Source organism: Gnatocerus cornutus, chromosome 7, assembly GCF_029298725.1.
Source record: "Gnatocerus cornutus isolate USDA-ARS CGAHR chromosome 7, icGnaCorn1.1, whole genome shotgun sequence".
In the NCBI taxonomy this organism is placed as follows: Eukaryota; Metazoa; Arthropoda; class Insecta; order Coleoptera; family Tenebrionidae; genus Gnatocerus; species Gnatocerus cornutus.
Genome location: NC_142239.1, coordinates 19,250,541 through 19,371,445, shown reverse-complemented (window position 1 = coordinate 19,371,445; position 120,905 = coordinate 19,250,541). Strand labels below are relative to the sequence as shown.

At 36.5% G+C, this 120,905-nt stretch overlaps 16 protein-coding genes across 35 annotated transcripts; 6 read left to right on the top strand and 10 right to left on the bottom strand.

Moving 5' to 3' along the window:
- Positions 1 to 641: 641 nt before the first annotated feature.
- On the bottom strand, positions 642 to 1,452 carry LOC148172166 (uncharacterized). The gene is made up of 2 exons (XM_088041138.1): positions 1,189 to 1,452; positions 642 to 1,137 (listed from the first exon to the last, which is right to left on the bottom strand). The coding sequence occupies exons 1-2, from the start codon at positions 1,246 to 1,248 to the stop codon at positions 919 to 921; spliced, it is 279 nt and encodes a 92-aa protein (XP_087897264.1). The 5' UTR covers positions 1,249 to 1,452; the 3' UTR covers positions 642 to 918.
- A 4,338-nt stretch (positions 1,453 to 5,790) lies between these two features.
- On the bottom strand, positions 5,791 to 53,661 carry LOC148172165 (neuropeptide CCHamide-2 receptor-like). Of its 2 annotated transcripts, none has more exons than XM_088041423.1 (9): positions 53,525 to 53,661; positions 13,174 to 13,372; positions 11,481 to 11,700; positions 9,295 to 9,413; positions 8,595 to 8,851; positions 7,482 to 7,602; positions 7,236 to 7,404; positions 6,382 to 6,632; positions 5,791 to 6,295 (listed from the first exon to the last, which is right to left on the bottom strand). In XM_088041423.1, exons 1-8 carry the CDS (start codon positions 53,568 to 53,570, stop codon positions 6,459 to 6,461), a joined length of 1,305 nt encoding a protein of 434 aa, XP_087897549.1. In that variant the 5' UTR covers positions 53,571 to 53,661; the 3' UTR covers positions 5,791 to 6,295; positions 6,382 to 6,458. The 2 variants fall into 2 exon arrangements, with proteins under 2 accessions (XP_087897549.1, XP_087897550.1); XM_088041424.1 differs by lacking the exon at positions 53,525 to 53,661 and adding an exon at positions 27,595 to 27,739.
- CCHa1-R (CCHamide-1 receptor) lies at positions 32,604 to 69,142 on the top strand. 2 transcript variants are annotated; one of them, XM_088041426.1, is made up of 6 exons: positions 32,604 to 32,689; positions 58,541 to 58,839; positions 61,683 to 61,909; positions 62,506 to 62,816; positions 66,205 to 66,446; positions 68,746 to 69,142. In XM_088041426.1, the coding sequence occupies exons 2-6, from the start codon at positions 58,592 to 58,594 to the stop codon at positions 68,966 to 68,968; spliced, it is 1,251 nt and encodes a 416-aa protein (XP_087897552.1). In that variant the 5' UTR covers positions 32,604 to 32,689; positions 58,541 to 58,591; the 3' UTR covers positions 68,969 to 69,142. The 2 variants fall into 2 exon arrangements, with proteins under 2 accessions (XP_087897552.1, XP_087897551.1); XM_088041425.1 differs by lacking the exon at positions 32,604 to 32,689 and adding an exon at positions 42,246 to 42,350.
- Positions 69,143 to 71,000: 1,858 nt separating this feature from the next.
- Positions 71,001 to 71,991, top strand: LOC148172163 (trypsin-1-like). The gene is made up of 2 exons (XM_088042410.1): positions 71,001 to 71,884; positions 71,928 to 71,991. The coding sequence occupies exons 1-2, from the start codon at positions 71,001 to 71,003 to the stop codon at positions 71,989 to 71,991; spliced, it is 948 nt and encodes a 315-aa protein (XP_087898536.1).
- A 1,870-nt stretch (positions 71,992 to 73,861) lies between these two features.
- LOC148172162 (MOXD1 homolog 1) lies at positions 73,862 to 80,454 on the top strand. Of its 4 annotated transcripts, none has more exons than XM_088040512.1 (9): positions 73,862 to 73,936; positions 74,084 to 74,169; positions 75,374 to 75,753; positions 77,943 to 78,098; positions 78,149 to 78,322; positions 78,708 to 79,370; positions 79,421 to 79,722; positions 79,771 to 80,107; positions 80,161 to 80,454. In XM_088040512.1, the coding sequence occupies exons 3-9, from the start codon at positions 75,382 to 75,384 to the stop codon at positions 80,329 to 80,331; spliced, it is 2,175 nt and encodes a 724-aa protein (XP_087896638.1). In that variant the 5' UTR covers positions 73,862 to 73,936; positions 74,084 to 74,169; positions 75,374 to 75,381; the 3' UTR covers positions 80,332 to 80,454. The 4 variants fall into 4 exon arrangements, with proteins under 4 accessions (XP_087896638.1, XP_087896640.1, XP_087896637.1 ...); XM_088040511.1 differs by having other exon boundaries at positions 73,904 to 73,936; positions 74,015 to 74,169; XM_088040514.1 differs by lacking the exon at positions 74,084 to 74,169 and having other exon boundaries at positions 73,880 to 73,936.
- LOC148172160 (globin-like) lies at positions 80,406 to 85,386 on the bottom strand. 8 transcript variants are annotated; one of them, XM_088040520.1, is made up of 4 exons: positions 85,294 to 85,386; positions 80,928 to 81,096; positions 80,659 to 80,881; positions 80,406 to 80,612 (listed from the first exon to the last, which is right to left on the bottom strand). In XM_088040520.1, exons 2-4 carry the CDS (start codon positions 81,092 to 81,094, stop codon positions 80,487 to 80,489), a joined length of 516 nt encoding a protein of 171 aa, XP_087896646.1. In that variant the 5' UTR covers positions 81,095 to 81,096; positions 85,294 to 85,386; the 3' UTR covers positions 80,406 to 80,486. The 8 variants fall into 8 exon arrangements, with proteins under 8 accessions (XP_087896646.1, XP_087896647.1, XP_087896641.1 ...); XM_088040521.1 differs by lacking the exon at positions 85,294 to 85,386 and adding an exon at positions 84,477 to 84,569; XM_088040515.1 differs by lacking the exon at positions 85,294 to 85,386 and adding an exon at positions 81,416 to 81,592 and having other exon boundaries at positions 80,928 to 81,154.
- On the bottom strand, positions 82,730 to 85,385 carry LOC148172161 (cytoglobin-1-like). 2 transcript variants are annotated; one of them, XM_088040523.1, is made up of 4 exons: positions 85,294 to 85,385; positions 83,246 to 83,408; positions 82,977 to 83,199; positions 82,730 to 82,926 (listed from the first exon to the last, which is right to left on the bottom strand). In XM_088040523.1, exons 2-4 carry the CDS (start codon positions 83,401 to 83,403, stop codon positions 82,813 to 82,815), a joined length of 495 nt encoding a protein of 164 aa, XP_087896649.1. In that variant the 5' UTR covers positions 83,404 to 83,408; positions 85,294 to 85,385; the 3' UTR covers positions 82,730 to 82,812. The 2 variants fall into 2 exon arrangements, with proteins under 2 accessions (XP_087896649.1, XP_087896650.1); XM_088040524.1 differs by lacking the exon at positions 85,294 to 85,385 and adding an exon at positions 84,477 to 84,568.
- Positions 85,387 to 86,437: 1,051 nt separating the features above from the next.
- Positions 86,438 to 89,447, top strand: eIF3b (eukaryotic translation initiation factor 3 subunit b). The gene is made up of 6 exons (XM_088041567.1): positions 86,438 to 86,636; positions 86,848 to 87,350; positions 87,401 to 87,633; positions 87,680 to 88,515; positions 88,572 to 88,874; positions 89,073 to 89,447. The coding sequence occupies exons 1-6, from the start codon at positions 86,489 to 86,491 to the stop codon at positions 89,165 to 89,167; spliced, it is 2,118 nt and encodes a 705-aa protein (XP_087897693.1). The 5' UTR covers positions 86,438 to 86,488; the 3' UTR covers positions 89,168 to 89,447.
- Positions 89,448 to 91,033: 1,586 nt separating this feature from the next.
- LOC148172158 (uncharacterized) lies at positions 91,034 to 91,914 on the top strand. The gene is made up of 2 exons (XM_088041069.1): positions 91,034 to 91,115; positions 91,170 to 91,914. The coding sequence occupies exon 2, from the start codon at positions 91,183 to 91,185 to the stop codon at positions 91,867 to 91,869; it is 687 nt and encodes a 228-aa protein (XP_087897195.1). The 5' UTR covers positions 91,034 to 91,115; positions 91,170 to 91,182; the 3' UTR covers positions 91,870 to 91,914.
- LOC148172157 (centrosomal protein 20-like) lies at positions 91,776 to 92,495 on the bottom strand. The gene is made up of 3 exons (XM_088041070.1): positions 92,344 to 92,495; positions 92,094 to 92,297; positions 91,776 to 92,049 (listed from the first exon to the last, which is right to left on the bottom strand). The coding sequence occupies exons 1-3, from the start codon at positions 92,375 to 92,377 to the stop codon at positions 91,907 to 91,909; spliced, it is 381 nt and encodes a 126-aa protein (XP_087897196.1). The 5' UTR covers positions 92,378 to 92,495; the 3' UTR covers positions 91,776 to 91,906.
- Positions 92,496 to 92,712: 217 nt separating this feature from the next.
- On the bottom strand, positions 92,713 to 100,237 carry LOC148172156 (uncharacterized). The gene is made up of 11 exons (XM_088040972.1): positions 99,757 to 100,237; positions 99,405 to 99,701; positions 99,230 to 99,358; positions 98,994 to 99,186; positions 98,842 to 98,946; positions 98,647 to 98,787; positions 95,718 to 98,601; positions 93,706 to 93,999; positions 93,527 to 93,660; positions 93,031 to 93,473; positions 92,713 to 92,983 (listed from the first exon to the last, which is right to left on the bottom strand). Exons 2-11 carry the CDS (start codon positions 99,679 to 99,681, stop codon positions 92,931 to 92,933), a joined length of 4,653 nt encoding a protein of 1,550 aa, XP_087897098.1. The 5' UTR covers positions 99,682 to 99,701; positions 99,757 to 100,237; the 3' UTR covers positions 92,713 to 92,930.
- Positions 100,238 to 101,039: 802 nt separating this feature from the next.
- On the top strand, positions 101,040 to 104,650 carry LOC148172155 (uncharacterized). 3 transcript variants are annotated; one of them, XM_088040495.1, is made up of 7 exons: positions 101,040 to 101,149; positions 101,246 to 101,434; positions 101,480 to 102,351; positions 102,397 to 103,157; positions 103,205 to 103,351; positions 103,617 to 103,717; positions 104,385 to 104,650. In XM_088040495.1, exons 1-7 carry the CDS (start codon positions 101,132 to 101,134, stop codon positions 104,388 to 104,390), a joined length of 2,094 nt encoding a protein of 697 aa, XP_087896621.1. In that variant the 5' UTR covers positions 101,040 to 101,131; the 3' UTR covers positions 104,391 to 104,650. The 3 variants fall into 3 exon arrangements, with proteins under 3 accessions (XP_087896621.1, XP_087896620.1, XP_087896619.1); XM_088040494.1 differs by having other exon boundaries at positions 103,617 to 104,650; XM_088040493.1 differs by having other exon boundaries at positions 101,480 to 103,157; positions 103,617 to 104,650.
- Positions 104,640 to 105,911, bottom strand: Poc1 (Proteome of centrioles 1). Its single transcript, XM_088040509.1, has 4 exons — positions 105,801 to 105,911; positions 105,383 to 105,745; positions 104,801 to 105,334; positions 104,640 to 104,753 (listed from the first exon to the last, which is right to left on the bottom strand). The coding sequence occupies exons 2-4, from the start codon at positions 105,743 to 105,745 to the stop codon at positions 104,727 to 104,729; spliced, it is 924 nt and encodes a 307-aa protein (XP_087896635.1). The 5' UTR covers positions 105,801 to 105,911; the 3' UTR covers positions 104,640 to 104,726.
- Positions 105,912 to 106,455: 544 nt separating this feature from the next.
- LOC148172153 (uncharacterized) lies at positions 106,456 to 108,783 on the bottom strand. The gene is made up of 2 exons (XM_088040503.1): positions 108,559 to 108,783; positions 106,456 to 108,406 (listed from the first exon to the last, which is right to left on the bottom strand). Exon 2 carries the CDS (start codon positions 108,399 to 108,401, stop codon positions 106,785 to 106,787), a length of 1,617 nt encoding a protein of 538 aa, XP_087896629.1. The 5' UTR covers positions 108,402 to 108,406; positions 108,559 to 108,783; the 3' UTR covers positions 106,456 to 106,784.
- Positions 108,784 to 108,909: 126 nt separating this feature from the next.
- On the bottom strand, positions 108,910 to 110,379 carry LOC148172152 (uncharacterized). The gene has a single exon (XM_088040507.1). It carries the CDS (start codon positions 110,188 to 110,190, stop codon positions 108,961 to 108,963), a length of 1,230 nt encoding a protein of 409 aa, XP_087896633.1. The 5' UTR covers positions 110,191 to 110,379; the 3' UTR covers positions 108,910 to 108,960.
- Positions 110,380 to 111,539: 1,160 nt separating this feature from the next.
- Positions 111,540 to 118,464, bottom strand: LOC148172151 (transducin beta-like protein 2). 5 transcript variants are annotated; one of them, XM_088040502.1, is made up of 7 exons: positions 117,853 to 118,250; positions 117,449 to 117,634; positions 112,634 to 112,857; positions 112,317 to 112,503; positions 112,082 to 112,267; positions 111,850 to 112,035; positions 111,540 to 111,796 (listed from the first exon to the last, which is right to left on the bottom strand). In XM_088040502.1, exons 1-7 carry the CDS (start codon positions 117,989 to 117,991, stop codon positions 111,579 to 111,581), a joined length of 1,326 nt encoding a protein of 441 aa, XP_087896628.1. In that variant the 5' UTR covers positions 117,992 to 118,250; the 3' UTR covers positions 111,540 to 111,578. The 5 variants fall into 5 exon arrangements, with proteins under 5 accessions (XP_087896628.1, XP_087896625.1, XP_087896622.1 ...); XM_088040499.1 differs by lacking the exons at positions 111,540 to 111,796; positions 111,850 to 112,035; positions 112,082 to 112,267; ... (1 more) ...; positions 112,634 to 112,857; positions 117,853 to 118,250 and adding exons at positions 115,564 to 117,355; positions 118,362 to 118,464; XM_088040498.1 differs by lacking the exons at positions 111,540 to 111,796; positions 111,850 to 112,035; positions 112,082 to 112,267; positions 112,317 to 112,503; positions 112,634 to 112,857 and adding an exon at positions 115,573 to 117,352 and having other exon boundaries at positions 117,853 to 118,273.
- Positions 118,465 to 120,905: the final 2,441 nt, after the last annotated feature.

Genomic DNA, 120,905 nt, shown 5'->3' with positions numbered 1-120,905 from the left:
AACTAATAATAAAATGCCAGATGTTCGTATCTCTGTTTCTAGGGTTCATTCGCCACCCCCCTTTACGGGTCCTAATCACGTTCATTGAAAAACACGCTGCGACCATATTGCGCCCAAATTTCACCGAGAACGCCGCTTTGTTTGTTACTGCGGTATCGATTATTGATCAGTGATTTGAGTATTTATGGAAAACGAAATGGTGCCTGAGGACGTGACGATTGACAAAAGAAACGCTAGTGAGGTGTTCGCCAAGTATTTACATGTGAATCAAGGAAGGAAGTTGACGGATGAAGATGTGAAGATTTTGTTGAGGACGGCGTTTCTCGGCTGCGATTTAGTGTACGAAGAAAAAAGTGCCGAAAGGGGACAAGACAAAGAAAAATGAAGAAGTGAGGGGATGTTGTATACCAAAGTAAACTCTAGTCATTTTATCTATTTACCAGTGCATTAAAATATGACTAGGCATTGTTTGAAATGTCACTTGTATTTTCCTTCAGTCATAATAAAGTCGCTTATTGTTTTATTTTTATCTCTTGTTTGGTTTATCTATACCTGGATCGATAGGGGAATAAAAAGGAGCGCCTGGAATATAGGCAACTCAAAATTCACCGATGCGCTCGATTTTGACTCTTCACAACCGAATTTAAACTGCTTTTGCGTTTATTATAAATTTAATAAAAGTCTGACTAGATTTGTTATAAAATTTGACTAGAAAACCTAAGTATTATTATAGCTACACATTTTTTTGGGATTTTAGCCTCGTGATTGGAGACACCAATGAATAATAACATTCTTTGGCCCCCCAGACTTACACTTAACACAAACTGTTACGAAGAATCCTAACTATCTAAAAGCAGTCTTGTAAAATTAATTTACCTTAAAATGACTAGAAATACGCGTGAACCCCGTGTTTGATTATCAATTTTTATCCTGGAGGAGCTTCTCCGTGAGCCCTTTGACCATGGGATGGTCGGCCGGCAGTCCTTGCGCAGCCAAGAATCGTATAGTTTCCATCGCACAAGCTGCATAACCGGCTGCCTCTGGATCCTGCACTTGTTCGTTTCTTTCAAGGTCGGCTTGGAGTTCGCAGACTTTCTGGAGGCAGAGTTTGAGCATTTCGGTAATGCGGTCCTGACTCTAAAACAACGAATTAAAAGTGTTTGGTGTAAATAAAAATAGCCAACTTACCCTAACATGTCGTATTCTTTTATGGCCACTTTTGGCCTTGCCATCTTTGCGCTTCTTCATCTCGCGGCAGTAAATCGAGCCGAGTACCAAGCACCAACACCGAATGGAAGTCTTAAGTCAGTGCTTGAGAAACTCCATCCAGTTCCAACACTTATTACGCACTAAATGTGCGTTCTTTCCGGTCACAATTCTCACAGAGCGTTGCTTAAGCCACCACGCGATGCCATCAGAGTGTGGCTGGCGGGTGCCGCTTTCTTATTTCAAATCAATTCAGCAGCTGCCAACTGACAGATGTACGGAATAAGTGCTTTTATGTGGCCGCTTCACCAGCGCAGAGGGCGACGGAAAAGGGGCGCACGACCAACAGGTGCAACGTTTTGGTTTTGAATTCATTAGCGCTCGTTGTAGTGGTTTCATTAGTTGGGGAAATCATTCGAAATTCTGACGAGGTGATAAAGGAAGCAAACTGAAAATTCACATTTTGGAAGTACGCAATTCTCCTCGTGTAAACCAGCTGCAGATGGCAGCCACGGGAAATCCCTCGCCGATGCACCCCGTGCCAACTGTCTGTGGGTGTAGCAAAGTCGCCCCCCGCCCAACATGTGCATCTCCAGGTGCACCAAAACAATTTTTTCCTACGTTGGAGTTGTGATATTCGCAGTGTGCCACTTTATCGAGAAACGGAGCCAGGTGCAGAACAGATGCAGAATGGCCCTAACGAGCGATTTTTACCTGTCGTTTTACGTTTGATTCGATGAACTTGTGGCTCGAATTTACATGCGTTGCGCAACTATAAATGCTCAAGTTATTAGTTTTGTTAGACGGCGGTGTGACGCCAGAAACTGCATAAAATCGCACGTATTAAATTACTGTGTGAATAAAAACAGAGAGAATTATATTTTACAATTCGTGTACCTTGATTAAAACGGATCGTATTTTCCGGCCGCTCCTAAATTATTAATAATAATTACTTCAATTCGCAAATTTGGTCGCGAAATGTCATGTATTAAATTGTTTAATTATAGTTGCGCTTTAAATTTTCCCTGCTAATTACAAGTGACACGTTTTCACCAAACACGTGTACTGTGGATAAAACAGTTCCGAATCTGGAACGAGTGTATTTACTACTCTAAAATTTAATGTAAATTTTTCCCTCTCTGGTTAGATTTGAATAAATTTGGATAATGGAACTGTGGAAATGTAATGTAGCCGTTTTAATTTTTTCACGTTTCGATGGAATGTTAACGAGATCGGCACGTTCAAACAAGGAATTTAATTCCAATTTACACGGATTGAGGTAATTTACACTGCTTGGAAATGGTAACAAATTCGACACTTTTTTTATTCTGTTCGCAAAATTGATAAGCATATACGAGGTGTTTATAAATGTTTTTAGCATCAAGGATGGCTCCGGAATTCCTGTCGTGCACTACTTTGCCGCTTTGTTTTTTTCATAGTGAAGATAACTATTTGAAAATTATTTATAATGTTTCTTACGTGAATGACGTTTCAGTTACGATTTTGTGTTCAAATTTTGGATTTTCAGGTTTCAAACCACAACTAGAACAGTTTTCTTCTCAAAACTTACACTTTGCGCTATGATTGAGGTTAACTACAAATGTCAGTTTAAAAATCTAATTCCACATTTATAATGAGCGACAAATTTCTTTGACATTTCATAGCCATCCTTGATGATAGAAACATTTATGAAACACCCTTGGTCGAAAAAATTATTTTTTCAAATTTTTCAAAACCGAGATAAGACTTGATAAGAATCAAGAATCATCAAGAATCATCGTCTTTCTCGCGCTTTTCTAGATAAGAATCTAGAAAGGCGCGAGAAAGACGATGGCGGAAACCGTTTCAATTTATTTCTTTTAGTTTTGAGAATATAACCACGCGATAACCACGCTCCCTCTTCTTCAAGACACGCCCCTTTTACACCAGAACCCCTCTCTTCTCTAAGACACGCCCCTTTTCTCCAAGATACGCCTTTTTTCCCCAAAACACGAACGACCCGTTTTCTCCCAGACACGTCTTTCTTTTCCAGAACACGCCTTTTTCGCTCCAAACCACGCCCCCCCACTTGTCTAAACACGCCTTCTTCCCTCCAAAACACGCCCTTCTCCTCCAAAACATGCCCCGTTTGTTACAAAACCACGCCTCCTTTCCTTCAAGACACGCCCACTCTTCCCTAAAACACGCCCATTTGTCACAAAACCACGCCTCCTTTTCTCCTAGACGCCCCCTCTTCTCTAAAACACGCCCCTTTGTCACAAAATCACGCCTCTTTTTCCTAAGACACGCCCATTTTGTCACTAAACCACGCCTCCTTTCCTCCAAGACACGCCCACTCTTCTCTAAAACACGCCCATTTGCCACAAAACCACGCCTCCTTTCCTTCAAGACACGCCCACTCTTCCCTAAAACACGCCCATTTGCCACAAAACCACGCCTCCTTTTCTCCTAGGCGCCCCCTCTTCTCTAAAACACGCCCCTTTGTCACAAAATCACGCCTCTTTTTCCTAAGACACGCCCATTTTGTCACTAAACCACGCCTCCTTTCCTCCAAGACACGCCCACTCTTCCCTAAAACACGCCCATTTGTCACAAAACCACGCCTCCTTTTCTCCTACACGCCCCCTCTTCTCTAAAACACGCCCCTTTGTCACAAAATCACGCCTCTTTTTCCTAAGACACGCCCATTTTGTCACTAAACCACGCCTCCTTTCCTCCAAGACACGCCCACTCTTCTCTATAACACGCCCATTTGCCACAAAACCACGCCTCCTTTTCTCCTAGACGCCCCCTCTTCTCTAAAACACGCCCCTTTGTTACAAAATCACGCCTCTTTTTCCTAAGACACGCCCATTTTGTCACTAAACCACGCCTCCTTTCCTCCAAGACACGCCCACTCTTCTCTATAACACGCCCATTTGCCACAAAACCACGCCTCCTTTTCTCCTAGACGCCCCCCTTCTCTAAAACACGCCCCTTTGTTACAAACCACGCCTTTTCGCTCCAAACCACGCCCCTCTTCCCAAAACACGCCCCTTTTTGTCACTTAACCACCCCTTCTTCCCTCCAAGACGCGTCCCCTCTTTCCTAAAGCACGCCTCTTTTGTCGCTAAACCACGCCCCTTTTCTCCAAGGCACGCCCATTTGTCACAAAACCACGCCTCCTTTCCTTCAAGACACGCCCACTCTTCCCTAAAACACGCCCCTTTGTCACAAAATCACGCCTCTTTTTCCTAAGACACGCCCATTTTGTCACTAAACCACGCCTCCTTTCCTCCAAGACACGCCCACTCTTCTCTAAAACACGCCCATTTGCCACAAAACCACGCCTCTTGTCTCCAAGACACGCCCCCTCTTATCTAAAACACGCCCATTTTGTCGCAAAACCACGCCTCCTTTCCTTCAAGACACGCCCACTCTTCCCAAAACACGCCCCTTTTGTCACTAAACCACGCCTCCTTCCCTCCAAGACGCCCCCCTCTTTCCTAAACACGCCTCTTTTGTCGCTAAACCACGCGTCCTTTTCTCCTAGACGCCCCCTCTTCTCTAAAACACGCCCCTTTGTCACAAAACCACGCCTTTTCGCTCCAAACCACGCCCCTCTTCCCAAAACACGCCCCTTTTTGTCACTAAACCACGCCTCCTTCCCTCCAAGACGCGTCCCCTCTTTCCTAAAGCACGCCTCTTTTGTCGCTAAACCACGCCCCTTTTCTCCAAGGCACGCCCATTTGGTCACAAAACCACGCCTCCTTTTCTCCTAGACGCGCCCCCTCTTCTCTAAAACACGCCCCTTTGTCACAAAACCACGCCTCTCATTCCAAAAAATCAAGCCCCTTTTTCACTAAGACATGCTCTATTGCTTCAAAACCACGCCCTTCTGTCTCCAAGCCACGCCCTCTTTTCTCAAAAAGAACTCCGCCCTTTTCCTCCAAAACACGCTTTTCCTTTATACCACGTCCCCGCTTGTCCAAAACACGCCTCCTTTCCTCCAAGACACGCCCCCTTCCCTAAAACACCTACCTTTTGTCACAAAACCAATCCTCCTATTAAAAAAAAATCACGCCCCTTTTTCTTTAAAACTCGCCCTATTGCTTTAAAACAACGCCCTCCTTTCTCCAAGACACGCCTCTTCTTCTTTAAGACACACCCTATTGTTTCAAAACCACGCCCTTTTGTCTTTTCTTACTTTGCTCTGTGATTGAGGTTAACTACAAATGTCAGTTGAAAAATCTAAACATTTATAATGAGCGGCAAATTTCTTTGACATTTCATAGCCACCCTTGATGCTAGAAACATTTATAAACACCTTGGAGTAAGATATGGATAACGTGAACCGTCAATCGTTTGTTTTTGAGCTATTGTCATTAATTAGTTTAATTCGTAAATACCCGTCTCTGCCTGAATTAATTGTTCCAATTGCACGTCACCCAACACGTAATCAATTATACAAACAATTTGCGACAGGTTGGAAGCGGGCGTATAATAAAATTCGAGAAAAACTTTGTAGTCTTATATGATCGTCGCGCTCCCAAATTACGTGTGGCATCAAAATTCATTACGTGTGCCCCGGATTGTATTGGTTTTGAATATGAAACTCCAGCGTTGGAAGAGTCACATTTATTAGATTGTTGAGAGACTTTACAAAAAATATACATGTACTTATCTTAAGTAAGATGATTATCAATATGTACACATTACATTGAGAAGAAAATGAGGATGGGACGGTTCACATAATACTGATCCAGGTTGTTCCATAAACATGCGATGAAATCCTCAAATTTTCGAGGTCCACAAAAGATATGTAACTGATATGTGGAACAAAAACTTATCTACTAACACTAAGTGTGAAGCTTTATGCGTTTTCCCCTTGACGTTTGACAACTTGGCGGATAAAGAAAGAAGTAATCAGTGACAGCGTTTTCTCGCATATAAATTGCTACTTTGTCGCAAGAAATAATTGAAAAGAGACCATCAAACGTCAGATAAAAGTCACATCGGGTGATTAATTCTATGATAGAGTCCGGGGAGAAATTTTGGACCCTGCGACTACACGACCAACAGTAAAAAGCTCAAAGTATCACTGGAGACCCTGCAAGGAAAGACTCGTAAAGTCCGGAATCTTCCTGTTTTAATTGCTCGTCTTTGGTTTAACACCTGCAAGGGTGGTTTACTCACCGCATTTACTTTCCTGGGGGTTTTTAAACCGCGCTGGCATCGAACGCCACTTCTTTTCCATTCAACGTCTTCCTTCCTCAGCTACAGAATCCGCCCCTGTCTAGTTGCATTTCCGATCGCAGTATCAAGGAATTTTTCATCCCTATTTCATTTTTATTTGAGGCGTCTAGATTTATCAAGTTCGATTCTTGGATGTTCCGTTTAGCGAGGGTGTTTTTCCGGTAGATGCTCTGGTTCTCGATGGTGGTGCCCTGCAATAAAAGCGCCAGCACGTAAACTAATGATGACTGGGGGCTGTATATTTTTATTAGGGCTGGCATATTGCCACAGAGAAACGTTTATTTTCACCGAAAAGTTACATTTATTTCAACTTTCGGTTTGGGTAAATGAGTTTCGCTGAGGTTAATTTCAGTCTGCATTTTAAGAGGTTTCCAATTTCAACAGTTTCAACTTTGTTTTCTGTTCGGGAAGCTCCGAGGATTTCGCCAAGATTAAATTTAATGCGAGGAGCACATAATATTATGTTTTTCATTATTATATTAAAAAACTTGGCAGTTGCTAGTGGAGCCATCTATTAATCAAATTGACAAGTATCCATTACAGGTACCTAACTTATCTCTTTCAAATCTCTTGTAAATCGGTAAATTCGCTTGATCGCCATTTTCAAAGCACTCTTTCTTATTGCAAAAGTTTCTAGATTTCGCTCTAAATTCTTTACGTTTCAAACGGACAGAAACTCGACGTTGCTATTTAAAAGTGTGCATTTCTTTCTGGTTTTTGAGTGGTTTATTGCAACCCAAATAAAAAACTTGAATAAAAAGTATAGAAACGCGTCGATTTTGTTATTTTCTCACCTGTGTTTGCTTCCTAAAGGTGGAATTAAAGCTCGTTTCGCAATTTCCCGCTTTCGTTGCATTTCGGGGCCATCTAGGATCTTGACAGCACAAATAGCGATTAAAGTGCGCCCGAAAAACGCCACTGACGCAATACAAAGCGATGGGATTGACGCAGGAATTGAGGAAACTGGAACAATCAATAATAAATAGCACAACGACGAGACGCCACTGCATTTCGAATCGTACGAAAATTTCGCAATTCACCTCAGACAAAATCCGATAATCTTAACGGCGTGCCACCAGTCATTGTAATCATCCACAGAATTCGGGTTGAAATGAAACCACACCATGAAGACGTGTTGCGGGAGAAAGCAGATGAAAAACACTGAAAGAAAATGCGCTCTTAATGGAATTTAATAAGTTGTTTTTCAATGACAGCTGTTAGTGGAATAAAAGCAGTCGGTAAAAGCGAGCGATAAAATTTAGTGCCATCATAAATTAATATGAGATTAATTTACGATTCGTACAAAATCATTTATTGTTGTTGGAATAAGTGGGTTTATGACAAAGTTGTTTTATTTTGGTACAACGCGAATTAAAAAATGACTCCAATTGAAATAAGCGAGTTTTTGGGGCGGATTTTTATTTTTGAGTCCATAAAAAGGCGGTCATAAAAACATGGAAAATGGGGGGTTCAAAAACTACATAAAATTCTAACAACTTGAGGGCAAATGTAAAAACGTTCGGTATCAGCATTTTACGCAATATTTTTAACACTGATGCTGGTCGATCTACGACTTTATGTCTCTCATTTCGGTTAGGCAAATACTTCCCGGCGCCTCCACCATTTTTACACTTTTTTTTTTTTTTATTAAAAATTCGTCAAACTTATTTCCGATTTCCTTTGCTTCGTGTAATGGCTTCATTTCGCCATTATTACCAACATAAATACACCATTTCTACTTTAGTTACGGGATAATGATTCGACGTCAATACAGTGCAGACACCGTAAAACACCGTAATGGCACGAAAAGATCAGACACTCCCAGAACTCGCTTGTTTCCCATCGAACATAAATACGACTGTTATTTCAGGCCACCTTGAAAAAATAAAGACAATTAAAGCAAATGACGCGTGTATCGCAAAATTGAATTATTACACAGTTTGGAAGTTGGTAAATTTGAGATAAGAAAGTTGTTAATTTCAGTTCGCTTCATGATAAGAGAGGAAAGTTGGAGAGAAGTTGTCGTTGATCGCATGTAATTTAGTGGGACGGTTGATTCGTGCATCGACTAAATTAATAAATTTTATAAAGCAAACAATTTCCATAATTTGCCCTAGGGTTGTTGCAGCAGCGGTTTTTCAATTAACACTTACAAAAAACGAAGATGAGAACCATTCGAGCGACGTGTCTCCTTGCTTTGGCCTGGGCGACACTCTGCGCTCCTCGCACTTCGCCCGGCATATCATTAGCACTCGCATGTAAGCGGATCGCCATCAAGAAGTAAAAACACGTAATTATCACCAATGGAATGATGTAATAAATCAGTGCTTTTAAAGCCACACTGTATTGTTTGTAAGTGTTTTCGTTGGAAATATCCGGGAATGGAGTGCAAATCGCTATCGTTTTGTTCCTGAAACAAAGAAATATTTTTTAGTAATTTCCCCCGAAATAAGGGTGAGGAAACATTGTTTCTCTTATTCCAATTAGTGCGAGTTTAAACCGCGTGAGGTGACATCTGCCTTAACCAGACGCGGAATACAATATTATTGATGGAAGTTGCAATGACACAATGGAGTTTTTAGTCTAGTGGACTCGAAAACTAAGAAAAACAACTCACATGTGGAAGATTTCCCCAGCTGCAATTATCTTAATTATGAAGAACCTCTTGTAAAATATTCACTCGCGTTTTTTGCACTCGCAAAAACAATAATTGAAGATGTAACCTCATCCCCCGGTTCTCAACCCTTATCAAGCCCGGCACGTTACTCGTTTCCGTTAAATTACATCCAATTTCCGGCTATATGGTATAATGTGAACACCTGATTTACGTTTACTTTAACTTAAGTTACTTACGGTACTGTTGTTCCGTTTAAGTAGACTTGTGTCACTCTGGAGCAAACGGCGTCTGGAATTGCCAAAACTGTCGCCAGGAGCCAAATCATTCCTGCGCTGATGACAGTTAATGGTTTGGTCTAAAATCAGGAAACTCATATTTAGTCCAGGCGAAATGAACATGAATTGAATAATTGATTTTGTGTGGACCTTCATTTTATTGTTCTAAACAAATTGTCAAAAGACCCCATCGATAGGTGTGCTGCTAAAAAAGTTACGCCATGGTAAATGTCAAAGAAAAAATTCTTTGCAAAACATTTATTATAAAGATTGTACTTTTTTTGAATTTGCCGCTTTAATAGGTCCATTAAAGTACTCAATTTGGAGTCGTTTATAGGTATCTATAACTCAAAGTAGGAAATTTTGTTTTTTAAGAATTGGCAGAACTAATTAGTCTGGCTGTCACCCGTTTCCTGTCAAGTTCTTGGTCAATTTTACCATTACGAATTTTACGATTCGTGTATCAATGTATCAATATAATTGAATTGTCCTTTGCGGCCAACAATATCTGTACCTAAATATAATAGATGTGAATTACAGGTTGTGAGGTCAGGTTAAAATTCAGAAACTCAATAAATAATCAATAAGTAATTTACTATTTTTTCGTAATTTTGGTAGTTTTACACCAAGGCAATCAAAATTGAATTATAGTTACTAGTTTTGACACGTTTATTAATTGTGCCAAATACCAAAATATTAGAGCAAAAAAAAGCAATTTTAGAAATATTTATTGACAATATAGACCAAAATTTATCTCTTTTTTTCTATTGATTTCCGTATTTTTGACAGTTTTAACGCCAATACAATAAAAACTGGACTATTTACTACTTTTATCATGTTTATTAAAATATTAGAACACGAAAGAGCAAATTTAGAACTCTTAGGAAGATAAAAAAAAGTTAGCATTGTCTAAAAAATTGCGTAACTTTGACAGTTTAAACGCTAAAACAAAAAAAATTGTCCACACTATAATTCACAACACACTTATTAACTTTACCAAATCTCAAAAATTGAAGAGCAAAAAGGAGAAATTTTCGAAATTTTTATTGAGAGGATAAACCAAAATTTTCTTCTATTTATTACAAAATTTCGTAAATTTGGTAATTTGAACGCCAAGATAATCAAAATTAAAGCTGTTATTACTTGAGACACGTTTATTAACTGTGCTAAATGCCAAAATATTAATGCAAGAAAGAACAATTTTAGAAATTTTTGTTCTTCGGAAGAATGAAAAATGGCACTATTTTCTCGAAAATTACGTAACCTCGACAATTTAAACACTTAAATCAATGAAATTTGTCGACGAAATTTATCGTCAAAACTATTTTTGCTTTTAAGAACTCTAAAGGATTTTACATTGACAAAATGGTTAAAAATTTTAAATATTGGTAATGACCAATTTTATTATTGCTGATTGCTGAAGACAGACATGAAGACTAAAATGAGTGTCCTCAATTATTTCAAATAAACTAGTGAAAAGTAATTGTTTTAATGGTGGTAAGAGTTATAGTTGTAATTTTGCGCGAAAAAATTAAGTTTTATTCTTCAACAGTATGCGGTTCAACTTAACTGAATCTTAGATAAATGAGCCTAAATTGTACGATTTTAATAAAGATATACATAAAATCCATCCTGTTCTTTTGAGGACTTTAAAAAACTAGAAGAAGTTTTTGAAGAAAATAAGTGAAATAAAAAAGAATTAGCACAAGATTAATTTCATAAGTTGCGGGAAAATTTCGTGGGTTAAGTTCACTCAATGCTTTCTCAATGTAAAAAAGGCACTAAATTCAATGTTTCGACTGTGGTGCACAAAAGAATAAAATTCTTGAAATTTTGAAAAATACTTTCATATCTCAAAAATGGTAACTCGTACGAAAAAAATTCCGAGATCTTTTTTGTGGCAAATTTGCTAAGGTACAATTTTCATAATACGTATTTTTGCCATTGGAACCACCAGCGACATAATATTTGCAAATCAAGCAAAACTCTCGAATCTAAACAGCGACTTATTTGCTTTGCCAAGTCAATTACGACAGCTTTACGTTTATCGGCCACTTCGCGAAAGCTCTCTCCTCGCAGCTATAGTTCGGTTTTGCAATAACACCGACGATAAAGGCCGAGTCTAAACTGCACTTTGTTGCACTTACTTGTAGCCTTCTTAGCGGATTGACGATTGCACAATACCTCTCCGCCGATAGCGCAGTTAGAGTAAATACCGACACACCAATGCTGATGTCTCTGGAAGTTTCCGAAACTTTGCACATCACCACGCCCCAGGGCCAAGACTCCAACGTGTAGAGGATGGACGTGAAGGGCACGCACGTGATGATAACCAAGAGGTCGGCCAACGCCAACGAAAAGATGTATCTACAACGAAACATGGCGAGTTTAGCAAAACAAATTAGTCTTTGAACGGAGGTTATTACATGCACGTCAAATCGACCCTTTGTTACTGCCGGCGCCGAGGAAACAAGATTTGCATAAATCTGATGCATACATTAAAATCAACATTGAAACGGACCAACTTCAACAAATTGGCGCTGTTTTCTTAGGTTTTCAATTGGAATTTTATTACAGGTCGACATCTACGAATTAAATTTTATTCCGGGAAACAGGAAAAAATACTGCCAACTCTTTAAATGGAGCTTTAGTGCTACAGGGCTGTAAAATAAAATTCTTTGTTATCGCCACTAATGCAGTAGCCCTGAGAGCATCTCCATTGATTGCGTTATGAAGTTATGAGGTTTATAGGTACTCTAAAGTATTCCTGCACTTTAATTGGGCGAGAATTCGTCGAGGGAACGCTGACCTCCGCTTTTTATGCGAGACCGCAAATAATCTCGTCGAGACTAAAAGCAAAGAGACATTTATAAAGAAATTTCATAACCAAGTTTTTTTCATTATTATAGTTCACAGAGCCGTAATAAAACCCCGTTCTCACTGCCTGTATTCTGTAAATAATTTTCTCGACATTTGAACTTGTAACTTTGAAATACCTCCCCAATAATCAAGAGCGCATTGATGTTAACTTTTCTGAGATAATTATTTCATCAAAACTTTTAATTGCTACAGGTAATTGCACAAAATCAAGTAATCCTCGGCACGAACGTGTCCTCTTAGCGAGTTTTTCATTTCCACTACTCTAAGAGAATTTTAATTACACGCAATCGCCACTTAATTTACGAGCTTTCCTAATCATTTTCGGCCGAGAAAAAGCCGTTTCTACGGAAGTGTAGAGGGGCAACACACTTTTTTTTTTAAGTCGCACTGTCAGAATAGTTATTTGTGTACCAAGGCCAAAAAGTGTTTCTTTTTTGGCCGAGCCTTTTTTTAATGGCCGAGGGCAAAATGGCACTTTTTTAGGCGTCATCATTAAATTTACAAGTTAATTAATTTTTATTTATGATTTAGTGATTTAATCATTTTTTATTTTTTTTATTTTCATTTGCAGTTTCGGCATGTATAGCTTCAAAATTTGTATGAATTGGGTTTGATATGCTATTTGATGTTGTTGTAGCAGCACTGCAAGACATTTACATTTTCAATAATTCAACACGTTTTTGTTGCACTTTACAGCAGTTTGTTGATGGTAATGTCGGTATCTTGATGTAATTTAAAACATTAACGATAGATGGCGCCACCCTAATACGGCCAAAAATGAAAGAAAACGGTCATTTTTCATCCGCATTTGAGAACTGAATTCAATTTTTAGTTTAAAAAAGTATGTTACCCCTCTGCGCTTCCGTACGTTTCAACTTGGGTCGTCGGAGCTTGTCATGCGAATTTGGGATGGTTTAAATCGGGCCGCGATAAGGCTTAATGACATGCAAATGGTCTTACGTATTAGGGACGTTCCTCATCGCTCTGTGCCGGAGAAAAATAACGACCAAAGTTCCATTGCCCAGGACGCCGACGACGAAGATGATGAAGAAGACCAGTGGGACTATGTAAGTTTCTGGACGTTGGTCGTACGGCGTGTAGGCTTTGTCCGGGTCGATGGTTGTGAAGTCGTAATCCAGAGAGCTGTTGAGGTCCATGGCTGCGGAAAAAAACAAAAGCTCGCAAACTTGCCATCTTAACAAACGCAAAGTTTCTGCAAAAACATCACAAATAATCCAAAAATCCAATGATTTATTACAGTTTAAGCCGTTGCTGAAAAATAATGCTTGATTAATGATCCGTCTCTAATAGAAATTATAATTCACATCGCTATTATCTCAAAAATGTACATTTCCGAAGCATTAAGATTTTAGAGGGTGAAGAATCAAAGCGTTGACGACGTTAAATAAGCCGTGAAAAACAGAAATTGATAGCAAAGACGTAAGCGAGAGCCAATTTCCACACTAAAAGAAAATATTCATGTACTTACAAATCATATTATTCTAATGCTCCACACTCTCGGATTTGCCGTTTTAAAAGCGGGCACATTTTCAACGGCTTTAATCCGAGATTACTTTTAATAAAAAGAGGGCTCTTTATGACCTAGAAAACTTTGTTGGCTGAATTTCTTCCAGAAAGAGAATTGCCAATAAATGATTGCTCATTGGTTTGAATTATTCCAGGATTTGGCTCCAATTACAACGAATTACAGGAACAAAGAAAAATGTTTTTGCCGGAACAGGATCATCGCGATTTTACAGTTCGCAAAAACCGTTGTTTACTGCTATTTGTTTAAATCTGGCCGCAGTAAAAACCAGCGAGGCGCTGTTAAACTGATAAACTTAAATTAAACTTGTCAAAGTTCATAACTAACAATAATTTTATTTTTATGGGCCTTTAGATTTAACTATAAATGACTTCAGTTCAGACTCAGGCCCTTTTTAAGTATAAAATAACATAAAAATGTTAAAATTGGTAAAGATATTCAGATTTTTTTTAACTTCATGAGCAGTTTTACCAACCTATTGCAAATTTTAAAGCCTCTTTGAATATTGTGTATAGGTTGCATTAAACCTAGGCGAAAACCCCCCCTTTTAGGTTTACATAGTAGTTCTAATAACTAACTACAACAATTTTTTAAGTATTTCGCAGCTCAAAAAATTAACTTCTCAGGTTTGAAAATTCAGAATTTCAGGTTCATTTTCTTTCAATTTTAGATTACGCATTTTAAAACCTGTTGTTTTTAGGTTGCGTTAAATTAACAGCGGAAAACAGACTTTTAGGTTTTGTAATTATCTAAAAAATTTAAGTTTAAGGTATATTTTTTCAGTTTTAGGTTTATTCGAACTAAGGAACTAAGAAATTAGGTTACATACTTCATTAACAAGCGTACCAACCTATTGCAAATTTTGAAGCCTTGACAGACGTAGTAAAATTAACAGCAAAAACAGACGTTTAGGTTTAGGAATATTTATAATTTTTCTACATCCTCAAAGCACTAAAATGTGGCTGTCAGGCTTCTAAATCCAGGATTTCATTTTAAGGTTTACAGTTTTGGATAAGAAATTGATTTTTCTTAGGCTTTTCTTAAAACTTTTAGGTTTGATAATCATTTCGACTTTCGTATAAAACCTCCATCACTCCGAGTCACTCCGTCTTAGGTTTAGGTTTATTCGAATTGTGTGATTAAATGTCTAGATAAAGACTCAAATTAAACATGTTTAGGTTGCAATAAATGCACAACTTTGTTTAATTTAGGTTACCTTGTAGGTTTAGGAATAACCACGACTTTCGTATAAAACTTGCTTCTGAGTCTCAGTTTTAGATTTAGGATTATTCGAATTGCATAATTAAATGTTTAAATAGATTTAAATTTAATATATTTAGGTTTCAGGCTGTTCTTAGATACAACTTTTTTTACTTAAGTTATCTTTAGCAAATAAATAAAATTTTCGTATAAAACCTCCATCTTATAGTCTCAGTACTAGGTTTAGGTTAATTCGAATTGCGTAATGATAGGCTCAGGTTTAAAATATTTAGACTTCAGGTTGTTCCTTGGGTGTTTAGGTTGCAATAAGTGCACAAGAAATTTTTTAAATTGAAGTTGCGCCTCTCTCGGTACACGACAGGGAAACTTGTCTCTTTTTGTGAATCTTCTGGTTGTCCACCTGCCATCAGCGCGTCTAAACTTCCAACAGCTTTTAATTAAACCCGCCAGAAATAAAAGTTGCCGTTAATTTTAAAGTTGCAAGTCAATAAAAATCGCAATAACACTTTTATTAAAGCAAATAAAGCTTGCTTGCACCGATCGAAACATCAATTTGTTTTAAATAAAACCGTCTTTCCACGATCTTTGTTATTAATGTCCCTGAAAAACGGCCCATTGTAGTTTTCGCGCGTTGCACATTTCTCCCGCTTTGTTTTTCTTGTTGCGCAATTTAACAGATGCACATGTTCGTGACACGTCCTGGAAAGAATGTCAGATCTCATTATTACAATCTCAAATTCTGGATGGTCAATATTTGGATGCGCTGATCCAGATTTAGAAAACTTGAGCAGGCTCTCAGGATTACACGTCAAACCTCGACCTGAAGCTCTTAATTTTATTAGCTCTCCATAAATTAACATTGTAGAGTCGCAGTGATGCTCATATTTATTGCCGGATTATTATTGGCGGTAATTTCAAATATTAAGGCGCAATAAAGGCTGGAATTACTGGGGACGATGCGGCATTGGATCATAAAAGTTCAACAACTTATTTCAGAAGCTTTTAAGGGATTGTTGCTGTCAACCACCTTTGAAATCATTTGATAATGAAACTTTACTAGAGTTGGGGATTTTTTCGTTCAACTCTTGCCTACACTGACATCCGGTTCGGAACGTGAGACAGCTCGAATTTATAGTTGGCAATGCATCGGATAACTTATTTCATTTCCGCCTAATAACGTGATGGCTAAAATTTAATTTCAACGACGCAAACTTTCAAATTGTTTCCCGTCAAAGAAGACAGCAAAAATGTCGCATATTAAAAAAAGTAAATAAATTCACAGTTAATTTTCTCCACCCCCCAAAGTGCCTTAAAACACTTGGCGATTTAAATTAAATTAGTTGTAAATTTTCGGCAACTTCAAAGTGTTTGTTTGTTCGCTTAGCACAACTGGGGCTTTATTAAGTTTAATTTGCTCCAGTTAATTTGAGCCGCTCGTTTACCTTTCCTCATGTAGAGGTATGAAAAACAAATTAAATCTTTGCGGTTTACTTGAGCGCGTAACTCAAACAATAGCTGCGTTCTTTTTCTACAAATCGCAGATGTATTTTACAACCCCATTATCAGCATTCGACAGGCATTGTGCTCGGGATAATTTTCAAATAAACATTCGGATGGAGAGTTATTGTGTGAGGGTGTGTTCACAATTGTTTAAAGTCAAATTACCTTTGAAAATGGCGCACAAAGTGATCAATGAATGTAGGCACTTTTGACGTAATGTTTGTACGAACAACGTGATAAACACGAGTTTTGATTCTCTCTGAGATTCCTCAATTTAACTATTTAATTAAAAGCGGCAACGATGAATTTTTCATAACTGAGGGTGGTTTTAAAAAAAGTTAATTTCCAGATTAAATTGCTCCCGTTAGTGGTATAGAAATTGGCTGCTGACACGTAATTAACATGTAATCATCGCCGAAAGCAATAACAATGACAAGGATACTTCTGGGAACGGTCTTGGGACGAAAATGGCTTTTTCAAAATGATGAATTATTCAAAAATTGTTGTGGCGAAATACTTGTTGTATTTAAAACTTTAACACTGCAAGAGGAAAAACAGTTTTAGCTTGTTTCGAAGCTGCGAATCCAGCCAACTAAGCCGAGTTTTAAATTCAAAATTCGAAACTTTAATCGCTCATAACTCAGTTATTTCTGGACTGATCTTAACGAATCTTGGCTTTTTAGATTCTGTGGGAGAGATGAGCACCAATACGTTAAGATTGCTTCATAAATAGGCGAGATAGAAACCGAGTCTGAATTTGAGATTGAAAGGCAGCTAACTTCTTTAATGAAAAAACGAAAATTTTGAATTGTAACTCGGTTATTTTTTGACGTACGTGAAACTGCAGCCTTTAAAGTATTTTTAAATGTAAACAGTAATTATTACAATGCAAATACGAACGAAATTACATTACATTGTGTAAAACCGAGCGAATGAAACACCATTTGTGTTTATTTTTCGCTTCTATCTTACATGAAAACATGTTTAATTGCAAATAGAAGAGTCATGGAGGAAACAGGAATTGATTTTGTGGTAACTCGATAGCGTACTCGGAAACTATTAAAAGAAATAGTAGACGCCCACAAAAAGCTTCGAGATGAGCTTTTCATGGAGAGAGTTTTACAATCTTTTTTAGCGGCGTGACGTGACTAGAGAGGAGAATTACAAAGCTTTGTACAACACGTGGGTGACAATTACTGACTCCCGAAAATATTACTACCATATTTACAAAACCGAAATCCCCCAAATCTTAATTGTGTTGTGCGAAAACCTTTTTAAATCACACTCTAGTGCACGTTGATCTTTTACGAGATTGGTTTTTCACACGAACTTGGATACAGCATCAAAATAAAAATAGACGAAACAAGTAATAAGACACGCAAGTGCCACTGAGAAAAACTAGAAAGGAGTTTGGGTCCGGATTAATTTAATCTGATGGCGAAGAGACGGAAAAATAATTGTTCGAAGCGGATCCTCTCATGCAAACACGCCACAATATCTTACGATTTTTCATATTCGCCGCGGCGAGAATCCTCTTGAAACGTTTTACGTATTTACCAAAGTTACTCCATCGACACTTGTGATTTTATTGAATGGTTATATCACTTGAGATGGATGGATCCAGACGCGAGGAAATTAAAATATTTCAACTCGTTTGACGCCGTACGAATGTAAACTAAAAACGTTGAAAAACTAGTCAAAGCTCCGCGAAATTGGGGCGCGCACAAAGTCGTTTGTAGTCTTTATAATTACAACTTTAGATGAGCGCGATATTAACATGTAGAAACTTTGTGTCACTTATTTTCAAACTAATTACCAAATAACGATGTGAGACGGGGTGAACAAAGCGGTGAAAATAATTTCAACTTGACGAAAAAATATAAATCGATCAATTTTAACACCGGCAAAGATAAGAAATGTTTCACGAGGGATTAAGGGATTATAAATTTTCTTTGAAAGGAGTTGTCGCTATGATAATCTCACTGATTGTTGTTGACGCGAGACCCAAATAAACCAAAAGACAAAATTGGTGGATGCGTCGCAGTAAAATTTTATAGCTAATAGATATTTACATAACAAGTACGGAAAGTGACCAATTTCGCACGAGTGTAAAAGTAGATGCACGAGGCGCCAGCCGAGTGCAGATATTACACGAGTGCAAAAATAGTATATTAAAACACCGAGTTTCATAAGGCAATTTTTTAGGCACGAATCCAAGTTTATAAAACGAGCGGCAAAGCCGCGAGTTTTATAATGGATGAGTGCCTAAATGGCCTTATGAACGAGGTTTTTATATTATTTTTCCTAATTTGTTCTTGTAACAGAGCTATTTTCGCTATTTTCCAATTCGTTTTCAGTGCTAGAATATCCATTTCGATACAGAATGTTAGAATAGCTTTGTTTCCATAGCAACTTGGGAATATTTAAGATACAAATTAGGAAAAGACACTTTCCGACGAGTTATGTACACTATTTTTCCTACGACCTTTCATCATCAGGAAGAAACTATAAGTTTCGACAATAGTTCATTTCTTATCTATTCTAAATGCCATTTTTCTACAACCTCATAAAAAAGTGACGAATTTCACATATTTAGATGGTTTATGTTTTTGTACATCCATTTCCAAAAGTAAAAGTCACTAGTGTGATATGAATATATCCTCACAGACCTGTCAAAACTGATTTGTCAAAAACGACCTAACCAACTCATTTTTACCATTATGCATGTTGTTTTAGAGTGAATCGTCTAGATATTTGAGACAAAAATTCAGAAGTTACATTTGTATTTGAAAATAACTGTCAATTTTGACAGGTCTGTGCGGATATATTCATATCACACTAGTGACTTTTACTTTCGGAAATGGATGTACGAAATCATCAACTTTCGGAGTCATTTAACCGTGTAGAAAATGTCACTTTCATATGGGGTCGTAGGAAAAAATCGTTTTTGGCCTCATGAATTGTAAACGTCAAATTAACATTCAATTGACATCTTCGGAAACACTAGATTTACAAGCGCCCTGGACGTTTATAAATTAAAATCACTTTACCATAATGAAGATTAATCAACAAAGTGGAATTTACCTAAATTATTATCTTAATTAAGACAACATTTCTATTTTTAAAGTAATATTAAAACGTTTTTTATACAGCGCCATCTTGTGTACTTTTTGTGCACCAACTACAAAATTGACAGATGATGAAATTTTCAAATGTCAGATGTGACAGTTCTCATGAATTTTGAAAAACCCAATTATTTAAATTAAAATTTTTTGGCCAAAAAGTTTAATACAACTCTTGTGCGTTCTTGTGCTACGCCGTCGTGCTTCAAACTGATTTCGAGCTGTAAAATGTAAGTTACCACACGCGACTGTAAATAACTATTTCAAAGCTTCGAAATTTTGGTCTTCTGGCGACAAGCCGAAATTTCAAACGACTCTAACTCAGTTATTTCTTGACTGACGATGAAAATGATATTTTTAGATTCAGCGCGAAATTCTGCGTTAAATAAGCCCATCCAGCTCAACTTCTGCATTGAAAAAATTAAAATAGGGCAAATAGTTTACGAGGGAATTAAAAAATTTTCATCGATTGTGTCGGAATATTTTTTTGCCCAAAATTGACCATCGAATTTTCGGCTTTTGAGGGCTTTTTCTAAAGTAGAATAAGCCGAGAAAAACGATGTTGTAAACCGTTTCTCAAAATCTTTTTTAGTTTCGGAGATTCAAACTTTGAAATTTATCCAAATCAAAATCAAATTTCTGGACCGATCGTAGCAAATCTTGTATTTTTGGATTCTACGCGAAATTCTGCGTAAAATGAGTACTATTACGTTAATGATAATCTCACTGATTGTTGAGGAGTTATTTTTTTTCAAAACTCAATAAATCCATTTCATAAAATTTTACAAGCTTTTAGAAAAAACGATAATTGTTCAATTTTCTTCAAATTTACTTCAACTATTTTGGCATAAGTAGGTAACAATGTTTAAAATGAGTTTTGAAAAATAACTCCTCTGTTGTTAACGCGAGACCCAAATAAACCAAAAGACAAAAGAAGCCGCAATGCAAAATTGGTGGATGCGCCGCAGTAAAATTTTATAGCCAAATTATAATCTAATTTCTTCCTTTGTCTCCCAAAGCGGTAATTTCCTCAAACGCTTTAATTTTTGCCCCTATAATCCGGACAAGTCGTAAAATATTTCTCTTAATATTATTGTGGCCTTTATAATCCGCACAATGCGAAAAGTAGGCACGAACAGGGTCAATTCCCCCGTTAGTCCAATTGCATTCCATTATTCGGCCACACACAATAACTCCATTCTTTTTACGAGAGAAAACGCATCCGGAGTTTCTTTGGGGGCAATGTAAACTAGTCTAATCCGTATTAACCTCGGATTTATGAAGAATCCGATGGGATTTGTGAAACTGCCCTCAATAAGCTAACATTGCCCTCAGAATTCGATTTTTAAACAATGGTTGCGTGTCACGACAAATGTACAAGCAATTTCGGGTCATTATAGCGAACATTAAGATCTGTGCTTTGTTGATAAGACCACGTTCAATATCAATCAACGGGACGACAGATGGACGGAATTCGCAAAGGCAACGATTTTATTTTAAATGACTCTGTTGGAGAGAATAAAACTGAAGAGGCGACATTTCATTACGCACAATCTCATTTTTAGCACTTTGCGTTATTGAAAGCTGAAAAAAATCCGTTTGTGATCATCTCCAATTTCGTAATAGTCCAGAAGTTGGGCATAGTTGCGAAGAGATTACGGCCCGTTGAGCCAATTCAACTGGGAAATTAATACATGTGATGTTGGAGCGTTCAATTATAACTACAGATCCCACGTGAATAAACATTTGTTTTGGGACAAGATTTTTTCTTCATTTAAAATTTATCGCGATTGCACCCGCCCAGAAACAAATAAATCTTTATTGAAGACGCACTCAAAGCCATGTTTTCCGTTTCGACTAAAGATAACGTTGACAATTTCCCGATTTATATAAATAAATCGTGGAAATATCAGGCAGCAGGAGGAAACGACGAGACGTTTTCTTTAATGTTTACGAATAAATAGGTCTATATCTGCAACAGCTGCTTTGGATTTTGTAGTTTTGCTAAGCTGGAGGAAAAATATTTTTACTACTTCACAAATGACCCGTGTAATCACGGCGCTAAAAGGAATTAAAATTATGCAAATTACTAGGCTCGTTAAAATTCCAACTCGCTTTAATTGTAATTAACAATGAAAAATAACTGCCACTCGTCAAACCTCCATTTGACATGATTTATTAACCGATATTAATATTAAAATCGGAATCTTGTCTTTAATTTCATTGTTTCTATCAAGATCAAATAAAAACTCATCCTCAGTTGGCTTTGTAATTTCAAGTCATGTCTTTGATTTTGCTTCTGTCACTGTCAAACTGGAAATTTTATGAAAATTTAAATGAACGATTTTGACAACGATGCCATATTTGATTCATATTGCAAAAAGTTATTTTGCATTTCAAGACAGTTTTCATCTTATAACCTCAAAATTGGCAGTTGTCAAAGTGGCACGCTGTGGAATTCCAAAGGTAACTGAGGATGAGTTTTTATTTGATCTCTCGATATTTCTAAAGAGCCACAGTGCGTCTATTGATTTTTTGTTTTGAGAAGTATGGAGAGTAATGGGGGCCCCTGTGGGTAATTTTTGAGCGGAATTTATTGATTTGTGGGAGTCTGAACGGGTTGGGAAAACCCTCTGCTATTTACGAAAACAATATTTTGTGTTGGTGCTCGAAACCACCTAATTTATAGGTAAAAGTGAGCTGGATCAACAAAATTGCTCCTTTAAATTTGAACACAAAGACGGCTTGATGGGAAAATTAGAGTTTGTATCTATTTATTATGCTCAATTAGGCGAAATTGGATCATCACGTATTCAGTTTTATTTTCTCGGGATGTAATAGAGAAATTGAGCTCAATTTCCCGGCGAAAAAATTTGCGATAAATTTTTTAGTTTCGTTTTGGCTTTGCGTCATTCTAGTTTGAACTAATCCGTATTTACAAGAGTAATTAATTTTCCATAATTGTATCTAGTGGAACTATCTAAAGCTCCAGCTTAAATCTCTCACTGTATTTACACATTTCCCCAGTTTAGATGTCCTCATCTGTTATTTCATTAAATACTACTTCAGGACGTAGGTATGTGACGTAAAGCTTTTATCCTGACAATTGCAGAAAATAAGCTCGAAAAGAATTGACGGATAGGGTTGTAAAACATCCTCTAAAATATTGATTTCGGCATCAAATAAACCCGACATTACAGTACCTCCAAGCTCATTTTCCAGTTGCAATCCAGGATTTGCAGTATGAAAAAAATTCAATAAAACATCCCCAAATCCAGCGTCTGAATTTAGCAAAGTAAACCCACGTAGAGAAAAATTGGGACGAGTTTGCACCTAAAACGAAAATGCGTGGGGCGAATTTGCAATTAGGGTCATGTTTAAAGAGATTGACATGATCTCCAATCTCGTTTATTGTAATTTCGATCGCAAAATTGGGATTTTATTAAAAAAATGCGTCTTCTGATTTATAGGACGCTCGACGTTGATTGGTTATTTTGGGTTATAAAATAGAGATTTATGGACGATTCGACGTATTGCTGCAAGCTAACGAAGCGTGCACTTGGCTTGTCGATATATTGTGGCATTACAATGCAAAATTTGAAAATGATATAAAATGACAACAACAATTACAGGAATACACGGATAATCAGACGGGAAAGTTTCCAGAACCTCAACGAAGTACCTGAAACTCCCAATTATAGGTACCTGTGTTTCAAAATGATTTTCATCTAGTTACCTTTGGAATGTAATTCCTTTTGTGCCGCTTGCATTGTACTGTGTTTGAACTAGTTCTGTCACCTTGAATTTGACACTTGTCAAACGTCAAAATCGCCAATAAGGAGAGAATTTAGACCACAAACACAAAAATTAGGCAGAATTTGAGTCTATCTTGTCTCTTCAGCGATCCAGTTGGCCTAGATCAGTCTCTACGTAATGATTTTTCAAAATTATTGTGAGGTTATGTAATCAACGTTCCAATCATTATAATTGTTACATAGCAAATCCAAAGTTCTACTTCTTTTGTTTCGTGCGTTTTTGTCATCAACATCCAATGAAATGACTCTACTTTAATTAGCTTAGAAATTCGTCCAATCAACAGTTTTGGACATTGAGCCAATGAATGGAAAGTTACGATCGAGTTGATTGTTTCGTTGCGTTTTTTGTAATAAAAACCATTTGATAAAGATAATGCCAGCCAATCATTGAACTTTTTTTCGGTTTTGTTCTGCATTCTCCATTTTGTTATCAAGAAAGGGTGGATCTTTAAATAAAAATTCATAAAAGTGGTCTCTTTTGCTTTAGAAGTTTGGAATTTATAATCTGAAGGGCATTCCACTTTAGAAATGACTGTTTGGCCCTTTGAACTGTTTAGTTAACTTAGTTGCCAAGTTATTTGCCTTTACAGGCTCGGATTTTAGAATTATTTATTTTTAAGTCTTCAAAATTTTAAAAAATTTTGGGAAAAATGTATATTTGATTGTGTTGGTGTCACTATGGTGAAATTTGAGGAGGTTACTACTCCTAAGTCATTAATTAACTGTGTCAAATTTCAAAATCCTGGTAGAACAGAGTCGGATTTTAGAAATTTTTCTTTTCAGAACGAGGTCACAAATTTTAAAATTCCAAAAAAAATTGTATCTTTAGTTGTGTTTGTGCCACAGCGTACCTCTAAAATCAAATTAAAAAAAAATTGACAATGGCGCCATATATTAGAAAACAACAAAAATTGTGTCAGATTTGACACTTCTCAAGAAGTTAGAGATAGTAACCTTCGCAAATTTCATTGACCTAACCTTAAAACTGCTAAAATTACAAATCCGAATGGAAAATACTGGAAGTTTTTGGCCCGTCTTGAAAATAAAAATTTCTAAAATCCGTCCCTGTTGTTAAAAAAAGTTGGTCTTTGGAATAGACAGTTATCAAGTCAAAATTAGTAATCTTGTCAAATTTTATTGCCCTAGCATTACAATTACCAAAATTACAGGGTCGAATGCAAAATATTGGAAATTTTTGGTCCATTTTTTAAGTAAAAATTTCTAAAATCCATCTCTGTTGTTCAAAAAATTTAAGATTTGGTACAGATGGTCAACAAGTTAGAGATAGTAACCTCTCCAAATTTCATTGAGCTAACATTAAAATTACTAAAATTACAGGTCCGAATATAAAATACTGAAAATTTTTGGTCTATCTTGAAAATAAAAATTTCTAAAATCCGTCCCTGTTGTTAAACAAAATTGATCTGTAGGACAGAGAGTTATCAACTCAAAACTAGCAATGTTGTCAAATTTTATTGCCCTAGCATCAAAATTACTAAAATTACAGGGCCGAATGTGAAATATTGGAAATTTTTGGTCCATTTTTTAAGTAAAAATTTCTAAAATCCATCTCTGTTGTTCAAAAAATTTAAGATTTGGTACAGATGGTCAACAAGTTAGAGATAGTAACCTCTCCAAATTTCATTGAGCTAACATTAAAATTACTAAAATTACAGGTCCGAATGTAAAATAGTGGAAATTTTTGGCCCATCTTGAAAATAAAAATTTCTAAAATCCGTCCCTGTTGTTAAACAAAATTGGTCTTTAAGAAAGAGAGTTTTCAACTCTAAACTAGCAATCATTTACAAATTTTATTGCCCTAGCATCAAAATTGCTAAAACTACAGGGCCGAATGTGAAATATTGGAAATTTTTGGTCCATTTTTTAAGTAAAAATTTCTAAAATCCATCTCTGTTGTTCAAAAAATTTAAGATTTGGTACAGATGGTCAACAAGTTAGAGATAGTAACCTCTCCAAATTTCATTGAGCTAACATTAAAATTACAAAAATTACAGGTCCGAATGTAAAATACTGGAAATTTTTGGCCTGGAAAAACGCATTTATTTTAATTATTAAATGTGTTTCGACCAAAAAACAAGATTTATTAAAAAGAACAAATAAAGAACTCCTGATTCCTACTGTTATCGCCTATTAAATTTCATGGAAATATTTGTTTAACAGTTGTCAGTAGTGTCAACTTTACACGTCGTCCAGAGTTGATTTATTGACAACATCATCGCTCAAACCAACATTTATTATGTCCCCATCGGTCATTCTTGGACAGTTGTAAATAAAATTGATCGGCTTTAGGATGTCGCTAACAATGAGGGTTGGTTAATCTAATAATTCAAAATAAGAGATTAATTCAGGGGCGCAAAATTAGCAATGAAAGAGATTTAAATTTGGCGTGATTACACCTGAGAGACGATCTTAATTAACTAATTATTTAATTAGGGGTTGAGTGATAAGAAAAAGACGATGGAGTTGTCACGAATTTATTGTTAAAGCGTCTAAAGTTTCGTAAAAGAAAGCAGTGTTTATTGCTCATCTACATTTATATTACACGACTCGCTCGGCGAATCACATTTTCAACATGATCGTTATTATGATAATGAAGCAAACTCGTAATTATTATGTCCTATTAATAAAAGAAATTTTGTAGCGTTATTCGGCAAACAAATAGCTACTGAAATCTCATCTGCAAACTTTTTTAATTTCGTTTTTTGAGACGTTTGTTTGAAAACTTGACTTGGCGGTATTGTAAACCAAGTCACGGAAGTTTAAGCTCTCATTTAAAAAGAGTTTGCTTTCCGTAAAATGGTTACTTTAGTTGAAACTACATACTGAAATATTCATCACAAAGGTTTGTTTTATTGGGATTCCTTATGGAAATGTGATTTCATGGTGTTCTATCCGATTGAAATTACATTCCGTCGATTTCTAGGAACATGTCAGAGACGTGGGGTCATTTAAATAGCCTTTTTTCGCTCCGTTTTGAATGCAAACCGAAACAGTCTCTGATTAGATCCTCTCTTCATGTCTTTGTGGAATTTACTCCAATCATCAGGAAAAAATTTCATCACACTTGCAGTGAAAATCATTCCTGTTGCTCTCTTGAAGGACGCTTCAATTTTCCTCTTCATTTCCTCCTGCTTGTGTCACGTGCCAAATTCTTTTTTCAAATGATAAGGGTTCGGAAAAATGTGTAAAATTAGAATAATTTGTTTCCTTTGACGTCAACGCCGTATTTTCCACCACACATAAGCAGTGGAGGAATTAACGGCGGATATTGGCGAGCTTTACAAAGTGACAAGAGGAAATTTGATCGAGTTTTTCGGGATCATTTCTGGGTTAACATACAGAGAACTAATTAAAAAGAGACGACTAGGAAATCGTCGTCCTCTGGGAATTTATTAATGCAACTAGCAACCTTCCTTAAACGATTCTCAAAGTGTTTGTCAAATTGGATTAGATTGTTCAGACACTGTTCTAAGTTGCTGCCATCTCTATAGTTTCGACCCTCCACGGAATAATTCCGAGCAATTAAATTGTTTTGAAAATGCGATTTTTGTTTAACTTGAAAATTCTATTGCAGATATCGTGAGCTAATTTGATTTCGTAAATTGGGAAAGTTCGCCGAGTAAACAAAAAATTCTAACGGTATTTGTTAATGGACATAAAGAGGATTCATGCTTTTAATTGAATTTGTGGCTCAGTATTTTTCGGTTAATTTCGTTTTAAAGTGGATGAGTTCGCCGGGGATTATTTCCAATGGAAAAAACGAGAGCTTCAAGACTGTTTGAATCTTTAAAAAAAGCACCAATTTATTACTGAAATTAGGGGAAAACATCATAACCCTTTTTGCCAACATTGCAGCCCGTAAAACACTTTACAAATTGCGTCGGTATTTAACTAAACCCAAAAGAGTTTTTCTAGTGAAAGGCGTCGCTTTGTATAATTTTCCTCTTTGTTCTGAGTAATACTAATAGTTCTAGCTTTCGTCTGAACAGTCATTCCATTAAAATGTACCTAATCATTTAAATTAACTCTGGCTTTAATTATACAACCCAATCGCGAATAATAATCGAGTTATTCACCGACATGCTTCGCATTTATACTTCCATTAACCAATTATACAACACACCTATCAAACTTTACTAACTCTCGACAAACTTACCGAAAATCACGAACCTTCTTTTCTGATTTTTTCTTGTCAGTTGTTATAAACACGTCCGAAACACATAATTTTCAACATGAATTTTCGTGCTTGCGTCTATATTTATTTCTTTTCACCTATTTCATATTACTTGCGATGTAAACATACTAAATTCTAAAAATATTCATTGACATCGACAGTGTTGGAGATCTGGACTGGTAAGTTCGGAAGACGCGCGGAAACTGACGCGCTTGTTGCAGGATTTCGAGGATTCCATGGCAGGAATATGCGCTAGAAGGTCCAGTGGTGGCTTAATTGCTGCTCAAGAGGTTGAGGTTGGCAAATTAGGACTTTTTCGGGAATTTTGCCCTTTTATGCCCGAATTACATTAATTTGGGGTTCGTGCTGTGGTTTGGTCGATGGCAAATGCATTTTTAATGACTTACCAGGGAATGATGGATGTTGGCGTGCAAGCTACGTTTTATATACTTGTCCGACCTTGCAACAAATCACCATAAATTAAATTTTAAGAAAATCCTAAGTCATTTTCCTTTAACCCTTTAACTGTTATAAACGTATATACAGGTGTCCCAGAACTCATGACTCAAAGAAAAAAAGCAACGATTCTGAACCAAAATTTCGAAACAAAAATTTTTTAGCTAAAAAATAACCGAGATAAGATGAAAAAACGGTAGCCAATCCCGAAACAGAACAAAATTTGAAAATCGGTAACTATAGACACACACTATCATTCATTGGTCAGATGAACATTACATACTCGTTGCCTAAGAAACTGGGATGGCCTTTTTCTCCACCTCTTTTAGAATTGGTTGTTAATTTTTAATTCTTTTTTGAACACTATTAAACTTAAACAATTTTTGTTTTGAAATTTACCATATGTATTGCTGTCGGCATCACCCCTTGTTCTCTGGGTCATGAGTTCTGGGACACCTGTATACGTTTTGACATTTTTTTCATAAACTACAAAAGATAAAAATTTGAAATTTTGGGAACAAAAATAAGCGAATAAAACAAATCGAATGACAATATTCACATATTCGTCAACTTGCTTATTTAAACTGAATCACCCTATATATTAATGCATTTTCAGATTTTACATCCAAATTAAAGGTGACTTTAAGAATAATTGCTATACTTAAAATGAACCATTTCAGAGATATCATAATTTTAAAAAAAAATTGCACAACAAAAGTGAAATTTTCTTTCCGAAATAAGTCCCTATAATCTACTTCAAAATCGCCACGTTAATTAAAATAAGCACAATACAAACGTACAATAAAATTTGACGTTTTATACCACAAATTTGGTGGTATAATAGAAATAAAAAATGTTTGTAAAAATATTTTTTTTTGTAATGCAAATTTAATTTATTTTAATAATTATTAATTTATTAATTTTTAGAAAATTTTCCAATGCGGACGAACCAAGATTATCCTATTTTTTTTTATAAAAATTTGTAATTCTGGTAATTTTCGCGCTACAGTAATAAAATTTGCGGAATTTATTATTTTTAAGATGACTATTAACTTCACTAAATTAGAACGTTCTAAAGCAAGAGAAGCAACTTTTAGAAATTTTTAATTTGGAGATTAACTAAAAATTTGCAATTTCCATAAATAAAAATTTGTACTTGTAGCAATTTTAGCGCTAGGTCAATCAAATTTAAGGAGTTCACTAGTTTCAACATGTTTATTTACTTAGTCAAATTAGAATATTGCCCATCAAAACAGTTAATTTATAGGAAAATTTATAATGCAGATAAACCAAAAATTTCCTATTTTTTTTATAAAAATTTGTAATTCTGGTAATTTTTGTGATATGGCAATCAAATTTTGGGATTTATTTATTTTTAAAATAGTTACTAACTTCACTAAATTAGAAAATTGTAGAGCAAAAAAAGCAGTTTTTAGAAATTTTTAATTAGGACATGAACTAAAAATTTCTAATTTTAACGCTATGCTAATCAAATTTGGGGAGTTTACTAGTTTAAGCATGTTTATTAACTCCGTCAATTTTTTTTTATAAAACAAAATAATTTTTTTTTTTTTGAAAAATTGAGATATTTCAGAAATGATACAATTTAGATATAGCATGGTATATAGAAAGTGATTTTCAATTTGCATATAGAAATCAAAAATGCAACAAAATATAGGGTGTTCTATTTAAAATAAGAAAGTTGACTGCCACTTCCGGCCTAACCGGAAATCTGAGAAATCTGAGAAAAATGGCAAAACCTATGTTTACAACAGTTAAAGGGTTAATTAAAACTCTTTAATCAGCATCAACAGGTAACTGATTCGATACCGGTCACCCAATCAATGTTACCTTATAACAGACTTAATTAAAACAGAGCACGGCGCGGCGTTCTAAGGTATCAAACTTTAAGGGTTAACTCATTATGAGTTTTAACGACAAAGAAGTTTTGCAGAGAACGTATTTGATCACGCGTTAAAACATAAGTGTGGTCTAGGGCTTCGTTCCATGAGTGTAAATATTTGATTTTGAAATCGCAATCCCATAAAACAGTTCGATGATTTGTGTCGAGTTTGGAAAGAGTTATGGATTTCTCCTGCTTCAGATTCCAATTATGGCAACATAGTTCTTGTGCTCTTGCAGGCAGATTTTGTTTGTTTTGGTAATATCCAGTGCGTAAAAAGAAAGGGTGATTGATGATGGTTCATAAATTTAAACAAGCACACGTTAATCGTGTAAACACACCCTCTCGGCTTTTGAGTGTTAATACCCTGAGAAATTAAACAATTTGCAAGCAAATCACAAAGTGTTAATAATGCAATGTAATTTCAGAGGGACTAAAAATCAATTGGATCACGAATCTGCTTAAGCCATTTATGGAAATGACTCGTACATAAATTGCAATGTAAATCGAATTTGCAAAGTTTTGAGTGAATATAAAGCGATATTCTACTTTGCGTGAAAGGAAGATAAAGAGGGACTTGACCAAAGGGTAGATCGGAGTCTTCCAAGTCATTAAATTCATTGGATGTTATAAAGGATGTTAGCTGCGATTTTATGTATGAACAGCCTCGTTAAAATCCTTTTAAAAGGTGTGTTACAGGAAGATGTTGCGCACTTTTCTTAAGAGAAATACCTTTTAATCAGGTTTCTGTCGAGAGAGCCGTTACCTTTGATGGAGGAATGTTTACGGCGAATTACAACAAATTTAGAGAAACGAGAGTTGAAAGGGTCAGAGTGATTAATGAACCTTCAAAGTTCAGGAAAATGCTAATATTTTAAGTCGGCAAAACGAAAAAACATTTACATTTTCCAACTACGAATTAATTGCCCAGTTTATTCGATACAAGTAATTTTTTTCTCGTCCGCGACACTCTTCCACCGCGAAAAATCTCCACGATAAGGAAAGAAATATTATGGTCATTTATCTACGTAGAAAACTTTTCAGTCACTCCCTTCTTCATTATTTCGGGATTTTTAAAAGTCTGAACTAAAACAACCAGACAGAAACATTTACTTTGGATTGGAAGGTCAGAATCTCGCATTTACAGTAATTAGGCCGAGGACACGTTTCAGATAATGTGAGAATTTGATATTTAGGTTCGCTCCATGCAAGGCCGTTATCGCATCTGTAGATCGAATTTCAGTCTATTTTCTACTCCTTCGATTTTAATTTGTTCATTACGGATTTAACGCAGGTTTGTAATACTCTATTTATTAGACAACACGAGTAGTTTAAATTAATGGTTCATTAAAGTGTCCGAAAAAGATGTTTCAAAGACAAATATAGTAAAGTCCGTTTTTTTATTAAAAAAACACCAACACCGCACTCTCCCACCACTTTACAACCGGCAACGTCGTCGATGGTGACTTTTTGGTGTTAAAATCAAATAGGTTAGGTTGACAATTGACAATTTGATTACACAAAGCGGCCTTTCAGGCTTTTCACTATTAAATCCTTTGATTTGCAATCCAACAGGCTGTAAAAGAAACGTTTTTAACGGAAACACTGCGTAATTTTCAGAAATGTCAAACATTTGACAACTATTTTCTCACCAAAAATCTCCCTAGGCAACGTTGGCGGTTGTAATGCGGGGGAAGATTGCGGTGTTGGTTTTTAAAAAAAAAAAACGGACTTTATATCCGGCGAGAGATTGGGAGATTTTGACAGTTGACATATAGGTTGGCAGCAAATTATGCTACAAAAAACCTTAAAAAAACTAAATAAATTGAGGTTGACAGTAAGTGGGCGTATTTTGTTATTTAAATTTCGCGCGTATGGTACACTTTTTATCGCGTAGATTTAGTGACTTTTTTGTCATTCAATCTCTCACTGTTCTAAATTAGTTCTAAATCGGTATTTTTTGTGAGTTTGTTTGTATCAAGTTTGTGGGTTGGCAATAGATCTAGTGACATTTACAAGTGTCAACGGCATGTGTTGCGCAGTTTGTGGCGCAGTTTAGTACAATGTTAGACGCAGAAAAAGAATGCACACGTCCTGAGGTCACAGCCCAAGCCAATATGGTAATTAGTGATTTGCTGCCGTCAAAGTCGAAACAAAAATATGAATGTAATAGAAATTTTATGAATTGGAGAAGAAAGAAAAACATAACCTCGTTTTCGGATATAAAGCAAAAAATCGTCATCAATTACTTCTGATTTATTTTTATTGAGAAGCTCCCGACATTTTCCAAGGTAATTCATCCATATAAATGCCATTTATTCTGAATCTCTTACTTCAAGGTCATATTTCGCCAAAATTTTGGAGCTTTGCGATGAATTCGAGTGAACTTATGTGTTTAATTGAACAACGAACAGGTCCTTGAGTTGAAATACTCTTCCAGGTACAACCCAGTGCGTAAATACTCTCAAATTTGCCCAAAAGTCTCAAAATTTTGAAAAATTGTGACCTTGAAATGAGCTATTCAAAGAAAATTGCATGTAAACGCGACATACTATTATGATTTTGTGTTTGTAGGTTGGACAGACTGGTGCTGTTTCCAGTGCAAGGAAAACGAACTTTACATCAACATCTCTGACAGTAAAAATTGCACTGAAAGATCTTTTATTGTTTTTGGACTTTGTGTGTAAATCGTAGAAAAACTATAGTACGCAACTCATGGTAAGGCGACTAACGTGTACGTGACAATTATCGCACGATTTTTTCGCTTGTTACTGTTTTGAAAAAAAAATTATAACGCGGCTGTAAAGTGCGTAATTGTGACGAACTGCTTTTTTCTATCCCAATAGAGTATCAATAACACAATTAAAGAACGGCCATTTGTCAAATATTGACAAGTGGAAATGAATGTCGACTACCAAATGGGATTCAGATCTTGGAGGAATTCTAAGAAGCCTCAAGTTTTTCAATTCTGACTAACCGAGTTTATTTTTGGTCATTAATCATTACCACATTACATAATTAAAGTTGATAAATCGGTCGCATTCGAGACGTGAGAGGAAATGGGAGAAAGAAACTGTTGCTTTAAAGCCTCATTTCCACGGTCCGTTCTAGAGAGAACAGAATTTGATTTACGATGGAATTTGAGTTATTGCACCATATTTTGCGGTCAGAAAATTTGCAAATCCTATTGCACCCTTGGTTTACAATCCTCTGTTCCGATTCGGGCGGACAAGCTGGTTGAAACGCTGAACCAACACACGGACTGCTACGTTTGGTGACAACTAAACAGTTTTAATTACTCCAATTCTTTTAATTTGAACACTAATTTTTTATCATATGTTAATATAAGGTAAATAACATATAAATGTGGATTAATTTTAATAAAGATGGCGATAAATGCAGATATTTATTTCCTGCATTGTAATTTACAGAATTATTGCATGAAAAAAGGTAGATAAATACAGGTAGGTTTCTTATCTATTTAAGTGGATTAACCCTTTTGAAGTAATTGACAGGCCTCTGTATTCTTATGGATAAGTTATAAGGTTAGTTAGGTTTATTACCTGGAGAGTTAAATTTTTTATATGATCCTGTAAATTAAATCTGCTAAATAGATTTTAGGAGAATTTACTTACACAACGTATCTGCGAAATAAGAAACTTGAAAGATCAATGAAGTTAAATAAATTCTGTACTGGTTCAACTCAACGAATCATCTTGTCTGTTCGACATCGGTTCGACGGACATTTCAACACAAAACCAAGACAGAACGGACAGAACCAACTTGTTCGTCCGACGTATTATAATTTTTAGGAGAAATAAATAGCTACTTAACAAATAAGCTACGTTCGATATTTGAGAATGACCTTAAATCTTATGATTTGAACTTTTTTTTGGCAATTTCATAAGTAATAATCTGAAAACTGCAGCTACTATTTGATGTTAAATAACTTTCATTTTTACCAATCAATTGTCAGCAATCATGAAGTGCAATTAAAAAAAATTAATTAGGTTCTCTGCGTTTCGTCTCGGTTCTCTGTCGAACTGTCCGGTGCGTTCTGTCTTGGTTCTGTGTTGAAATGTCCGCCGAACCGATGTCGAACAGACAAGATGGTTCGTTCGTTCAGTTGAACTAGTACAGAATGTTCTTAAATTTGTTTCATTTTATTTATACTTCAAGTTACTTATTACGTGGATATGTCAGCTATGGTAATTTTGACTAATATTCAGAAAATTTAATTCATAGAACAAAATTAAAAATTTAAATCTTCAGGTAATACCTCTGACCAAAATCCAAAAGATTCCGTTCATTGAACGCAGACCAAGCATACAAAAATCCCTGTTTTTCGAACGTACAAAATAATTTCATAAGTTAGGTTCATTCTATGCGGCCAATTTTATTACTGTGCGTTCTGTGTTTTGTTCTGTGTTGAAATGTCCGCCGAACTGATGTCGAACAGACAAGATAGTTCGTTCAATTAAAGCAGTAAACTTTGTATTGTAGGTAAATTCTCATATAAACCGTCGTAAGTCAGAAAGATTCAATTTATAGAACGAAATTAAAAATTCAAATCTTCAGGTAATAAGTCGGACCAAATCCACAAAAATACTACCTGTCGGTTTCTTCAAAAGGGTAAATCCACTCACAGAGATAAGAAACCTACATACCTGTATCCATTCACGCCTGTTTTCATACAATAATTTTGTATATTTCATTGCAATATTTAGCTTGATGTTAAAATAACTTCTCCACCAGTAAAATAATGTCAGGAATAATCAATTGAAAAACAGTAACATTTTTTTATTCCTATTTAACGAGATTAATTATACAAAAATTCTGAAATGCATTGTTTATTGAAAGTTTTCTCCAAAGGAGCGGCTAATTTCAATTATTCTGTGCGTTCTGTGTTGAACTGTCCGGTGCGTTCTGTCTTGGTTCTGCGTTGAAATGTCCGCCGAAGACAGACAAGATAGTTCGTTCATTTAAACCAGTAGTTCATGAATTAATTTTATTTTATTTATACTTCAAGTTACTTAGTACGTGGATATGTCTGGTATGATAACTGTCATTAAAATCCTGAAAATTCAATTCATAGAACGAAATTAAAAATTTAAATTTTCTGGTAATAACTCTGACCAAATCCACAAAAATATAGACCTGTCGGTTATTTCAAAAGGGTAAATCCACTCACAGTGATAAGAAACGTTTCTACCTGCATTCATTCGCCCCTGTTTTCATACAACGATCAATGCAGGAAATAAGTATGTTCATCTACATTTATCAGCATATTTATTAAAATTAATCCACATTTATATGTGTTATTTACCTTATTAACATGATGATAAAAAAATTGTGTTCAAATTAAAAGAATTGGAGTAATTAAAACTGTTTGGTTACGATCAAATATAGCAGTCCGTATGTTGGTTCGGCGTTTCAACCAGCTTGTCCGCCCGAATCGGAACAGAGGATTGTAAACCAAGGGTGCAATAGGATTTGCAAATTTTCTCACCGCAAAATGTGGTGCAATAACTCAAATTCCATCGTAAATCAAATTCTGTTCTCTCTAGAACGGACCGTGGAAATGAGGCTTAATTGTCGACGTGATTGATCTATTATTAGTTTAATCATTGACCGGTGCATCCACCAAAAATCGAACTAATTTAATCTCGTTGCATTGGATAAAAATTAAATTTTGAAATTCCATTCTAATCACAATTTCGAGTGGATATTGTTATATCCACAAATCGAGAGCGCGTGAATAAAATCGGCGCTTTTTTCTTGTTTCGCCGTGCTTTACTAAAAACGTATTCATGATTGCGATGTGACTTTCGAAATTCCAAACGGATGAATGTTTTGAGTGATTGAATTGAAATGAAAGAAAATTAAACAGCAGGACGAAATTTTCATTGGCTGACGTGGCAGGACAATCTCCAGAATCTCAGTACATTAGCTTAATAGCTTAAAGTTGCGCTAGATGGAGTATAATACTGAGTCGGATAACTTCAAGACTGTATTTATCTTGGTACTGTAAATAATGTACCTTGGTTTAGTTCACTAATCTGCTTCTAGAGCGACTTGAAAACAGCATTAATTTAATACTTTATAACAATAACTAAATCAAATTAATACACGCAGTATTAACGGAGCATTTTAAAGCGTTCTGAAGAGAAAGGTAAACAAATTGCCACATTATTAAATGTTTGCGTTGTCATGTTGGCACTGACTAACAAACAAATCGTTAGATTTAATAGAAAACACACACTTTAAGAAGACAGATGACTAAACAAATATTTCAAGCAACTATTTCATTTTCGGCCAGTTGAAACACTTTTTCAATTAGATTCTCTCTTGTCTTTTACCATGAGTTTAATTAAATTGACATTGGAGGAAAATATTGCTTTTGTAATACGAGCACCGATGACTTTCTTGATTAACTCTGATCATTGCGAACTTTCTTTGTTTCCACTCAACTTATGTAATTCTTGTGTAATTGTTTTATTTTATACATATCTGAATTGCATGGAATTTAAAATACGTACTTTAAACGCAAAATTTTTATGTAAGTTTGCGATGCTCTGTTTGTTGACCATTATGAAAATTCATGGTGAATGCGCGGATCCTGAATTCAGTTTTTAGGCTTAATATAAAATCGAGTGTTGCAGGAGAACCAGAAACAGATGTCTTTGCAAAAAATCTTTCAACAATATTCTCTCTCTGACCCTTTCGCAAGCAAACACGCCCCTATAAAAAAATTACCGGATATCCGTCCATCCAAGCTTCTCTATTCAAACATCGCAGCTTCCGCTCTTGAAAAATTTCACCATAATTCAACTTGATATTTGATCGTCACTTTCATTATTTACAAGTATTGAATTTTTTCCCACATTACATTGTCTGGAATGATCAGTGACCGTGCGAGATAAAACCATTTCGTTCGTTTAACCCGAATAAAAAATTGAAGAAGTCTTCCGGAATTGCTCTTTCCAGTTCCATTGCTCGTACAAGTGGATTACATATAATGTAATGGCCGTGTTGCTAATAAATCAGCCGTTCTCCAAAACGAGTGTTTAAATGAAAGTCAATGAATTTTCTCGCATGTCCTTAAAGAAACGATCCAATTTAAAGAGAATTTGAGTTTTTGTTGCGAGCATAATATGTTGACAGTTTAGAATTTAGGGAATCACATTTTTCGCTCTATGACCTTCAATAAAACTCCATTAAATAGCTCATCTCAAGGGAACATGGCTGTTGGTCGGCGATAAACTCGTGCTGAAGCGCAATTGTCTTTTAGCAGCGGTTTCATACAAATGATGGAATTTTCTGCACAACATTAAAATTTAACTTTGATGACGAATGACGCCTTCACAAGTCTGAAGTTTCAATGGGGTCATAAAAATCGGTGTGGGATCAATAATATTTCCCCGTTAAAAACAGAACTCGGCTAAAATTAGTCGGAATTAAATCTGTCTCTAATCCATTTACAGATGTTTCCTTCATTGATGGCAGTTTTCCCTTTTCACCCAAACAAGAAATCGAGTTTATCATTCAATGCGAAAAAGTAATGCGCTCTTTTAAACCCAGTCGGGGTTAATTCTGTTAATTTGCGCTACAAGACCAACGAAGCGAAATCAATGATCTCTTTGAATCGTTTAAAATAAAGAATTTTCATAGGAAAACTTTGAATTCCCAATTAGGGAATTGTCATTATTTTGTTGTTGTCCAGGAGAAAACAGACTTGTTTTTTACGAAGCAGCCCGAGAAGCGAAACTTGAGATGGAAATTAATTGCAGTCTTGAAATCGTTGGTAGTTTTTTTAATTAATTTATTTGCGCTAAAAGTAGTGTGAATAAACACGAATTCACTCCGTCATTCCGACCTGAATATTTTATCACTTTCCAGAGCTCGGTACATTTGGAAATCGCTGAGCAAAAAGCATGAATGGCAACTTGTATTGTAAATCACGAACGTCGTCAGAATAATACCCGCTAAGGATTTTTCTCTACCGGAAATGCACATTGTAGCTCCTTGCAATTATTTTCCATCCAGAAAACTGATCGTTTTTTCAATGCTTGAATATCTTTCTAATTGATTGTGTCACAACAAATCTAAGATTCCCGATGTTCCCTCGGGAGACATAAATTTCGCTGATCGCTGCTGATAACGTCACTACAGTATACTAATACGAAAAACTGTGGGAAGATTAAATAAAGCTGTCTACTGATCAATACAATAACGGAAAGATTGATCGTTCATTAATGGAAGTGGGTAAAGAGAATAAAAAATTGTGGGAGAGAATTGGAGCTTCGTTTTCACGTCTGTAGTAATGAAAGAGATTTCTGAAGTAAAATAAGAGAAAGGAATTGTTTTTTAGCTCCATCCCTTGTGTCTCGATGATTGATAAAAGACCAGAAAAATGATTTTTTGTAAAACCAGTTAACGAGGTTTGTCCATGAAATATTCGGAATAAATTAGTAGTTTTGGAACCTCTTTAATTACATGCAAATGCTAATCTGGGCAAATTTCAATTTTAAAAAATGGTGGATGCGCCGGGTGAAAAGTTCTCTAATTCCAACAGTTTTCATTTTTTACAGTTCATTAGCCGCTCCTCCAAAAACGCGTTTTCTACACTCAATACAGTTCTAATTTTAGGTTCCTAGCGCCACCTACTCCCAGAAACTGTGCCCCAACGAATGCAGATGTCGCTTTTTCTCCAATAAGCTTTCATCTGATAAATCCATTTCTAGCTCTATTAAAATGCGAATCAGAAGACTTGAGGGTTAACTTTGACGACAAAAACAAAGTTCTCGAATATTCTATTGAGTTGAGAGACTATGAAAAATGGGCCACTGTTTGCTCGAGAAACGACAAAGTAATATAAAAAGCAGGAAGAATTTCTACGTCGTGACTTTTAATTTAACTCGGATGCATGTGATGGAAGTTATTTTCAAAGGACATTAAAACAACGAACTGTAATTAACACATAAATTTAACTTTCTTAGTTCCGGGAAACACAGTTCAAGAAGTTTGAATTAACTTTTAACACAACAAGTCTATTTTTTAATTGTTTTAGGGTGATTACATAATAAGGCTGCTCGACAAAATTCAATCTTTTTGCTAACTTTTCTTTTACGCAATTAAATTCTCCCGTTTTCAGCACTGAGAAAGTTGCTGAAGTGAGAATTTTGATAATCAATGAAAGGCACATTTAGAATAGTCAATGATCTGCGAACATTAAATTCGATTTTTAAGGTAAAAATCAAAAACGGTTTTGAAAAAAGTTTTTTTATATTCGCTTTAATCCCGGAGATTTCGAGCAAAATCGTTTACGAACCTCCAAAATTTTGGCCCTCTGGCGACAACTCGAAATTTGAAACGCCTCTAACTCAGTTATTTGTTGACGGACCAGAAAAATGATGGTAGTTTAGGATTCAGCGCGAAATTCTGCGTTAAATGAGCCCACCCAGCTCATTCCTTAACAAATAACCGAGATATCGACCGAATTACATTTTCAAAGGGTGATTTTAGGGTCATTTTCAAGACGCTGTTTCGGAGCGAAAACTGCGTTTATTATTATTGAGTTATACAGGCTGTCTCAGAACTTGCGCCCCAGAGAGAAAGGGCTTATGGAGGCAAGCAACAATTCTGAACCAAAATTTTGAAACCATAATTTTTCAATTAAAAAAATAACCGAGATAAGAAAAAAAAACTATAGCCAATCCCGAAGCTGAACAGAATTTGAAAATTGGTAACTATGGACACATACTATCATCCAATGGTCAGTTAAACATTAGACTCTCGTTGCCTAGGAAATTGGGATGGCTATTTACTCCACTTTTGATCAGTTCTCGAATACTATTAAACTTAGTCAATTTTTGTTTTGAAATTTACCATCTGTATTGCTGTCGGCACCCTCCCTTGCTCTCTGGGGCGCGAGTTCTGGGACACCTGTATATCGATCAAAAGGAGAACGCGGGATTTATCGATTGGCCAAATCTCAGATCGATAGGGCAAATAGTTTACTAGTGGCGATCGAAAAACGAAAAATTGAAAATTTTTCATCGATTGAGCCGCAAAATTGTTTTGCCAAAAAAATTGACCATCGAATTTTCGACTTTTGAGAGCTTATTCTAAAGTAGAATGAGCCGAGAAAAACGATGGCGTAAGTCGGTTCTTAAAATCTCTTGTAGTTTCGGAGATATCGAGCTTTGAAAAATTTCCAACTCAAAATCCAATATCCGAAACTTTGATCGCTCATAACTCGGTTATTGCTGGACCGATCTTAACCAATCTCACTTTTTTGGATTCTACATGAAATTCTGCGTAAAACGAGCACCAATTGCTTCATAAATAATCAAGATAGCGGCAGTGTTTGAATGAGCGCTCTAGCGCAAGCATTTTAAAACGCGGAAATAAGAGTTTATTACAGTGTGAACCAAAGATAATAAAAATGGTTTCCGCATTTTTTTCGAATTCCTAGTTTTGTGCCAAAACAAACATTGACGTTCATGGATAAGAAAATACGTGAATATTTATTTGTTTCATTTTTATACTTGTGAAAAGCGACGTGCTTCCGGAAAGTGTCTTTGACCTAATTAAATAAACTCTGAATTTTTAGTTTAGACATCACATAAAAACTAGATTGACCTTCTAAAGACCGACAATCTGTTCCCCATTTCCATACATTCCCATTCTTATCTCGTCCTTGCATGCAAAATGGGTCAAAACTACGATAATAGAGTATTTGACGGCTCATCTCTGAACTCCAAGGTATCATCATGGAGAAACCGGCTTACATTGAGGAGATATTGCGTAATTTTCCCTGCATTTGAAATGAGGGTTTTAAAAGAAACACCCCGTCCATTGCCGACGAAATGTAAACAATTTACAAGAGCTGGGACAATATTTAAACTTGGGGTTACTTTGTTGTTGAGTTCAACAAAAGGGTGCTATTTGTATTATTCAGTTAATCAATTAGGGGTTGCTTGTATCCATATTTACCGATGTTGCGTTTAATTAACCTGAAAACGGTATCGTCGGTAAACTTGTTGCCAACGTAACAAATTAATTGAGTGGTTAAGACGTTCGGAAATTTGAAGAATTGTAAAGGAGTAAGATAAAGTGTCCGCTGGTCGCTGGATATTAAAATATACGGCTCTGTATGAACTCGCGATAAACCAGCACTAAAACACTTTTGGTGCATCTTGAATCTCTCCAAGTATCAATAAAAACTTCTTCCTGGTTAGACAGCGTTTGAATTTTTACCATAATGGAAACAAAGACGTAATAAAACTAGCAAAAGCTCTCACTATTGGTTCTTTCCGTTTAATTACTATAAACAAAACCATCAACATTAACATTATATTACTCAAGTAAAATTAATTGAAGTCGCACTTTATGTTGGCTTCATCAAAATAAATGCCGCTATAACATTTTCGGATTAATTGTGTTAGTATAGTTGAAAATGACAGAAATATTGTGATTGTTTCAAGTGTTCACAGAGCACTGACTCACATTAATTCAGATTCGGTGTTGGCGATTATTGTTTCCGACACTAAGAGGCTTGGATGTGTGCCAAGTAAATTGAGGTTTTGGATAGTGGATGGTGCGATTAAATCTTGAATAACTCTTTGTTAACATTACGATGGCGTTGTTACAATATGTAAAGTTCTTTATAAATGAAATGCCAAAAATTCAGAACTTGATATTTTTGTTAACAGCTGAAATCTCGTATTTCCACTCGGAAAGACATATTGCCAACAGCACGATGAAATCAGCGCATAATTTAGCACCAATAAAAGCCGTGTCAACAAATCATCTCTGAAAAAATTCAGAGGTATTTACCGGAACACGAATTTTAACGTTTCACCAACAAATTATAACTTTCAAGAGTTCCGTGTTTTCACAACAAATAAACTCACATTTCCGCAAAAATCTATTTTTGATCAGCGATACAGTTTTGACACCTGTGCTGTTTTTACATTATTATTATTCATTGTTTATTTAATCTGGATGTCAAAATGATTGTTCGATTTTTATCTCTGGATAATTCGAAATCATGACACCGTTCAAACATTTCCAATTACACGCTTTAAATTATACGTGTAAATGAATCAATTGTGTAAATATTTACCTCCAAACGTGGAGCGGAACACCCAATTCGTTTTTTTATTTTCGAACTTTGTGGGGTTTTTCAAGACTTGGTCGGAGAGGATCGGGAGCTTTCGGGCGCTCACTTTTATCTCCAATTCATAAGCTTTCGGTAAATTTCAGTGTAGTACGCGCGGCTTTCAGATTAAGCTCGGATATTATGACATTTATTTTTGGCATGTCCAAAGGGCAAGCTTGAAAACTTGGTTGGTTTTAAAGGTTTTAAAATGCGGTAAGTTCAGTGTTTGAAAAAAAGAAAATTCTATTAAAATTTTAGACTTGTGGCGCTTTTTACATTTATCGTTTCTAACAATAAATAAATCTTAAAAGGAGTTAACAAAAAATTCTAATTAGAGACTACGTATAATCCAAACTCTTTTTTGCTTCAAAGTTGCCTCGTTTTTATAAAAAAAACTTTCACGATAATTGCTTCGATGCAATGCGCTTTTGGAATAAATGGCAGTTCCAGCAATTTCAATCAGCTGAAATTAGCTTGGCGTTGTGCAGCACAATAAAAACTTCAATGATATTAAGAGTAGGTACATTTTTATTCAACTAATTAAATTGTATTGGATTATTTAATTTAGTGAAGAAAATTTGCATCGAAATCTAAATTCTTAGGATAAATAATTGCGCTTAATAAAACCACATTTCCATATAAAACATTTATCTAGAAAAATCCCTCTTAATGACGCACCGGCTTTGAGTTTTATTCAGATTCCCATTATGCAAATCCACTTGTCTGGCAAAGAAAAACGAAATTTTCATAATTCTTGATGTCTGACTGTGTTGCTATTTATCATAGTCTCTCTCTAATTTATTTTTCTTTGATTTTGGCCTTAAAATCGAGCTTTGTCGCCAAAGAACTTTACTTTGAACGAAGTTTCAACGAACCGCTTGTGAATATTTTATTATTTTAAATGTACTTTTCTTACTTTTCTGCTTTTCTTGATTTGTTGATTTTTTCGATATTAACAGTCCCTTGGCTACGTCTCATTAAACATTTATTTTTGCTCGAAAACTGACGATAAAATTAAACACGGCATGGCAACTGCACGAATTTTCAATTGCTACTAATTCAGTTATTTGTTGACGTATGGGAAATATTAGGGCAGTTTTGGATTCTGCGTGAAATTTTGCTTAAAATGAGCACTAAAAATTTACGTTTGCTCCACAAATAAGCGAGAAATGGACGGAATTAGATTTGGAAACCTGATTTTCGCAACTTTTGGAATGTGTAAAATATGATTCTTATCGGCTAAAGAGCGAGGAAAACAATGGTGAAAACCGCATCTTAATATCTGTCATGGTTCTGGAGATATTTAGGTTAAAAAATCTGTAAAAAAATATGAAAAACCATTAAGTCTTGAAATTTTTCGGAAAAATTTTGAATTTTGAGTTATGACCTTATTCTTATGTAAAAAAGCGAGAGAAAAACTATTTTGAAAACAGCATTTTGATATACCTGTTATAGTTTCGGAGATATCGAGCTTTAAAGAAAGCGGCAATTGCCGTCCAATTTTGGATTCTGCGTGAAATTCTGCGTTAAATGAGCACAAATATTTTAAATTTGAAAATAAAATTTTATGTCAAATTTGATATTAATCTTCAAAATATGAATTCCTTTATGTCAATTCACCAAAATCTGGAAATTTGGGCATCTGAAGAACAGCTTTCATTTAAAAAACTCATCAAAAATTTTTGTTATAACTTTGCAATTCCCACAAGCTCTGAAATCTCCTTAAAACTCAGTTGAAGTTGAGGTGTCAGGTTTTATCCAAATTATCTGAAATTGGTGAAACTCATGCCGATATTTTACACGTCCGAATTTCATTTAAATTACGTCGACTTCCATGCAAAAAGTTAGACTTACCACACTTTTTTAACAAGCACAAAACGCAACAACGGGATGCACTTTGCAAAGATTCGAAAGAGATTGTATAACAATGAACATATGGGAGGTATTAATCTGATTTTTTATTAAGCGATATCAATAAATCAGAATGGGGGATAATAAAATCGGCCGTTTAGATCAATAGCAATTATTACATATTATCATATTTCTGTTAACGAATATAGCAGAACTACTGAATATCGCCTGACGCGTTTGAACTACTCATTTTTATTACATATTCTATTACTTTAATTAAATTACTGCTGATAACACAGAGGTCATCTCATTAAATCACAGTGTAACGAAATTTTCAGTAGCAAGTTTGTTCGGTTTTAGACAGATAAGCAAAACACGTTCTGAACCAATAAGTTGAGCTTTTGATAGTTTCCAGCACGAGTTCATTTGCGGTGATTTGTAGGAAAAGAAACATTTATGAAATCGGAAGCAACTCAAGAAGAAGTAATCGCTACTTTGCGGTGAGTTTTCCCAGCAAAGTGCTTCATCAGGTTTAGTGAAATCGCCGAATTTTCATAAAATTGGACTTAATATTGAGATAAGTAATTCTTTATCTCACTTTATGTTATCGCAGTTTGCATTATCTTATCTTTGACGGTTCGAAAGGACTATTTGGCGTGATTTTTGGACGCTCTATTAATATCAAGTGTTGACACGGACTAAAAGTGCTGACAAAACTCTTGATTAGTGATTGTTTAATAAGTGACATTTACCATAAAGCTCGTCTTTAGAAGAATGAAAAAAGAGAGTCACATATCTCGTGATGGAAGCAATAAATTCGTTGAAAAAAATTTATCCTCAGACACTTTAAAGTGCGAAGCGATTGAGGGGGATTTTCAGAAAGATTTGTGACCGAAATATCTTCCTTTACATGAAAATTGTCTCGATTTCTCGCCTCCTCATTCGGATTAGAAGCAAAGTAGCCTGATATAGCAATAAACGATTTAGTTGTGAGACTTTCACAATTTGATGTCGATGGGCAATAAAAGACGTGCGATATAAATCGGGTCGCGGTGATGATGAATGCTTTGAAAGGAGCTGAAAAGCCATGAAAATTGCAGGAAATCTATAGAAACTCGTCTTTTAAAATAGAGTGGAAAAACTTGAACCATAAACATACTTTCCTTGAAATAAGCATCGCTGAAATTTCTCAAGAAAACAAAGTAATAATAGGATCAGTCCATCGGTTCGAAAGGTCGATTGAAGCTTACAAGAACCAGTAATTTCAATATCTTTGAGCTGAACGAAAAGAGCTTTAAATATAAACTGATGTGAGATGTGGTCTACTTTTGTGCCAGATTTTACAGGTTCTTGTGGTAAGGAGTTGAAAGCAGGATATACAAGCGTTTATTTACATTTGAAAAAAAATTCCGCCCGGTTTGACGTGCACACCTAATAGTAGCAATAAACGAAATATTATACAAGACTAAATACATTCTAATGAATTTACAAACAAAAACACGACCATAAAATCCAGATAAAGATCTTTTATTAGTTGTAGCCTGTCTTTGATACAAATTTGACAGATGTTTGAAATTTCATTCTTTATTTACACGCGTACGATAAATTAGTTACGATTGCCAAGTAGTTTTGTGTGTAGTTTTCGGTGAGTAAATTCATTAATAAATCCGTGAAAACGTAAACAAGTAAAGTGCACAATTTGTTTGTTCTTTTCCCGAATTTTTATTTGATTGGACGAAAAAAAATCCAGAGTGCTGTTTTATTTAACCCTCGGATTAATTTTGACGTTTGATCTACGTAGCGTCAGCTTAATAAATATCGGCTTAAATTGAATTGTTTTTGCGACATAATTCCGTACGATTTATTTCGGTTTAAATGATTTTACTAATTTCATGTTAGTTATGCTCATTGCTGCATCAAGTCGTAAACTGCGATAGATAATAACAATCAATTCTGAGTGAATACTCTCTTTCAAACGGTGATTTATTCGAATCCACGCCGGTTTTAAAATTATAATTATATCCATCAAATGAAGAGTGTTTACACTATAAAATTTTTAAAAAAATATTTCGCCGCTTATTTTTTCACGGGACTATGTTTACTCCTTCTTGGAATTCCTCTCAAGAGATTAATCGAAAACAAGAGGATATTATCCTGACGACACATAAAACTACGAGCTGAAGATTTTAGTAACTGTTAAATTTCATCGTTTTTGTTTATCACGGACTTGCAAGAAAAGTTAATGAAAATTAGCTTTCAGTGGCGAAATTGTTTATTTTGAGTCGACCATGTTAAACTAGCAGAGTTAATAAAAACATCAACTCTGCGCTGTTCTTATTTAAGTAAATGAGATTTTTCAATTGCATGCAATTTGCACGGTTCGTTGTGTTGTCGTCGGAAGGACGAGAAAAAAGGACGAAGCTTCTGGAGAATAAATCGAGGTTAAAATGCGTTAAAAAATCATTGTTTTTGCGTAGAATTAATCCAAACTAATTATTTCGGTATAAATAAGTACGCAATGTCTAGATAGTGTCTAGACTTGCAAATATCTTTTATTCTCCTGAAAGTTCGATAAAAGTCAAACAATGGAAACTGCCGCTCTCGGGAGCTTGGATTTTCTCACAACTTTCAAGCTGATGCGCAATTTCAACAAAATGATATTAATCACTGCCACTAGACTTTTGTTTTGCTTAAATCAATTAATTTATTGATGCGTGAGTAATTAACGGAATATTACGTTAACATTCCTTGCCAACTTTGTAAATTATTCATAAGCCTTTAAACTGAATGCGGCACTCTTGTATGAGAAGTTGGAACAAACAAAAATTATTAATTGAAAGAAAATTTAGGGAACGTACAAAGGTAATTAATTACATTTGCTAATAAATAAAACGAGGGGCTAAAAACGAACTTTTTCGTACGTTGATCAAAAAGATGGTAATGTTTAAAATTTCAACGTTTAATTTCGGTGGTAATTAGTTCATTAAAAATTAGAGGGCGAACAAAGCGGTTTGATGACCAATGCAAAAAACAAATGTGATAAAGAACAAAGTTTTTCTATAAACAGGTTCTAAGTTTAGTTTAGTAGTTTTTAGAGTCATAAATCTTCATAATTTACGCCAAACGTCATGGGAAACTAAAGTTTTATGAAATATGTTAACAAAGGTAATTTAATTTCAACCTTAAACTCCATCTTTGACTGAAAATTAATTATCAAAAAAATTACAGCGACATACCGGAACGTGACCGAAATTCCTCATAACGTTTGACACCATCAGTGGCTTGAATGTGAGCAATAACTAACAGATACAATCATCTCGCATTTCTGGTATTTCAATTAGTAATTTTTTCCTCTTTCCCTCAAGCGTTCTCAAATTCTAATTAATCTACAAACTATGTTCAAAGTCGCGCGTTTCTAACCGCTTTTGACGTCAGTTTAAATATCACCAGGTTTAGCATCGAATTATGTGAACAATATATTAACACGGGTTCGATTTTTTTTAATTTCACCGCGATAATTACTCTTTTAAACGCAGAAATTGTTTTCGGAGCTTCACTTAATCGTACCTTAATTATTTACCCAACTAAAAGCGTTGCAGGTATTCAATAACTCGCCTAATAAAGTTAGTTTGGCGCCCTCGAACGAAATTCCGGCTAAATACCACACTGAAACTATTTCAGAAAATCGCCGTAATTTATTTTTCTATAAAACTAATTTGTTTAAACATCGTTTTTTGACACTCGTAAAAGCTTTGAGGAAATTGCATAAAATAATTTTATAGCGCCATCAAATCAACCTACAAGGTCATATTATCATGTTAAAATTTCCTATTAATTTGAAATTGGCTACAGAAAAATAACGAGACGTTTTAATAGGTTATTAAAGTTTGGTTTATTTTTATCTAGAACCTGTCTGGTATTTACTGCGAAATCCACTAAACGCGCCAAAACACCATCGAATTTTGTGATATCTGCTCTTGACAACCAATCGGTCATTAATAATTCTCTCAATTGCCATAAAGGCCAGTTCGGTAATTATTTAATGGCTTGTAAGACCGAAATCATATTAGAACGTGGTTGTTGAAGCTGTTACAACTTTGAATTGTGCAGAAATTTAATCAAGTTCTCAACTACGTTGTTAAATTTCAAAAGCATGAGACAAAAATCCCTGAAGATAAATTACAGAAAAACTCTCTTATCTCTTCTACTATTAAATGTAATTTAGTGAACGTACGGCGCGTTTTCCACCCTTATAAACCGCGACACGTAATTTCTCGCGACTAACGTGGACAATATGTGGACGGTGTTAATCTCTTCGTCAATATACAGTGATATCCTTTGTGTTTGACGCAGAACATGCCGCTGGATAATGGATAATGCAACGATGTCAGCGTGGCGATAATCAGGTGAAATTTTCATTAAAATCGACCACTTTTCTTGCAAAAAATTCAGACAAATAGGTCGATTTATAAAAGAGTGCCTTATACAAGGTGTTTATAAATGTTTCTAGCATCAAGGGTGGCCATGAAATGTCAAAGAAATTTGCCGCTTATTACAAATGTGGGTTTAGATTTTTCAACTGACATTTGTAGTTAACCTCAGTCATGGAGTAAATTAAGTTTTGACCTGAAAATCATAAACTTGGACACTAAACTGTAACTGAAACGTCGTTGATATAAGTGACATTATAAATAATTTTCAAGATTGTTATGTTCACTATAAAAACAAAGCGGCAAAATAGTGCATGACAGGAATTCCAGAGCTACCGCTGATGCTAGAAACATTTATAAACATCTTGTATTAATTCAGATCAACAGGTCTTTAATAAGGTCCGTCGAGAAAACCTGTTGAGTTTCAATAACACTTGATAAATCGAAAAATCGTAATAAATGGAAATACATAACTCTGCAACTGCTCTTTAATTTCAGTTTATCTTACTAAAAGGAGCAATAACTCACTAACATTGAGCTTAATCAGAATTCGCTCCTCAGGTGAGATTACACTGACATTACAAGAGTTGGATATTGTATTAATTTTCAAAGCAAATCACACAAACACGACTAATCTCCCGATTATTATCAAGCAGAGTCCTAAGATTTATTATCACAAAGCGCCAGCTTTACATCCACTAAATTACTTCTCTTTCCAAATTCCACTAAAAGACAAACTTTAAGCCCACACAGCTTTTCATTCTAATTAAAGATTATTTATAGAAACTCAAGTCGTAAGATTTTAAGCTTCTATAAACTCGAAGAGTGATTTCGTTGGGATCAGCAGCCCAAAAAGTGCTTTTATTTATTTTTTTCGAATTGTTTCTTCACGTTGGTAACATTTATCGTAGCATTATTTATACGTCCAATGTGTCACGTACATTTTTTATTAGGTTTCAAAACACGAAGAAGCTTTTGTAACTGTCGTTTCGTACCATCTATAATAAAGTTATCGCAAGCTAATATCCGAAATGTAAGCGAATAGAATTTTATATGACTATATCTTAGGCAAAGTGCTCGGTTTTATCGATCAAAAAATTACCCGCGAAATTAGAAATGTCAATAAAATATTCCCACCCCGCTGAACAAATAAGCCAACCGGAAAATCAATCAACTTATAATATTCGCCGCGCTAAAGTGCCAATAATTGGTTGAAAAACTCCTCCAATCGCAGAAATATGTAAAATTTAATTGCTCCAAGTATAAACTATCGACGATGTTGTTTGGAAGATCAAAGAAGTCGAACACCGGTGAGATAAGTTTGTTAGAGTGTAGACACTAATTTTATATTGTGTTTACGTACGACTGCCATTGTATTTGTTAACATTTATTATAAATATTTACTAGTGTTGGAAATAAAATTGTAGGGAGCATTTATTTAATCAGTTATCAGTGGTTTAAAGTGGCGCGTAGTCGACGAGTGATCTTCCTCTCATTACCGTTGATGACAAGGGTGAGTCGTTATTTTTGCCAAACTCGAAATAACGAAATTATACTTAACAACGTCGTAAAAACTTGCATCAACACTATATTAAAATATACAGAAATGCAATAAAGTAGCAGATGGTGCCGTAAAAAAATAATTATGCCATAAAAATTGGAGAAAAATTTACCGATTATTAAGGATACAGGTGAAGAATTTTCCGCTTTTCCAATAACTCGCTAAAAATAAAAAAACGGGAACTTTTGGACTGTTTGTCGATTTTAGTCAAACATCAACTAGTATTAAAATGGGAGTTGAAAACAAACTTTGCGAGTTTTTACATCTTCTTTGCTACTTGCTAAAGGGATATTCGTCCATCATCCAAAATGAGATATTTTCTAAGCTTGGAAAGCTCAACAACTCCCAGCTTCATTTAAAACCAGGCAAGCAGTAATCCATACCTACTCCCGTGCAACTAATTAACGTTACCACGCCCCCAATTAATTTATCTACTTATTAAAACAATTTACAAAATTACCCGGAAGCCAACTAACGATTGTTCCGGGAGAATTTATTTTGGGAGCTTAACTACAAAACATGCTCGTTTTATTTTACAATTAATTTGAGTTGTGGCACTGAAATTTTTCTTGTAATAAAAATCAGTTGAAATGTCAAGGAATAAAGGGAGAATTTTTATATCCAGTCATAAAGATTTTAATCGGCGGAATTTTCTTCCGAAAGACCAATTTTCAAAACTGTTTAATCTGTGTATCATCTAGGTAGATTTCGCGCAAGTTTCAAGCACGTACTTTGCAGCAGATGCAGACAATTATAGTTCAGCCAAGTTGGTCCGAGCCACCATAAAAACATAAAAATTAGACGGCAACCGCAACCGGACAGTTTGCGGTATTTTGTCATTTATGACGAGACATCTGGCCTGTTTAGGGATGCTGTTCTTATCGCAGGGTGCAAATAAACCCTCATTATGTGCACTTGAGAATCTATTGAAGCTGTCCTGTTGCGGTAGCCCGCAAATTTTTATGCTTTTATAGTAGCTCAGACCAACTTGGCTGAACTATACAGGGAAAATAAGTGTGAAAAAGTTGATGGTTGAGTTTAAAGAGACTCAAACTAGCGATTAAGGCTTGAACAAATATTTAAATATTTTATTGCAGTTGACATTTTTATCGACCTTCTTGTGTTGTAGATATACCCAAAAGTTATTGTAACATTAATTTACATAACCACAAAGTAAATCTGGAGCTTTAGGTGTAAAATATGACACTATAAAACCAGTCAAGCAATTTATAAAAAATTCTGCCATAAGTTTTATTAAACATAAATCTATTTTATCTGATTTAATGGCAATTTTAGTTGACGAAATAAAAATATCGTGTAAACAATTGCGTGTTTTTCACACTTTCCGTAGTTTGAAGTAAAACAAAGTTCACGTTTTTGATAATCAGCTGCATGTGCATTCACTCTGGAGGACGTTCAAGATATTTCATTACCAGCTAGGCGCTAATTAAATTTCCAAGGAAAAATCCCATTTGTATGCACATTTCTAAAACTTGCTTGTAATGAAGTGCGCTGCATGATCAAAAGCATGATGGTATTACAGAATCCATCTAAACTGTCCCGGTAATTTTAGACGGGCGTGTTTAATAAGGTCAGTAATATAATTTGAGAGATGCGGACAACGTGCAAACATGACACCTACGAAAACGGAGAGCTTAAGACAAAAGTTGGAGATTACGTAAAATACCACTGATGGAGAGGAAATGAGGATTATAATCAACTTCCATAACTCGATAAACTTTCGACAAATAGTTTAAAAGTTAATTTCGCGAGTAATTCGGTATTGGCTTCCTATTTCGGAAGATGAAACGAAAATGACAACGCGCTAAACGTCAAAGACATGTGTTAGACCATCGCCGGTCAGCGTGTGGTCTTTTTACGACGTGTTTGTTCGCCACAGAAGTAAATTCAATAACGAATGGCACCGAGACGAAACAGGCCGAAAGTGGGAAATCTGATAAAAGCAGAATCGGGAAATTTCCGGAATTTGCAACATAATTTAGCTTCTTGCGTGCTAACCGCATGTTGAGTTTGTTTCAATTTGTAGGTAGGTATACAGTCGCGCCCAAATTATTTTGGACACCATTTTATTGGATTTTTTAAAATTACAAATTACAGGTCTAAATAGAAAATATTTAAACATTTTAACTCGTCTTGATAATGAAAATTTTTAAAATCCGTCCCTGTTGCCCAAAAAATTTGAAATTTGAAATAGACAATAAACTAGTCATAGATAGTAATCTCTCTAAATTTCATTGTTCTGCCATCAAAATTGCAAAAATTACAGGTCCGAATAGAAAATATTGAAAAATTTTGCCTCGTCTTGATAATGAAAATTTTGAAAATCCGTCCCTGTGGCTCAAAAAATTTGAAATTTGAAACAGACAATAAACTAGTCATAAATAGTAATCTCTCCAAATTTTATTGTCCTGCCATCAAAATTGCAAAAATTACAACAAAATTTTAAGAATCGAAAAAAATTCTGATCTACTCTTTAAGGTTGCCCTCCTAGTAACTATTTTGGAAATAAAACATTCTAACCTTGTTTAAAATACTTCAAAGCGCACTCCTGTGTCAACTGATGAGTGTGCGATACCAACCGATAAACAAAAAAATATCTAGTTTCTTTTAAAAAATGGACGGCGGTCTAAAAAGACTTTTCTACTTTGCGTTAACAATACTTTCATTGTGAAACGCAAACGCGTTTCACAATAAAAACAATTGTTTTTATTATAGCACGCAAAACAGTAATTTTTTTTGGTTATGTTGGCTATGTTATTATGCCGACACTTAATCGTTGAATCATAACCTCAATGATGATCATCATCATGATCACGAAAATGTGAATTTAGGAATAATGAATCAGAAGAAAAGCAAACGTTGTAAAACCTAATTTTGCAAAATTAAACAGAAAACGTCAGTAATTATTTGAATTGAAATTTTGTTAGACAAATGTTGTTACCTCTTTTGTCACCAACCTAACTTGTCAAAAATCCCTAATCAAAAATAATTTCTTTCAAATGCAATTTTTAAATTTATTTACAATGCAAAGTAGAAAAAATAGTATATTACACTCATTTCATAAGACGACTTGTAGCACTCATTCGTGCTACAATACTCGCCTTATGAAATACGTGTAATAATGTACTATTTGAGTTTATAATTTTGAAATTTGGTCGAGTTAATACACGACTCAAAAACAGTAACTTCCCCAAATTTCGTAGCTGCAGCTCTAAAATCACCAAAATTACAAATTTTACTGAAGGATGTCAAAATGAAAATTAAATTTGACAGATGACAGATTTATAACAGTTTTATGACAGCACTCGCTCGGTAATTTTAAGTTGCCGAAACACAAATAATAAAATTACGCCCCCTTGACACCAGTTGATTCTACGCTCATGTGTCCGCCTTTCAATCTGTAGAAGACTTACGTGCTAAAATGCACAGCCCCCTTTGATTAACATTAAAGAATCTCTGTACCAACTCATTTAATATTCACATTGTTTAAGTAGGCCAGTCAGACAGAAAACGGGTTCACTCACCCTGTCCGCGTGATGACGTCACACCTGCACCGACTAGACCAGACATGATCTTCCGTTATGTGCCAAAATTGTTGATTATTCTTGAAAATAAACAACTCCCAGCTGAATCCTTCCATTCCAGAGCCTCCTGAAGAGATTTACCTGGGATAAAACACTTTTACTCTCGTGTTTCGGCATGAAACGCTTCGCGCCAACACTTGTTGAATTTCGAAGACTAAAGTGATAAAACTGGGGTTCCTACACAACACCTTCACTATTATCACTTAACCTGCATTAAATAACACTTGTTTGGGGGTGATTAACTCAAAAAACTTGCAAAAATTTGAAATTTGAACAGGAGCGACGCAGAAGCGAAGCCGGACATCATACACTGTCGGGTAGTCTCGGCAACGTTCGGTTCTTAAGATGGTGACGTTTCGTCGGAACTGCCCGGCATTTCGCGAAGGGCCGAAAGTAATTTTATTTAAAATTTTGAAAATCTCTTGCTAATTTAATTTAATTAGGTAATTAGTTTAGTTAGAGCGCAAGTTGTCCCATGGGTGCAGAAAACAGTTGAGCCTTGTAATTGGGTGAAGTACGCAGTTAACCAATAAATCATCATTTTTTCAGTATGGTTATTCCCGCAAGTTTCCACACTCCCACGTCTGCTTCGTAATTTTGTTGTAAAGGTCAATTTGGGGCCCCCTGGATCAGTTTTATCGAATAAATTAAGAATTCAAGAGACGGGAGCGCATTCTATATTAAATAAAATTGCTGCTGTGGGATCCCGCGATCAATTCCCTCAACTCGAGAAACCATAAAACCAAAAAAGTCGTGGCTTATCCTCATCATTTGTTGGCTTAGTTTTCCGCTCCCTTGAATTTCACGAATGCGTCGTAAACAGTTTATTTAAATCCGACAGGACGTACTTCATTATTCAGATTCTGTAATTTGTCCGTCAGTGTCAACCAATGTAAACAAGTTGGTTTTTCTGGTTGGAGCCGCTCGAAATAAAATTTGTTTAGTTTTTCGAGATTAAGAGAGAGCGAGGAACGTTTGTCTTTCCGGTTTAATCTTGAGGAATCCCCGGAGGTTCTTATAAATGGACTGTTTTTATGTTGGAACAAAGAAGTTATTAAAGGAGATTTGCTGTTGGCAATGTTTATTAGTTGGCCTGCAACTTCACCGGTGTCAAAAATGAACCGACTGAGTAAATATTTAAGTTTTTTATTCGTCCGTAAATTAATGTTAACGAGAATATAAAAAGCAAGAGTTCCTCGTCACATCTTTCGTAACAACAACATTTCCACACAAAATTCCCCAGAAAACAAATCCGTTTAATTTCAACTTGACTAAAAGGCTTCCTCGTGAAAGTTTTGTTTGTAAATTCGCTTTTCACCGCTTTCATCTATCTTAGTATCAATGGGTCGTAATTAGTACCTATATCCCGTTACAATGCAATCAAATCTACATTGAAATTAATTCCAACACGCATCGATTCCAAAAGGATCAATCACAAACGTCCTGCTTCCCTGTATAAAATTAAATTGCAAATACGTCCGTTGTGCGGCTTTATCGCCGTAATTGTGTCGAGAATCAATTGAAACTGGAGAGTTTGTCAAATACTTGATGAGATCTAAAGGAAAAACCCAATTTCATTCAAGACGGTCCAAGTTTTTGTCGCAAAAACACAGACTTGAATCCTTACCAGCGTGATTTTCCTCATTTAAATCAGTCTTGTGGCACACTTAGAGAGGAGGTGCTAAAAGCGCCACAAAGAGAAACTCGTTGGTATTTAACACCAACTTACGATATAAAGGTAATTGTTGACTTTATAATGAAGCGTGTTAAAAAAAATAAAATAGTGAGAAAGAAAATTCTCTTGCAGTAAAACCAGCAATATTTAATTTAATTGTGAACGGCCCTAAATATGCGCATCCCTGGAGACTTGTCACTAAAACATATTGATTTAGCTGCGGTCAAGCCAGTTTAATCTTGTTCATTAAAATGCGAGTTAATTCAATCTATAGTTTGGCTAAAAAGAAAGTCACTTCATGAATAATAATTGCATTTGACACAGCAAACATGATACTACAACTATGACGCTAATTTACTTGGCAAAACTAGTTATTCATGTTAGATCAATAAATTACAAAAGGATATAATGGTATGACCATATAGAGGCAGATTGTGCTAACTAGAATGAATAGTTAGAAATTAGGCCAATAATCAGAGATTCACGTTTCATATTTATGCAATGGCGTTAATTAAGTGGAAAACGGGTTAATTAAGTGAGCGGAAGAGGGAGTGTGATTTATTGGGGCAAAATTAAAAGGATGGTTAAATACGCACGTGTATGTCGAGACGAAATTTGCATAAAGAAGTCATCTGAGCGTAAAATGCCAATTGACAGAAGTCTCAAAAGGACAATATCAGTTTTTGTCCAGGCAAAATAAACATGAAACTCGAAATAATTCGCATAAGGCTGATTTTTTGTGTGGACCTTTAATTTATTGTTCTAAACAAATTGTTAATCCCCATCGATTAGGTGTGCTTCTAAAAAAGTTACGGGGTGGTAAATGTCAAAGAAAACAATACTTTGCAAATATCTCGGATGATTGATAATGAAAATTTTTAAAATCCTTCTCTGTTGCTCAAAAAATTTGATTTTTGGAACAAACAATAAACTTGATATAATTAATAATTTCTCCAAATTTCATTCTCCTGCCATAAAAATTGCAAAAATTACAAGTCCGAATAGAAAATTTTGGAAATTTTGGGTTCGTCTTGAAAATGAAAATTTCTAAGATCCGTTCCTCTTGCTCAAAAAATTTGAAATTTGGAACAGACAATAACTAGTCTTAAATAGTAATATCTCCAAATTTTATTGTCTTGCCATAAAAATTGCAAAAATTACAGGTCCGAATAGAAAATTTTTATTCGCCATGAAAATGAAAATTTCTAAAATCCGTCTCTGTTGCTCAAAAAATTTAAACTTTAGAACAGACAATTAACAAGTCATAATTAGTAATCTCTGTAAATTTCATTGTCTTGTCATTAAAACTACAAAAATTAGAGGTCTGAATAGAAAATATTGGTATTTTTTTTAATTTGTTTTGAAAATGAAAATTTCTAAAATCTGTCTCTGTTGCTTAAATAATTTTAAATTTGGAACAGACAATAAACTTGTTATAAATAGTAATCTCTCCAAATTTCATTGTTGTGCCATCAAAATTGCAAAAATTACAGGTCCAAACAGAAATTTTTGGTTCGTCTTGAAACTGAAAATTTGCATAAAAAATACGAAATGGTGTTGAGTGCGAAACTGAAATAATAACTCATACTTTTAGACAATCCAGATTACGTTCGCGCCCCAAGGGTAGTTGTGAGAAGTAAAAGTTAAATTGCGTGTTCAAATCTGATACTAAGTTTGTCATTTAGCTGCGAATTTATCGATTGTAGAAATTTAACTCCGCGACATGAATACATAAACCTCCCGAGATCGTTTTTAAACAGTTTAATACACAGCGCGTCGCAAGTTTTTATTAAGTTTAGAACAAGTTTCGGATATCCAGCGAACGAAACAAATCGCAATGTGGGTTACAACAATTTGTACCGTGCAAGAATTTTAGCACGTGACAGGAAATTATTGATGGCAAAACCGGGATCATCCGTTAAATTGATAACACTTAATGAACCAACATCAATTGCGCGTCAAAAGCAGAAACATATTGTGGTAATTGATGGCAAGTGTAAATCGGGTTTTTATCTACATTGCAATGTCCGAACAAGTGTTGGCTTAGCGGGTACAAGAAGTGTAATTTGGTCTTGTTTAACAATTTTTTTGCACAAATCCGCGATTAATACCGCCATTATTCTTTTTTATATGGTAGTAAAACAACGCAAGAATGGTGGATGCGCCGGGTTAGCGCTTATAATCTCATTCATTTATTACAAGAGCTTAGCGTTCAACATAAAAACAATTTAAGACCAAAAAGCGCCGAAGAATAAATAGATCGTACACCAGCTTGTAATAACTCTTGAGTTAACAATGCGTTGCTTCTGACACTTGCTGAAGAACGCAAACCATCATCGATTTGTTACTTTCACGGCGATTTATTGCTTGCAGACGTCTCAATTAGTCTTCTTCTTTTTAATAAAGCTTTCGAGTTTTTAGTTTATATTAACCGACGTGGCTGTTATTTGCTCACTTGTCTTGCAATCCAAAAACTAGGTTAATCTTGAACGGAAATTAACTGGGATCATAGAAGAGATTTAATTTAGACAAGATCTCGCTAAATTATTTTCCATAGCAGCGATAAGAGTGCGAATTTGTATGCCGAGGACGCCATGGCGGATGAAACGTGGCCGAGAAATAATTAGCAGAAAAATGAAATAAATTCCAACGAATTGATTAACTTGAGTAAACCTGAATTTACCAGCATCGAAGATTTACGCGCAATCACACAAATCAGTGAATAAAGTGACGGCGCTTATTGATTGATTGTCGTCAATCTAAACAGCCTTTTAGGTGTTAGCTAAAAGCTGAATACACGCTCTTTCACGGCCCATTTTATCTCTTAACGTGGAGTCATTCGCAGGTTTAGATTGATGGATTTTTTAACTGAAAATCGAATGCAAATCTGAAATTGTCGCCGGGATCGTCTAAATATGATAAAAATAAATTGGAATCGCCGCCATCTGTTGTTAAACCAATAATTTTGCGACAGACCAGTGGCTCACAAATGGTATTTGCTAATGTAATTTAAAGTTCGAGGGTGTGATTAACGAGGGTCGAATTTTGACCCTGTGAAAATTTATTTTTGACCGGAAAACCACTTGAACCAACACTGAGACAAAATATTTACCCAATCAAGCACTGTCTGCAATAAAATAACCTGACATTGATTAATTGCTGGCATATTTGCAATTTTTTCCGCGGGAATTTTCCAGTACATCTCCATAACGTCGCGATTTATGGCAGTGTCGTGCTTTTGTCACCGCGAAAATAATTGAGTGCTTTTGATTTTGTTACAGACCATGCCAATGGACACTATAACGTGAGCTGAAGCCCCAAAAACGACAAGAATGAATTTCACGATCCCCCAGAATGACACGATCATGTTAAATTACAACTTACTTGCAAGTAATGACAGCAATCAAACGCAGAAGAATCTGTCGAGCATACCTGATGATTACATTCCGTACAGCGAGCGACCAGAAACGTATTTTATCCCAGTTTTGTTCCTTGTTATTTTCATTGTGGGCGTCTTGGGCAATGGAACGCTGGTGGTCATCTTCCTGAGACATCGAACGATGAGAAATGTTCCCAACACGTAAGTTTAATTTCGAAATAATTCTATTTGATAGTCTAGGCAAAATAAATATGAACCTCGGAATAATTCGCATCAAGCTGATTTTTTGTGTGGACCTTCATTTTGTTGTTCTAAACAAATTGTCAAAAGTCTCCATTGATAGGTGTGGTGCTAAAAAAGTTACGCGATGGTGAATGTCAAAGAAAACAATTCTTTGCAAATATTTCGTCACAAGTGATTCCGACGGCAAAAGAACCTATTATGAAAATTGTAGTTTTTTTTTATAACAAAATTTCTAAAGTCCGTCTCTGTTGCTAAAAAAATTTCAAATTTGGAACAGATAGTAGACTAGTCATAAATACTAAATAAATCTCTCCAAATTTCATTGTTCTGCTATCAAAATTGCACAAATTACAGTTTAGAACACAAAATATTGAAAAATTTTGGTTCGTCTTGAAAATAAAATATTTTAAATTCCGTCCCTCTTCTTCCAAAAATTTGAAATTTAAAACAGACAATAAATTGGTTTTAAATAGTAATCTCTCAAAATTTCATTGTCTTGCCATCAAAATTGCACAAATTACAGGTCCGACTAGAAAATATTGGAAATTTTTGGTTGGTCTTAAAAATGAAAATTTCTAAAATCCGTCCCTGTGGCTCAAAAAATTTGAAATTTGGAACAGATAATAAACGAATTATAAGTAGTAAATTCTCCAAATATCATTGTTTTGCCATCAAAATTGCAAAAATTACAGTTTTGAATACCAAATTTTGAAGAACTTTGGTTCGTCTTGAAAATGAAATATTTTAAAATCCGTCTCTGTTTCTCAAAAAATTTGAAATTTAAAATAAACAATAAACTGCTCTTAAATAGTAATCTCTGCAAATTTCATTGTCTTGCCATCAAAACTACAAAAATTATGGGTCCAAATAATAAAATTTTTGGTTCATCTTGAAAATGAAAATTTCTAAAATCCGCCCCTGTTGCTGAAAAAAATTGAAATTTGGAACAAACAATAAACTAGTCATAAATATTAATCTCTCCAAATTTTATTGTCCTGCCATTAAAATTGCAAAAATTACAGTTTCGAATAGAAAATATTGGAAATTTTTGGTTCGTCTTGAAAATGAAAATTTTTAAAATCCGTCCCTGTTGCTCAAAAAATTTGAAATTTGTAACAGACAATAAACTAGTCATAAATAGTAATCTCTTTAAATTTTATTGTCCTGCCATCAAAATTGCAATAATTACAGTTTCTAATAGAAATTATTGAAAAATTTTGGTTTGTCTTAAAAATGAAAATTTTTAAAATTCGTCTCTGTTGTTAGAAAAATTTGAAATTTGAAACGGACAATAAACTAGTCATAAATAGTAATCTCTCCAAATTTTATTGTCTTGCCATCAAAATTGCACAAATTACCGGTCCGAATAGAAAATATTGAAAAATTTTGGTTCATCTTGAAAATGAAAATTTTTAAAAGCCGTCCCTGTTGCTCAAAAAAACTGAAATTTAGAACAAACAATAAACTAGTCATAAATAGTAATCTCTCCAAATTTTATTGTCTTGCCATCAAAATTGCAAAAATTACAGTTTTGAATAGAAAATATAGAAAAATTTTGGTTTGTCTTGAAAATGAAAATTTTTAAAATTCGTCTATGTTGTTAGAAAAATTTGAAATTTGAAACGGACAATAAACTAGTCATAAATAGTAATCTCTCTAAATTTTATTGTTTTGCCATCAAAATTGCAAAAATTACAGTTTCGAATAGAAAATATTGAAAAATTTTGGTTCGTCTTGAAAATGAAAATTTTTAAAGTCCGTCTCTGTTAGAAAAATTTTAAATTTCAAACGGACAATAAACTGATCTTAAATAGTAATCTCTCCAAATTTCATTGTCCTGCCATCGAAATTGCACAAATTACAGGTCCGAATAGAAAATATTGGAAATTTTTGGTTCGTCTTGAAAATGAAAATTTTTAAAATCCGTCACTGTTGCTCAAAAAATTTGAAATTTAAAACAAGCAATAAACTGGTCTTAAATAGTAATCTCTCTAAATTTCATTGTCCTGCCATCAAAATTGCAAAAATTACAGTTTCGAATAGAAAATATTAAAAAATTTTGGTTCGTCTTGAAAATGAAAATTTTTAAAATTTGTCTCTGTTGCTCAAAAAATTAGAAATTTGGATCAAACAATAAACTAGTCATAAGTAGTAATCTCGCCCAATTTCATTGTTTTGCCATCAAAACTAAAAAAATTACTTAGTTAGTTAATTAATTAGTTTTATTTTGCGTGAAAATAGATATTTATTATACATATAAGAGTGTAATAAGATTTTTGGAGTGAATAATTTGCCCTTACACTCGAATATAATACTAGATTTTATCCAAAGCCTCTGTTGGTTGCAACTAAAGCATTAAAAAAATTGACAGAAGTGACAGCAGTGACAAATTTTTACCATTTAGAAAGCTATGCCTGCGTTGTAGTCATGGAAATGCAGCCTAATTTTCTGTATGGTCTCTGGAGAGTAATAGAGTACTTTATCTATCTCAAATGAGTGAATAAAGATCACTTTATTAGTGCATTTTGGATAAAGTTGTTTTATTTTTCAACAGTATGTGACAAATTTGATAAGGTACGTCCACACAAAAAATCAGCCTTATGTCAAATATTCCGAGCGTTTGAAATTGTTGTGTCTATTTTGCCAATATTGAATGCCTTAATAAAAACACATCGAAAGAACCCGATATTTGCACCAAGAAGCGTTTCATGTTTCATAAATCTGACGGCACAGAAAAACGTGTCTTAACGTCTCTCCCGTCAGATCAATGAAAAATTACATTTTTTTCTCTTTATTTCCAGATACATTCTTTCGTTGGCTTTGGCAGATCTTCTCGTTATAGTGACGAGTGTTCCTTTCACTTCGATAATTTACACGGTCGAATCGTGGCCATGGGGTGAACTAATCTGCAAAGTCTCCGAAACTGCAAAGGATATTTCCATTGGAGTGTCTGTATTCACACTTACTGCATTGTCGGCCGATCGATTTTTCGCCATAGTTGATCCGCTCAAGAAATTTCATACCACTAGTGAGTAGGATAAGTTTTTGCGCGGAGACGGAAGCGAGGAGTTCATATATTAAAATTTGAAATTCAAATTGGCGGGACTCATGTTACCACGGAAGTTGAGACAGATTCCCGAACTCCTAGTTTTATGTTTAATGCCTAAAATTGGCTTCTTTGTCACAATAATCCAGAGAGTTACTAATGACTTTTTGGTGGCGCCGCAAAACCGCACTTTTTTGTCCTGGGGTTTGATCCTCCCAGAACCGACTTTAAATAAATATAAAATTTCTGCAGCATCCAATTACAGGGTCTACAATCTTGCAACACTCCAAGCAAGTGCATTAGAGTTACCTCACGATATTCCAGCGCTCGTCTTTGAAGTGTTCTCGAGATTTAATAATATTATCATAAAGTCATAATGATCTCTTGTTCTAGCTAGCGCTGCATGTTTATTTTCTTTAAATTTCCCCCTTTTTAATTACCCAATAAAAGAACACTCGCCTGGATTATAAAACTAAAAGCTTCCCAGAGACCAGTTTTAATTTGACCATCCCCCAAACGATTGATGTTTTTCCTCCTCTCAACCGACACGTGATTAATCCGTCAATTTTTTTTCCCAGGTGGGGGCAGAAAAGCAACACGCATCACCCTGTGTATAGCAATTTCGATCTGGATCCTGGCGATCCTCTGCGCCGTCCCCGCCGCCATCGGCTCTCACTTAAAAGACATCGAAGGCCAATTCATAGTCTGCTACCCTTTCCCCACTCATTGGTTGAACAACAAATACCCTCAAGTCATGGTCCTCTTGCGTTTCCTCATCTTGTACATCATCCCCTTGACAGTCATCGCAATTTTCTATCTAAATATGGCCAACCATTTAATAGTCAGCACAAGGAACGTTCCTGGAGAAGTGCAAGGGACGCAGCGACAGGTTAGTGGATTAGTTGGATCAGATTCTTATCATAAGTATCGATTCGTTTGATCACCGAAATGGGTCTATTGTAACGTGAATGAAATGGAATCGGTTCTGAGATAAAACGAAACAATTTTTAGAGGGCTTTGCAGAGAGAGATAAAGTGGAAAAATGATACGGATGGGTTCGAAACTCAAACAATGAACGGAGGGTTTTCATCAGGTAAACAACACCCACGCTAAATTAAATCCTCGGTTTTGTTTATTAGGCCAAGGTGCAAAAATAAATTCACCCTCATGTGTTTATGACGGGATGAAAAAGTTATCTTTATTATTACAAGTTTATTAAAGGGTGAAAGCGCCGATTTAACTTTTATTTACTTTTAATAATGTCAACATTAACTCATTACGGGCCTGTTTATTTTAAACAAACGAAATTTAGCCCCAACATTAAATTTATAGCTGCAATGCAAATAAGCTCGCCTGCAATAATTGTTACATAATATGTTCAATTTTCATGGAGTATTTATGCCCAAAATCGTAAATTTTCAAACGAGTTTAACAGCATTGCACCAGAATGCCAATTAAAAAGCAAAAATGACTCATTTCTCTATCAATTTCACTGGCAGACTAAATAAAAGTTAATTTTGATTGAAGAACACGATGGTGACCTTGAAATTTTTCTAGGACGTCTAGTTTTTCATATATGAAAAAACTGCTAAACTGCTTTTTATTTTCAAACTCAACTAAAAAAATCAACATTTTACACTAAAACTCGTGACTGTGCTAATTTCAGTGCTATGGCATTCAAATTTGGACAGATTGCTATTTTTAACTTACTAATTAACTCCACCAAACTGCTAAATTATGGAGTCAAAAATACAGATTTTAGAAATTTTCAGCTTCAAACTGTACCAAAAAAATCCAACATTTTACTATAAAATTCGTAACTTTGCTAATGTGTATGCTATGGCTTTCAAATTTGGACAGAATGCTATTTTTGAGTTCCTTATTGACTTCACCAAAGTACAAAATGTTATAGTAAAAAATACAGATTTTAAAAATTTTTATTTTCGAACAAAACCAAAAAGGTCCAACTTTTTACACTAAAATTCGTTGCTTTTCTAATTTTAGTGCTATTGCATTTAAATTTGGACAGAATGGTATTTTTAAGTTGCTAATTGACTCCACCAAAGTACAAAATTTTTGAGCCAAAAATACAGATTTTAAGAATTTTCATTTTCGAACTGTACCAAAAAAATCCAACATTTTACTATAAAATTCGTAACTTTGCTAACTTTAGTGCTATGGCTTTCAAATTTGGACAGAATGCTATTTTTGAGTTGCTTATTAACTCTACCAAAGTTCAAAATTTTGGAGCAAAAAATACAGATTTTAAAAATTTTTATTTTCGAACAAAACCAAAAAGGTCCAACTTTTTACACTAAAATTCGTAGTTTTTCTAATTTTAATAGTATGGCATTCAAATTTGGACAGATTGCTATTTCTAACTTACTAATTAACTCCACCAAGGTGCTAAATTTTAGAGTAAAAAATACAAATTTTAAAAATTTTCATTTTTGAACTGTACTAAAAAAATCCAACATTTTACTATAAAATTCGTAACTTTGCTAATTTTAGTGCTATGGCTTTCAAATTTGGACAGAATGCTATTTTTAGGTTGCTTATTAATTTCACCAAAGTACAAAATTTTAGAGCCAAAAATACAGATTTTAAAAATTTTTATTTTCGAACAAAACCAAAAAGGTCCAACTTTTTACACTAAAATTCGTAGTTTTTCTAATTTTAATAGTATGGCATTCAAATTTGGACAGATTGCTATTTCTAACTTACTAATTAACTCCACCAAGGTGCTAAATTTTAGAGTAAAAAATACAAATTTTAAAAATTTTCATTTTTGAACTGTACTAAAAAAATCCAACATTTTACTATAAAATTCGTAACTTTGCTAATTTTAGTGCTATGGTTTTCAAATTTGGACAAAATGCTATTTTTAGGTTGCTTATTAATTTCACCAAAGTACAAAATTTTAGAGCCAAAAATACAGATTTTAAAAATTTTTATTTTCGAACTGTACTAAAAAATCCAACATTTTACTAAAAAATTCGTAACTTTGCTAATTTTAGTGCTATGGCTTTCAAATTTGGACAGAATGCTTTTTTGAGTTGCTTATTAACTCCACCAAAGTGCAAGATTTGGGAGTAAAACATACAGATTTTAGGAATTTTTATTTTCGAACAAAACCAAAAAGGTCCAACATTTTACACAAAAATTCGTAACTTTTCTAATTTTAATACTATGGCATTCAAATTTGGACAGATTGCTATTTCTAACTTACTAATTAACTCCACCAAGGTGCTAAATTTTAGAGTAAAAAATACAGATTTTAAAAATTTTCATTTTTGAACTGTACTAAAAAAATCCAACATTTTACTATAAAATTCGTAACTTTGCTAATTTTAGTGCTCTGGCTTTCAAATTTGGACAAAATGCTATTTTTAGGTTGCTTATTAATTTCACCAAAGCACAAAATTTTAGAGCCAAAAATACAGATTTTAAAAATTTTTATTTTCGAACTGTACCAAAAAAATCCAACATTTTACTATAAAATTCGTAACTTTGCTAATTTTAGCGCTATGGCTTTCAAATTTGGACAGAATGCTATTTTTGAGTTGCTAATTAACTCCACCAAAGTGCAAGATTTGGGAGCAAAAAATACAGATTTTAAAAATTTTTATTTTCGAACAAAACCATAAAGGCAACTTTTTACACTAAAATTCGTAACTTTTCTAATTTTAGTACTATGGCATTCATATTTGGACAGATTGCTATTTCTAACTTACTAGTTAACTCCACCAAAGTGCTAAATTTTAGAGTAAAAAATACAGAATTTAAAAATTTTCATTTTCGAACTGTACCAAAAAAATCTAACATTTTATTATAAAATTCGTAACTTGGCTAATTTTAGTGCTATGGCTTTCAAATTTGGACAGAATGCTATTCTTGAGTTGCTTATTGACTCCACCAAAATACAAAATTTTGAATCCAAAAATACAGATTTTTGTAAATTTTTATTTTCAAACTGAACCAAAAAAAAATATATTAGACACTAAAATTTGTAACTGTGCTAATTTTAGTACTATGGCATTCAAATTTGGAAAAATTGCTATTTTTAAGTTACTAATTAACTCCACCAAAGTGCTAGATTATGGAGCCAAAAATACAGATTTTAGAAATTTTTATTTTCAAACTGTGATTATCTTGAATTTTTATATATTTCAAAAACTGGGGGTTTTAGAGAATTTTCAAGGTCACCATCGTGTTCAGGGAATCAAATTACATGAGAATATCAACTTTTTATATCAGTAAGAAATGTTTTTTTGCAGATTCGCGCCCGGAAGAAAGTCGCCATCACCGTCCTGATCTTCGTGTTGGTCTTCGCAATCTGCTTTTTGCCCTCCCACATGTTCATGTTATTTTTCTATTTCCATCCAAACCCGAACGCTGCATACAACGCCTTTTGGCACTACCTGAGAATCGTAGGCTTCTGTCTGTCTTATCTAAATTCCTGTGCCAACCCTGTCGCTCTTTACTGGGTCAGCGGCGCTTTCCGGAAACATTTTAATCGGTAAGACGTTGTTATTAGCACGATTAAATTTATGGCTTGAGCAGGACCGGAATGAGTCCGTTTTTGTTGCCACAATAAAACGAATTAAATTTTTAATCACGTCTAAGTGCAGTTACAATGTTGAGTTAAGGGAGTCGGTTTTACGAGATTTATCTTTTAGTTGTATTTATTAGGGCTTTATTAGAGAATAGATGGAGCTTTGTGAGACAAATTGTCATGCAATTTGCCTCGAGGGAACCATTTATGCACTTTGTGTTCACATTATGGTTATTGCAGTGACAGGGAACACCGGTTATCGGCTCATTAAATGATTTCTTATCTAAAATAAAAATGGGGGAAACCGGAACGCACAGATTGCAGGATTTTTTATGGAGCGGCAGTGTAAAATGCCAATTTACCCTGTCATCAAAAGGCGATCCAATCTGTCGTTTTACATAATGCTGAGCAAAATCTAAACATTTTAACAAATTTAAAGCCAGCGAGGTTTACGATTCGTAAACACGAAAACAATTAAACTGACATTAAACATTAAATAATACCCAATGAAGATAAATCTTTACGCGCATACTTGACACACTTTTAATTAATTGCAATCAAAGCAGTGCAAATCATGAGAAGAAAATTTGCAGTCTTTGGATCTAACTTTTTGGAAGCTCTAAATTTATCGGGTCATTTAGATTAAAATTAGCTAGCTTGTTGAAAATCGCGCTTTTGGCTAGTCTGCAATTTCCACCTGAAACTACCCTATTTCTCAGATTAAAACATTTTTGCAATGACCCTGTTTATTTCAAATCAATAACTGTAAAGTTCCAACACACCCGGTCATGACGTTTCCCATTTCGTTCGGCTATTTATGTTAAAAGAAATTACCCCAATGGTGATATGTTGCACCGTAAAAAACGAAAAATAAAATTACGGTTTGGGAGCAACTTTTATAAACAGCTCGACTCCGAAACCATTTATCTAAGGATGAAGAAAAAACTCCACAACTTTGAATAAAGGAAAATTTCAAAACTAATTGAAAAGCACGAATGCAGGAAATAATTTCCACAACTTTGACTCAAGTTTTTTCAGACTTCCTCTGTTGCTTGTCATGGATGTTTTTCCCTGAATTGCACAATAGGTTGTCTTGAATTTAATCCAATCATCCTTAAAAAAAAACTGAATTTTTTCTCGCATTAGAATGTAAATGCGACGTAGAAACTAATGAGTTAATGTCAGAAAACAAAAACAGCCAAGAGTCAAAAACCCATATTTTAGTTATCTAAACACAGCTAATTGATTGCCAGAAAATTAGGTCATGTTATCCCAACGCGCACTGTTTACACCACCGAAGAACATTAAGTGTGGAAATTTTTCGTGAAAACCACAAGAAACAATGGTTTTCAATTTCGTTTATACAAGGTGTTTATAAATGATTCTAGCTTCAAGGGTGGCTATGAAATGGCAGTGAAATTTGCCGCTCGTTACAAATGTGGGTTTAGATTTTTTGACTGAAATTTGTAGGTGAGCTCAAACATGGATCAAAGCAAGCTTTGAAAATAAAACTGATCTTGATGTTATTTGAAACCTGAAAATCATAAACTTGGACACAAAACCGTAACTAAAACATCAGATTTTAGAAATTTTCATTTTCATACTGAACTAAAAGAAATCATCATTTTATACTAAAATTCGTTACTTTGCTAATTTCAGTGCTACGGCGTACAAATTTGGACAGACTGCTATTTTTAAGCTGCTTATTGACTCCACCAAAGTACAAAATTTTAGAGCCAAAAATACAGATTTTAGAAATTTTTATTTTTGAACTGTACCAAAAAAATCCAACATTTTACTATAAAATTCGTAACTTTGCTAATTTTAGTGCTATGGCGTTTAAATTTGAACAGATTGCTATTTTTGAGTTGCTTATTGACTCCACCAAAGTACAAAATTTTGGAGCAAAGAATACAGATTTTAGAATTTTAATTTTCGAACAAAACCAAGAAGGTCCAACTTTCCACACTAAAATTCGTAACTTTGTTAATTTCAGTGCTATGGCATTCAAATTTGGAGAAATTGCAATTTTTGAGTTGCTTATTAACTCCACCAAAGTGCAAAATTTTGGAGCCAAAAATACAAAACGTGTGACATTATAAATAATTTTCAAGATAGTTAAATTCACTATGACAACACAACAATCTTTGTAAAGCCGACTTTAACCATCCATGATCTACAACATTACATGACAACTAGAAATAAAAATTAATTTAGTTTTTGGCAACGCCTGGAGAGATAAGACTGTCTTCTTTTATTTCAGCTATCTCCTCTGCATGAAGCCTAAGAAATCCCGCTGCAGCACATGCCAAGGCCAGCATCAAGCGACGACAATGTCTTACGTCCCGACACGTCGCAACCAATCGTCGGTTTGTAGCCGAAAAAGTCGCGGCGTCTCCATCAAACGTAAAGACGGCACAATCGGACAAGAAACGTCCATCACGCTTCTGGGCACCAACAATGGTCATGTCTGCAGTAAAATGTAAGCAGTTATGATATTGATCTAAAAACAGCACAGGAAGTTGCGATGTTTTCAACCGGAGAAGTGCAGAATCGACCTTTTGTTTTGCAACGGAGCTGTGAGGTGATGAATGAATGTATATAATTTGTGTTAAGCTAAGGGAAACATTACACTTAAAAGATTGACTGTTATCTGCATATAAAATATATTTGATGTTAAAATTAAGGAATAAAATGTTTTCTAGTAGTGGCATGTTTTGTTTTTGTTTAATGGTCCGATGTTTAGGGTACATTAACTAAAGGAGAGACAATGCGAATATCCAGTTTGCGAGTCGCTTTGTTGATAGTTTCGTTAGTAATGCTTCCACAGTCGCGACATAAAAAACAGGAGGAAATGTAAAGATGTTTTGTTTATTAGAAAATTATTGACGTGGCCCGGCGCATCCACCATTTTTTCTCAAAGCTCAGAAATTGCAACTTTGTGTATTAGTTGCAGCTCTAACAGATTACAATTCCACCAGAGGAAATTATATTTTCAACACAACAAATCAAACAGCTCAGCATGAAACGAATAGTTGTACTCTCTTGGAAAAAGTCTCGATCCAGACGCGACATGTGGGATTAAATTTCCTCTTCAAGATTTAAGCTTGACTAACTTCACTGCAAACCTAGTTCCAGCTTACCTGCAATAATAGATGACTGCGGAGATTGAATTGAACTTCCATAAGAAATCTTATGATCTTTTAAAATGAATTTAAGTCTTATCAAATAAAAATCTCGAGTTTAGTTTTTATGACCAAACATGGACTTTTAATCCTCGATTTAATTACGTGAAAGTAACGCTGGAAATCTACGGAGATAATTACTAAAAAAATCCATTCTTGGATTATTATTTAATAATGTCGTTTTTTTTGAGAGCATATTAAATTCTGTAATTTAATTGTGCAATATGAAACGTAATAATACATCTTGAGCTCAGTTCTCCAATTTTTAAATATTCTTTCTGTCGTAAAATTTGCAATAATGAATGCTATTTTGAACTGGAAAGTGGAGTCATTTCGAAGGGAAACTTGACTCTCTTATTACGTCAACAATCAAAGATATTTTTGTGGGGTCTCTACTAGAATTTCGCGTTTAAAAAACCGCACTGAAACAAATTGAAATGTTTTCTTCTCGGTTAGATTTCAATTACGCATTTATATAGTGGGTTGCCTATAATAAGTCTCTAAAAACCTTTTTGTACGAGCCGTGCTAAAAGTTGCTATTTTGAACGTTATTTAAGCAACTAAAAATAGCACTTTTAGCTAAAGAGATTAAATACTTTTGATAAAATCATGAGTCTGCTGCGTAGTTACCGTAATCAGCTTCGAGCTTCACACATAACGACATCTACTTCTTCCCTTGTTAAGACTTTGGATTTCTTGGGACGATAACCTTCGCCCTTAGTAGCCCTTAGCACGGCTTTTTCAATTTCGGAGGGCACTTCCTCGTTTAAACCACACAATTTAACGCTACAAACTTCGTACACACTGAAAATTCTGGTAACTAATAAACAAGCAATTGTTTTTTCCCCGAGGATGCGATTTAATAAATATAAATTGAACTGTCGTTGAAACGTCCAAAGTGTCAAAATAGTTTTGTTTTTTTCCCCCGAATTCCTGGCTCCTACAAAAAACAATGACATTTCACAGAAAAATTTAAAATTTGGCGCCTACAAAAAAATTCTCTGCAGGAAAAGTATTGTTTTTTCTCCTGGTTTCCGCAGAAATAATACAAGCTTAGCGTCCACTCTTCTAAAAGATAATCCGATTATATTAAGAGTTTCTCCTCCAGAAAATGGAAAATCTATATCCGATGTAATGCCTCTTTACGATTTTTCCACTCAAGACAAGTAATTTTATTAAAAACGATGATTCAGTGTAATCCACTACAGTCGGATATTTTATGGAGATCTCTATCAAACAAACAAACATTATAGACTCCCAACGTAAGTAAGTTTCGGCTTCAAAGAGCACATTTTTATGGGAGTCTCAAGAAAAACTGTATTACGCAGTAGATATGAAAGAGAGTGGATTTTTCAAAAGCTCAAAGAGTTGGATCAAACTCAATAAAAAACGTCAAAATGACAGCGACTATAATGCAGTGTTGTTTTTTCTAATCGTCCACCAAATTCTTGCGTCTTGCGATGGCCCGCACCCCTTTGTCATCAGTCTTAGATTCCGGGGGCACCATTTCTGCGGCGGTTCTCTCTTACACATCCGATGGGTGTTAACAGCAGCTCACTGTGTCTACAAACGCCAGAACCCCTCCAACTTGAACATTAAGGGAAACTCCTACGAAACAGTGACAATTAGAGACATTTTCATCCACGACCTGTACGACCACAAGACTCTGGAAAACGACATGAGTCTCCTACTCTTAAGTGGCGACTTTCCAATCTCAAATTTTGCAAATTTTGCCGGACCCGAGCTAACTTCACACTTCACCCAAAATGGTAGTTTCAACGCAACGGTGATGATGTGGACTCCCAACAAATCGTTCAATGCAATGATGGTACCGTTCTGTTTAACGATGCGTTTGTTGGGTGCTTCTGATTGCAAGAAGGTCCTCTGGGAGGATGTGGTGTCTTCGGCGATGATTTGTGGGAGTTCGTTTGGTACAGAGCGCCCATGTAGGGGCGATTCCGGCTGTCCCGTTTTGGTACTAAAGGATGTGGTGGTCGGATTGGTGTCTTTCGGTGCTGATTGTCAGAAACATCAAGATTTTCCGTCGGTGTTTGGCAGAGTTGACCAAGGAGTCGAGTTTATTCGAAGAACTGTCGGGAGACACGGATATGGTGTTGAAAACCGTACGGTTGTGGGATTTCCGGTGTATTATTTAACGGGGGCTACAAAGAAGTCCACTCTTGATGTTAGAGTCTTGAGTCTAGGCCTAATAATCTTGTTACTGTGTAAATAAAACAATTTTACCTCAGTGTTTTTATAGTCGCAGTCGTAATGGTTCGGAAGCCCCAGGAAATTACACATACGGCTGCACGTACAAGAAGTAATTCCATGTTATCGCGGCATAAACCACGCTTCACCTGCATCGATCCAAAGACGAAATTTGTCTTTGTTGATTATTCTTGAAATAGTTTAACCAAGCGCTTCAAGACAGGTGTATAAATGGGATTGCACCTGCTGGAACGCCATGCTTCGCTGGAAACGACTTGGTCAAACCCATAAATAATGAAGAAGAAAATTTTCGTATGTTAAAAATTCCATCAAAGCGAGATTAACCACCAAGTTTGTATTCAGATTAATTCAAGCGAGTTTTAATTAGCTCATTAGTGGATAATCTGCACGGTTGTGATGCAGTTTCCGGTAGCTGACCGGAAATGCGCAGTGTTGCAACATGGCGATGAGGGCTTTAATTTTATTGGAAGTTTTCAACGTCGTCGCTTGTTCCCTCAATGTCTAACAAAACACTTTCGCACAAAGACTCCTTTAGGGGCAAATTCCTCACATTCTTTCTATTCTTGCAGTTTTGCGTAAGCTCAGGTAAGAGCCCCGTTGCATCCATTTAATAATTTCGGCCAAAATTCGTCAAAACATGCACTTCCTATTCACGAGTTCCCATGGGAAATTTGCCCAGTCTCCCGAACTAATCCAACATCTTTGAATGCAAGCAAAATTAGTTTCGATCTGATGGGAAAATCGAATCAAGTCCGTTTTTCACGACCCTAATCAGCAAGGGTGAGTAACGGTAATGCAACAACGAGCCCCCTTTCGTTTTTATTCGAGTGAGTTAGTCACAGGTATGAGAACTCGTCGTGAGAACGAACCCTTCGCAAATTTTCCAGACTTTATTGTGTTCGTGATGGCAGTGACCGGAATCCTTTTGATAGAATTGAGTCAAGTTAAGCTGTTTTTAGGACTGATGGGTCATGGGAACGCTTTTTGGCACAAAAGCAGCAGTTTTTATTAAAAAGTTGTGATCACATTCAAGCCACTTTCGTAACTTTCGTGTTGCTGACATTTTATCAATGACTGAAATTTTATCTCCTCGTCTTCCACGTATTCCAACAATATTTTCCCCGAACGCTCTGTTAGTCTAGATCCATCTGTTTCCCATGTTTCATTTCCCCTTCTCTCAGTCGTGCCACGTGCCCAAACATCTGTTCCACCGGAACCTCTTTGTTATTTAACACGGCAGATGGTGGTAAAGAAAACGGCGGTCGCCCTGTGATAAAATAATTACAAACTCAACTCGTATGTGAAATTACGAGACGAAAATCTGTTCATTCCAAGCGCTTGCTGGAGGGAAATGCGCCCTGACCTAGCCTTAAAACGTTCCCTTAATTGGAATCGTGGCTGTTATCAATGACTTGGTTTTATTGTAATAAACAGGCGCCGAAAACCTTGAAAACGGCGAGCAACCTCCGAGTGAATAAAACGGATATGGGTGGATTGGACGGTTGTTTGCACCACGAGAGAGGAAGCGCGCTTGAGGCACCGCGTTGCCTGTTTTTATTTGCTTTTTTTGACTGTACTACGGGCTATTTGCAGAAATTTTTTCTTGCCGCCAAATTTCAAATGCGGCTCTGCGATTGGTTGTTCGGCAGAGCGCGTTACACGACCTTAATTTTTTTTTCTCAAATTGTCACTTTACTGTAGGAGCAGATTAGCAGTATTTTATTAAACCTTTGTTGTATTTATCATCATATTTGCCGATTATTAATAATCGTAACATTGTGGATGTAGCGCCATCTATTAATAAAATTTGGTATGTATTCACTACAGGAGTTTAACTTATCTCTGCTGATTTCTAAAGTTGCTCCTTTATGAAACTGTATATTTTCTTCAGGAGAAATGAATTGTAAAGCTTATTACGATCGGTCTACTCATTAAAAAGTAAAATTAACAGCAGCCCTTGGTAATTTTCATTAGTAACAGTTGGCAGCATGAGTGTTTGGTCTTGATGCAACTGCGGTGCGTAGAAGTTAATCGTCCCGTGTAAGTTAACCAAAACTTGTTGAATTCTCATTTAAATGTCTCTTTTACAACAAATCTTCAATTAATTATTAATTAAAGCGAGATGTTGATGCTGCCAACATTGACATGATAACCTCAAAATTCGCTACTTTCAGTTTTTTGTTAAAGAATTGAAAGCCTGATTTACGCCCAAAAATTGTCGAAAATTTACACAGGATAATGTAAAGTTCTTCATTACTAGGATTCTTAGTTTGGTAAGTTTTATTTAATTCAATTTGAGTTTTAGGTTTTTGTTAGCTTTAGGTTGGCGAAAACTAAACACCCTAAACATGAAGTTGACGCGATTCTAATGCCAAAAGTTTAATTTCTACGTTTCAAATTTGACTAGAATTTTACTTTGATAATTTCTACATTAAGTCTCAGCTCTTCCAGTTAACTTAAAATGCAAGAAAAAAAATTCAGTTCCGAAGAAAATTCGTTTTACCAAAAGTCTAAGGTAACTTGATTTTTATAATTTTTTAAATTATTTTTTTAAGTAAGAAAAAATGTCCGCGAATAAAAATTTCCTCCGATTTATTTTACGTGTGGAATAAGAGTGGTGCAAACGACGTGCTCCGGAAAGAACCCATCGCTAGGTAGTCGCTGCCCAAGGCACCGGCAGTCAACCAGACTACCATCGTACCACATGCACACATTCATTGCCAGTTTTTCAACGCAGGATGTGCCCCGTTTCGAGTACCAAAGGTACAATTTAAAAAAGTGTTTTTTTACTCACTAGTGTCAGTGTAGTTGTTTGTTTTGTGTAAAATGGACCGAAAATAATCAGTGGCGACATTTGGATAAATTATATTATAATGGAATAAAAGGAATAAGGTAAAGAATTGTATGAGAAAAGTCGTTACGGCTGCAAATATGTTAAATTTGATCAATTCTATTCATGACTCATTGGAGTGACAAGAATAATTTTGAGGAATTTCTGTACGCATCGTTCACTTCAGGACAATCACATTGTTTTGTTGCGGCTTATTCTCTATAGGTGTTTCAGGAATTTCGAGACGGTAAAATCTCTAATTGACTGAATTTTTATTTAGCGATTAAAATTAAAATCAGTTTGTTGTTGTTAGCTTCTTAATTGTGATGTAATTGAAAGCGCGCTCAAATCAATTAAACAAGCACTTGAGCAGTTGCCGGAAAACTAACACAAAACCGAGCTTGAAACAAATCGTTCAATAACAACCAATTAATTGCAGATCTTCGTTTTATTTAAATAGTGAATTTTATTGTTCCCTCACTCTTTCCACTTCACACCCAATTTCCCTTCCATTAGTCCCACATCATCTTTTATTAGCTCCCATAAACAAAGCCGGCAATGAAGAATAAAGCAATTTACCGTGATCCTCATTAACCACCTTAATCTCGCTAATAAAAATGTAAATCTTAATAACACTCTTGTTCCAGACTCGAAAATGGTTCTCATCATCAACCATTTCCTATTAATTTCATTCGTCATCTCAATCCATGCCTCCACCATTCCAGACCTCTTGGACGAATACGTTAAACATGTAGATGACGTAAACAGGATGAGCGAAAAACCAACGAAATTCCATCAAAAACGAACGAAACGAGACGTTCTGAGTCAATGGACACATTCGGAGACGTTGGACGCTGTCGGGGATGTTGTCTTACGGTGGCAGCCGCGCCATCGGGAGATCCTTTTCAGGGTCGAAGCGAGGACCAAAGGATACATCGCGATCGGGTTTAGTCCTGACGGGGGGAAAGAACACGCGGATATTGTGATGGCTTGGGTGGATGATCAGACGCTCAGACCTCATCTTTGGGTAAGAGTAATTCAACCAAGTACGACTAGCAGTACTGTTCTTTTGTGATCAACGAAAGACACAATGGCGGGAAGTGGCTGTGTTCCCGTTCTGAACGAGTTAATCGCATTTTCTCTGTAAAAATAGCGTTTTTTTCGTTGCGTTCCACTTTAATTACGCTCTTGTTATGTCGGGGTTTAATTATTCTTAGCATTTACTAAGAAAGGTCGCTTCTTATTAGATGTAAATTCATCACAAGTTGCGACATTTACCGAGAATATCGATAATGTTGCGCTGAATGCAGCCAAAGTGCAATTAGAGTCGCTTAATACAGTAGGGGGACGAATTATCGAAAATTATGCAACTGTGTTAATACACAATGCAGGAATGTAGAATTTCGGTTGGTGTTTAAATTTTTTACACCAGACGCTAAAAAACTAGATCTTGATTAATTGTCCCAGAATTAGAATTCGGTTTCGTTCTAAGCACCTGTCTCGTCATTTTCGCCACGGGTCAACAACATACTTGCAGCTGCTGTTAATTAACAACAACAGTAGATTTGAAACAACGTCAATGTATCAAAAAATAAGTACATATATCGCGGTCAATGTAGTGGAAAATAATAAAACCACAGTTTTCAATAGTTCCGCTGCTTTATGAATCCACCTTGGAGGAAAGAACCGCAAAATCACTCATTTTTTGCCGCGGACATTCCCGAGAGCGCTCAAATTCCAGTTTTACAAAGATCCAGACTGGATGCAATGCGCGAAATATCTCACGTTAAATGTCAACGAAAATGATACAATTTGATTTTTCTGATCTAGTTGTAAAATTTGTGAGTTTATAACGCTTTACAAGCACTTTTAATTAGTGAAAACACTGAAATTGGCAAACACGTATTTTGTTTTTTTCACAAACTTGTACATAGCAACGCCTGTTGTCGTAACAACGGACTACTACGATTAAAATTGAAGTCAATTTTTTTGGAAAACTACCAAACACACAATTTATTACTTAATTGGAAAAAATCTTGTATACAATTCGAGGCAGAAGTGTTTTTTTCTAATTTGTATTTTAAGGATTCTCATGTTGCTATGGAAACAAAACTATTATAAAAAACGAATGTGGGATTAGCGAAAATAGTTTGTTACAAGAACAAATTAGGAAAAATAGAATAAAAATCTCGTTCATGTCATTAAGGCACTCACCTGTTATAAAACTTGTGGCTTTGCCGCTCGTTTTATAAACTTAGGTTCGTGCTTTAAAATTTGTTACACGACGTGTAGTGGTAAAACGAATCATTTCTGTCTCTTGTCATATAAATAGCTGTTTGGGTCAGTCGAGTTGCAATTTAAATGGAAGTCGTCGGATTTAATTGTTTTGATTTTTTTTGCAACAGTTATTTTACCATTTTCATCGGGAAATTTGTTTTGGCCAACTTTGGAATTTCTGTCATAAATTTTCCGACTCCCACACATTAATTATGAATATCCCACTGGGAATGGCATTTAGAGCATGAATTTAAAACCTGTGTTTGCTCAATTTTACAGTCCAAAAACTGAATTTTGCGACCGCATTGGAGGTGTTAAATTTTATGGCTGGCGGTGAAAGACAAATTTTCAGTTTTCATGCGGAAATAAAATTGACATTACATTTCTTATGTCACATTTCTCACTGAAAAAAAAACTGTTTTCTGTCCGAGTCCTCAGCTATCTCATTTAAATGGATGATAATCGCCAATTACAACATCCTGGAAATTGATTTTTTATCAAAACTGGTTATTCTTAGTCTCCATACAACGTGGAAAAAATATCCACGTAAAGTTTATGCAAATCGTCTCTTCGAATAAAACGCTCGGCGCTTCAAATTGATAAAGGTGTATTTTGTTTTATTGCAAAAAAGACATGTACTTGCTTACTGGATTAAATTTTTATGCCTACAAGAGCGAAGAAGTGGGTCGCTGAAGAAATAAAATCGAAAATGTCTCCACATTCTACGTTCAAACTTAAAATTTTTCTCGCCGAGTTGAAATGTTCGGATTTAATTACCGTTAACAACGCCATTAATAGTTGAGCTTCTGAGATAATCGGGTCTTTATTAACATGAAGATCACTCCACAACTTCCTGTCCTTGACATCCGGTAATTATTTTAGAGGCGGAAAGAACTTGTCGACATTCCCACCAATCTAATTTTTTGCTTTTGGTTGCAGGACTGTCATGGGGTGCCCCCTTCTCAAGGAAACGTCCCTATTAAAGACGAAATTGACAATTATACTCTTATGAGCGGAAGCCAAAATGATACCCACACAGTTATCGAGTTTAGGAGGGTTCTGGACACTTGTGATCCCAACGATTACGTTTTAACAGTGCGATTTTCTTAATTTTACCAATACGAAATGTTAAAAAATTGTTCTAGGGCGACACCGTTGTGGTGATTTGGGCCTTTCACGATATTGATCCTCCATCAGGAGCGGAGATGATTTACCACGGAGATAAAAGAGGAGCTCAGAGTCTTCATTTGCTGGGTCCACCTCCAATACCGAAGGCTGGAGGCGGGAATATTCGTCACTGGGATGTGACGCTGAGAAATGTAAGTTTAAATGTAAAAATCGCGAAAATTTATGGGCACGAGCTTGGCGCTCTTCCAGAGATTAGCTCTATAACTTTCCCATTGAATAGATATTTATTGTGGTTTATACATAAAAAGACATTATCAAAATAGACGGGGGCGCTATGAATAGAGATGCAGACGGTCTATTGTAGCGGTCGCACGGCGCATTGTGAAAATTTATTACCTTCAAAGTATTACTGGTTGCCTACGCACGACAAAACTCGGATGAATGTTCTGGTCACGTTCGAGATAACTCAATGAAAATCCACTTTGTGTTATTCTCTGAATCAAAAATCCACGTTTTAAGGTGGACGCCTTTGTCATGGAAATTCTCTAATAACCTGAGCTTACTTCGTCTTTCCAGATGCAGGTTGTTAACAATATGAACACCATGTACTGGTGCAAAATCTTCAAAGCTCCCACATTACAAAACAAACACCATATTATTGGGTTCGAACCTTTAATCGGCTCAAATCACACGTCTTTTGTCCACCATATGATCCTCCACGAATGTGAGCTGGAAGAAACTGATTACGCGAAATGGGAGCACTACTCCCAACAAGAAGGAGATTTGTGCTACGGCCCCGACATGCCTCCAGAATGGGAGAAATGCATGACTCCCCTCGTTGCATGGGCGATCGGTTCGAAAGGAGAGAACTTCCCCAAACACGTCGGACTTCCGCTCGGTGGCCGAAGGACCTTCTACATGTTGGAAATCCACTTCGACAACCCCTCCATGAAACAATCGCGCGATACTTCCGGTCTGCGTCTCCACTACACCAGCGAGATCCGCGAGAACGAAGGAGGAATTCTAACAACAGGGATTGCGTTATCGACTTTGCATTTCGTTCCTCCGTTTCAACGGGAGTATAAAACTGCGGGGTATTGCACCACTGACTGTACCAAGGTGACGTTTCCGAAGGATGGGATTCATGTGGTTTCGGTGATGTTACACTCGCATCTTGCCGGGAAGAAGATGAAACTGCGACATCTTCGAGGAGGGAAGGAATTGCCTCCTTTGGCTAAAGTGAGTTTAGCTCAGTTTTACTCGCAACACGTCTAAATAATCTCTTGTAGGATGACCACTACGATTTCAACTACCAACAATCCCGAGCTCTGTCTCAAGACGTCATCATCTTACCAGGTGATGGTCTGGTCACCGAGTGCACGTACTCCACTCTTCGGCGGAGTAAACCGACGTTTGGTGGCTACTCAACTAAGGAAGAAATGTGTTTAGCCTTCGTTCTTCACTACCCGCGAACTGAACTCTCTGGATGTTTCTCCATGTCTCCAATTAAGTACTTCTTTGAGACTCTAGGAGTGAAGAAGTTCTACGGCAAGAGTATGGAGCAAATCGAAAAGATTTTCTTGCACGGAGAGTAAGTAATCTGCAATCGTGTTTTTACCATTGATTGTTTTTTCAACAGTTCGGAAACAACGCACACGGTTTCTCCTTCCACTCCCACGAAGCCCCTTTTCCGTTACAAACCAGGCGATGAAATGTCGCCAGAAGCCAACAGACGAGCAATCATAGCTCTGCAGAATGCCAAAGATTATACCATTGAAGGTGAAACTAATGGTAGCCAAAGCATGTTCGACAAGTTGATCATTCAAGAACCTGACGAGTTTAAGAATAAAACTTTCATGGATCATTTAGAGCACATTCCGTACAACGAAACTTCAATCACTAGAAACATGGAGAAGTATTTCTATACGGGTCTTCACTTGACGTTTTGTCGGAAACGCGACGACTCTCTTGCTATTGTAAGTCTTTTGTTTGTACTTCACGTTGTACATTGTTTTTTTGTGTTTTGCAGAAGGAGAACATCGTCTTGTTTCCCAACTTCACTGTTTACGCCGACGACACCACAATGCAGTGTAGTTACAAATTGAAGCGGTCACCATCTTCGTCAGATTCGATCAAATCGAGTTTCTGTCTAGTAATGCTAACGAGTTTACTGTTCATATTTCAGCCAAAAAGTAGTTGAAGGATGTAAAGGACATCTGTAAATATACCAAATAACTTAAGTTCAATGCTGTGAGTTAGATAAGTCAACGGATGTTTTGTACTTAATAAAGTTTTACTTAAGTGCATCCATGATACTACAATGCTTATGTCTTTTATTAAAATCATTAACAATTACTAATGCTTCTTATCCAGCTCCACTCCAACCACACCGAAAGCCGCCAGCAACGCCTTGTCCCACGCATCGAGAGTCTCCTGGTTCATCAAAGGTTTGAAAAACTCCAACATGCACTCCTTGACATGCTAAAATCACCTTTTATTACCATTTCTCATCCAAAGATTAACTCACCCAGAAAGAAATTGGTTTCACTTCATTCCTGTGATGGTTCCTACCAATCTTCTGCAAGATATTTACAAGAAGTTCGCTGTCGCTTAAACTATCGATGATAGAATCGACAGCGTACATAACGTTGCTACAGTGAGCATGGAACTTTTTACTGCTACCGAGTTCTTTCAGTGGAATGTCTTTAAAAGGGAAGTTTTGTTGTTCTTCTGGAAATTTCTCAAACAAACTGGAAAGAAATTTTAGATGTTGGTTGAAGATGAAGATTGACTTACAAAATGAGAAGTTTTACTCCGTATCCGGTGAGATCTTTTTTAATGGGCGCCCATGAAGATTGCACGAGGAAAATATCTCTTGATGTTAATTTAGTGGCGGGATCGGGGTCGTCTGTTCTTGTTTTGTAGTACAAGTAATAGTAGTAAGTGCTGTTGATGATGCCCATTACTAGAACGTGCTTTATTTCAAAATTTAAGACACTCTTCAGAGGCTGTAATTAACCAGACTGAACAAAATCAATGATTGTCCCACGAAATATCTTGAATATTACCTAGCACTTTTGATAAGCAAATATTGACACAATCATTAACTCATTATATAATAATTGTACTCATATCCTCTTATATCAATGCCAAGAAATGTCCGGTGAAATGCGTCGTTCGCAATTAAATGAACAGAACAATAAAAATTAACACTTGATGCACTTCCAAGGACATTGCAGTTCTAGTGAATTAATCGCTCACACTTCTTGGAAACTTTCACTTACTTTTTAGTATTATAAAACGAATTTCTGCGAGTGTCTAATATGTAAGTTGAGCGAACGATGTCTCAAAGACTGTCGCTATTTCCACTCTCCATTAAATTAAATCAATCACTATCCGTATCAGTTAATTTTGTAACCAGACGGTGGGATCAATTGTCGCTTTTTTCAATGCAAATAATATTTTTGCGTCATGTTGTGTAAGCAATAAACAATATCTAATAACAGGAATTGCATAATTTTGTGCAACAAAAGCAGTAAAATTGATTTCAGGAAAAAAAAGGGCTACGTGACTAAAATAATTTAGGGCGTTGTTTGTACTTTGAAGCTAATGATAAGATTGTAGATTGTAGATTTTTAATTGGAAATGAGAATTACACTTGAAACTTATAAATCAAACTTCCTGTGAGATTTCGCAATGTCACTTCTAGAAAAACATTTTATATTGCGCCTATTCAACAGAATAAGAAAAATGGAATTAAAAAAATGGAATAAAGTTGACGGTACCAAAAACTTGTCTTTTCAATTTTTGACTGTTCTAAAAATCAAAGTATGCAAAGATGGAATGGAGGAAGAGGACTAAAAGACATGAAAACGATACTCACATGTATGCAACCAACTATATACACATTTGAATAAAAAAAATTATGCGATCTCTCAAATTGAATTTCGTAATTTATTTATAATTGTACAATAATCTATGTTTTACGATATCGTTCAGCGTCCGTAAAGTAGCGTACTGATAAAGTAAAACGGCAGCTTATCAGTGTAAAATAAGTGTAAATAAATTAATGTTAAAATGCAATTTTACCTTCTGTCTGCGTTGTACCTACATTTCTTCATACACACTTCTGGACTTGGTAAGAAGAAGAGATTTCTTCGTTTTTGACGCTATTCCAGCTATTTCTTCCATTTTATGCACAATTTAAGTTTTTTTCACTGCACTTCAAATGTAAACAAAGTTCGTTGCCATGACACCAAAAAACGCACACTTTGAAACCGACACAAATTTCTGTGCCAAATCTCATTATTTTGAAAAAAAATCGTTGTCACTACAATTGGAGATAAAGTATTGTGTGTAATTCGTACATAATTAGGCTTTGAAGACGATTTTACAGCTATTTTTTCATTTTATGCACAATTTAAGTCATTTTTTTCACTCGCACTTCAAATAAACAAAGCGTAACCATGGCACCCAAAACAGCCCACTTTGAGACAGTCACAAATTTTGATTTCAAATGTCAGAAAATTGTCTTGACTACGCAATTGAAGATAAAATCTTGTATGTAATTCGCATGAGGTCTGAACAAAAAAAAAACATTCTGTAATAGATATCTATTAAAACAATATTATAACGTCACGGTTAAATAAAAAACTGTACGATACAATCCATCCCCCAAAAACTACAAATATTTGTCGGTAACACTAAACGCCACACCCAACAATTTATCCCAAGTCTGTACCGCTTCGTTACTCATAAAAGTGCCAAAGAGCTCCAAAATTGTAGTTTTGAGGTGCTATAAAGAAAACGCGTCAACTTTTCTACATTCAATCAAGTCAAACTTACAGCAAAAGAAGCGGGTTTCAATCCATGTCGTTTATGGCTCTTCCCTACTTTCTCCAGAAGATTCACCAGAAGTTCTCCATCGCCCAAATTGGCAACCAAAGCGTCCACACTTACCATGACGCTGTTACAATGCGCTTGGAATTTTTTACTGGTTCTCAATTCTTCCTTTGGGACGTCTTTGAAGGGAAAGTGGAGTTTTTCTTCGGGGAACTTGTCGAAAAATCTGGGAAAAATCTAGTAGTGGTGTTGGAATATTTACACTGACTTACAAAATAAGGAGTACGACGCCATTTCCAGTTAGATCTTTTTTTACAGGTGCCCAAGAAGTCTGCAGGACGTATCTATCTCTGGATGTTAAGCCTGTGATGGAGTCTGGATCGTCTGTCCGCGTCCAGTAGTAGTTTAAAGTGCTGCTTATGATACCCATTATCACTGAAAAATGAAACGAAACGAAATGAAACACAGTGATGGTTATTTGAAATTAAAATCGGATTAGTTAGCGTGTTAAAATTACTTTTGTCAACAAGTTGTTTCTGCGTCATTTTCTCTTTTTCCTGTTTTTAAAGATATGCACCCACCTAATGGTCCGCTTAACTTTGGTGTTCAAACAGATCTGAAGGGCCGCGTGCTCTCAAAGTTTATAATTTAATAATAAATTAAAACCCCCAGCGAGCTAAAATGTTGCTAAATTCTATTATTAGAAGATGCGGAATATTCCAGACTCTACCTGCCTTACAAATCTTCCGATCGAAGAATTATATAAATAAATTATAGTCGATGGACTATTTCTATTGCAGAGAATTTTTATTGGCGCCAAATTTAAAAAATGCGATTGCGTGATTGGCTGAGCAAGTCACACAATGCCAATTTTTAAAGTGTGCTGTTTTTGTTGCCATGGTAACGAACTTATTTATTTGAAGTGCTAGTGAAAAAACGACTTAATTTGTGCATAAAATGAAAGAAGTAGCTGGAATAGCGTCGAAAGAATCTTATTGTGTACGAATTACACACAAGACTTTATCTTCGATTGCAGTGACGACGATTTTCTTTCAAAAGAATGGCATCACAATTTGTGTCGGTTTTAAAGTGTGCTGTTTTTGGTGTCATGGTAACGAACTTTGTTTACATTTGAAGTGCAGTGAAAAAAATTTAAATTGTGCATAAAATGGAAGAAATAGCTGAAATACCGTCGATAGATAAACTGTTCTTAAGTCCAGAAGGGTAAATGAAGAAACTTACAAGGTAAATTTGAATTTATTTAATAATTATTCGACGCTGACAAGAGGCCGTTTAATTTTATTTTTACGGTCGACGTCCTATAAAGAGTCTCTTTATGGACGCCAAACGATATTGTACGCAAAACATATAAATTATTATAGGTATTTGAGATACAGAATAGGAATCTTTAACTTATTAAAATTACTCTTTTCTTTGCAGGAAATTTAATCTCTAGGGCATGTTAATTGGTCTAATAGCCAAATATGGATTTATTAAACTCACCTATAAAATTCAAGTCTTGATGCTCACAAATCACTCACTTGATGATTACCACAAATCAGTTTTATTTCATAACAGTTCTAAAGTTATCGAACATTATCTTAATCCATAGATAAACAATCTAAATAACCTAGATATCGTAATCAAATTCTCTATAAAACGATGTACTAACACGACACAGTAAATATTCTTTGATTTATTTTTATTTGGTCTGATTCAAAAATTAACAAACTTACTGAATTGATTTCGCACATTCAGTGACCTTTCGTGGTTTTATGGCTCTTCAAGAACGCAAATAATGCAAATTTTATCAGCCGCTACAAGAATACATAATATTATTGTCCTTAATTTCAATCTAATAAATCTTAATTGCGTCATCGTAGCATGTGATGTTGATTTCTTTATTAATCTGAATTTAGCGATAATTAAACAATATGCTTTGTCAGCAATCCTGGAGCAATTTAGTCTCATTTAAATTATCACGACACAATACGTGGTAAAAATAGTTCTTTTCAAAGTACTAATTAATTTAACCTTAGAAAACATAATTATTTAGATTGTTGCAATTAGCAATGGAAATGTTGCATTTTTTTTGTTTCAAAACGCAGTTTTTGAAATTCCGTTGAAAAGTTTGCCCACGTTACGCTTATTTATATGGAAACATAATAAAATTAAGAATATTTAGTTCTTGGAATCGTACAGAATGATTTGCATAAAACGATAATTTTCGTGGAATGTCTCCAATTAAAGTTTGATGTAATCAGTTAACGTTATGCCAACTGTAAAAAAAAACAGAAAACAATAAAATATATAAATTTACCTGTCTAGTTGATCGTAATATCGTGCACCATTTAAAACAAAGTAGGTCTATTTGGTGGCGGCGGTACGCTACAGCCAACGTCGTTGTCTTGTCTCTAACTAAATTTATAATATCGTGCGAACGCCGCCGTCCCACAAACCACAACAAAAGATGTGCAACGTTCTGCCGCTATTTACATTCTGAATTAGATCTAATCAATATGAATGAAATGAATACCGAAATGGACCCCCTTGGGTCTACCAAACTCTTGGAATTAGCACCGAAGCGGATATAATATGTAATATTGCGAAATTCAACGGTTTTTCGAATATTTCGATTGTGGATTTTAAAATGGGAATTTATCGAATTGTTTACACAGACAGTGAGTTCAGTAAGATTTGTTTACGAGTCATGTGAACGGACATATGATTTAGTCATTTGTATTTGCTGTGGAAATGTGCGAGATTTCGAGCAAAAGTAAAAATAGGATATTGTGACTATAAATGATTTATTTTGGATTTGGCAATTTGACAAGTTTTTGATGCACTCATTTATGTAGTCATATTCTTTGTAAAAAAATCTTCTTTTATCTTTTTATTAGTAAATGGAATTGAAATTCCAACTGATTGTTGAAGTAGATATACATAAGATAGAAAAGTCTTTAAATCCTTTGCATGTTCAGATCAAATTAATCGTTTAAAGTTTTGTTCTGTCTATTCGAAAAACAGAAAACACGCAATGTTTCTGCGGACACGATAAAACGCAATTTTAATTATTTTGAAAGTTGAAAAGCCATCGGTGACACGTACAAAAGGAAATGTAAAACAAATGCCACGTAATGAGCCAATCGAATATTTTATTTGGGTTATATTAAGGATTTCCGGTGCGAAAAAGGTGCTCATTCCGACGTGGATAACATTATTTATCAACACCTGTTGTATGACTCGTTTTTGATTCAATAAGAAAAAAAATAAAACAATTCCTCTTAAATATGCGTGAACTTATTAACTTGAATTGTTATTAAGAAGGTCAAAGCACGATCGTAATCAAATTTCAAGTAGGTATAATAACTACATAACTACATGATAAAAAAATGTGGCGTATAGGCAACCAATTATACACTCGTTTTAGAAAATGGAGGATTTCATATTTGCCGCCTTGTCAATCTGGTTAATCAATCCACACGTTCGCGACCTTCTTTACCGACCGAGTGTTCATGCGTGTCGCAATGGCGAAAAAGAAAGTGGACGACAAAAATAGCCTAAACGGAAATAATACGAAGAACGAAAGCGATTTATCATCAAACGACGATGAACCCAACTTCAGTGATCCCGAGGGATACGTTGATAACATCACCGATGAAGGTAATTCTCCAGAAAATCGTATCAAAGTGCGTCCATAACCATGCTGTTTCCCTGACTTTGCTGGACGATTTTGAAGAAACTGCTCAAGGGTGAAGCACTCCTTGATGATTATCAGTATTTGTTGTTATTATCCGTTTGTTTTCTTGGGACGTGTCTTCATAATGTTAACATATGCCTGCGTGAAAGTGAGGTTATGATGATTTTCTTTCAGAGCTCCTTGGGGATATTTTGAAGCAAAAACCGAAGGAGACCGATGGCGTGGAAAGTGTGATCGTTGTCGATGGTGTTCCTCAAGTTGGTCCCGATCGCATTGAAAAACTAAAATCTGTTATTAACAAGATTTTTGTCAAGTTTGGGTCAATTGTCAACGAGTATTACCCAGTGAATGAGAATGGGCACACGAAAGGTTACATTTTCTTGGAGTATTCATCACCAGTGAACGCTGCTGAGGCGGTGAAGCTAACCAACAACTTCAAGCTTGATAAACAACACACTTTCCAAGTTAATTTATTTACTGATTTTAACAAATACGAGTCAATTCCTGATAAGTGGGAACCACCGGAACCTTTGCCTTATGAAGGACAAGGAGATTTGCACCATTATTTGTTGGAACCGGACGCCTATGATCAATTTGCTGTTGTACTGGGTCAAGGACAGTCTGTTCAAATTTGGCAAAATACGCAACCTGATCCGTCACTTCTAGAGGAGCGACATGTATGTATAAAAATCAATCAAGTGCAGAGTTATTGTTATTTGTGTAACAGGCTTGGACACATGCCTACATTAGGTGGTCCCCTCTTGGTACCTATTTAGCTACTTTCCATAAACAAGGAATTGCGTTGTGGGTCGGACAGAAATTTACTCAGTACAAGCGATATGCACATGCCAATGCACAGTTCATCGACTTTTCGCCGTGTGAAAAGTACTTGGTGACGTATTCGCCCCAAGGAGATCCCAATCATCCAACCCAGAAAGGAATCATCATCTGGGATATTAGGTGAGATAATTTGAGTGAAATTTTCGACTCAATCTACTTTGTGTAGAACCGGTCAAGAAAAGCGCTCTTTCAACCCCGAGGGCCCGTCTTCATGGCCGATCTTCCGTTGGTCTCACGACGACAAATACTTCGGTCGTGTGGGCAATGACGTCCTCTCCATCTACGAAACGCCATCGTTCGGTCTCTTGGAGAAAAAATCCATCAAGATCAGCGGAATTCGAGATTTTAATTGGTCGCCAACCGACAATGTCGTTGCTTATTGGGTGGCCGAAGACAAAGACGTGCCTGCAAGTGTCACCTTGCTCGAAATCCCCAATCGCAACGAAATAAGAAAAAAGAACTTGTTTAATGTCGCCGATTGTAAAATTCACTGGCAGAAATCCGGAGACTATTTGTGCGTGAAAGTCGATCGATATTCTAAAGTACGTAAGGAAAAGAACGAGACTAAGTATTCCGGGATGTACTGCAACTTTGAGATTTTCCACATGAGAGAGAAACAGATTCCGGTGGACAGTGTGGAGAGTAAAGAGCCGATCCAAGCGTTTGCTTGGGAGCCTGTGGGTTCCAAGTTCGCCGTCATTCACGGGGAATCTCCAAACATAAATGTGAGCTTTTATGAAGTGAGAATGGGACAAGCACCCATTTTATTAAAGAAGTTTGAGAAGAGAGCTTGTAACCATCTGTTTTGGTCACCGGGAGGCCAATTCATTGTCCTTGCTGGGTTAGGATCCAACGGCGGAGGCTCGCTTGAATTCGTCGACACCCATGAATTTCTTGTAATGAACACCACAGATCATTTCCAAATGTCGGACGTGGAATGGGACCCTACTGGGCGGTATGTGACCACTGCTGTTTCGTATTGGAAGACCAAGGTAGATACTGGTAAGTTTTCACCCAATAGCGCCAATTTCGAATGATTAATAATTCCCGGTTTTCAGGCTATTGGATTTGGTCGTTCCAAGGAAAAATCTTGAAGCGAGTCAACTTGGAAAAGTTCGCACAGTTGTTGTGGCGGCCGCGTCTTCCGACTCTTCTTTCTGAAGAGAAACAAAAGGAAATCAAAAAGAACCTCAAAAAGTATTATCCTCAGTTTGAGAGTAAGGATAGGATGAGGCAGTCCAAAGCTTCAAAGGAACTTATTGAGAAACGAGCCGCTTTAATGAAGGAGTTTAACGAATACAGGAATAAACGGATTAAGGAATATAACGAAAATAAACAGAGGAGACTTGAACTAAGAAATAGTAAGTGTTAAATTTTATAACTTTTGTAGAGCCCTGATTTTTTTGCTGACAGACTGAAACGTAGTTTGTTGAGTTATACGCTCAGGGAACACTAAAACATGTTTGATTTCCAACAGTTTAATTATTCTGTTGTTTTACAAACATGTAACAATTGTTGTCACGGCAACTACTTGGTTATTTAACAATCAATTTTTGCAGATATCGACACTGATGAATTAGATGCTGATCCGCAGAATGTAGAAGAGGAAATTGTAGAATTCTTTGTCAAAGAAGAGATAACAGTTCTGGACTAGGTCAATTGGGGTTGAGGTGTGTTATTCCTGTGTACTTGCGAACGCGGGAATTTGTGACTGTGAATTTTATAAATAAGCAGCCTTAAATAAGAAAATTTTACATAGTTTGTTGTAATCTTATTATTGACTTTATTTTACACTTTTGTGTTGATCAGTTTGTCAGCCGCCATCGTTTTTATATTTTATTTTATTAGGTTTTCACTCTTAACATCGTTGCAAAGTGTACGATACTAATCTCAACTGTCTGTTGGCTCTTTGGAAAATAAATTTTCTTACAAGACGTTTTTTATTGCTCAATTTGAATTTTTGGACAAAATTCTGGTGAAAATCTTAGCTAAATGACTTAGCCAAGTGTTAAATCGAAATTAGCCCTCTGGTGGCAAACAGCGTGAACTAAAAAGTTCAACAGTATTCCGACAGGTGGTGCTTATTCAACAAACTTGATAACAATCTTAGCTAAATTTAGCCCAGTTTCAAACCAAAAGATTAGGGGGGAAAACTCAAATTACCACGAATGTCCGTTTCTGACTCACTTTGGTACTCCAAAATATATTTCTGCAATTCGTTTGTTTCTATCTCCAATATTTTTCGAGAAAATTTAATTTGAAAATCTCAAATGACAACCACGTGTTGGGAGATGGAAGTGACGTGCGTCATATGAAGTAAAAACTTTAAAAATCGATAAAAAATTAACGGAGCGCCCAATCGAAAAACCGTCAACGGATTCTTGTTTCTGAGGTCCGAATTGATGAGAAAAAGTAGTTTTTAAGTAATTTTAAAATTTGACCCAATTTTGAATTTCATGGACTATAGTCTTTGGTGTTTTTTGGCCTCAAAATATGAAAGTTGTCTGATTGCCACGAAACTTTGTATCTAGCTTAATTTGGCCCTTCTAAATCCATTTCTGCCGTTGGTTCCGTTCTAACTGCAATAGTTTAGGAGAAAATCCAATTTGAAAGTCACGAATAAGAAGCACGTGGTGTGGGATAGAAGAGACGTGCGTCATATAGAGTAAAAATTTAAAAAAATAATAAAAATTTACCAAAATGTCTAATTTAAAAATAAGTAAGAAAATTTTGTTTCTCAGATCTAAATTGATAAAAAAAGTCTGTTTTAAGGCATTTTAAATTAAAAAAATAGCAAAATACTTTACGTAATAGGCAACCAACAATACATCAAATTGCAAGTCTTTAGATAATTACAAAACTTTGCACACAGGAGCAATTGGCACTCCTAAATCCATTTCTGGTTTTAGTTTTTTCCTACCTACAAGATTTTTTGAGAAAATTTAAGTTAAATATGTCGCTGTCAAAGCATTGTCAAGTTCGGACATACGTCTAGAGATCTGTCCTATCTTTAGACAACATAGTTTAAAATATTAAATAAAAGAATAACCAAAGCGTGAATGTTTAATCTGAGTTTAGATTCTCTTTTCTGAGGTCCAGATTGATCTAAATTGATTTTTTTGCATTTATTGTTGGCAAAAAAAATTATGTAAAATCTAAAACTTTAAAAATTAATAAAAAATTAACGGAACGTCGGATCGAAAAAGCGACACCAGATTCTTGTTCCTGAGGTGCAAATTAATAAAAAAAGTTAGTTTTAAAAAGATTTTATTTTTTGTCGAAATTGCCAAAAATCCATGAATAACCCCTTTAAACTTTTTTTGACGAAAAACACAAAAGTTTTCAGATCAACACGAAACTTTTTACACAGCATCATTTAACATTTCTGCATCCATTTCTGATCTCAGTTCCTCACTACCTATAAGATTTTCCGAGAAAATCCAAATTGAAAATTAAACATTTATATTTCCCGCGTCAAGTATGAGATGTAAAAACATTGTCAAGTTACGACAAACGTCAAAATTCCTGTCCTATTGTTAGACACAAAATTCAAACAGCTGATCGCGTCCAATAAAAGCTGTCAGAGTCATACGCGAACGAAAGTAAATAAATAAACTCCAAATTACAGAAAAATAATCTTTATTTTAAAATTACAGTCTGTCTGCAACAATGACATCTCAAGCCGATCGCCACCGCGAAGAAAACATGCTCTCAGAATGCCTCCGTGCCGTGGGGACGTGGAAACGATTAATAGACACCCATTTAGACCCCCCAGACAAAGACATCGCCACTGACCAGCTCAAAGAACTTGTAAAAGATTTCTGCCTTACTGAAGCCATGAAGACGCAAACTAGTGAAGCTTGTGAAGAAGTCGCCGACTATTTCAACGATAACGACGCTGATTTAAGTAAGGATGTCGACGAGTTGTACAAAGAGAAGTTGGGGAGGAAACGAGACTTCACTGGGAATTACGAGGAACATAAAATTTGGAAGGAGATTTTCATGGGGGCCAAAGAGAATGATGTTGAAGAAGTTGACCAAGTTACGCAACAAACAGAGGAGTCTGACTATGAAGAGATGAACGATTCTATTTTTTATTCCAATCCGTTTAATCCACCTGTGGATCCCATCAGTAAAAAAGTTATAAAAGAGCCTTTTAAGAGTACAGTTTGTGGGCACGTTTACGAGCGCCAGTTTATAGTACAGTATATTAAGGCCATGAAGAATAAAGCAAAGTGTCCTTATATAGGGTGTGGGAATAAAAACCTTGAAATGACTCAATTAGTTGCTGATAAGGAGACTCAGGATAAGATAGAAAACTACATGAGACAACACTCGCAGGAAGACAGTGATTAGTATCCACAGATTCTTTTATATTTTTCTAATAAATGTTCTAACTTTCCTCAGACTTGTGATTTTGAAAAGCCGACACTATGTAATACAAAAGCGGGATTTTCGCAGTTCTTGCGTCATCCAAGACTCCTAGTTTCGTAGTCAAAATATCCCGACTCAGCCGCTCCATGTTCTGTCCACATTCTAAAAACGATTTGCAATTTAAAGACCTCACTGCTCTAACATACCAGCTGCCAATATTTGCTCGCTATACAAGTATCCATTCCAAGTCAGATATTCCCTGATGAGTTCGTTAATGAATTTCGTTTCTTCGGGGACTTTGGGGGGCTCTTCAGAAGGCGTGTTTTTATTCAGAACTGACATCACAGCCGACCTTAGCTCGGCTTTGAACTTCTCCAATCGCCCGTCTTTGTGCAACGAGCCTTTGACCGCTGAAATTGTTTAATCAAATTTAAGTAAACCTTAAAGGATACGAACCTTCGAGCAAATCCATCTGAGATGGTTCAGTCATCTTCGAAAAAGGAAAATGGTTCAAAAATTTTGCCTGCGTTTGTTTGTTTGTTTGGTGGTTGCCATGGAATGGTTACCTAGCAACGTCCCTTCAACACACAGTAAAACGAGCGCGATTTTCAAAAAGCGCCTTTGACGGCTGAAAATGATTAATAAAATTTAAGTAAACTTTAAAGGAAACGAACCTCCGGGTAAATCAATTTGAGGTGGTTCAGTCATCTTTGAACAAGGAGAATGGTTCAAAAAGTTGGCATTTGTTTGTTTGTTTGGTGGTTGCCAAGAAATGGTTACCTAGCAACACACATAGTAAAACGAGCGGGATTATCAAAAAGCGGGTAAAATATTGAAAAATATTTTTATTAAACATTCTGTCTTCAAGAGGATAATTACTTAAATTATTAACAGTCTACTGATACATCGAAAACCTACTCCTACCGACAAAATCATAAATATAAAAAAATCGTAATCACTGCATTATATACAAAAAGTAAATTAAACCTGATAAAGAACAATATTAAACACTTTCTTACAAGGACATCGTTTAACAATTCGTTTTAGTGATGAGACGACACCCCCTGATACGTCGGATGTGAAAGAGTGTTGACATCTAAAACAACTCGCTAGAAAACCCCCGCTTAGAATCAATTTAATTACCTGTAGGATAGGTGGCTTGCATGTACCCCGGCGGCGGCTGATGCCTGCCATTCATGACTACTTGCATTGGAGGCGGATACGCAAACCCTGACGAATTCGTCTGCATAATATTACCGACGTATTGGTGCACGTTGTTGATGGTATGGGTCTTAACTCTTGTCGGGAACACGTGTGGTGGCGGCGAACCAGGAGGCGGCGGTGGCGGCGCCAAATTCGCGAAGTAATTATCTTCTTCGTCGTCATCCTCGTCTTCTTCCTCGAGATTCGGGACTTTCTTCACCACCTTTACTCGGATTTTCTTCTTCTTTGTCTTCTTTTTGTATCGTTTTTCTTTTGGCAGTTTGGTGGGGGGAGGTGGGGAAGACAACTCCTCTCCTCCAGACGGGGAGGTGCCTTCCCCAGGGCGGACGCCGTCCGCGAACTGGACGCTCTTCCTCTTCTTACTGGAATTTCATCACAATTAGAAATTGGGCGAAATTAATTTAATAGTACAAACCTCCCTCCTTGGAGGAGGATGCCTTTGCCGGTTGGGGGAGTCGAAACGATGACCGCAATGGGAGGATCGATGCTCGGGCTCTCGTCCTCCACGTCTTCGTTAGCCAGAGCCTCCGCTTCGATTTGAATAGCTCGCTGCAAAACACTCATGACTTTACAGTTCGGTCTGGAGAAACTCACCTTAATCATATTCTCAGTTTTCATCTTAATTTTCATTTGTTTGCGCTTCTCTCTTTCTTTGCGTTTCTGCTCCTTTTCCTTCCGTCGCCTGTCCCTTTCCTGGCGTCGTTTCTCTCGCTCGGCCTTCCTCTCCGCGTTCTTTTGTTTCATCAAAGCTTCCGCTGATGGTTTTTCAGGTATTTGGATTGGTGGAACTGGTTGTGGCTCCGGTATCGGTTGAGGCGTCGAGATGACCGCGGGTACGATTTGGAGCATATTTCCGACTTGGACGATCTTCTGGCTCCTGTCTGGTGTCTGTAACATCTCTGTAGGACTCACAGTTCGGCGGAAAAGAATTTCATTACAAAAAAATTGCAAAAAATGTGTTCTAAGGCACCTTCTTTTTCAAAAAAGTCGAATTTTAAATCATCTTAGGTTGAATTACTTTTATTTTGAAAAATTATGAAAATTTATGTATCAATATTTGAATTGTCCTTATTTTTTTTAAGTTTTGATGGCTTAGCTGTTTAAAATTCTAACTATAATCGACAACAGTATGTTTGCTGTAAAAAGCATTTATGTCATACAACTCTAAAACCAAGACAGATGGGTAAGAAATTGCAATAAAGTGGTTATCAAAAAGTCATATTTATAATAAATTTGGTAATTTTAGTGCTACGGCTATGAAATTTAGGGAAAATACAACTTTTAACCCGTCAATTAACTCTACTAAATTGCAAATCTGTAGAGCAAAAAACCCAATATTTGGAATTTTTAATTTTCCAGAGGTAAAATGTTCTGATATCCACCACTAAAATTCGTAATTCTAATAATTTTTATGTTACAGCTATTAAAATTGGGGAATTTTCTACATTTCACTCGTATATTTACTTTAACAAACTCGAAAATTGTTGAGAAAAAGGCGCACATTCTAGAGATTTTAACTACACTACCCAGTAAAATTGGCCTATTGATTTTAAAAATGGCTTTAAAAAAATTATTGACGATTCACATCAAGTTACTATTGCTTAATTTTGATAGAACATTTATAGAAAAATCCGACATTGCATTTTAAACTTTTGCAATTTCATTTTCATTAACTGATTTAACACAAATCTGACATAAAATCGTTAAGTAAGAAGTCAGAAATGGCTATATTAGTCACGAAGAATACTGATCTAGTTATCAGTATTCGAGGAAGTAAAACACTCTGTTGAGGCCAACTGTAAAACTCGAGCTAAAATCACAGCAACTCCCACTTTTGTTTTTTGCAACTATTTTGCAACAAGTGTTAATTTTGTAGAAAAAATTTGATATCAAATTGCCAAAATTGCTTTAAAATGCAATACATATGGTAAATTTTAAACCAAAAATTGCCTAAGTTTAATAGTATTCGAAAACTGATAAAAAATTAACAACCAATCCCGAAAGATTATTCTAGTGGTGGCGTAGAAGCCCATCCCAGTTTCCTAGGCAACGAGAGTCTAATGTTCATCTGACCAATGGATGATAGTATGTGCCCATAGTTACCGATTTTCAAATTCTGTTCAGCATCAGGATTGGCTACCGTTTTTTCGTGTTATCTCGGTTATTCATTGAGTTAAACAATTTTAATTTCAAAATTTTTTTCTTTCTGGGGCGCGAGTTCTGGGACACCTGTATTAAAAATTATTTTTTTTTAAGTTTGCGTTAATTTTGCGGCGCAGTGTAGTCATAATATTTTACAAACTACGTTACTGGATTTTGCTACCCAGTTGCCTCGGCTTTAGAGTTGTATGACATAAATGCTTTTCTCAGCAAATATTCTGTTGTCAATTAATAATTATACAATTTTAACCAGACAAAAAATCCAAAATCTAAAAAAAAAATCGCAATTATTGAAACATTAATTTTCAAAATGTAAGCAATTCAACTTACGATGATTTAAAATTTGACTTTTTTTGAAAGAGGGGGTGTGCTAACTAGATTTCATAAGCAATTTTCTTCGAATAAAATTCTGTGTACTTACGAACAACACAAAGAATAATATTAACCTTATTTTCAAGGACAGGTACTTCGTCGCTTGGTACGACCTGTAAAATATTCCCCACTTGCAGAACCTTCGTTGGAGTCGGCCCAGTCTTCGCGACCGGTGGCGGCGGTTGCGTGTACATCATCCCCCCATACGAAGGCGCCACGTAGTCATTCTTCGGTTGGACGTACTGACCGAACTGCGGGTACTGTTGTCCGTACACGCTATTGTACCCATAATTCTGATAAATGTCCGGTGGCTTCACCGGCGGTGCCATCATCTCGTTCTTCTCCAACCCCAAAACTTGATTGATCCTGTCGTCTAACGAAATCCGCTTCGGCGACAACTGCGGCGACAGCGAGCCTCTCTTCTTATAATACTTATTTCCGTACGAATTCGGCGAATCGTTATAATCGTCAGGATTCGGCTGCGGCAGCATATCGTCGCTGATAGTCGAGTCCGCCACACTCTTCTTAAAACCGTCCAAGGGTGAGTTCAACGGCGACGCTCTTCGGCGTGGTGATGGTGTGCGTTTTCTGCCATTTCGCGAACGTGGTGGTGAGAATGATGGGGTACGTCTTCGGCGGCGAGGAGAACGGCGTCGTGGCGAGGGCGATCTTCTCCGGGGTGAGCAGCGTCTTCGAGGTGGTGATCTTCTTCGAGGAGAGGCGTGGCGTCGGCGAGGAGGTGTTGGTTCGCGACGACGGATTGGACTTCGACGTTTGGAGTCGTGGTCGCGACTTGATGAGCGACTTCGTCGCTTAGTTTTCGACTTTCTCGCAGGCGATAATGAGTGAGAACGCTTGATTTTGGGGTCGGGGGGCTTCGACTCGGGCTTCTCAGAGGGGAGGGGCACGTTTTGAATACTTTCAACGGCGGGTTTGGGTTTTTCCTCCAATTTTTCTTGAATTTCCGTCTGTACCGGTGGTGGTAACTCGTCTTCCTTCGGTTCGTCCTTTTTATCTTCTTCTTCATCTTTCGTCGGTTCTTTTAGTTCCGGTTTTCGCACGAATTTGTCTGTAAAGTCGGCACTGTCCGAATCGTCGTCCAATTTCAACTTCGAATTGTCCACAAGCGGTGTCTTTTTGGTAGGTAAAGTAATAGAAGAGAACACAAATGGCTTTTTACGCTCCTCCGCCTTTGGTGGAGGTTCAATTACGGATTTCTCTATAGGTTTAGGTAGCAGCAAAGGAGGCGCTGTTAGAGGTAAAATCTTGTCTAGAGGAAGAATAGGAGATGGTACTGGCACAGGGGTTGGAATCATTTCAGGTAGATCGCTAGGAACTGGAATATCAAACTCATTAAATATGTTATTGCCTTTGCCCAATAAAAGCCCATCACACTCACGAGTTTTCTTCTTTTTCTTTTTCTTCTTCTTACGTTTTTTCTTTTTGTGATCGCTGTCAGAACTCCACGAACTGGAATCCGAGCTCCTCCTCTCCTTCTTCTTCGTGATGATCGAAGACTCCGAACTCACCGCCTTGATAAACTCTTCGTACTGATTTTCTAACACTCCAGTGGGGAAATTCGACTCAGTCGAACTCACAGTACTAAGCAAACTATTATTCAAACTATCAATACTAAAATCGTTCATCTCAGGATTTTCCTTTTTGATCTTAACCAAACCATCAGAAACATCCTTCGTTTCTTTCCCCGTCTGATCATCTCGATCCAACTTCGCCTCCTCTTGCAACTTGATAATCTTCTGTTTTTCCAACTCCAACTTCTTTCGTTCTTCGCTCAAGGACTGTCGCTCAATTTCCAACAACTTGAGTTCCTCCGCTACTGAAAACGGTTTTTCGTCCCGCTCAGACCGTCGCGAAAAGTTTTTAATATTGAGAGGAATCTCGAGACTAGTGTACGTTTCGGCAGGTTTAATATCACGATTGTAGCTCCGTTCAAACAACTCTTCGTCGCTCTCCCACGATCTGTTAAGTTTCAGAGAGTTTCTTGGTACTGAAGAAGACACGTCATCGTCACTCTCCCAGTGGGAATGGTATTCATCGGTGTCAGGAGTGCTGGCTTTGATTTCTTCAATAACTTTCAAGTCTTCAGCGTTTAATTCGTCGTTTTTTGCAATTTCTGCTATAATGTTTAGATCGGAAGTAGAGAGTTGCTCTGAGAAGTCTTCAGACCACCGCGACTTTTTCTTGCGGCTGCTCACCTCTTCTTTTAGTTTTTTAGAGTCGCTTTCCGGTTCCTGTTTCGCCACCATTTTCTTGAGTTTGTTTTTCAGCGCGTGTTCAAATTTTGTCTCGTTTTCTTCTTTGATTTTGTCATGTTTTGTTCTTTTACTGTCTTCTTCGCGCTCGGAAAGCTTCTTCTTCCGTGAAGGATTCTCAGTTTTCTTTTCTACGTCTTCCTTCTTCTTTGCTAATTTCTCTTCGATTTCTTTCAACTCTTCAATGACTTGCTGCTTCGTGGGTTTGTCGTCTTTCTCCTGGACCTTCTTCTTATCTTTGGACTTTTTCTTTTTCTTTTCTTTCCGCTTCTCGGATTTCTTCGTTTTGTCTTTCTTCATCTTCTTTTTCGGCGGACTCTCACCTGTTCCCTCCACCTTCTTTTCTTTGTGCTTTTTCTTCTTCTTCTTCTTCTCCGACTCACTCTCTTTCTTGTGTTTTTTCTTCTTAGAGTCCATTTCGTCATTGGATTTTTCAGTTTTTTCGTCAGTCTCTTCCTTGGTGGGATTGTCTTCAACTCCTTTCTCTTTCTTCGGTTTTTTATCACCAGTTTTTACAACAAAGTCCACCAACTCGCCTTCTTCTTCTTCGCCGGTGTAACTCTGCAGGAACGACAAACCCACTGAGGTTTCAAGAACTTTACACTCATTCTCAGTTCCGCTCCAAACTTTGAGGTACCACAGCCTTGATTTCCTCGTTTTGGGGCCGATTTCCAGGGGGGCAAACCTAAACAAACCATTCAAAGGAAGTCTCGACCGGAAACGCACTCACTTGACTGAATTAGTGTAGAGTTTATCAAGAACTGCGGCAAAATTCTTGGGAATTGCGGCCAGGAGGAGTTTCTTCGAGATGAACATATCTTTTACTGAAGGGTTTGCACTATACGGTATTACAGGTTTTGTTCGAGTATATCTTAAAAAAAAAAAAAAGAGTTTAAAAGTTGAAGTGCGTAGATTTTTGAAGTACCTGATATATTCAAAAGGGACGATTTTTTCCTCCCTGTTAACAGTCTTTGCTTTGAACGGAACTATAGGAAGAGACGGAGATTCGAAAAGCACTTGACGAATTACCCTGCGGCAAAAATTAATAAATGTGCGACTACAGATTCAGATTTTTACTCATTGTTTCCTGAAGGAGTCGCGATATCAAAATCGCGATTGACGTCAAAAGTGGCGCCGGTTTCGTAGAACTCGCGCCAGTTCTTTGGGTACTTCTTCTGTTTTTTGGGGCTCTTTTTTGGTTTCTCAGGGCTTTGTGCTCTCCTCCTGTAATTGCGCGTTTTTTTCGCCACTTTTTTGAACCTGCCTCTATCTAAAATCACAAGTAGAGCCCAGAAGTCTCAACCAGTTACTACCTGTCGATCTCGATCTAGAACGCGAGCGTTTGTACGATTGTCTTTGCAGCTCCAAAAACGCCTGTTCCTCCTTCTTCATTTCTTCGATTTCCTTGATGACCGCTTTCGCTTTATCGTCATGGGAGTGGCCTTGAACGACCACAATGAGTACACGCATAATAAAAAGGAATTTTACCTTTTTTTGGGGTTTTCTTTGTGATTATCTCTTCAGTTTTCTCTTCACTAGATTTGACTTTCTGTGGCGACGATGGTAACGAGCCCGGTCTCGTCGAAGAGAAGGCCTGGAGACGTTTCTTGGCTTGCAGGACATTTTTGAAAGTCGGCTTGAGCAAAGGGGGCTCAGGTTTGTCCGAATCGACTTCGGTAAAGTCGGGTTTTGGGAAGTTGGCTTCAGGGGGCGGTTTTGTTGGATCTATGGCGGTGTTGTCAGGAAGGAGAGGTTCTGCCTCCATTTTCAACTTACAAGAGTCAACTAGAAAAGTGTAGATATGGAAGTGTGAAGTTGGAAAGACAGATTTTGATCTTACCGCTCTGCCATCGTAGTTAGTGTGATTCTAAAATGAACTGGACATTCCTGGAGTCTCGGATAAATAAATTTCGTGGAATCAAGTCATGAGGTGATTTCAACACACACGAGACGGAATCTGGACAACGAATTCACTGAAAATTAAACCCAAGTTGTCGTACGAACCGAACCACTTTAAATATCATACATAATTAGAAAATTGGTATTTGTTATTACTAAATCCTATTTTGACAACACATTGCTAATCCACCACAATCGATATCTAGGGACTTTTAGATTTGTCCCTGTCAACACCAAAGTCCCTGGTATTATTTGGGAGTTTATGGGTATTCTCCTGGTTGTAAGCCACCCCACATCGAAAATCCAACTTTTCCTCAAAGGAAATTAGATTTTTTAACAATTAAATCGGTTAAATGTCTTGTTGGGTGAAATTTAGTGATTAAACTCCAAATTCCCTAACTTCCAGTGCTGTTCAGTTACTGGTGTGAAGTTAGCGCACCCCATTCAGAGCTCGCAAAGTAACCCCCACCATTAAGACATTTACACCGTTACGCACCAACAAGGTTCCTAAATTAAGCAGGTTTGCTCGTTGCTAAGGCTGAAACTCCACCCCCTTTTGGTTGCTAGGGACGTGTGACAATAAATGACGTCACAAGAAAGTTCTGTTAATTGTTCTGCGGTGTAAAGTCATTGTTGTTTAACAAAGTTTTTGTAGAAACATCAGAGTGTTAAATATTGCTATTTTAAATAATATTACCAATGAAAAAATTGAATCGAAATTTAAAAGAGCTTTCTTATGACGTATTCGCGCCAGTTTAAGAGACCTGCTGCTATTGGCTCAAAACTTTGTAGCAAACCTGTTAATTTTAGTAACCTTGGTTACGCACGACGTTCAATACTTAAGATTAGTCGTTTGGCGGTTTTTAGATTTTTTTTTTGAGTCTTGACTTTGGAATTTTAATCTACCACATAGTGCATTTAATTTGTAAATAAAAAAAATGTTAAACTTGAGTTTTTGGTCGGGCAAAAATTCAATTTTTTCTTTGACTTTAAACACTTTAAAATTTCAAATTTTATCATAATTATGTACTTTTTGGTCCTTTTTTGGTACAAAATAATAAATATTTTAACAATGTTTATTTAATTTTTTTTTTAAAGTACTTTGCATTTCCGCTGAAACCGTCACTGACAAAAAAAATTAAGTAGTTTGAACTAGACCACCTACTAAATTCGGCTGTGTGCAACGGGCTTGGTGGTGGGGATCTCGGTAGCTAAGTTAGTGCGCTAACTTCACATTAGTAGTCAACTTGTCAACGCCATATTGTTGAACTATTTATGTTTGATTTCAATCAATAAATTGTGAATAAAACCTCAAAATGGAAGACAACAATCAGGTAAAGTCTTGTTTACTTCTTATTTAAAGTCTTCTTATCACTCCGTGCGGTTTTTCGCTGAATTTCTAACATCGTCACCTACTGCTTTTGTTCCAGTTGTCTTTTCCAGAAGAGGATGAAGATCTGGAAGCTTTACGCTTGGCAGCTTTACAGTCGTTGAAACGAAAGGCGTCCAATGACCTCGCGATGAGCTGTTTTGGTGGAGGTCTCAAAGACAAGCCCCATTTTAATGGGTCAATGCGTGGTAAACAGAAGAGGGGAAAGTTTCCACGGACCCCCAGGAACGTAAGTCTGTGCTCTTGCCAAAATCCGTTTTACAATGTCTTCCAGGGCCAGTTCAATGGGTGGACTAGAAACTCGAATCTTATCGCTGTTCCCATGGTCACTGAAAATGAAGAAGCTGCTAAAGTCAATGATGTCCCTAAACTTGTGTTACCGCAAGACCGGTACTGTAAAGCCGTAGAAAAAGCTCCAGAGAAGTCCGATGGGACTAGTAAGTTCGACCGGTACGACAATTCCGATGAGTCTGATTCGGAATCTGAGGAAGACAGTAGTAAATCAGAAACGGGCGAAATTCCCGAACTGAAACGTTCAAACAGTTTGGAGGCACTCATGGCAGAACTCGAGAACGAAATCCAAGGAGTCACTTCGAAATCCGAGGAAAAACCCAAAGCGAAACCGAAGAAAAAACGAAAAGTTAGCACTCCTGAAAACGAACACAAAATCACCAATCCCGTGGTGGTGCTGAAAGAGAATTTAAAACCGGAACCGGAACCTGTAAAGAAACCCTTTCAGAACTTCAAGCAGCGCAAATGGCAAGCGAAGCCTCGTAGACCACCTCCGAATTTCGGCCCACCGCCTCATCACCCAATAGTACCACCTGCGGTGGCCTACGCCCCGCCTCCCGTACCGAACTTCCCACCTTACAATCCAATGGGATTCGACGGTGTTTACGTACCGCCCATTTTGTTTGAAGCGCCACCTCCTCCATTGGCTCCGATGCATCTAGCTCCTCCCCTCTACGAAAGACCGTTGTCGCCGCTCTCCATCAACACCGATGCTTTCAGTACTACGTTAGCACCGCTGTCGCCGAGAAGTGCCGCTTTTGTCATGGAAAATCGAGCGATTATTGAGAAGAGGAAGCGGCGGTCGTACTCCAGGAGTCCTTCGCCGAGGTTTAGACGCTCGAAAACTCCCAAAAGGTGCGTTTTACTGTTGAGTTTGGTGGTACTAAGTTTAACCAACAGGTCGTTGTCTCCCAATACGAAACTATCGAAATCTCCAAAACGTCGATCGTTGTCTCTTTCCCCAATACGTAAAGTTCTTCCTCCGCGGACGAGTTCTCCAAAGAAGGCTCCGATCCACGACAGACTCGGGTTGAAAGCCTCCAAGACTGAAGACGAGGACAAGAAGAAAGAGGTGTTAGACCCAGTTCTAGAGGCACGTCGGAAGAAATTCGAACGCAATGAAATCACAATGACTGAAGGGGTCATCAGACTAAAGAAACAAGACGAAGCTGAAGAAGTTAAGAAAGAAGATGAGCTCAACGAAGAGGCTTTGCTGGAAGGCGACTGTGACGACGCCATTGTGTTGGACCATAAAATAGACACTCTGTTCTCGGATGAAGAGTCCGACAGCGACAACGAAGGGCGCTTCAAAACGAAACAAGATAGCAACCAGAAAGTCGCAATTTTGCCCTTCTCCAAACTGATAAATGGAGCGAAAAGTGACTTGAAGATCGATCTGAAGTTGGACGAACGAAAAGACAGAAGGAAGCGGTTCAAGAGTCGGTCACCCCCGAAGAAAACGTCGAAGAAGAGTGAAAAAGTCAAGCAGATACCCTTGGCAACCGATCGGAAGATTGAGATCAAGATTAGAAACCCCGCCAAGTACGAGAAGGCGGAAGTGGAGGAAAAAGGGAGAAAAGTCGAAGTGGCGCCTGAAGAAACAGGCGGTGAAATTGGGGAAATTGACGACGAGGCCCCCGCGAGTTCTGTTGTATCAGAAGGTAAAGATAGAGGCGGTTTTTCGTGGTATTAATCGTTTGGTTGGTAGGTGATTTACGAGCCCAGCTGAGTCGAAAACGTGCCGAGCGTCAAAAGCATCCTCTTCCCGACGTGGTTCCATCGCGGCTCCTCCAGAACGCCCTCCAAAGTGTGGGTTTCCGCAAAGAGAAAAAATCGAAGAAAGATGAAAATACAGGTAACTACAAGGTGGTTAAAAATGTTTGTAGCATCAAGGGTCATTACAAATGAGTGGGTTTAGATATTTTAAGTTTTGAAAAAAAAACTGTTGTTATGATTTAAAACCTTGACGCAAGTGATATTATAAAATAATTCTCAAGATAGTTAAATTCAAGCGGCAAAACAGTGCGGAACAGGAATTCCAGAGCCACCCTTGATGCTATAAACATTTATAATCGCCCTGTATAACTGGCGGAATTGAGTTTAACTAATGGGGTGTTCAGAGGCAAAGGTGCCGATTTACCTGAGACTGGGGGCGGCGAACAATCCAGAGGTATTCGGAAAAAAGTCGAGGAAACACAAGAACAAAGGAAGTCAGGAGCAGGTATTGTGTTTTGTTGCGTCATTTCTTACTATTATTATTTTTAGTTTGTTAAAATTGTTCGATTCAATAGTTGAGTTAGTTTTTTATTCTACTCTCTGTTATTCGGCAATCGATTTATCGCGGTGCACACTAACATTTTTTCGCTTCGCTTCATTCGGGTGTAGATTCGTTCCGTGATATTAGGTTGCATGTGTTGTTCATTTTTTTCTGTATTTTTTTCACCTGTCCGTTTAATCTGGATGTGTTACAGAATATTATATCGGCGAATTTCGACTTTTTTTAAATTGTATCATAACGAAACTGTGATATTTTATAAGACTTGTACGTAATTTAGTTATCTATGTATAGTATGCAATTTTTAAGTTGTATTGTCAGGGTTAAAAAGTGCATACCAACCATGTAGATGTTGTAATTCCTAGTCCTAATCCTAAGTCATTTCCCATTTAGACGTCCCGAGTATTCCAAGATTGTAAACTTTTTATAATACAAAAATTACACACTGACCTTTCACAAAGTGTGTAATTTTTGTAATGTGAGGAAACTTTGTAACCAAACTTGTATCATTTTATGAAAAAATACGAAAAAAAAAGTGAAAAAAAGAAAGAAAATGATACATAAAAAATGAAACGAAAAAATACTTATTGGAAATATGTTTGTAACAATATAGGTTTAAACAACACCTCAACGCCTCAAAGTCAACCCCATGATGGAGTCCTTGAATTCTGGATGTGCCGTTAGTGACACAGGAGACTGTACTTTAATTTGTCATTGTGCATAATAATAAGTTGTAAAAGTCACTTTTTCTTTATATCTGCAATTATTACTGTAAGCTATTAGATTCATATAGGTACAAATTTTTTTATTGCTTTTTTTCATGAGTTTTGTGAATTTTTTAATGCCCAATAAATGTATATATTTTGTATATATTGTTAATGTACAGATGTTTATTTATGAAATAAATTAGATTTATAAAAAGTTTCGTAACTACAAACCTAAACGAGCATCGCTTTTAATGCGCAAAATTAGTTTCCCAAACCTAAAAATCCAACGTTAATAAACCGGCGAAATTGAATCAAAACTCACCATTATATGCCTGTCTTCACCAGCAGAAGCAAAGAAGTCCCCACTGTGATTAAATTTAAGACACTGAACACCCCCAGTGTGCCCCGTCAAAGTGTAAATCGGCCTCCCTTCCATAACATCCACAACATTAACTTTCCCGTCTTTCCCAGAAGTTAATAAATAATCACCACTGGGATGCCAACAAACACTTGTTGTACTGTCATGCAAAGTGTAATGTTGCTGCAACTTCTGCATTTTTATATCATAGAGTCTGATAGAGCCAGAGTCCATAGCGACTGCAACCACTGGAATACTTTTGTGGAGAGAAAGACAAGTTGGGGCGGCTCTTGTAGCTGGAAAAACATGAACACATTCCCCAGTTCTCACATCCCAGATTCTGAGAGTTTTATCATCAGCACAGGACGCGATCATTTGGCCATCTGATGAAAACTGCGCACTTCTTATCCAGTTGTTGTGCCCCACGAACGACGATACGAACTTTTTCGTGGCGACTTTCCACAGTTTTAATGATTTGTCGTTGGATCCAGTGAGGAGCTGAAATAAGTTTTTACTTTAATCAGTTTTTAGTGGTAATAAACATACTTTGTCGTTATCTGGGGAGAAGTCAACAGTTTGGATAGCAGCAGTGTGTGCTCGAAACTCAACGCTTGTTCCTTTTACTTTGGGGACCCAAATTCTCACTGTCTGGTCTTGGGAACAAGAAGCAAGAAGTTTTCCATTGGGAGAGTAACAAATATCATTAACGGACTCTGTATGGCCTATGAACCTGAAACTTCGGATGTTTTGTTGCATGTTCCAGATCATAATAGACTTGTCTTCGCAACTACTGGCGAACTGTTTGCCGTCCGGGTCGAAAGACAAGGCTGTTATGTTTTTCTTGTGGCCTTTGAGGTTTAGTCTTAAGATTGGGTAACCATCAACTCTTTCTTCGGACGTGGTAGACATCTGAAAATGAAATAGTTTTACCTAATTTTTCCAAGAGTTTGAATAATTATTTTACTGTTGTTTGTTGCGAGCGACCGTTGAAGAAATTCAAAAATGTTTGTTGAGGTTAGTTCTAGTTCGAATGTAGCACCAACATATAAACCTGATGAACGAAAATTCCCTAAAATACAAAATAATAACCTGAGCCATTGCCGCCAACCCGTACGAAATTTCCCAAAGAATAAAATTAAAAATGTGAAAGAAGAGAGATGAACTAACAAATAATTAATCAGTTATTACCAATTTCACCTCATTTCCAAACGTTGGAACAGAAACCACAAATCAGTAAGAGAAATATCAGAAAAACAATTTGTCGGGGATAGAAACTTTGACTTGAGTGGGTTGGCAGAACTAATTCGAGCGGCGCCAACTTCATTCTGTGTAACTCAAGGGGGACGCGTTGTGAAAATTGTTTCTAGTGTTTCTGTGTTGTGAAAAAACTGCTCAGACTTTGTTGTTATGGTAAATAATAACAATTCAATCAATTAGTAATCAATTCCCTTCATTTTAGCTGGTGGTATTAAAAAGACGGGCTGGATTTGCAAAATTTGGAGAGTATGATGTCTTGGAGCTTGAATTCAATGATTGTGTTGCTGGAGGTTCGTGGGCTATGAGGATTGAGCTGGATTCCAAGGTACTTTGGAGGTTTATTTCAATGAGAGACTACCAAATTCAATATCAGAAAGTTGAAATTTCATTTCTATTGCGTTATTTGATTCTACGTTTAAATCTGTACAAAATGAGCGCTTCTACTTCATATTTATTCTTCAAACAATCTAGATATCGGCATCTTTAATAGCGGAAAGCGGAAGTTATTATTTAAGATATGAGGAAGTCGATGGCGCAGTTCGTCCTAATTTTGCTAATTTTTCAATAATAATTGAAAATGATTTAGAATATTTTTCAAACAATAATAATTATTCTTTAATTCAAAACAAAACTAAAAGGAAAGAACGACTCAAAGAACACACAAGTTTGAAACACTGCATTTAGAAATAAATTATTTACACTCCGGAATAGTGACTGCACTTATTGGAAACTCGTACACATCGTTCTTCTTTTTCGCCGCTTTACACTCCTTTTCGTGTAAATTAAACGCCTTCACTTTCGTCATGCGAATTCCGCACCGGTAACACGAATGCCAGACTGTTTTATCGACTCCAGTGTGCATATTTTTGACGTGGCGCCGCAACGACACCTTCGTCTTCCCCTGATAATCACACGAGTGACATTGGAACCACACGATGTCCTTCTTGTCTGTATGCCTCAACATTACGTGCACGTTGAAATTCCGCTTATTTCTACTCTTATAGTCGCACTTGTCACATTTAAACCACTTCACAGCGTCCTCGGGTGTGTGCTTCACTACGACGTGGTGTCGGAGAGTTTCGCGGTTTCGGTATTTCGCAGTGCAATGTTTGCATTGATACCACGTGAAGAACTGCTCGTGGTTCGTTCGCAGGTGAGCGCGGAGGTGTTCTCTGGTTTTGCCTTTGTAGAGACAGTGGGCGCATTGAAACCAGTTGATCTCTTCGTGCGATTGGTGCCTGCAGATGACGTGCTTTGTCATGTTGTTTTTCCATTTGGTTTTGTAGGGACAGTGGTCGCATTTGTACTTTGGGCGCTTTTTCGGAGGATCTTCAAGTTCTTGGGGTTTTGCCGACTGCGTCGGGTCTTCGACGACGTTCAAGTCCGCCCAATTGTCGGGATTTCTTCTCTTTTCTGACAAAACTTCTGGAATTGGGCGTGGGAGTTCGTTTAGTTGTGTTTCTTCCACTTCTTGTAGTTTTTTGCTTCTGTCACTTTCGATTTCTAGATCGTCTTCTGTTTTTTCAGCCATGTTTGCATCTTCCAGTTTTGTGACTGTTTCTGGAAACTCTTCACAAACTTCTTCGATTTCGTCATCGTTTATCTCAATTTTCGTCTCAAAAGTTCCAACAGGTCTGAAAATTTTCACAACTTTGTTGTGTCGGACCGGATTTTCCACTCTTTGGCGCACAATCAAGATGGCCTTTCTTGGGTGGTTGTCGGTGGTGACTTTCAAAACTCGCGGAGTGACATAGATGGTTGGTCTTTGGACATTGAGTACAGGTGGCTGTCCATGCACACTGCCACTTTGAGGAATTGTGTGATAATTAGGGGTTGGACCCTCAGGCGCTTTTACAGGAAGAAATTGTCTTTCTTGAGGGACATTAAACATCTGTGGTAGTCCTTCCAGAGTGGTACTTGTTGGGGGGATTTCTGGGGTGCCAACCCGCGGACGTGTGACATTGAACGCCCGCTGTGGAGTCATTTGATGTCTAACATTACTTTTTTGCGCAGGTTGATTTTCTCTTCCAGTTGGCAGTTCGCTTATGTCGATCCACTCCTTCAGAAAATCCACTCCAGTTATGTGAATTTCTTCGGGATCATCCTGGGTTCTTGGAGGTGGTTGCGTGTGTGAGAGATCTATTATTGGAACCCGAGGATGCGGTAGAGTTTTGGTACCATTCCATTGGTGATTGTGGTGCCTGCTAGCTGGATTATGGTGGATGGTATGGAAATTTGCTAGTCTTTGGTTCTCCAAACAACGCTCCAGGTAGCGTTGGGAAAGGTGGTTTGGTGATGGCAAAGCCATTTCTCCTAAAAAACAGAAGAAATTTTATTTTCAAGGCGAAGCTGAAATATGAGAAATCCTCTCTTAAAATTCGTAACTTTGGTAATTTTAGTGCTACAACTATGAAATTTGGGGAAATGAAGTAACATGTAGCATAAAAAAATAATCGCTCACTTACTAGTTCTGTTTTTTGCGCGCTCCTTTCCCAACAAGTTTGGCGGTCACTGCTCCTCAACAGTGACTAATGATTCTGAAATGTAACCTTACACTTCTATCTAATTATCTTTGTTTGTTTGGACTCGAACTGCTTAGTTTTACAGAAGCACCAAAATACAGATGAAAACCCCAAAACACTGGTCACATCAAAACGAAACCACTAATACTTTCAACAGCTGCTCTACCACAAAGCTTCGACGCAACAAACCGGTTAGGTGCTTGGGAAGGGAGAAGAGAAAGTCACATCCTGAAGGTCTCACATTAAACCAGATGATGGCCTCGACTACCTACCAATCTACTAAGTTCTGGAGAAGAAAGTCGGAACAAGTTAATTACTTTATTTATCTAATTAAGCTACAAGGAATTACGCGACAACGACTCTTTTGACACAAGGAACATCATCAACTATAACTATAACATCTTTGGTCTTGTAGTTCGTTTTCACGATACAATCATCTTGTTGTTTGAATTCCGTCACGACGTGTTCTTTCAAAATATGTTTCTTAAAAACGTCTTTATCAGGAGTCTTAAAATTGCACTGCTTACAATAATTGTACGGATCGTCATCGTCTACGACGACGCGCCTCCAACACAACTTATTGTCTATAAAAACGGGAATTTCCTTCGTCTTTACCGCAATCTTTAACTTCTTCGTGTGCACCGACTTGACATGCACAGTCATCGCGGCTTTCTTTCGACATCTCGCCGGACAAAACTCGCATTTTATCCAATCGATTTGATCATCCTCGGTGTGTTTGTTAAGTTGGTGGAACTTCAAGTTTCTCTTCCTTTTCGCTTTGAACTCGCAAACATCGCAATTGTGCCATTCGATCTCCGTGTGTTTGTTAAGTACGTGTTCTTTCAAGTTGTTTTTGAATTTCGCTCTGTATGAGCAGTGCTCACATTTAAACCAGTCGATTTGATCGGAATCTGTGTGGTTGACCATGATGTGGCGATCAAGGTGGCTTTTTACCTTGGCCTTAAAAGTACAGTGGGGACAATCAAACCATTTCACTGAGGTGTTGTGGAGGTGAAGGAGGTGACATTTTAAGTAGTCTTTAGTTTTGCCTTTGTATGAGCAGTGGTCACATTGAAGCCACTTGATGTCGTCGAGAGCTGTGTGCCGACTGACTACATGTTTGGTCAAATTTCCTTTCCAGGTGGTTGTGTATGGACAGGAGGCACAGATGAAGTTGCGTCGGGGAGATTTTTGCGGCTTTTCTTCGATGGGTTCTTGCTTTATGGAGACTTGGAGGCAATCGTCGTCCACGTCGATTTCGTCTGTTATCTCACAGTAACTCGGTTCTTCTTTTATTTTTGGTACCTCATGGTCGATGGGCGATTCTCCAGGTCTTGGTGCGTCGGTTACGGAAATTGATGGGAATGTTGGTTGGATTATGTACGCAAAAACAGGGAAAATCGGAGCAGGGGGCTGGAAATTCCAGTTATAAAATGTCATTTTGGACCAGACTTGGATGACGCAGTCGATTAGGCATCGCTCATGGTATAGGCAAGCAGCTACCACAGGTCTGTTATCTGATGCCTCCAAAACCAAATACATGTCTGCGTATTCATTATTTGAATAAAAATCCATTATTCGAATCAAATTTTTAGCGGGGTGACAGATTTTGACAAAATTTATAGTTGCCTACATAAATAGTATCAGACTAATTTCTAGCCACGTTATCGTTTCATTTTTAAGAAAAATTACAAAAAATTAAGATTTTTTTACACCCAAATAAAGCAAATTCTTCAAGAAGTTGTTTTACATTATTATTATCCGCAATCATCGACACCATAAATAACAATAAACACTGGAATTTTAGCCTGCATTTGAAGAAAATGCAGGTCAAAGAGTGCACATTCAGATCAATGTGTCTTTGTGGGGAAATACCCAATCTTTATTTTGTTTTCATTTTACTGAAGTGATTCTCTACAACGTTCTGAAATCGGAATTCGCGAATTTTGAGACACCCTGTATATTAAGCTCTAAAAAAAATGAACTTTGCGTTAGGAGAATCGTTTAAAGTTGGCGTTTTTTGTGACATCACAAATAAACAAATCGATGTGTACATACCATTAAATTTTATAATGCGCCGGCGCACAAATCACTTTTAGTTGAAACAGTGGCGTCGTATTAAGTGGAGTTTAAACAGAAGTTCGATGTTTTACTTACAGTTTTATCCGCTTTTAATAATAATATCGTGAAATCGAAAGTTAAAAGTGAAATTGAAACTTACAATTATCACTTGAATGCCAATAAGGGTTAAAAATCGCAACTTTAGTCGAAGATCAAAATTACCACTTGCGACGCCTATGCTCATGTTAAGTCACATTAAAGTTAGACGTGTATTACTGGTTGCATAAGAAGTTTATCAGGACTTAGAAATGAATGGTGTTAAGCAACAAAGATCAGATTTGAATAGCCATGATCTTCGTTTTTAGACGACACTGGTTGGATCTTTGTTGCGAAACACTATCCAAATATTCTAGGGATTTTAAGCTAGAATCAAAGGTCTATTGAAATTTTGATTTGGTAACCCTGGAAACTACCCTTATTATGAAGTTTGTCGAAACATGTACGTCAGTGCCGAGGCAGATGAATTTGGGTCAGTGTACTACTATAATTATTGTATAAATATTGTAGACAACGTTTTATCCACACAAGAATGTTTAAACGCGAGAATCTAGTTCGGGTGGATAAAATGAGATTACGAGAATATAACGTTTCATCCACAATTTCAAGCTCAATTCATTCGACATTTAAATAAGGAAAAATATTTTCCTTTTTTACCAAACCCTGATTTTTTATTTTTCAGCCGCTTGTTATATTTCAACGATAGAAAATGCACTATTTTTAGTGCTATAATATTGTCAACACTTCTTGTGGTGGTGGTGGTGGTCCTAAACATGTTCCACGAGTTACCAGAATGAAATAACGAGTACAAGTTCATAGAAGAATATATTTTAACCAAAAATAGTTCATTTCTTTTCAATAGTCTTCAGGAATGTTTCGGAATCTTCAATAAGCTTCTGCAGCCTCTCTTTGGTGGCAGAAGTCTGATTTTGTTTCATCTTGTCTTTAGCCGTCTCGATGTTGCAACGGTACCCGGTGACATTATGAAAGACGCGTATGTACTTATCGCCACTAGCAAGAAGATATTTTCCCATAGCGTCAAACAAAACTGATGTAATTCTTCCTGAAATCCAATAATTTTAACAGCAATCAATACATTACACCTCTGACCTTTACCTGAATAAATATTGTCAATTGTATAGTCGTGATGACCTGTTAACGCTGAATAGAAAGTCAAAGAATTACCGGTTGCAATAACAACTACTTCGGCGTTAGGTGAAAGGGCAATGAGAGAATGATTCCCGGCTTGGCGGTACTTTCCAGTTATCTTCAAATGAGGATCTTCACCTTTCTTGTACTCGACTAAAACAGCAACATTCCAAGAGAATCCACAATAGAGAAAACCTACTTTTAGTATCATAAACCTTCCACGTTCCGTCTTTGGAAACTGTGGCCATATGAGAAGAATCGGCGTCGAAAGCCACGTCATAGACCCCCGAAGAGTGGCCGGTGAGGTCAAAAACGCGTTTCACCTCTTGGAATTCGCCGGATCTGTTGAAGATGACTTCCCAAACGCGAGCATCTGGCGCGAAACCTTTGTGGGACGACAGTTAGGTGCATTCTTTCACAAACAAAGCGGTTACCTGAAGCAACGATAAATCTTCCACATGGAGATATTTTCGCGCAAGTTGTCGACATAAGATACGTGTCTACTTGTGCAAGCTTTTGGCCTTTGAGGTCCCAAACAACCAGGTCGGTTTTATTAGAACAAGTCATGATGAACTTTCCATTGCTGGCGATTCCCATGCCGACAACATCAGTCTCGTGGGCCTGAAACCACGAATGACTAACCCTGGGCCATTAATTTTCAGAAAAAGTTACTATTGAATAACCAAACCATATCGAATTCAGTTTCAGGTCACTTCGCTTATTCAACAGTAACCTTGATTGAAAAAACTACCTTGGAGAACGTCAGAGCTTTGGTGGCGTGCCCCAACCACCCATCTTTCTTTTTCTCGATCTTGTAAACTTCCACGGCGTTTTCGTTGTACTTGTGGATGATGAAAGCCTTGGAATCTGGGCTCCATTTCACGAAAGTTGGATGGTCGAACTCGATGTTCACGCGGAGAGATTTCAGGTCTTTTTGGGTCAAATCCTTGGAGTCCCACAAAAGGACAGCCCGATCTGGAACAATTAACGAATCATGAATCGACACGTCACACATAACAGCTAATGGAAGACGATTTGACACGCCTCCGCATTCAACGTGAACCAATTAGGGCTTGACACGCCCTCGTTATGAACCAATAGCGGCTCTTCTAGTCAAGATCACGTGTTTTCTTTTGAACGCACGAATGACTAGATAATAGGGTTCCACGCCCGTTTGTTTTGTGTTTGTTTGATGTAGAATCAATAGATCTTTTAGTCGGTCTAGAATCTACAGGGCGATTTTAAAATAGAGGCGGAAAAAAAATCCATTATAGCTTATTGCAAATGAAGGAAGGTGGTAGGTTTCGTTTTTTAAATTGCTGTCTCAGTTTTAAGAAAAAAATAAAAGAAATTGATTCCAATTTTTGTCGGATTTGATTTAATTTGATTTGAATTTAAATCCCAGATTTGGAATCTACGGAAAATTCTGCATACATTGATGTATAATAACTCAAAAAAATAAGCGAGATATCGATATCAGAAATTTGGCCATAGTTTCAGCCATGAATTTTTGCGAAAATTTGCAAATTTCGTTTGTGGAAAAATCAAAGAACTGTTTCTTATGTAAAAAATCGCGAGAAAAACGATGCCGCAAACCGCATTCCAATATCTGAAATAGTTTTCGAGATATCGAGCATGAATTGTTTGGAACCTTCAAAAATTTGGCCATCTGGCGACAACCCAAAAATTCAAACGGCCATAACTCAGTTATTTGTTGTCGGATCTGAATTTAAATTCCAGATTTGGATTCAGCGTGAGATTCTGCGTAAAATGAGTCAAAATTTATTGAGTTTACCTACGAAATAAAGAAAGCATTGACCAAAAACTGTTTGGAAGTGGTCATTTTGGGGTGATTTTCAATCACTATTTTTAATGTAAAAACGACGTTTAATACCTTTGTATTATATATCATTCGAAAGAGGAGCTCGAAATCTATCTACTGGCCCAATTTGAGATCGATCAAGCAAACGGTTTACGAGTTATGGTCAAAAATAAAAAAATTGAAAAATTTTCATCGTTTGAGTCGCAATTTTTTTTCGCGAAAAATCGACTATCGAATTTTGGACTTTTAAGCACTTTTTCTGACGTAAAATGAGCCGAAAAAAACTATGGCGCAAACCGCAACTCAATATCTCTAATAGTTTCCGAGATATTTAACTTTGAAAATTGGGAAAAATGAGAAAAAATGAAAATCAACTATCCGAAACTTTGATCGGCCATAACTCGGTTATTTGTTGTCGGATCTCAATTTAAATCCCAGATTTGAAATCTGCGTAAAATTCTGCGTTCACTGATGTATAATAACTCAAGTTTACTCTAAAAAACAAGCGAGATATCGATATGAGAAGTTTGGCCATAGTTTTAGTCATGAATTTTTGCGAAAATTTGCAAATTTCGACTTTTGGAAAATCTAAAAACGATTTCTTATGTAAAAAATCGCGAGAAAAACGATGCCGCAAACCGCATCTCAAATATCTAGAATAGAGTTTCCGAGATATCGAGCACGAATTGTTTCGAACCTTTTAAAATTTGGCCCTCTGGCGACAACCCAAAAATTCAAACGACCATAACTCAGTTCACGACCTGCTGTATATCTACGACCCGTATATGCTTTGGAAAGCGCTGCTGCTCGGGCACTTTTGGGAACATTTTACCATATTGGGTTTATTACCAACATTGTTTTTGACATTTCAAATTTTAAGTTTGAATATTGAAATTATTACACGTTGTTTGTTGCTTTTTCAAGTTTTCGTTGTGTGCTTTGTTTACGATCGTTACTTTGTTCTACGTTTGTGTTTTTTGTAGCTTTCAAAAGTCAAAAATCTTACTAACCCCAAAATTCAATTTGTCAACAATGTCAAAAGCGCCCGAGCAGCTGCGCCCTCCTGGGCAAAAAATGCGTTTTCTCGGAAACATTCTTGATACGGGGAAATAAGATTTTGCACAGGTCGTAGATATACAGCAGGTCGTGACTCAGTTATTTGTTGACGAAAATTAAAAATTCTCATGTTTTTGGCTTCAGCGTGACATTCTGCGTAAAATGAGACCCAAATTTGTTGAGTTTGCTTAATAAATAAACGAGGCATTGGCCAAAAACTGTTTTAAAAACGTCATTTTAAGGTGATTTCCTTAAAAATAAAAATGACAAAATAGTGCGTCGCAAAACAATAATAGTGCGTCCCACGCCTGCTTGTATTTTCGTTCGGTAGACCATCAATAAACTTTCTAAAAGTGGAGCCCGTTCGAAAATATGCACAAAATAATAAAAAATGCATGACAGCTTTCTTATCAAATTAGAATGTAGTTTAAGAAAGTGCAGTGAAACTTGAGACCCGAAAAAAGTTCATGTGTGATTTTAAACCCCATATAAGATAATTTTAAAACAGTCTATAAATACACCACACGCTACTTTCACCACTTTCACTGTTATGTGCTAACTCGTTATCACTGTGGCGGTGTGATTGATACTTGCAATATTTTTGGTGATGTCTTTAACACTGAAAGGATTTCTCGCACTTTCTCCGGTTTAATTGGGTGTCGAAAGAAAGACAGTTGTAAATAAAAATGATTTTATTAAAAATATTGATACGATTGTATCATTCACAACACAGCCTCTGCCTGTTTGATTATTTTTTCATTTTCTCAACAAAGACAATAACAAAAACGTCTTAAAAGTAAATGAACACAAACAACTTAGGTGTAAATAATACTAGGATCAATGAATAAAAAGTGGCAAATTGGCTGTTTATGTACAAAACGTATTTTCGTGGATTTAGGAACTTTCAACGTTGACCTTAGCCTAATAAAAATAGCACTTGGTGTATGAAACAACGGTAAAAATAACAATCATCTCCACAAAACTTTCAAACTCGATAAAATTACGTACTTGCTTTAAGTACACGCACACAATGACATAAATTAAGTTGGCTTAACTTAAGGGTGAACACAGGCCGAGAAATTTACGAGTAAATTAATTCCTGCGTATATCACGAGAGTATCAAAAATGAGATTCAGTACTATCACTTGTACACTAAAGGACCACTAGTATACAATATCACATCATCAACAATTCCGATAAATGAGATGACGAATGGCGCGAAAATAAATAAAGCGTGATGCATGTATATGAAGGAGGGAATCATTTGATATCACACATAGCCTCTATTCTCTTTGCGCACTTTGTACAACATTAGCTCCATACAGGCGCAAGCGTCTTCGTAACTGTCGTGACCACCGGAAGAGTTTTGCACTTGGCGCTTAAGAATGGACGACACCAACGATTTTAACGAGCGTTTATACGGAAGGCCGTTGTAGTGCGGAAACGACCATGCCGTATCCACCACACTTTTATGGACCAATTTCAAGGCTCTCATGTCATTCTCGAGACCGTGTCCGATGAGGATGGTATCGGCGCTGATGAACCCCCGGAGGTCGTTCTGCACCTCCCGCAGCGTCTTCACACTGTTGGTTCTCAGATCTTTCGCCGTAATTCCGGAGAAACGAGTATTGTAATCGACGATTTCGTTCTGGGGTTTGACGTAGGCGTCGTAAACTAAGCGTCCGTCCATCCCGACGACCGTCACTTTCGTGACTTCCAAGCCGGCGACGGTGTAACACATTTCGCAGTCGAGGGCGTAGACGCCGAAGTTCCCATCGGAGGGCATCGATCGTCTTTGGCGGGTTCTCACAAACCCTTCAAGGGGGTAATTGTATCCTCCCACGACGCCGTTCCAGACGTGTAATTTGCACGTGGTGCAGCCGACGGAGCCTGGTTTGCCTTGACAACAGGAGTACAGTGCTAAACTGGCGATGCCGCAACTCGGGTCGCCTTTATGCACAGTGTGGAGTTTTCCCCAGTGATAGACACAACGCTCCTGCGTGAGATACTCCTTATCAGTGACGAAGAATCCTTGACCACATCTGACACACGTGCGTTCTTCGCCGGCGCCGACTGTGCACGTCCTCGGCTTGTACAAAGACAAATCCGGCTCAGAGCCTGAACTCTCCTCCGAGTCAATCTCACTTGAATCACTTTGGTTGTCCCTCAAGTCTTGAAGGATTCTCTTATTCGGAACAAACTCGCGTGCGTTCACATCGAATCTTGCTTTCGATTTATTGTCGTACGAGTTAAAAAACACTACAGAGTTGTGGTGCGGATCCATCTGGACGGGGTACCCCATCGAGAACTGCTGTTCGATTGTCAATAAATGGGGGTAGAGAAGATTGGCGAACTCCCTTTCCGAAATATTGAGTTTGGTGCACTGCACGAGGGGTTCAATTTTCTTCTCTCCATTTTTCGGCTTCTTCTTGGAGTCGGGGGAGGAGTCTTCGCGTCGCCGATTTTTACGTTGTCGCCGCGACAACCCCTTCGTCCGGGGGCTCGGACTGGCCGACGGGGGTCTACTATTCTCCTTGTTGCACTCCGAGCCGCTGCTGGTGCTCATGTCAAAGTCCGGGTCTCGATCAGCTTCTTCTGCACAAAATAGATAATGCATCACTACACCTAACACGGACACCGGCACGTGCTTGAGACGATGGTGGGTGATTTTACGTGAGCTAAACCTACCTTCTCCGCACGTCGCGAGGTATTTCCCGCTGCTGGAATAGTCGATGTTCAACACCTGGTTGGTGTGCCCCTTGAGGGTCTTCAGCAGCCACGGCGACGAGAAGTTCTGCCTGTCGTTTCGGGGCCAGTTCGGCTTCCTTTTCTGTCTCGGATAGGCGGTTTCCTTCTTCGAGGAGGTTTGTTCACCTGGAAAAAACGCATCGTCATAGAGTGCACCGACAACCACGACTAACCCACATCTATAAATAACCTCAAAAACCACGTGTTTTCCGACACGTAACGCATTTCTCTCCGATAACTCAACAACACGTAACACGAGAATTACAATCGACGAGACGAAATTCGCGTGCTTTTGACACCTGTCACGTTATAAACAATTGAATTGACAATTGACATGTACTTACTTTGATTCTTTTCCTCGGCATCGTGCTCGATTCGGAACAATTTCAAGATATAAACGAGTAACAGCGCACTACCCCCGATAAAAACCGCCACGACGATCGTGGGGTTAATTAATAAATTCACCAAACTCGTGTTTTCCATTTTTCTAAAAACCCCGGCGTTCCCGACGAAATCCAGCGCGCTACTGAGCGTGATAGGGATAGGGTAATGTCAAACGCATGCGCTTCAAGTTGGCACTACGATTAAGGCGGGTGTTTTCAAATGTTTCAAATTTCCTTCTGGTTTTACGATTGACTTGAAACTTATCGGGCATTCTCACACTTTCGGCGGGACCCATTCAACTCAACTCGAAACAAACACCGTGAAATCTGGCTGAGAACTGAAGCGCGCGCTAGTTTCACCACGATTCATATACCTCTTTCTTTACGTGACGTGTCCTCGAATTGTACTATCGTGTGGTTTCGATTCCGAGATGCGCGAGACATCGGGGCTAATTGATAGAATTGCTCACCTTTCCGATAATTCGTAGTGGGTGGCAATAGGACCATGTCTGGCTTGGGGAAGGTGCACTCAGTTAATGGTTTTAGCGCGATCCGGAATTAACGTTTTCTTTCAATTGGATGACGCATTTCAGTTCCGCTAAAGGCCTGATAGCGATTCGAAGTATGATGATGCAAAAGACGGGAAAACACGCATCATCAGTGCCAATTTTCCGATTAAAAGAGTAAACACGCGCGGATTCCCCAGCGGTTCTTTTCCCGCCAAAAAATCTGAGGCATGTCTTTGATTAATCCCCAGTTTGACGCTAAAAAATTCTTATCGAGTCATTCATGGATTTGGTTCGGCATGTCGTCTTATTGATTCGTACTGTCAAAAATGAACTGTCACTTTGACGTTTCCTAACTTATGGATGACTAGATGAAAGTAAATTTAAGAAGATGATGCAATTAGCACTTTTGAATTTGTGAAAGAACTCGCAAAAAATCGTCGCTTCTGGAAATAAACAGTGACGTGATGTTACATCTTTAAGATTCGCATGTAACAACATTTAAATACATGTAAAGAAGTGCACAGTCACTTAATACTACCACTACCAGACCGATATGCTAATTTGTTAATTTGCCTCTTCAGGAAGTTATTATTTAAATGAACATGTTGATCTTAAACCCGAAAAAAATCGAATAGTACAACTATAATTAGAAATGAGGTTTTTATTCATTTATTGACTCATTAAAATTTGTTAATATATTGTTGGTAACAATAGGAGAGGAAGGCCAGTTGGTCGCACTCCATTTGGTTTCCCACGTCATTAGTCCAAACTTATGGGACTTCCAAAAGTGGCTACCAATTTTATAGCTTTGGAAATTTGCTAGTTTCACTTTTTTAGAATAATATAATTAGTGGAATTCTACCTGTTTCATGTGCATGTTTTTAAAGCTATTGAATTTAGTCGGTTTACGTGCAAAAAATTTTGCCACAACTATAAAATAAAAAATGCGCCTAATTACATTTTTTAAGAAAAAGTAAAAACGATCAAATCAACAATTACATCATGTGATCCATTAAATTTCCGTTCACATGTCGTAACTAACACCATCGCAACAGTTTTGACGTATGAAAACCAAATATGCAAGATATTTGACAGGTTTCGAGCAAGAAGCCGACACACGTCAAAATACATGGCCTGCCTAGAATGAAAATTTTATGGTACGCACATTAGAATAAAAAAATAGAGAATAGAATGGCATCGGATAAACAAAAGAATCCTGGATAATTTTATGCCAAATTCTAAAAATTTCTATAGAATCTCACAAAATGTCAAATTTTAGAAAATTTATAGGACTAATTCTAAATAAACCAAAACAACTTAAAAATAGGAAGAATCCTGTCGGTTTATGAAAATTCAGAACTAAAGAAATCGGAAAATCCAAGAAAATCCAGATTGATCCCGATTCTATCGAGCCATTAAATAAAAACTTATCCTCAGTTACCTTTGCAATTTCATAGCGTGCTTATATTTGTCACTTTGACAGTTTGACAGCCAATTTTGAAGTTATTAAAAATGCAAAAAATGAAAAATATGAGTACGTGTTATGATGATATCACCGCCTTCTGAATATTTTCCATCAAAAAATTTGAATTTCGTTTGGCAACGTCAAATTACTTGACAGAACCAAAAGACTACTTCTTCAATGAAAGACATGATTTGACATTTTAAAGACAACTAGATGCGTTTTTGTAACGTCAAAAAATGTACTGCATCTGTCAAATTGTGATAAAATTTTGCATTATTAAACCGGGAGCGGTCGTACAAGGTGTTTATAAATGTTTCTAGCATCAAAAGTGTCTCTGGAATTCCTGTCATGCCTTATTTTGCCGCTTTGTTTTCATAGTGAATATAACTATCTTGAATTTTTTTTATAATGTTACTTACGTCAATGACGTTTAAGTTACGATTTTGTGTCCAAGTTTTTCATTTTCAGGTTTTAAACCACAACTAACAATTGATTTCTCAAAACTTACTTTACTCCATGTTTGAGGTTGACTGCAAATGTCAGTTGAAAAATTGAAACTCACATTTGTAATGAGCGGGAAATTTCTATAACATTTCATCGCCACCCTTGATGCTAGCTAGAAACATTCATAAACACCTTGTATATAAAACGCACATTATACATAAATAATAATAATTGGTATCATTCGCTTATCACCTTACCTTGAAATTTCGTAGCGTGCCTGTAATTGTCACTTTGACACTTGCCAATTTTGAGGTTATTAAATACAAAAATTAAAAGCACGAGTGAAGTATGTTTTGTGACGACATGATCGCCTTGTAAATAAAATGTTCAGTTTGACGTCAAATTACTTAGCGAAAATAAAAAACTGCTTCTTCAATCAAAGACATGACTTGAAAATTTCAAATCCAACTGAGAATGTTTTTTATTGTTATTTTTTTGTAGTTTTGTAATGCGATTCACATACTTTACATAAAATATGATATCTAAAAATATTCAAACTACATAGTACATAAATGCGCTTTTGGGTTCCATGTAAT

Excerpts from the sequence above, each read along its gene's own strand:
- LOC148172166 (XM_088041138.1), bottom strand. The coding sequence starts at position 1,248 with ATGAAGAAGCGCAAAGATGGCAAGGCCAAAAGTGGCCATAAAAGAATA. Across the intron at positions 1,138-1,188 it reads AAAGAATACGACATGTTAGG|AGTCAGGACCGCATTACCGA; the intron begins GTAAGTTGGCTA and ends TCGTTGTTTTAG.
- LOC148172165 (XM_088041423.1), bottom strand. The coding sequence starts at position 53,570 with ATGTCTGGTCTAGTCGGTGCAGGTGTGACGTCATCACGCGGACAGG. Across the intron at positions 9,414-11,480 it reads ATCCGCTAAGAAGGCTACAA|ACCAAACCATTAACTGTCAT; the intron begins GTAAGTGCAACA and ends TCCTGATTTTAG. Across the intron at positions 6,633-7,235 it reads CCTTTAGGAAGCAAACACAG|GGCACCACCATCGAGAACCA; the intron begins GTGAGAAAATAA and ends CTTTTATTGCAG.
- CCHa1-R (XM_088041426.1), top strand. The coding sequence starts at position 58,592 with ATGAATTTCACGATCCCCCAGAATGACACGATCATGTTAAATTACAAC. Across the intron at positions 58,840-61,682 it reads ATGAGAAATGTTCCCAACAC|ATACATTCTTTCGTTGGCTT; the intron begins GTAAGTTTAATT and ends CTTTATTTCCAG. Across the intron at positions 62,817-66,204 it reads TGCAAGGGACGCAGCGACAG|ATTCGCGCCCGGAAGAAAGT; the intron begins GTTAGTGGATTA and ends GTTTTTTTGCAG.
- LOC148172163 (XM_088042410.1), top strand. The coding sequence starts at position 71,001 with ATGAAAGAGAGTGGATTTTTCAAAAGCTCAAAGAGTTGGATCAAACTC. Across the intron at positions 71,885-71,927 it reads AGTCTAGGCCTAATAATCTT|TCGCAGTCGTAATGGTTCGG; the intron begins GTTACTGTGTAA and ends GTGTTTTTATAG.
- LOC148172162 (XM_088040512.1), top strand. The coding sequence starts at position 75,382 with ATGGTTCTCATCATCAACCATTTCCTATTAATTTCATTCGTCATCTCA. Across the intron at positions 78,323-78,707 it reads GGGATGTGACGCTGAGAAAT|ATGCAGGTTGTTAACAATAT; the intron begins GTAAGTTTAAAT and ends TCGTCTTTCCAG. Across the intron at positions 79,723-79,770 it reads AAGATTTTCTTGCACGGAGA|TTCGGAAACAACGCACACGG; the intron begins GTAAGTAATCTG and ends TTTTTTCAACAG.
- LOC148172160 (XM_088040520.1), bottom strand. The coding sequence starts at position 81,094 with ATGGGCATCATCAACAGCACTTACTACTATTACTTGTACTACAAAACA. Across the intron at positions 80,882-80,927 it reads GGAGTAAAACTTCTCATTTT|TTTGTTTGAGAAATTTCCAG; the intron begins GTAAGTCAATCT and ends ATTTCTTTCCAG. Across the intron at positions 80,613-80,658 it reads TGAAACCAATTTCTTTCTGG|CATGTCAAGGAGTGCATGTT; the intron begins GTGAGTTAATCT and ends AGGTGATTTTAG.
- LOC148172161 (XM_088040523.1), bottom strand. The coding sequence starts at position 83,403 with ATGGGTATCATAAGCAGCACTTTAAACTACTACTGGACGCGGACAGAC. Across the intron at positions 83,200-83,245 it reads GGCGTCGTACTCCTTATTTT|ATTTTTCGACAAGTTCCCCG; the intron begins GTAAGTCAGTGT and ends GATTTTTCCCAG. Across the intron at positions 82,927-82,976 it reads TGAAACCCGCTTCTTTTGCT|CACCTCAAAACTACAATTTT; the intron begins GTAAGTTTGACT and ends TTTTCTTTATAG.
- eIF3b (XM_088041567.1), top strand. The coding sequence starts at position 86,489 with ATGCGTGTCGCAATGGCGAAAAAGAAAGTGGACGACAAAAATAGCCTA. Across the intron at positions 87,634-87,679 it reads ATCATCATCTGGGATATTAG|AACCGGTCAAGAAAAGCGCT; the intron begins GTGAGATAATTT and ends TACTTTGTGTAG. Across the intron at positions 88,516-88,571 it reads GAAGACCAAGGTAGATACTG|GCTATTGGATTTGGTCGTTC; the intron begins GTAAGTTTTCAC and ends CCCGGTTTTCAG.
- LOC148172158 (XM_088041069.1), top strand. The coding sequence starts at position 91,183 with ATGACATCTCAAGCCGATCGCCACCGCGAAGAAAACATGCTCTCAGAA.
- LOC148172157 (XM_088041070.1), bottom strand. The coding sequence starts at position 92,377 with ATGACTGAACCATCTCAGATGGATTTGCTCGAAG. Across the intron at positions 92,298-92,343 it reads TCAGATGGATTTGCTCGAAG|CGGTCAAAGGCTCGTTGCAC; the intron begins GTTCGTATCCTT and ends AAACAATTTCAG. Across the intron at positions 92,050-92,093 it reads CGAGCAAATATTGGCAGCTG|AATGTGGACAGAACATGGAG; the intron begins GTATGTTAGAGC and ends AATCGTTTTTAG.
- LOC148172156 (XM_088040972.1), bottom strand. The coding sequence starts at position 99,681 with ATGGAGGCAGAACCTCTCCTTCCTGACAACACCGCCATAGATCCAACA. Across the intron at positions 99,359-99,404 it reads AAAGAAAACCCCAAAAAAAG|GCCACTCCCATGACGATAAA; the intron begins GTAAAATTCCTT and ends TGGTCGTTCAAG. Across the intron at positions 94,000-95,717 it reads TACCTGTCCTTGAAAATAAG|ACACCAGACAGGAGCCAGAA; the intron begins GTTAATATTATT and ends GAGATGTTACAG.
- LOC148172155 (XM_088040493.1), top strand. Across the intron at positions 101,435-101,479 it reads TTCCACGGACCCCCAGGAAC|GGCCAGTTCAATGGGTGGAC; the intron begins GTAAGTCTGTGC and ends AATGTCTTCCAG. Across the intron at positions 103,352-103,616 it reads GAAGAAAGATGAAAATACAG|AGGCAAAGGTGCCGATTTAC; the intron begins GTAACTACAAGG and ends TGGGGTGTTCAG.
- Poc1 (XM_088040509.1), bottom strand. The coding sequence starts at position 105,745 with ATGTCTACCACGTCCGAAGAAAGAGTTGATGGTTACCCAATCTTAAGA. Across the intron at positions 105,335-105,382 it reads TCTCCCCAGATAACGACAAA|CTCCTCACTGGATCCAACGA; the intron begins GTATGTTTATTA and ends AACTTATTTCAG. Across the intron at positions 104,754-104,800 it reads GTGAAGACAGGCATATAATG|GTTTGGGAAACTAATTTTGC; the intron begins GTGAGTTTTGAT and ends TTGGATTTTTAG.
- LOC148172153 (XM_088040503.1), bottom strand. The coding sequence starts at position 108,401 with ATGGCTTTGCCATCACCAAACCACCTTTCCCAACGCTACCTGGAGCGT.
- LOC148172152 (XM_088040507.1), bottom strand. The coding sequence starts at position 110,190 with ATGGATTTTTATTCAAATAATGAATACGCAGACATGTATTTGGTTTTG.
- LOC148172151 (XM_088040496.1), bottom strand. The coding sequence starts at position 117,991 with ATGGAAAACACGAGTTTGGTGAATTTATTAATTAACCCCACGATCGTC. Across the intron at positions 117,635-117,852 it reads TGCCGAGGAAAAGAATCAAA|GTGAACAAACCTCCTCGAAG; the intron begins GTAAGTACATGT and ends CGTTTTTTCCAG.